This window comes from Hemicordylus capensis, chromosome 3 (genome assembly GCF_027244095.1).
Source record: "Hemicordylus capensis ecotype Gifberg chromosome 3, rHemCap1.1.pri, whole genome shotgun sequence".
Lineage (NCBI taxonomy): Eukaryota > Metazoa > Chordata > Lepidosauria > Squamata > Cordylidae > Hemicordylus > Hemicordylus capensis.
The window spans coordinates 143886024-144030202 of record NC_069659.1 but is presented as its reverse complement, the minus strand read 5'-3'; the positions used below and the strand labels follow the sequence as shown (position 1 = coordinate 144030202).

Below are 144179 nucleotides of genomic sequence, written 5' to 3'. Positions count from 1 at the left end.
AAATCTATTTCTCCATGTCAATATCATTGGGAGAGGCATGACCTCCCTAAATGCCTGCCTGGAGGTGGTGATGGGTTGGATGAGGGATAACAAACAGAGGCTGAATCCAGATAAGACGGAGGTACTCATTGTGTGGGACTGAAACACGGGAGATGAGTTTGATCTGCTTGTTCTGGATGGGGTCATACTTTCCCAGAAGGAACAGGTACACAGTCTGGGAGTGCTTCTGGATCCAAGCCTCTCCCTGGTGTACCACTTTGAGGCAGTGGCCAGAGGTGCCTTCTGTCCACTTCAGTTGATACACCAGCTGCATCTGTTTCTTGAGATAAATGACCTCGGAACAGTGGTACATATGCTGGTAACCTCCAGACTGGATTACTGCAATGCACTCTATGTGGGGCTGCCCTTGTGTGTAATCCAGAAATGACAATTGGTACAGAATGTGTCAGCCCGATTGGTCTCTGGGTCATCTTGGAGAGACCATATTACTCCCATATTGAAAGATCTACACTGGCTGCCAATAGGTTTCCAGGCAAAATACAAGGTGCTGGTTATAACTTATAAAGTCCTAAATGGCTTGGGCCCCAGGTATTTAAGAAAAAGTCTTTTTTGTCATGAACTCCACCACCCATTGAGATAATCAAGAGAGGTCTGTCTGCAGTTGCCACGGGCTCATCTGGTGGCTACTCGGGGACGGGCCTTCTTTATTGCTGCCCAAAAGCTTTGGAACTCACTCCCTGCTGAAATAAGGGCCTCCCCATCTCTGACAACTTTTAAAAAGTCTTTAAAGACACATCTATTCACCCAGGCTTTTAATTAAATATTGTTTTAATAGTTTTAACATTGTTTTAAAATGTTGTTTTTAAATTTAAATTGTTGTAATTTTCTTAACTTTTTCTGTATCATTTATTTTGTTTTAACTAATGTTCTAATTTTTCTGTTGTCATTTATTTTAACTAAAGTTTTAACTTTTTCTGGTTTTTTGTTTGCTTTGTTGTAAACTGCAGAAAGAGGTGAGTTTTGGGTGGTATAAAAATATGTTAAATAAATAAATAAATACAAATGTAAAGAAGACTAAACTAATGACAATGGGTACAGCAACTAGCCTCAGAACAGATAATGAGGACACTGAAGTGGTGGATAGCTTCTGCCTTTTAGGATTGACTGTCAACAGTAAAGGATCCAGCAGTCAAGAAATACACCACAGACTAGCACTTGGTAGGGTTGCAATGAAGGCCTGGGAAAGGATATTTAGATGCCATGACTTGTCTATACCTACAAAGATTAGAATCGCTCAGATAATGGTTTTCCTCGTGACACTCTATGGATGCGAAAGTTGGACTTTGAAGAAGCAAGTTAGGAAAAGTATTGATGCTTTTGAACTTTGGTGCTGGAGAAGACTTTTGAGGATACCATGGACAGCCAGGAAAACAAACAAATGGATCATAGAACAAATCAATCTAGAATTTTCACTCAAGGTACAAATGACCAGGATCAAACTGTCATACTTCAGACACATTATGCAATGAATGACCCAGCTCCCTTGAGAAATTCATAATACTGGGAAAAGTTGAAGGAAATAAAAGAAGAGGATGACCAGCAGCAAGGTGGTTGGACTTGATTACGACAATGAATACACCACTGAGAGACCTTAAAGGCCAAGTTGAAGACAGATAATCCTGGAGAGAATCTATCTATGTGGTCTCTAAGAGTAGACACCGACTTGACGGCACTTAATCAATCAACCAATCAATCAATCAATCAATCAATCAACTCTGAGTAATTTTCCTCATCATGCCAACCAACCTATTTATTTATATATTTATTACATTTATTATGTATTTATTATTTATTTATCTAGCACTAGCACATTTTTATATGACCCTATCCAAAGGCTCTGGGTGGTGCACAACAAAAAACAAAACACTAACAAAAAATCATTTAAAACAATCAACTTAAAACAATATAAAACAAAAAATTTAAAAAGAGTTTAAAACCATTAAAAACAGTTTAAAACATTCAAGAATAATTTAAGAACTTTGGAAGGCTAGACCAAACAAATAAGTTTTAAGGGCTCTCTTGAAGGCCAACAAGGATCCCAAACCATGAATTTCTGCCGGGAATGCATTCCACAGTCCAAGAGCAGCTGTAGAGAAAGCCCAGTTCCATGTCACCACCAGACAAACTGGTGGTATCTGAAGACAGACATCTCTAGATGACCTTAACGTGCGATGGGGATCATACAGAAGAAGACACTCTCTAAGCTAACCTGGACCTAAGCCATTCAGGGCTTTAAAGGTTATAACTTGCATTTTGTATTTTGGTATCTCAAAATACCAACCTTCACTTTTTATTTTGCCCAGAAACCTATCAGCAGCCAGTGCAACTGTTTAAGTACAGGCATAATATGGTCTCTCCAGGTTACCTAAGAACCAATCTGGCTGCTGCATTTTGGACTAACTGAAGTTTCTGAGCTATGTACAAAGGCAGCCTCACATAGAGCACATTGCAGTAGTCAAGCCTGGAGGTTACCAGCTTATGCAGCACTGTTTTGAGATCTTCAAGGAATAGACACAGCTGTCGAATCAGCCAAAGCTGATAGAAGGTGCTCCATTGTCTCTAACTGAGATACCAGGCTGAGGCCTGGGTACACGAGCACTCCCAAGTTGCATACCTGTTCTTCTGGGGGAGTGTAACCCCATTCAGCAGAAGAAGATCTAACTCATCAATTTGGGTACATCACCCCCAACTTATATTTCTGGGTGATTTACAACAAGATTAAAGAAATTAAAACAATTTTTAATTTGTTTTTTTTTATTAATTAAAATTAAAAATTTAATTTAATTTAAACCACAATTCTAGTTAAAACACTTGGATGAATAAATGAGACTTTAGATACTTTTTAAAAGCTGTCAGACATGAGCAGTCACCAGATGAACTGGTGGCAACTGCAGACAGTAGGGATGTGCACGGAACTAGTCCCGTGCTCCTTTTCTGGAGCACCGAACCTGTTCCATGTGCTGATGGCCACTCAGTTGTTTATAAGTGGGGATAGTCTTTCACATCTTAGGATGCTTCTCTCCAGACCTTTTTTACTGCATAAATTAAAACATAGAAAGAGGGGACTGCAACAAAGAGCAGACGTTTCGACGTATATACATCAGCTTTGGTGTTCTCTATCCCACTGTTTAAAATCCACACTTACATCCAAGATTTTCCCCCAATCTAATTAAACACCTGGGTAATACATAACAAATGGGGAGGTGGGGGGAGATGAGGAGAAGGTTGATGTCTCACAGCTATGCCTGATTATCACTGAGAGAGAAAAAACCTGGAAGAGGGAGGATGTGACACAAAAATGTTATTTGCACCCTTTAACGGCCTACAAGGGCGGATTAAGCTTTTTGCCGCCCATAGGCAAAAAGGATTCTGCTGCCCTTTTATCTTAAACAAAAAAGGTTGCCTTTTTAAAATAAGGTAAAAGGAGGGGGGAGACTTTCTCCTCAGCCACTCCACCCTTGCTGCAGCTGCCGCTGCCCACAGAGAGGGGGGGCAAAATTTGAGGAGGGGCAAATTTTGCTGCTCCTCAAATTTTGCTGCCATAGGCAAATGCCTACTCTTCCTCTCCACTAAGCCACCATTGATGGCCTATGTACTTTAAGGTTTTCCTCATTTCTTCTTTGCCAGTAACCTCTGGCTGCTATGTAATAAAATATTGTATCCTCAAGGAAGTTTACACAAGCAAACATCTTTGTCCCTCCTCTGTACAGCAGCCGCCAAACCCTTAAAAAGGGGGGGTTGGGGACCCAAGTGAATGGGATATAATGGGTCATGAGAAGGTGCAGAGGGGAGGAGGGTAATTCTCTAAAACCAGGTACAGGCAGTTTCCAGGAGCAGTTTTGAATTAGGGGGCTGCTGTAGGGAGGAGGGGGGAAGATGTTTGCTTGTATAAACTTCCTTGAGGATATATACTCTTTTATTACTGATAATAGGGAAAGGAGAGGGTGAAGAAGTTTGCCTCACACTTGTTACAATACAACCCAATAGCTATTCGTGAATAGCCTGAGGGTTACCTAGCTATGTGATTATAACTGGGTTGTGCCTTCACAGTGATGAATTTTGCTTTCATGTTTTGGCAAAACTTCCATAATCTTTTGTGAGTATTGTAAGCTCAGTGGATCAGTATGGAAATAGTTGCCACAACTCTAAAATGTTTTTTTCCTGGTAATCTGTAGCTGTTTATCCCAGCTCACTTTCACCACTACTACAGCAAATATTTATATACCACTTTCCAGCAAACGTTTCCAAAGCGGTTTACATAGATAAATAAGTAAATATTATTCCCGTCCCCAAAGGGCTCACAATCTAAAAAGAAAGAAAAAGGCAGGCACCAGCAACTGTCACTGGAGAGTTACTGTGCTGGGGGTGGATATGGCCAGTTGCTCTCCTCCTGCTGAATAAAGAGAATCAGCACTTTTTACAGGTGCCTCTTTGCCCAGTTAGCAGGGGATTTCACCATTGCAACTTACCTTTGCCTGTTAGGGTAGGTTCCTAGCCAGCACTGCTGCCTAGTGAGAAGATCAAAGCAGAGTTTGGACTGGAGGAGCTTTTCATGACTGGATGCCCATTCCTCTACTGGATGGTTGTTCGCTTTAGGAAAAGGGGATGGGTCTTACATTCCAATTGTTCTGCCACATACAATCTATATATTTAATTCTCTTGGGACCATGTGTGCCCAGGATTTGGCGGCGGAACTCTCACAACACGCTGTGAGAGTTCGGGACTGAGGTAAACATCAGTTGTGGGTTGGCGGAGCCTGGAAGAGGAGGCCGAGAGGGTGCCACTCAGGCAGCTGGGGGCAGCTAGCGAGGGGCAGTGAGAGGAGAAGAGGCGGTGGACGGCTGAGCTGTGCCACCGAGAGGAGCCCGGCTGGGCGGGCCGCGGTGGCGGCGGGCTCCCCAAAATGGCCGGGTGGAGGCTGGCGCAGCAACTGGGGCTGTTGTGGCAGGCATGAGGGCTGGGAGCGGTGAGAGCGGTGGAGGAGGCGGTGGGCCCTGGCAAAGGAGGTGGCCAGCAGGCGAAAATGACTGGGAATAGATGGGGGCTGAAGGGGGGGGGGAAGCCATAGGAGAGACTAGTGGAGCAGGTACTGTGCGCTGGTTCAGCTAGTTTAAGTATTTTTTGCCCTGTATGTAGGGAATATCTAAATAAATAAATAAATAAATAAATACCTAAATAAATAAATAACTAAAGATGTTCCCTTTCCAGTTATTAAAATTTCCAACTCCCAGAAGCATTGTCATGAGAAGGTTGGAAGTGTGCCCTTTGAGTCATCACCCTCCGTTTATCCTGAACAATATAGTTTGCAGTGACCTCATATTCACTTCCAGTATAACTCAATAATGTCTAACTTGCCAAGAAGGACATGGGTAATAAATGAGTGCACTTAGCTTTATGCATTTTCGGGATGCAGTGTGCAAAGCGGTTCATCTAAGTGATCTGCTAATAGAAAGGTTGGCACCAGAAAGGCACAGAACATCTCCTATGGCATCTTAAAAATTAATTAGAAAATAATAACCCATAGAGTGGCACAGCAGCATTTTAGAAGAGTTGCATTAATCATCCTGTGTTATACATTGCCCATGTGTGACTTTATGCAAGGGTTCTTGGATTTTGTCATAATGGTATGGTAGATTGATACTGTGATCCTAGGTGCACTTGCTTGGAAGTAACAAGTTATATGGAAGCAATGAGTAAAGCAACAGGAATGGAGGGAGGGAGGAAGAAATGGGAAGATGCTGCTGGAGGGGAGGAAAATGCTGTGGAGGATCACTAAATGCTTGAAATAGGGTGTCCAGGACTTAACTCAGATTTGGTGCTTGTCTGCTTAAAGGTTCTGCAGCATTCTACAGCAAGAAAATATGTAGATGCTCCACAGTGAGGGAATGCAGGAAAAGGAAAGAGATGTTTCTTACAAAAACAAAAGAAGGGGAAAAATAGGTCAATTTATGTAGCATTGAAAGGAGAAAGATCATGGCCCCACATGCATTGCATTGAATGTTAAAGAATTTCCCCAGGTGGTGCTTTGATAATCAACATGCAACTGTGTTGGGTAAGAGTTGGAAATAGTAGCTCAATTCATTGCTATGTGCAGATGTGCTGGGAGCCAAACGAGAGGCAGCAGGGAAGAGAGGTCAAGACAGGAAAGGGTTACAGATGATAGTGAGTAGGGGTGTGCACAAAACTGGCTGATCAAATTCAGTCCGAGTCTAAATAGGACCTGAACAGGCCCCCCATTGCGCCCCCACCCAGGTTTGGTCCCGGGGTGTTGGTGGTTTGTGAGTCATTTTTTTTTTAAAAAAATCACTCACCCTCTCTGGGGGACTTCTCTGAGGCCCTGGAGGGGAGGATCCGCAGAGGTTTCCCCTCCTCCTGCCAGCCTTCCTTGTGCCATAAGTCACCTGGTTCAGGCGTTCTTTGGCCCTTTCCGCAGGCCTTTCCCCCTCACGGTGGCCATTTTGGAGGTCACCGCACATGCACAATGGGCCTCTGTATTGCCTGGGTCATGATCCGGCTACTCAGGGGCCTATTGTACATGCACGGCAGCCTCCAAAATGGCTGGCGTGATGGGGGAAAGGCCCAGAAAGGACCAAAGAACACCTGAATCAGGCGACATTTGGCACAAGGAAGGCTGGCAGGGGGAGTGAGAACCTCTGTGGACTCTCCTGTGACCTCAGAGAAGCTCCCCGGAACGGATAAGAATGAAAACAATTTGTTTTTTAAAAATTACCCGTGAACCCCCTGAATGGCAGGGTGGGTGGTTTCGGTCCAGGGTCAGACCAAACAGGGGGTGGTTCACTTTGACCCCGAATTGTTGAACTGAACTGGTTTGATGTCAAACACGTTTGCACATCCCTAGTAAAGACTTCCTACCTTTTCAGAAAACTGTTAGGGAGTTTAAACATTAACTGGCTTCCCCCACCTGCCACAACCAACAGGGGCTAAGGGAAGTGCATGCAGGCTGCCCTGATGCTGCCATGGTGGACAGGTGTCAGGGTTCGGCTAACAAGGTCAATTTGGCTGAGGGCCATCAAAGGACCCACGACCAATCCTTAGGTGCCTTTGAACAGCGCCAGTGCAGCACTCAGAGCCGCTGCTGCTACCAGCTCCATCAGGATCAGCTTTCCCCAAACCTTTTGTTTTTGTAGCTTTGCTTTAGCATCAGTAGTGGCCTGGAGTGCTTTTCGTCAGCTGTGCTGCTGGCATTTGCCACCTTTGGCACTTGCCATGGCACCATTGGCACTTGCCATGCACTTGTCCCACCACTGTGTCACTAGATGCTGTGATGGCAACTGCATTATTGGTAAATAAATAAGGCAACCCCAGAGCAACAGCCCCATTGCCACTACTAATGGACCACAATGGCACTTGGCTGAGGGCCCACATGGAATTGGTACTGGCCCTGTTGCCATGAAATCCACCCATAGGATTCTTCTTTAACCTGCCAGGGGAACTGCCCTCTTACAGCTCACAGGAGGACGTCCTACTGAGTCCACTTTCCTGTCTTCACCTGTAAAAAATTTATGGGTTTGCACTTGTTCAGATTTTTAATAGTTTAATTAATCAAGAGTTGATGTAGCATAGGGACTTAGACACCAAACTATGAGCTGGGAATTCCCTGCCTTGAATCTCACCTCTGCTGTGAACACACTAGATGGCCTGTAGGCAAGCCATTCCCTTCCAGCCTCAGCTCTCCACCTGCAACATAGGGAGAACAATACTTGCCTTACAAGGTTGTTGTAAAGATTCCAACAAGGTAATTCATGTTAAGTGCTCAGATAGCTCAAAAGGAATCTATAAATCCTCTGCCTTAATGAATTAATTAATGGGTAGCTGTCATTACAACTTTTTCAGTTGCAGATAGAAGAGTGTGCTGCAGCTTGGAAGTGGAATATATGATTATATATATATATATAATTATATATATCTGGCAACAATGCATTATTGTCAAAACCAGGTGGGTTTTGACAATAATGCCAGCTGCATTATTGCCAGCTGCAAACAATGATGAATGGATGTTGTACCATGACCCCTTAATTCATCATTGCCAACCACACTCTTTTGTCAACCATGAGTTCGTTTCAATGTTCATAGGATTGTTAGATATGAGCATTATATTGTTTGCTGCTTGTATCTGAGATGTTTCAGAGGGAGTATTTTCTAAATAAATAATGTGTTTTCTTTCATAACATGCAGATTCTTATTTTGTGTCCTGATTAAAATGCCAGGTCTTGGATTTGTAAGGTCACTCTCAAAATCCTGAGGTCTAGCAATATTGCATTCACTTCCTATGACGCGTGTTTGTCTTGTTAGCAGTAATTCCACACCTTTTATTTAGGACAGGTTTGTAAAAGGTCTGGCAGATGAAACAAAACTCACAAGCCATGTATGTACCTAATACAGGCATGCAGAGCTGCTTCTCTTATTTGTAGCTGAGATGCTACCTGGTGCTCCCAGCTCTCCTGCTTCTATTGCCACATCTGCCTACTCTCACATTTAGACCATCCAGCCACTAAACAACTGCTAAATGTTTTGTCCAGTACAGATTCACACCTGCATCTTCATCACTTGATTCTCTGTTCTTGTTTTCTCTACTCTTGATGACCACTCATCTTTTTAAGCTGTGAGAGGGTGCTTGATGACTAGCAGCTGAATGGGTGAACTGATTCCCAGACTTTCACCAAATGGTGTGCATGCCATTTACAGAGTGCATAGTTGGGCCTTGAGGACTTTTGAGATGGGTTCCTACCCATATTTAAATCAGATTGTGACTCACTTCTCTAAATAAAATAATTTTGATAGATAGATAGATAGATAGATAGATAGATAGATAGATAGACCACTTTGGGGACTTTTGTTGAAAAGCAGTATATAAATATTTGTTGCATTCGTATTTGCAACAGAAAGGGAAGCAGTGAGGCTATTCACACACATGCAAAACTGGGCTAAGGGAGCCCAACCCAGTTTTGCATGCGTATGTGAACTGCCAGGATTGGGCCCGATCCCGGTGGCACCATGGCGGCAAACCTGCCTATGGAGCCACCATTGAAAATTTCTTTCTTTTTATTTTTACATTTATATCCCACTTTTCCTCCTTGGAGCTCAGAGCGGTGTACATGGTTATGTTTATGCTCACAACAACCCTGTGAGGTAGGTTAAGGGAGCTAGCACTCCCTTAACCTCAGGTATTTTGGTCATCTCTCAACTGTGGCTGCAAGCAGCCATGGCTAGCAGACTCAGGGAGGTGAGGGGGATCCCCATAAAGCACCACACACTTGTGCGGTGCATTATTGGAGCTCAGGGAGCAGAGCGACACAGGGCAATGTGTCCCAACCCTCCAACCCTTGGAGCTGCTGGCAGCAGCTGGTGCTCATGTGGATGGGTGATCCACCCACTCAGGGATGGTGGAACAATTGTCTGTGGGGAGGTAAGCTCTTTAGGGCTTCCTCCTTGCAAACCCAGTAGCCCTTTCTCACTGCTTGTGAGAAAGGCCTCAGTATGTTCTTCAGGCTTTGAGGGACACTGTTTCAGGTTTCTATAGAGGGAGGCAAAGAGATTGCAATGGAGGAAGACTTGTAGCAAGGTTCCAAAGCCTGCTCCTCAATATATTCCAGTATTTTGAGAACATTTGTTGTGCTTAAGATTTTTATATTTTGTAATAACCAGGTTATTACCCAGTTTAAATGTGCTCCTGAGGAAAAATCGTATGTGGTCTGAAACACAGGGAGGATGAATTCCTCAATAATGTCCCAGACCATCACCTCCAAGGGCATAAGAAGAAGAGATTTCCTATACTCTGAAAAAAGGATAAACTAAAAGCTGCATGGTCAGATTGACAGTTAAAATATTTTTCTTCTTCTTAATTTAGTTTTGTTGCACATCATGCAAGATTATTTCACCTTGAACCAAGAAATTCAATTCATGTCCCATTCTCAATATCTGGGGCTGCCAGAGCCGATGGGCTTCAATTGCTTGATACATTCAATTGCATGTAAACACATTCAATTGTGTTTACATGGCTGCTCCAACCTGTTCCCTGAGTCAGATAGGTCCAGACTGCAAGGACGGTCATGCTTAGAAATCTGACAGTACCCCAATAAGTGTTTATTAGGTTCAGAGAAACACATTTGGCAATAGAATGCATTGAAGAGCAATGCTCTACAAGGTCTGCACATAGCCCACACAGACGGTCTCTTTTCTTAAATGAAAAGAAAGCTTTGTCCGTAGCTGTACATTTCAACAAGGCACTTAAGAGGACATCTCTTGATCATTTCTGCAGTCTGTAGACTATGAACAAGCAGAGTCAAGGGAGATCAAAAGCTTTGTAATCCAGTGAGGAGGAAGGAGGGGGGAGCTGCTGTTCAGTAGGAGTCAAAAACTATAGCAGCACAAGAAAAATAAACTTAAAAGCCATTTTCAAATAGGAGAACCACTTTAGCAGCTGAATGGATGGACCGTTTTCAGGAACATGCCTTCATTGCTCTGATAGCTGAGTTGTACTGAATCTTATGGCCAAACCATATTACCTTAAATGCATTCTATATATCCCTGTGCTTTTGTTGTTCTTTTAAAGGTAAATAGCTGCTATGGGGGAGTCAGGATTGGGATTGTGAAGAGGGAGTACTTAGCCTTTCCCCACTGCACCTTGATCACGAGACAAATTGTGGTCCCAAAGCTGTTCTTAGCAGTGGGAGGGAGCATCCATCGGCACCAGGAATAACAGCTTTGTGACTGCTCATATCTATTCCATAACTCTGTGGCATTTGTTCTTGTGATTCTTGTCCATTTAGCTTTTCTAAACAATGATGTTTCAATTATTTGTGGCACCATAGTGGCCTTTTTGACCTGTCTCATAATTTGTTCTTATTTGCTCCAAATGGAAGCACTTAGTATATAGAGAATGTTTGAATTATGAGTTACTAATAATGAATCTGCCTGCATGAGTTGTGCAAAATGTCTTTAATCTGCTCAAGTGGTAAAAGTAAATTGCACAATCCATTGAAGCTATTTAACCGTTGTTGTTCCAATAGTATTTGTTCCACCTTGAACCAAACATCATTCTTCCAATCTAGTCTCAGGAACATGTACAGTACTTTGCCACTGGATATATACCATTGGATATATCTAATATACCATTTTGGGTGTTGAGCTCTAAATATACCATGTTGCAGGGATGTGCACAAAATGGATTTTGTGTTCTGTTTCACATTCAAAACAAAATGCAGATGGCCGGAATGTTTCATCGGAACAGCAGCTGAACTGGCTGTTTTGACGCAATTAAACTTGAAACATGTTGAGTGTTTTGGTCATAGGGAACAATGGGGAAACTCAAAGCACCCCATTGTTTTCCATGGCCTTAGGGACATCAAAGTGGTTTGGGTAGTAGGGATGATGAGTGTTACCTATCACCCAACCCACAAAAGAAATGGATAAGCGGGCAATTTTAAAAAAAACCCACTATTTATTTTGCAACCCCACCTTGCAAAACACTTCAGTAAAAGGGAATCAGTCTCTCCCAGCACAGAACACACATTTCAAACACAGTCCAAAAATGGCCAAATTCACTGACCCAGGACCCACTGCTAGCCACACTGCCTGTACTGCAGTAATATCACTGGCACAAGTTGTTCTTTCTCAATTATTATTATTATTTATTATTATTTTGATTTCTATACCACCCTTCCAAAAATAGCTCAGGGTGGTTTACACAGAGAAATAATAAATAAATAAGATGGCTCCCTGTCCCCAAAGGGCTCACATTCTAAAACAAAACATAAGATATGTTTTTAAAATGTCTTTAAAAACACATTTCTTCACCCAGGCTTTTAATTAATGTTGTCTTAATGGTTTTAATGGTTTTAATGCTGTTTTAAAATATTATTTTAAAAAATTCAAATTGTTGTAATGTGTGTGTCGTCCCCCCCCCCCCATTCTTGTCTTAACGAATGTTTTACTTTGTTTTTATTCTGTTGTAAACCACTCAGAGATGTAAGTTTTGGGCGGTATAGAAATGTTTTAATAAATAAATAAATACATAAATAAATAAAATAAGATAGACATCAGCAACAGTCACTGGAAGTACTGTGCTGGGGGTGGATAGGGCCAGTTACTCTCCCCCTGCTAAATAAAGAGAATCACCAATTATGACTCCTTGCTTCCTCACATTGCAACAGCTGCCACAGCAGAATCCTTAGCAGCAAGCATAGCCATATGCTCAACTAGAGCAACTTCAGCCACATTTTGATTTGGTATACCTTGCAATGGAGATTGCAGAGCAGACCAGATCAGTGAGTGAAGCACAAGTTAGTCTCAAGGCCAGACATGGAGCTCATCACAGCAATCACCAAGAAATATTACAGAGAGAGAGACCGACCACTACCCCTGCCACTGTCCATTTCTCATCACAACACTATCTCACAAACAAAACAAACCACATCTCAAGGAAGGAAGGCACCCAAGTTCTGCCTTTATCAATCTGAGTTTCAGCAAAACCAGATAGTTATAGCATCAATAGCTCAGCATATTATTCTAATTGCTGAGAAAACCACAAAAGCAAACCTTCATTCTACTCTCTGCTGCTGAAGTCTTTGATCCTTCCTCCTGATGTATCCTCTTCAAGAGAGGCAGGGAGGCACACTATAAGGGCTCACTCTGCCTCCCAGTCCCTACACATTTTGAAAATCCCTACATTTGAGTTCTTACTCCTCCCTCCCTCCCCCCCAGCCAATAAGGGCACAGTTGCCCATGACAACACTTGATTTGTATGATAACAAGCCAACCAAGAAGCAAGGAGATCACAACGGAATCGGAAGCCAGTGCCAGAAAACCAATCAGCAAGAGAAAACAGGCCTCCAAAATGGCACTCAAAATGTCAAAACGTTTTGACTTGAAGCAGGATTGTTTTGCCTTGAGCTCAAAACAGGCCCTTAATTTGAAGGGCATTTGTTTTGATCTTGAAACACTCAAAATGGCCCATTTTGATTCAAAACATTTTGACTTCAAACTGTTCTGCACATCCCTACCATGTTGTACTGCATTGCTGAGGGCAAAACTATAGATGAACAATAGTGATACTAGTACTGAAATTATTTTAAATTGGGCATATTTTATGCAATCACAATAAATTTATTTGCAGAATTTTTATTCCATGCTTCTTTATTTCTCCATCACTTTTCTTTACTAGATTACTCAGGATGGTGATTTTGAATGCAGGATAAATGCTTTTGTATCTTGTAGTATTTAAGTCTGGAGATTAAAAACATGGTTTTTGGCACTGCAAAATCTGCTATTTCATACCTCTGAAGCATGCAGCAACCTGTTTTTGAGAACTTTTGGGTTGTGTAATTTGTCTTTTTGAATCTGAGCCATTTTTTTCTACAGTAGCTTCTGCTCTAATTGTGATGTTTTTGCCATCAGTGACAGCTTTGTCAGATAGTGTCATTTCACAGTACTTTTACAAAATGGAAGGAAAATCCCAAGAAAAATCAAGCTAGGTTTGGCTTCCCTGAAACTAACATGTATTGCAGATCCACGAAGAAAGCTGAAGGGTATGTCTTTCTATGTTTTACATCTTCTTCCTGCTACTATTGCTGCTGCTGCTACTACTGAATTAGCATCAGCATCTGATTTGTCTTTGAGATCTTAAGTCCCTCCACAGCAATTCTCCAAAATGGGCTGCAGCCAAGATCTATGTGTTTCAGATGCTCCTTGCCCACACCCTTTGTTTCCTCCTCTGGTTGGCATTTAGGGAATCAGGTTTCATAAGCAGTTGAAGGAAACTAAAAACATTCCCCCATTCCTTTAAAAAAAAAAAAAAAAGCTTACTTGGAAGTAAGTCTAATTGATTTCAATGGGATTTTTTTCTAGGTGAGTATATTTGATATTGCAGTCTCTGTTTTTATTTATATTTTTTAAACATTTATATCCCGCTTTTCCTCCGAGGATCTCAGGGTGGTGTACATGGTTATGTTTATCCTCACAACAACCCTGTAAGCTAGGTTAGGCTGAGAGATACATGGCTGGCCCAGAGTCACTCAGTGAGTTTCATGGTTGAATGGGTATTCGGACCCGAGTCTTCCCAGTCCTAGTCTAACACTAACTATACTACACTCCCATTATTCCATTCCACTAACCATTATGCTCCCATATTCCATACATTGCCATATTCTCGGGTGTGTCAACCACTGCCAGCACTTTCTCTCTTCACTTTTAAAAGAAAAAATTAAAGAAGGTCCAGCTCAGTGGAGATACATGGATACAAAACATTGTTCTTGTTATGTCATTGTGTCTCAAATAGCTGCATGGTTTTGTTTTCACATCTTTATTCTATTTGTCCTGGACCATAGATTAGTGAAATGGATCTAAATAATGTACGGTATCTGGAAAGAAATTTTAGTATGGAGCACCCTGCTGGATGCACTGTACAACTGCATTTTCCATGCATCTGCCTTTAATATACCAAAAGCCATTTGTTTTCTTGAGTGATATTAGTAACTTGCTGTGGCACTGACATCAGCACCCAGTCTTCAAGTCAATACTACACAGGGATGTATTATTTGTTTGTTTATACATATTCATACATATGCTGCGTATAGGGGAGGTCTTATTATTATTGTTATTAAGAACATTCTGTTTTTCAACAAAGGAATTCTCGAAGTGGTGTGTGTGTGTGTGTGTGTGTGTGTGTGTGTGTGTGTATGGTTCCCTCTTCCAAAAGGGCTCACAATCTAAAAAGAAACACAAGGTAGGCACCAACAACAACCACTAGGGACTGGAGGGATGCTGTGCTGGTATTATTTCACTCTTTGAAATACCCAGGTCTCTGTATAGAAAGCAATATTACACTTTAAAATGTTTCTTCCTCATCTTCAAAGTTTCATCAGTGTTTGAGGTGCTGTTGGATAGGGGCAGTTGCTCTCTCCCTGCTAAGTATAGACCACCACTTTCAATAATATAAACAGATTGAAGTTTAATATTTTGTATTCTCTAACTAGTTCCCTTGATAGCTGATACCTACAAATCTCCCCAGATTGTTCATAATCGGAATGATCATGACCAGGGACCCTATCTTCTCCCATATGAACAGGCTGATTTTAGTGTGCCTTTTGGAAGGCTGGATGGTGAGATTTGTTTTATTAAAAAACACCCTAAAATATTGAGGCACTGCTGCAGAGATAGGGAGAGAGGAAAAGAAGGGGGGGAAGATAATTCTGTCTTTGGAAAGTACCTTCTCTGTGTGGCACATATAAAGTGTTCAGTGGCCTACTTTTTGTATGTGAAATCAATACCATGCAATGGTAAAATGAATAAAGCTGTCACTTTAAGAGCTGATGTCATACCTGTCTTGTCAGGGCCCATTAAAGTGCAGGCCTCTTATTGGTTGCGTTCCAGGTAGAAATGCACAGTCCAATTACAGCTTTTGTAATTTTAGAAGGCTTGGCTTTCGGAGCTATATTAACCTGACAAAACTGATTTATCCTGATGCAGCAATTCAGGGTCTACGTTTTCTTTTGTTAACTTATCAGAAAAGTTTCCATTTTTTAAATTAGTGATAAATTGCACTTTTTATGAAGTGCTGAGTTGCAATAATTTCCTTGTTCCAGTTCCACTAACTTCCTCCACATATTGTCTACAACAACCAGCCTCTGATGTGAAAGCTAATTGTTTCCACAGTTTCTGGGAAGTAGTAAACTACTTGTTTATCCTGTAAACAATTCTGGCTAGACACACAGTTGTTTCTTTCTCATGACATTTCTGAAAAAAAAATGGCAAAAATACATTTACTTTGGCAATGCCAATAAAGCCAGGATTCAGACATTTCAGAACAAAGTTGATTCTGCAGAATTATAATATATAGGCCCTATCGCTTTATGCATGTGCATCCTATGTGCAAACAATAGCAGATAATTTGAGTTATGCAGCTGGTATTGGAAGTCTGATGAACTTTCAGTTTGTGCCCTTAAAATATCTTCAGGTACAAAGATGATCAAACATGTGGAACTAGCAGAAGACATTTGCCTAATTTTCACAAGATAGAATAGCTATTGCCAAGCGTGAAATAATCACTTAATCATTTTAAATTAAGGCTGCTGGAATTGCAGTCAAGGTTTTCTGTGGTTTTTTTAAATAGGCATTATGCTCATGACAAGTAATTACAGCCAAGGAAATGGTTTCCCATCTAAGGGCCAGAATGCAGGGGCAAAAGTTAAGTCTTAAGCCACAAATTATTATTCTTGTTTTACTTTATCATGCTTTGGTCTTTGCCACTGAATATTTATTTTAAAGAAGCCCCACTGTTCTGGAAAAATGTATGGCTAAAATCATCTTTCTAATTACACAGTGGGTAACAGCAAAATATGAACCCTTTAACCACTACCAAACTTCTCACAAAGCCAAAATAGATGCATACATGCAATTTTGAAAGCCCATTTTAGAATGACAGCAGAAGTAATACTCCCATTAGTGAAAGCTGACACCTCCGCTTTCATGCATGGACAAATATAGACAAGCAAATAAGTGCGTTCACTCACTCTTGCTACACACCACCCTCATATACTCCTTGTTTTCTGAAACTTACTACTGACAAATCTCTGCCTCTATTTTGTCTTTTGAAAAGATTTTTGGGGATACCTTAAAAAAAAAAAATCTCTGCTAGTGGATAAAGACATTCAGTTGTCTCCCTCCTGTGTCTTCCATCACAGACTATCTAGACAGGAAATGTTGTTGAAAGTGATTGAGTTGCAGCTATTCTAGAATTATGTACAATTAGATTCATTGTGAGTTGAAACATTCTTAATTTTCTTTTTAAAAAAAGAATGCTTTTATGCTCCGTGTATCAGCCCACTAAGGTAATCATGACACCAGAGAACAGCAACAACAACAAAGGACATGCTGATACTAACACACCAACTGGGGCATGGCCAGCAGGTGTGTTGATGTGGGGATGGAGTGTGGCTGGCTAGCATGCCTCCCCCCGCCCCCCCGCAGTTGTTCAACAAACATGGAGCGGGTCATGTTTGCATACAACTTGGATAAACTTTTGATTCCAGTTTTGTTTCTTCCTCTGCAGCACAAGGTGCTGTAAGATCATCAAGATGATTGCTCTTAACATAACTGATGATCAGCTCCTTCTTTCATCACTGTAGCTGTGTGATGGGTTTAACTGTTTTGCGTGTTTTGCATTAATGCCTCATAGGGTAAATTACCCAACCTACTAAAATTAGGTTGCTGCTCCCGCAGCAGCAGGGAGTCAGCAAGGTGTCTTTGGGAAGCCCACAAACATCATGAAGGCAACTATCTTCCCCCTACCATTGTTTGTCCCTGGTATCTAGTATTAAGAGTTATGCTTCCCCTCAACATGGCGGTTCCATGGAGCTATCATAGCTAATAGCCAATGATAGGCCTAACCTCGATTTATATATTCATTAAAACATCTATAATCTGCTTTTCAGTTGTATGAAGGTGGTTAACTACAATACATTTAAAGCTTCTATGCTTTAGTTTAAGTTTGTATAACAGAGCTAATGAGGGCATATAATTGAATATGATCCATGACCTGATGCAGAGAACTGGATAGAGGGGAGACAAAGCAATCTGTTAGGACCGGTGGCGAGTGTTTAGGAGATCTATGAGCAAAATCTTTTGACTTTATATGGAATGATGGAGAAAGTGGGGACATGGAAGAAGAATCCTTATGAACCTCACAGGATTAACCTTTGTTACCAATGGTTTCCAAAAGAATTAGGTGTGGGAGGGAGGAATCTTCAGTCGCCCTTGTTTGGCATGGGAGAGAACTGGGAATACAAATTGAACACTCTAATGAAGGGAAGATAATGGGCGTGAATTGAAACTAATTGGTGTTTCAGATCATTGAGCTGCCGGAAAACCCATTTGTAAAAAGAACTGTAGAAGTTAAGTCTCTTTCTAAATGGCTAATTAAACACAGTTTTGAGCTGAATAAGGGATAAATGTATTGTAGCCTGCTGGCTAGTACTCAGCCAAGTGATTTAGGTGGATAGTCACTGAACACGCTCTGTGTTTTGTGGTAAAGGCTGTCTTTCAGAGTAATACTATGTTTGGGTCCATTTTATGAAGTTTCTGAACTACATAAACGGTGGATATAAGATCCTGAGAACAGGTGGAGTAAGTCAGCAGTGTGTAATATGAAGATGGCAAAGAAGAGGGTACTTAAAATAATGGGATTTAAGGGGACTTGTGTGAAACTGGAACATTGAATGTGGATATATAAATGTTGCACTTGTGGCCTTATTGGATGCAAAGGTTCACATGGGTTAGGAAATCAGTTTGTAAAGGCTTCTGGATTTACATGCTATCACTAAGATAAAGGGATTGATTATTTTCTGATGCTCATGTGAGCATGTAAGTGTAATTCATATTGGCCAATATTCTCATTAATGGTGCACATGCAGAGTGGAAAAAACCACATGTGAAGCACTAGTGGCTCTACTACTGCAGTGTGGAAGCTCACGCAGGTGTGGGGGGATTTTTGCTTGTCTCCCTGCCCAATGGAAGTGCTCTGTGAGACCCAGAAGTGGGATGCTGAGACTCATGCAGGCCTCAGCAACTCACTATGTAGACATACACAGAACATTTCAATGGGGAGGGAGGATTGGTGATAATTGCCTCTCAACTTGTGTAAGCCTCCATGCTGCTGCAGTGGGACCTTGTTGTGGTCCAGGCCTGATTTATATACTAAATATGCTCATTAGCTAGCATACAAAATTAGGCCTGTCTCATAGTGTCACCAAGTGACCAAGTTCTTTTATATAGTGACCATGTAGGATCTGGGCGCAAGGAAGAAAGATCAAACCAATCCTAAATGATTCAATGGGCTTTATTGAGTATAAAAGAATAACAGCATCAATCTAACTGAGTAGAAAGCAGAACATTCTATCAGTATTACTAACAGTATTTCAACCCTAACCAGCAACAATATTCACCCAGTGTTCCTAACTAACATATGTGTGTATATTAAATCTTCCTAGAGCCTAATCCAATTCAGATATAGACGGAAAAAGGGGGGGGGGGTAAAGAAGGCTGAGGGCTGGCATGGTTTGGGGAGATCAGGAATTAGTAGAGTGAAAGGCGGGGGAGGAGAAGGAGGGGAAAGGATGGAGGGATCCAAGGCTTGTGGGGTGGCATATTACCAGGATCAGAGGCTTGAGAACGGTGGATCTTTCAGCTGAAGGAGAGAAGCTTTTGGCTGGAGACAGGAGCTTTTGGATCAAGCATGCAGTTTGCTCAGAGCACGGCTGAGAGTCAGAGCACCATGGCTGGGGAAGTCTTAACTTCTCACTGCGCAGTGGAAGTCACAGACAGTTCCTGTCCATGGACAGAGTTCCTGCTTGTTGCTTAGCAGCAAACTGGGATCGCTTGTGAGCAGATCTTGCTTGTAGGCACAAGATTGCTTGTAGGCACAAGACTGCCTGTAGGCAAAAGACTGCTCCCTCTCTCTCCAGTAAGCTTCATTCTTTATAGTTGTATTTTCCTTTGATCTCTCATAGAGTCTATTCAAATCTCCTCATCTTTTCCTGGGTCCCCAAAAGGATGACAACTTGCTGTTACCTTCTGGATATCATCTTTGAATTACTCAGCCAGTCCAGAGAGATCTTAATCTCATCTTCTGTTAGCTGCTATCTTGAGGAGGGGACATTGCCCAAAGCAAATCTGCATCTCTGAGTTGCAAATGGGCCCCTTCTCTAGCCTGGTCCCAAAAGGTGTTGAAAGTCAGGAGTCAGTGAGAGAATTAGTTCTATTTGTGTGAGACAGCAATTACATTATTTCTTGTGTATCTCTATCTAGTGTGTAACAAGAGAATATTTAAAGTAACATAAAAAAGGGGTACATGTGTGAGATGAGTTAATCAATACAGTTGACTAAGGCAGAAGCATCCTGTCAGTGAGGTAAGGGGATTACTGGACAGCAGGTTAATTTCCAGCAGTGTGAGACTGGTAATTAAGCCTGACCCATTGTGTCTCTTGTGAGTTCCACAAACACTGATAACCAATGCTAGATTACCCTTACCTTTACAATTCATTTACCAGGCGTTACCCAGGCAGATCTGGGTGTCCATTCACCCTGAGTCCAGGCATTAATTCCTGTAATAATAAAATGGAACCAGACACAGGCCTGAATTCCACATACTTCTGGGTTGGTACCTTTTAAGTCTAAGGTTGGGGTACATGTGCCTGTACATGTGCCCCAACAACCTCTAGCAGTATGCATGGTTTTTTCGTGCTCTGCATCCACAGTGTTAGTGGGGATGTCAGCCATTATCTATTGATGGAAATAGTTGAATTACTACAACAGAAGGAATTAATTACCACTGGGAGCAGTTATTGCCATCAGTGGTACCCAACAGTACACTTCCTACCTTTCTCCAAAGCAATAAACCTTCTACATACATTCATTTCATAGATTTGCTGGTCAATGACCGAATAAACTTATCTCTCTTCATTTCATAGATTGTGCTTGAACTAACATGGACCCATGAGTCAGCTGATCTGTGGATCGGATTGGTCTGGATGCATGATCTGCCCTTTGCCACAAGGTCAACTGCGCATCAAGAGTCTGATGGAATCTCTACTCAAGATGTGTATAATTGCAATGGGCTACAAAATTGGCATACATTCCCAAATGTGATTACATGCCTCAGGTTTCTCAAAGAAACTGGTGATTATGCTGGCTGCAATGCAGCAAAGAGTGCACATGGTTGCAGGAGCACATTTGAAAAAGCTGGAATATAAACCTGATGCTAGATCTAGAATATGGAATGAGAATATAGTCTAGTTCATATAACTAAATTGGCGCAGAATGAAGGGGAGACCAACCTCTAATGAACTTCCAATTTTTTTTAATGGTTTCTTTTAATAGGAAAGAAATGAAACCCAAAGACTGGCCTGTACAACTTGACCTATCCAATTCCAGGCTGTAAGCCAGGAACCAGCTACTATCTAAATATTTTTGATAAATGATTAGGGTGTGATGTATATGTGTACACATCTGGGGGAGTAGAGAACAGCTAAGCTCTTGAGCTTGCTCAAGAAGCTCTTGAGTTTGCTCAGGTTAGATGTTGCATGCTACATTACCCAAATTTACTCAGTTTTATATTTCTCTTGCTATTACATATGATATACATGCTACTCTGGACTGTAATCTGGAAATGTTTTGACACATTTTTCCTCCACATAGAATAAGTATGATTTATGCAGGAACATGAGCCAGAGGTAATGAATTTGTCTGCATTTTGAAATTCCACGCTAGATCAGAACCACATGGCCTCCTGTATTGTTTAATCCTTTCAAAAGAAGAGGAAGGAAGAGGGATTATTAAATTCAATTTAGCTGCTTTATTCCACTTTAAAACAGATGTTTAAAAGCGTTAAAATGTATTCCTTTTTTCCAACTGTTTACACTTAAACACTCAATTTTTGGCCAAATCTACACGTGCAGCAGAATGAAGTAGTGGAGTGGACCACTCCACTTCAAATGGGGGATACCAGTTTTGAATTCTCCCCCCATACAAAAACTTTCTGCACATAAAAAACTAGCCCAGCAACAGAAAGGTTCTATCCCAGCCGCCCCTTTGCTGTGCTGCTTCTCTGCTTGCAGGGTTTCTAGAACACTGTGGGGTATTTAAAAAATGGCAGCCCCCTTAAGTATGAAGTGTTGCAATCCATGTAATCAGCTCAGAGTCAGGATTTTGCCACTTCTACTTCCACCTCATTCTGCGGCATGTGATCCATGCATGTGATTCACCTCATTCTGGGGTGTGTGTGTGCGCGTGTGCGCGCATGTGTAACCAAGATCCAGCCTTGATCTCCACTCAACCCTTCCAGACCTCCAAGGAGTCTGGTCCATTCCATGTGTCCGAGTGGTTTTGAGTGTGTGGAGTTGGGAAAGACCAGGGATGGATCCCACATCCGCAGGCTGGGACTGGCATTGCGGAGTATGTAAATTGGCTGCCATACGTTTGAGTGAGCCCTGGCAAGGCTCGTGGCCGTGAAGGGAAAAATGCATGGATATGTGTTGCAGGGAGGCCCGACTGTCAAAGGGATTTACACTCTTGGTTCACGGCAGTCACTGGGACCTGGTAAGATGTTGCTGAGGGACCCTTTCCTGGGTTTGGCAGGGATCTAGCAACTAGGCTGGGCAGCAACATGGCCTGTCACTCTCACGAGAGAACTGTCCTTGGGAGAAGAGGATGTGCATTTTTGCACATTTTATCATCACTAGGCTTCCAAGCCCATCTCTGTCCAAACATCACCCAGATGGTTCTTCTCATGAGGTATGGCTGAGACTGTATGCTTGCACCCAAGGAGTAGGTGCTGGATGCTTTCACCTTTCCCCTACAAACTGTTGCCAGGCAGAACAGAACCACAAGAATTCTAGGGGAAATCTTTTAACCCAAACTTTGGGCTATCCTTTCAATGGTAGACTGTCCTGTGCCAGTATTCATGGTGCTGCACTAGTCTGTGGCACATCCAAGCTGGGGGCCCAAGACTGAACATTTGGATACACAGACACATATGTGCAGAGTTTGGGGGACCACTCTATACAGTTGGAGGGAGCAGCACCATCCATGGGAACTTTGATAATACAGTTACTGCCCAGGCATACAGGGAAATCGATGCCCTGCTGATCAACCAGACTCCATATGCAACTTCTTAGACAGGATACCTTCCTGGGCAGCCACACTTGATTGGATGTGTTATCATTGAAAGGGTTCCTGGTGCATGTGTCACCTCTCCTTCCTGGGAAGGAAGCTCTCAAAACATCTTGTATGGAAACAGCAATTAAAGGTCCTGCGTGCTAGGCTACATGCCAAAGTGTGCATTACAGGTTGCTCAGGTAGTCCAAGCAAATGGACAGATATAGACAGGAGATTTGTGGAGATACATGTTGTTTCCTTTTCCTTTTTACTGCAGAACAGGAAGGTTTCCATGACTGGGGTTTCTGTGGGTTTATGCACAAGGTTGGCACTTTGGTAGTTCTGCCAAGTGACATCGTATAACTCCCGTGGCATATGTGACCTTTGTTGGAAACAGCTGAGTTTCCCAGTTCCTGGTGTCTATGAGACTTCATGGGTCTGTGCACATATTTCTTCAGTCACTAATTGCTAGAGACTTCTCCTGCTCTGCTTGTCTTGTCATCCCATCGTGTGTGTGTGTGTGTGTGTGTGTGTGTGTGTGTGTATTGACAAAGGGGGGGACCATAAGAAGCAGTGGAGAGTGGGTTTTCTCTATTGTGGTTCTCTCCCTTTAAAGGCATCAAAGCTTTCGAGGTGGCACTGCAGCGTCTGTGTTGCCTGGTATTGGCAGGAGGGGCGCAGAGACTGTGGAGGGTGGGGCAACTAGAGGTGACACATTTCTGGGCTGGTCTGAGCTGCCCTCTCTATGGTTTTGAGAGCAGCCACAGCATGAAACCCAGGTTACACCTTCAAACCTGAGGTTTCTGCAGTGAAACTCACTACAAACTGAAGGTTCAAATTACAGTTTGGGTTTGAAAACCTTGGGTCAGTGTTGGCTGATGAAACTCGAACCTCTGGTACATTTGCCTCCGGTTTGGTATTGTGTCCGAAGGCAGCTTATTTTTCTCCAATGACCTAACCTATCGTGTCTATGCTTCAGAAGCATTTATTGAAGACCAGGAAGTGCTTCCAGACCATCCAGATACAGGGTTAGGCAACTTTGGCTCTCCAGCTGTTGTTGAATTACAACTCCCATCATCCCCATCCACAATTATTTACACTTAAATACTCAGTCACAGTTGTGGCTGGAGGTAATGGGAGTTGTCATTCAACAACAGATGGAGAACCAAGCTTGCCTTCAATTGATACATTTTTTAAAAAAATGTTATACATTGAGGTCATTCACACAATTGAAAACTGTGTTCTACCTGGGTTTGGGAACTGTGTGTACTCCCAATTTTTGATTGTGTGGAAGCAAGGTTAGAGGAAAACCTGGGCAGAAGTGATTGTGTAGAAGCAAGGTTAGAGGAAAACCTGGGTAGCTTTTTCTCCTACCTTGCTTCCACACAATCACTTCTACCCACCGAATGACCATCACCTCCTCCCAATGCTGATGTTACTGCTCATGCATGGCTGCCTCACATGTGCCACCAGTCTGCTTCCCCCCCTCCTTCTGCCTCTTGCATGCCTCCATCTCCTCACACATGCCACCAGTCCACCTCATACTCATCTGCCTGCCTCCATCTCCTCACACATGGGATGCACTACCACTCTACCTCTCCACATCCTCCTAGTTGCCTCTATCTTCTCACTCACACCACCTCACGTGTGCTGTCAGCTCACCTCTTTCCCATCCTCCTGCCCACTTCTGCCTCTGTCCACCATCCCTTCTTGCTTCCAACCACCTGCCGGTGAGCAGAGGGTGATGTGTGTACTCACATGCACCACCACAGGGCCCCCATGCACCATGGGGGAGGGCTGTGTGCCACCAGAGAGGGCTGCACATCAGGGAAGCCTGTTCAGACCCCCACATGCTAGCTATGCCCCTGCTTGAAAACTACCCAAGAGAGCAACCAAAATTTGCCATAAGGTATCACTTCCCATGCTTTTCCAATGGGGGAAGGCTTTTTTCCCTCCCTGCAAACTAATCATTTTTTTCTGGTTGTTGTTATTTTTTTTTTTCCTGATAGTGTGGGTGAGTCTGGAACCCACCTGCCAAATGGCATGTTTCTATCTTTTGTGGTTTGGTTGTGAGTTTTATGACAGTGAGTGAATGAGTCCCAAACTGTGCTCTCCCTCCCCCCCCCGCCCTGCCACTGTCCCGCCGCCGCCCCCACGTTTGCTGGTGTTTGCAGCTCTTTTATTACTTTTCCCAGGAATTACTGAGAAACATAAGGAAAAAGAAATCATATAGATATTCTAAGCATTGTTGGCAACACTAGAGATTCCAGTGGAATCCAGCCGAATTGGTGACGTCTGGCACTGTCATATTTTCATAACAGCACTATCCCCAGTGACTAGTCAAACTCAGACTGTATCCATTCCTTTCATTACTTCAACAAGAGAAGAGGGTCAAGCTGTAAGCATTTTCTCCTGAGTATTTATTACAGACAAAATATTGCTGAGTCAATCTGAATAACCACATGTACAACAGCATGGTCGTATTACAAGACTTTGGCTTCTAAGCAAGTTAGAAATATAGTTTCTCATTCATCCTGTGAACACTAATTTTCTTTTAAAAGAGTATTAAATCTATTTTACAGAAATATTTTGTATCTTATTTGAAGATCACAGAGGTCAATTTCAAAATAGTTTGAACAGTAACTTGGATCATTTTTTGAACCTGAGGCAAAGCTGCCCTTCAGTCTCTTTTGTGCTGTCTTTGAGAACATGTGATAATGGAGATCAGGCAGTTTATAATTCAGATGTAATTTAAATGAAATTCAAATTATAATTCTCACCACTGTATGTTTTTGATTCATGTTACTGGTTGATTTCAATAAAAATGGTTTCATACTTTACATTGCAATCCTGTTTGATTGTATTGGTTCCTGAATGCTTGGATAAATTCTTAGTCAGACTGCCGATTTAGAACTGCCTCCTCAGAGTTCAAGGCTAGAACAGCTGTGAGTCTGTTCTGTGATTACACCAGTGTTTCTAGGGCAGATGTATTATGCTGAACCTACAGCAGACAAACAGGATATCCTTGCATATGTCCCATGGATTTACCAAGATATCTGTCTTCACACATCATATATTTATTTTTTATCTGTCCTCACACTTCATATATTTGTGAAACCTGCAGCAAATGCAACAGGTGTAGCTGCAGCAAATGCAACAGCCCCACAAAATATGAAGTGACTGTCAACAGCTGCCCTGATTCTGCAAACTTAGCCACTAAGGGCTAGTGTAGCAGGAAAGGCACAGAGATGGGCCATACCACCTATAATGGGCCGTACCACCTCAAATGGCATGGTGGACTGCCCATGGGTAGACTGGAAGACTAGTCAGGCTTTGGACTTGGAGCATTGATTTCTTTACCCAGGGAGAAGCTGGGTTAGGGGTATCACTTTCAGGAATTGTATGACAGTGTATACTAGTCTGCCCTATTCAAATTTGTGCTGCACACCCCCAGAGGAAAGACGCTACTTTGGAGCAAGAAAAATATTATTTAAAGATTGGAGTTGTGGGTTATTAGGTTTGGAGGGAGGGCAGTTCAGTAAGATGAGGGGGAGAATGCCTCAAATGCTTATGAAGGAGAGGGGAGAGGATCTGCATGCCTGAGTTCCTGAGTGGGAAACCAGGCACTCCATATAAGGTGTCCTGAATGTCTTTAGAAAGAACAGTTTTGGATTTCCTAATCCAGAATTGCCCCATTTCCCAATTCTAGACCAAAATTATAGCACAGACAGATGCTTTTTAGAGAGTTTGAATGGGTTTTTGTGGCGAGCATGAGTCCAAACAATTACAAGTTTCAAAGTGTCAACCTTGCAAAAAGTTGCTCTTTTAGCATTGTGAGTAGGGATGTGCACGAATTGATTATTTTGTTTTGATTTGTACCCCAATCAAATCATCCCCAATTCATTTTGGGTCCAAATTTGATCCCCCAAATCATCCCAGATTCGATTTGTACCCAAATTTTCTGAATCCAAATCCAAATCGATTTGGGGCAAAAAAGGGGTCCCAGGGCAAAATATTGGGATGGATGGTAGTGCCCAATGGGTGGAAGCTACCACCCAAATTTCAAAGAAATTGGGCAAAGGTGTGAATTTTAAAGAGTTTTTGAAGTTGTCACATTTTTAAGCAAACATTGAATCCACTCTCTTTTCCTACCAGAGAATCTACTCTCAGAAGAACACCTGAGAAACAACAAAACCCAGTGCCCAATGGACATGTCATTTTGGGGGTGGTTGGAACCCTATGTGCACTACACTACAACCCACTCTGGACCACCCTGGTGCCGCTCAAGTGGAGTTACGGGGCTGCTGAAATTCCCCATTATTCCCAATGGGGAAAAAGCTTAAGGATGCATAAATTTCAGAAATTATTTAAAAATCACCCCTTTCACCGATTTCTTTGAAATCTGGATGGTAGCAGGCACCCATTGGGGCACTACCACCTGACTCACTCTTCTGCCCCTGAAACTCCTTTTCTGCCCCGAATCTGCCCCAAAGACATGCCAAATTCAAAAATCATTTAAAATTCACCCCTTTGCCCAATTCCTTTGAAATCTGGGTGGTGGCTTCTTTGCACCCATTGGGCACTACCACACACCACAACCCACTCTGGGCCACTCTGGTGCCCCCGCCTGGAGTTATAATTACAGCTGCTGAAATCCCCATTATTCCTGTGGGGAAAGGCTTAAAGTTCTGGCAGCTTCAAAAATTCTTAAGAAATCACCCCTTTGCCCATTTTCTTTGAAATGTGGGTGGTAGCTTCCACCTATTGGGCACCACCACCCAGCCCACTTTGGCCAAAAATGGAGGTCCAAATCTCTGATTTTTGGGGGTCTGAATCTGGGGTGATTTGTTTTGTACCCAAATCTGGGTAATTGAGGACAGGGGTGATTTGTTTTGTTTACAAATTACTCAAATCAGCCAGATTCGGGTGCAAATTGTCTTGAACCTGAATAATTTTTCACATCCCTAATTGTGAGTTTAATGTGTATTTTTGTGACAGACAATTGCTGTTGGACTTTAATGCTGGCTTTAGAATTAGAACGTCACTCAAATATTAAACATTTCCCTGACATTTCAACATTAAATATTAGTGATATAATATGAAAAAGGCATAATAGTAGCCATTGTCCTAAATTCTTTTGCAACCTTCCGTTCTCCTTGCAACCATACTGTAGAGAAGCCTGAAACATATTATTAGTAGCAATAATTGGTGACAGGATTATTGCGGAGGGAAATTACTGTCAAATTTTTAAAAAGCAATTTATTGTTGTCCATAGAACAAAGAGTTATACCAATTCGTTGGCACTGAGAACAAGAGTGGCCATTTATAAGTAACATATTATGGTCTTCAAGAACGTATTGTAAAAGATTCAATGTCCCTCAATCTTTAAACGCTTATAGGAATTGTTCAGGACATTAAATTGTCCCCTCCATATCACTCAATCAGTTGAATGCTAATATAAGTTAGCACTTTTTGACCTTTTTCCTCTGAAAAATGAGAAGTACCTTTTAAATTATTGACTGAATTCTCCAGCACCTGTCACCTATGAGACATGGCAGGTTACTTTCAAAAGATAATCCAAATACTGTGTCACTAAATATTTCATTTTAATGATAATATGGGCTACAAAAAAGTTTGAACTTTGTATCAACCTTTGAAATAACTTTGAATAAAAGACATCACAGGTCGTTGCTCTTTTTTGTTCATTAATACGTTAACATTGTGCTGAGAGCAATGGTCAGAGCATTCAAACTTGTGCTTCTTTATCTGTTGTTTGTCATATAAAAGTCCTTTTATTTTATATACTGACTATGTGAAAAATCCATTTCAGTGTAAAAAAGTTAAAATAACCATAATTGAGAACAAGGAGTTCAAAGTCTAAAATTATTGACTTTTAATAGACATAGAGGGATTTCTTGCCCACTTCTGGAAGCAAGAACAATTTCACCATTAATATAACTGGAAACAGTTCTAAAGTGTGGCTAGACATACTTACTTACTAAATTGCAGATAAAGGCACTTCTCAAGTTATCAGTTGTGCGAATCCTGCTTAATCTTTCAATATGGAGTTGCCTAGATATTCTGCGTAATGTGGGGCTGCCACCAAAAATGTAGCCTCAATGTTTATAAGCATTATAGGATATTGAGAGAGCTTGGCTCTGGGATGCCATTTTCAGTGGCAGCTCTGCATCAAGCATCAGCTGACACCCAGAGCAAGGAAGTGCAGCGGGAGAAATTGACTCACAGCCCTTGAGACTAACCATTAATATGGTTTTTTATGACCTCCTATTTGCCAGGAAGCCCTCTGTGCCACCCCAAAATATGTCCCTAAAGACTGTGCAGCCCTCAGGAACATATTTTTGGGTGACACAAAAGGCTTTGTGGGGAGGGGAGATAGTTGAAAATTGCCCATAACCGAGTGCACTAGCGTAGTTAGCCCGGAAATACCCTTAGACTGATTATCTCTCTGCACCGGTGCTTCTTTGCTCTAGGGGTCAGTCACTATGTCTAAACTTGTTGGAGATGAACTTCCAGTGCATCGACCTTTTGCACCAACTGTCCTAATGACCACTAGGGGCATTGGGAGTAGAGACAGTGAGTCAGGGTCTCCCTATCTGTCCCTACTCTATGACCCCTGAACTGACTCTGCAGCACTTCCTGTGCTGAGTCACAATCCTTCCTTTCCTCCTAGAGAGCAGATAGAAACATCTCTCTCTCTCCTTACCTATCCACTATGTAGTCCTTTAGATTAGAGATAGGTCTTTCCTATCTAAGTGTATTTAACCAATAAATATTTAGTGTTTAGTCACACAAGGATCTCCATGTGTTTTCTCTAAATAGCTGCAATATCCGAACAATCCTCTGCTACCTACTCTGTAACTGGAGTGTGTGCTCATTCCTTAGTGCTCTGCTGTTTTACCTATTGTGGGTAAAAATCAACAAACTCTAACAAAACTTGACTTTCAGGGATGAAATTATATCCACAATAATGTCCATAAGTGTTTATAGCACTATAATTTTAGACACAGAGTGTGTGCCAAGGTCGAGCCCAATCCTGGTGCATCCCGGCTCCAAGCCTGAGTTTTTAACCTGGCGTTTAGCCGAGGTTAAGCAAACCTATGGCCTAGTTTAAGCAAACCTATGGTTTGCTTAACCTTGGCTGGCAATTGTCTGGGTGACGATGGCAGTTGCTTGTCTGTCGGGGAAGGCAGGTGACGGCCTGCCTTCCCTGCAGCCCACCCACCCTCTCCAGCAAGGTTGTGTGCATGACCTCACTGAATAATGCATTCAAAGTCTGCCTTAAGGTAACTACGATTTGCTGAGTCAAGCTAAACTACATAGAAATTGCTTCCAAGAAACTGTAGCTGTTACAGTGAATAGTTATGTTCTCAACATGGATGTGTTCCCAGGGCCATTTGGGATGCATTATATGAAAGAAGAGTTTTGACAGTATGAAGTGGTCCTGTTTCACTTCATGAACAATTAGGAAGACGTTGGTTTCCCCAATATGTATGTATATGGTGATAGTGTCATATTAAATAGAATAATGTGTTTTTTCACAAATTATAAACTGTTCATGAGATTTACACAATTCCTTATGTAAAAGGTATTATATAGGCAATTTGTAGCTATAGCACCCTTTTAAGATACCGAACTCCCAGAAATTGCTGGCAGACTCAATATTCACTTGAGTGTGCAACATTTCCAGCCATTATGTACAAGGGCTGTGCCTCAGCATTTTTTTAAAAAACAACTTTCCATCATCTTCAGATTTCTGCAATAATCCCTTAATGATATAACAGGAAGCCAAAAATACATTAAAAATCACAATTTTGACAATTTACTATACATTTAACAGGAACAGTATTCGTCTTTTATCCTTTGCTTTTATGCTGTACTTAAGCACCATGTAAATTCCACCCTCAATGCAAGTTTATATGAGTTTTACAGTTTTTCACTTCAAAAGAAAAGCTACTGTTACACAGCAGCACAAATCACTGTGAGTATAGTGCTTCAAGCAAGAACTTTCCCTAGAAGTTACATGAGATGGGAAAATGATCTTAGAAGCCATTTTGACAAAATTTTAGAATTCAAGGGAGGAAACAAAACATGGGAGTAGAAAAGACATTTCAGGGGTGTAACGACATTTTTGTCAAGTTTTGAGGAATGTGGAAGTAGAAGTCCTCCCCCCCCCTTTTTTTTGCAGTTTATATTTCACCTTTGCAAGTGATGATGGCAGAAGGAGCACTGGAAGTGATAGGCCTCTTCTCAGGGGCCAAATCTGTCTGGTAGCCATTTTTATTCCCAGAATACCCATGATATCATAATCATGCTAGATTGTGCTCTATCATGAAGTGGCATCATTCCATGGGGACTTCGGGGTGGGGGTGGAAGAGGGCAACTGGACAAAGCTGGTTGCCAGGAAGACTCTAGCATTTGCGGTGCTTTTTCTGCCTCAGCTTGCAAAGGCACAGCATAAGCCTGCTAACCCTGCTAACTTGGCAAAGAGGCACCTTTTACCATGGTGATTCTCTTTATTTAGCAGGGGGAGAGTAACTGGCCCTATCCACCCCCAGCACAGTACTTCCAGTGACTGTTGCTGGTGTGTGTCTTAAGTTTCTTTTTAGAATGTGAGCCCTTTGGGGACAGGGAGCCATCTTATTTGTTTGTTAATTCTCTTTGTAAACCGCCCTGAGCCATTTTTGGAAGGGCGGTATAGAAATTGAATTATTATTATTATTATTAGCAAGCAGCAGCAGCAGCAGAAGAAAGACACAGGCCGCATTTGCATGTAACGTGAAACTGTAGGTTGACAAACCCACAGTTTCAATTTGAAACTGTTATACCATCACAGACGTTCGTCCAACTGCAATTTGGCAGCCTCTGGCTTCAGGTCAAGGTGACCCATCCCCGCTCTTGGCCTCCAAGGCTGTATCCCAGGCAGCTGTGTGCCACTCGCATCACCAGTCTGAGGGCAGGGAGTCAGGGCACCGTCCAGGCAGCAGCCATTGGCCAGAATTCCAAAGGGGGCATACCGATCACTCTCGGTTTGCTCTGGCTTTGCCAGTCAACTTTCTCAGGCCAATGACAGTTTAACCCCTCCCTCATTGTATTGCCAGCTATGTAACCTCAATAAAATTGCAGCAGAATATGAGATCGTGCACTAATTACTTGTCAACAGAGGGGCACATACGTACGTGTGTGTGTGTGTGTGTGTGTGTGTGTGTGTGTGTGGTAGAAGTTGTCTGGGTGGGGGTGCTCTATTATTCAAACCTCCGTACATCTTGCTGAATGAGGACAGCATTGGGGTGGGAGACCTGGGGGAGAGCCGCTTGCCAGTCTCCTCTCCATAGTAGCCAAATAACTCAGATTCCCTAATGTACAGCTTTGCATGAAAGAAAAGCCAATGGCACATGGGATGTTGGCGTGGGAAGGAAGGGGCCTTGGAGGTCTCCAGCCCTCTGCTCAGTGCAGGAGACTGGAACTGAAGGGCCAGGCATGCAAACGGATCATGTGTGCTCAGAATATGAAAGTTGGCCAAAGTGAGTATTCATCTGCATGACAGTAGTAGGGTGTGGAAGGAAGGGGGTCTCCTGCTGGGACTTCTAGCAGCCAGTCCTAGGTGCTACCCACCTCTTAATCCTTTCGCCAGCTGGCAGATTGGTCTCCGGCCAGGGAGGGGTGGGTGGGGGTACAGGGCATTCTCTCGGCTGCAGTGCTGGGCTGAGCACCATCAGCAAATGTAGGCTCATTCAGGGTGACCCCCCCCGGGAGAACACCCCCCCCATCCTGTTTAAAACCTCTGAGCAGAAGCTGGCTGGTTAGCTCAGTTGTTTAGGGTGTTGGTGCTAAAAACACAAAAGGCTTTTAGCAGGCCGAGTTGCGGGGAGAGGGCTGTAGTTCAACGGTAGAGCTTCTGCTTAGCATGCAGCAGGACTGAGCTTCAGCCCCTGGAATCCCCAGGGAGGGAGGGAGGGAGGGAGAAGCCATTGTGGGACCCTGGGGAGCCTCTATCAGGTAGTCGGTGCTGAGATGGAAGGACCAATGGTCTGAGTCCATGTAAGGCAGCTTCCTAGGTAGTATTATTGAGTATTCGCTTTTGGTATCCAGCCACCAGCCCAGCTCTCTCGCTGCATCTTCTGCCTCTGGCCCTTCATCAGCTTGCTGTTCCTCAGCCATGCCTCTGGCCTCATTGTCCGCATCTGATACCCACCCTAGGCTGATCCTCTGCTCTTTGCCTCCTGGCACCCCACGGGACCCCCCCCCCGGCCTGTCTGGGTGCTCGGCCAAGATGGGGCAAGAACTGTGAGCAGGATCCTGTTCAGGATCCAGATGTTGTACTCAACCTCTGGGGAACCTAGCCACACATAAGTCATGGCTCTGCCTTCTGGGGATTTTGGAGCTCTCTCCGAGGTGGCCAGAGCAATCTGGTGGGAGATTAGAGAGTCCATGGTCGCCTTTCTCCATGCTTTGGTCGAGTCCACACAGTTGTTTGAATCTAGGTTTAATTTGGGTTATTGTCATGCGTGTGATTGTGTGAATCCACTCCAAGGCAAACATCTCAGCTTCAGCTCGGGCCATAATCCATCTTGGCACAGGTTCCCGCAATCAACCTAATGTTGGTAACCCACATTAAACCTAGGTTTGGATGCCGGTGTGCATCAGGCCTTTCTTTATTGCTGCTTGTCCTAGTTCTCTTTTAATTGCTTTTTCTATCAGGGGATTGGAAGGGGAGGAGCCATTGGCTACCAAAGGGGAATAGAGCAGGGACCATTGGCTACCAAAGGAGAGATCAGATAAGCAGCAATAAAGAATGGATGGGAAAAGGTGACCAGGGGCACTACAATACCGTCCAGCAATCACTGCCTCTCTCCAAGGAAGTTTTCAGATTTATCAATGGGCAAAGCTAGCTTGCATGTGTCTGCTCAGGGGATACAGTTAGCTGCTAAGGAAGAACCTGGATTGATGATTGACTCTGCTAAGGGACATCCTGGGAAGAAGCCTAGAGCCCGGTTCAGAAATTTATGCAGTGCAAATGTGTGGATGTCTGTACACGAATACTGGTGTTTGTGTGAATGACTGTACCTGTGTTCATGTTAAAAGTGAACCTGGATAAGGGCCCTTCAAATGCAGGTTACAGATAAGAAATGTACTTCTGTACCTGTGTTCAGCATCGCTTGTGAATGACTGTACCTGTGTACACACTGTGTACACATACACACTGTACACTGAAACAACAAACCAGCTGGGATAAGTTAGGCATCGGGGCCAGCGAAGCGCCGACGGAGACAGTGTTGTTGACTGCATACTCTAATGTGAGCCTCTGCTCATTTCTGTTGGAAAACACAGCCCCAAATAGGAAGGGTGCACAGGCACAACTCAAATAACCCTCAGGGTTGCTTTTGCGTTTTTAATCCAGGAAGGCCACTCTGCACCTTCAGCTGTGGAAAAGCATTTTTGTTGCATCTTAAGCACACTGGCTGATGTACAGCAAGGTTGTCCCAGTGGGGCAAGAGAACAGCCTAATAGGATTTCCAAACTAACTGCACTGGTGCAGTGGGGAAGCAGAGGGCTGCACAGCCTTCGGGGACATATTTTCAGGTGGCACTGTGCAGTTGCCTGTGGTTGGGTTTTTTTAAAAACCGCTTTCAATTTAAACTATGGTTTGAGTTCCAACTTGGATTGCTTCTCCTCCACTTATGGATATAACCATGATTAGCCAAATTGGGTGTGATGTCATTTTGTTTTCTAGAAAGAGAAGCATTGTTAGCCAGTGAAAATAGCTTCAGCCATGAGCACTATCTAGCAGTCATCACTTGCATGGTTTCCATGATCCTGATACCTGGAGAATGCTAAGTTAGTCAGTCATTGATGGCTGTAAACATTAGTGCTAATGAGGAGGCTGCAGCTCAAATTTGGGTGGGATTCTGCTGGGGTGGGCAACTGGGGCACTCTCTCTCGCTCTGATATTGATGGCCTTTGGCGTATGGGGCCGGGGCAGCTCTGATGGTGGGGGCACGGGGGGGGGGCTGAGGATCTCTCTTTCTAGCACCCTCTCCAGTGAAACAAAAGGCTGAGAGCAGCAGCATCATAGAAGAAGCAACAAGGATGTCGATCGAGCACCATCACGGACCAGATACAGGCTCGGACTGGCCCATAAGCCAACAGGGCATATTCCCGGTGTGCCCTACCCGTGCGGTGTCCCTGCGCCCCAACTCTCACCCTTAATTACCTATTCTTCTCAAAATCTGGCGCCCTCCCCACATACATTCTGGCGCCCTGTCAGTGTCCCCAGTCTGGTCCTGACAAAATCTGGCACAAACACTCCAAGGGAGACGAGAAGAAAAGAGGAAGAAACGACTGGATGCTAACAAAAGTGGCAACTTTATAAATATTATATAACAAAACAGGACAGAATGGAGTAGGCAAAAAAACTTTCCATCTTGGCCAATCTGTTGGAAAGTCAAAAATTCCTACTCGGCCCCCAACAGGACGACCAGCAAAGCCCATTCTGCCCCTGGGAGGGAGGGGGGAGGGAGGGAAGCCCAGGGTGAGACAGAATAAGGGGATGATAAACAAAATTTGGGGGAGTCCCAGCCAGTCCCCAACCCTCCTCCCCCCACTTCTTGAAAGCATGCTGATCTTGTTTCTTCTTCTGGGGCGGATCGACTGATCCCTCCAGGCGCCCAGCAGCAACACATGCCTGCAAGAAGCACAAAGCAGCGTCAGTGGGGTTGCCCTGCTCCTCTTCCCTTTCCGCTCCGGCAGCCCAGCAAGCAGGGATCGGGCAGGGGGGTGGGGGTTGATGGGGGGAGGGCAAGCCAGAGAATTCTGCTTGACCTTGGGCTCCCCACTGTGCAGCAAGGGACGGTGTCATGGCCACACCTCCCGCCCCGATCCGAAGAGGATCTTCTGCTCACTCCCCCCTGCTTGCTGGAGCAAGAGGGGCTCCTTGCTTGCCCAGAGCAGATGGAAGGGAACAGGGGTGATTGAGGAAGCGGGAGGTAGAGGCATCCTCAGCAAGGCCGGCCAATGCAGGGGGAGCCTCGCTGGGCCAGTCTGGACGTTGCAGTCTGTGGGGTAGCCCATCTCAGGAGGAGACTTAGGGGCCGTGCTGACTCTGGGCCCCAAAGATGTTCTCTAATGGGGGGGGGGGGGCTTCCAAGCATGACCTCTGGGAAGCAGCGTGTGAGCATGTGGTTGGCATGATGCACGTGATGAGATCAGCGTAAGGAGGGCCGTGGGCCAAAAAGCTCTTCCAGCATCCCTGCCGCAAGGACTCATTGCCCAGCCAAGTGGGCGCAGAGGGGGAGGGCGGTCAATTTCTGCTTCCCCTCCCTCCTCTCCTTTCCACCCGCAGGGATGTGCTCATGAGGGCTGGCTGACCCACAGGAACACATCCCAGCAGGAGGAGAGGCGAGGAGGGGAGAGAGGAGGACATGGCTCCCCTCTGCTCCTCCATGCCCAACCAGCGGTGCCACAATGGGCCATCACAGCAGGGACTCTGGAGGCCCCCTGGGGACCTGCAGCCCTCCTCCAGCCGACCGGCAGCTCTGCATCACAACTGCCAAAGACCCCCACTGACAAAATGCTCACACGGCTCACTCCCGGGATGGACAGACACACCGGGATGGACAGACACACCGGCCGTCCAGCCTGGCCCAAGCACCCTCCCTCTGCTTTGGCAGACCTGGTGGCTGATGCCTCCCTTGCCCACTCCCCTCTGGGGTGGAGAATGAGGAGCCCCTTTTGTGTAACAGGGAGGGGAGGGGATGCGCCCCAGACTTGGGGAGGACTGGGAGGGGAGGCCTGCTGCTGGATACCTCATCACGTGCTACACAGCACAGAGCTGGAGGGAGAGGAGGATTCTCTGGCCTGCCAGAGGGAGGGAGGGAGAGGAGGATTCTCAGGCAGCACCAGGGGGCACTACTGGGGCTGCAGGGGGCCCCCAGAGTCTCCCAGGCTCTGCTGCTGCACCGGTTTCAGAGGAAGGAGGAGGGAGCAGAGGGGGGAGTGAGGCGTGGCTGCGGGAGTGGTGGTGGGGAGGAGCACACCCTTGGCAGGGGAGGGGGCGGATGCCTGGATGGTGCTTCTCCTGACACAGGAAGCCAGGCCGCTGGGGAAGGGGAGAAAGGTGGAAGGAGGAGGGGGCGCTCCCTGGCCAGCTGGTGGGAATGGAGGGAGGTCTGCCGCCCCAGCCCTCTCCCTAACCATCGGGGCCCCTTCAAGTGAAGCCCTGCCTTGGTCTGCTCACCAGTCGGTCAGGTGGAGAGATCACTGTACTCTGGCGGGTGTCTCTTCTTCTTACAGCCTGCCCACAAGCGCCGAACAGCAGCCCGCAACCCGTGCCGGGAGTGGAGGGAAAAGGCCTTCTTCACGATCTTCTCTGTCTTGCAGGTAACTCTCCCGACCTCGGGGTCATGGTCGCCAAGCAAGCTCTCCAGCGCTGGAAGGATGAAGGAGAAACTTCAGAAATTGCATGAAGAGATCACCCCACCCTTCGCCAAGCCCCACCATTTCCACACCAAGAGGGAGCAAGTCCTGACTCTTTCTCCCCTTCACACTGGGAAACTCTACTGCTGATCAGCCCTGAGGACGCAACCGGGACCTTTCATTTGAGGGGACAGGTGGCCCATTCCCGGTCTGTGGTCCCTAAACCTAGGCCTCTCCCCTCACAGAAACTGCCCCTTCCCACCCAGAAACCCGCACTTAGCAGCATGGAAGGTCTCTATGTTCCCTTCAGTGAGGATGCTGCCCTTTTTGTGGACCAGGTGACCTAAAAACAAGGGTGGAAGGAAATGGGACCACAGTTCAGGACCCTGCGCATGGACAGCTCACTTCCGATCATTCAGGAGTGGAAGTCCTCCCCTCTCTGCTCCCTCTGGGACTGACAGATTGAGCCATTCCTCCAGGGACTCTTATGTCATCTTGGGAGGAAATTAAGTCAAGACTCCTAGCTAACACTCACTGGGCCAGTCCGCCTGGGGAGGGAACAGCTCCTGCCCCTCCACACCCTTCTGGCAGTGTCCTCAAAGAGAGTGAACCTTTGCCCACCAAGACGACCCACTAAGGGAGACCCAAAAGTCTTGTTTCGCTTACCGATCAGCAGGGCAGCCGTTCTCCTCACTGAAGGCTGCTCGCTGCGGAAGAAGCCCAGGATATTGTTGGCCTCCATCTCCACTGCGTCCTCTGTGCCGAGCTGCCGAATCTGGGATCAAGAGCAAAGACAAATCCTGAGTGAGCAAAGCATCACCCAAAGGTCCTTGAGCCATTTGAGCCGAGGGACGGACAGGGAGGGGCTGCCCTCCACAAGACGCTTGGCGATCTTGTGGAGCAGCTCCTGCAGGCTGTAAGAGTCCTGCGCCAGCAGCTTGCCCTCCAGGTGCCATAGGAAGGCTTCCGCCAGGAGGCTTAGATTGTCCTTTGCAGCCTGCCAAAAGAAAGACCGGAATGGGAGTGAAAAAGCCTCCCAAGGGATTCCAAGAAACCTCTTAGGGGGCTTCAAGGAGTAGGGGAGATTTTGGACTTTGGTGGCCTCTCATTGGCTGAAGCACAGCCGAGGACAGCCAGATTCAAGAGGGGAAGCTTTTCCCCATCCCAGGAAAGAAGGGCCCTGGATGAACTCTTGGAAGAGAAAGTGGAAGGGGGTGGAGAGGTCCATTCCCTGAAAGGTTTCAGAGAGGCCTGGATGGGCCGAGCCACAGCGGGACAGCTCATTGATTCACCACCCCGTGAGGCTAACTCTGGGGCCTGCCACTGGGCGGCTGGACTTGGGGAAGCCTAAACACCTTTGTAGAGGAGGCAGGAAGAAGTGGGCTCTCACCTGTGAAAGCCCACCTCCAGGTCCTCATCCTCCACATGCATCAGCACTGCGATGAGGGTCGTGATGTTTTCTTCTGTACCCTCATGATGGTGGTGGCGGTGCTGCAGGAGATCCAGATAGGTCTTCATGGCTGCCCTTCGGATCTTAGCCTCTTCCTACAAAAAACAGGGGTCGTCATTGGTAGGGTGGAATTCCTCACCTCCATCACCATGAAGTAGAGCTTACGTGGGTCTCAAGGGGGTGTCCGGTTTCCCTTCTCCAACCCAGTCAGAATATACAGGTTGGCCGGCCCTCATAGAGCCGGGGCGGAGGGCTGGCGTGCAAGTACTCACGTGGTGGAAGAGAGGGCGGCACAGGGCAGCCAGGACAGCATTCACTGTGGCCTGATGTTCTGATGGGCAGTGCCTCAGCCACTCCATGAAGGCCAGGACCCCCAAAGTGGCTTCCAGACTGGAGGTCCTGAGCCCTCCCAGGATCCCGGCACTAAAATCCTGGGGTTTCTTTGCCTAGGGTGAAAAAAGGTGGATCCTTGGAGTTCTTTCAAACACATGCTAGTCCACCCCCTGCTAAACAGACCACAGGCCTCTCGGGGGGCTGATGCTGCTTGGCCTCCATCCACTGCCTTGGGGAGGAGATCACTCAAGCCATCCCAGAGGCACAAAGAGGGGGGAGAAGGCGGCATTGGAGCATGTGGGGAATCAGGGCTCCCACTGAGAGATGCATTTCTGTGTCTTCCCTTAAGGATTTCTCCTGTGGCAAGGGTTCCACAGGCTAAATCCACCCAACTGGAGAAATCTCCCCATCACACCTGGGGATGCCTAGGAGCACCAGCCTCAGGCAGGGCTCCCCAAAGAGAGGAGTTTCCATGCCCAGAGATGCTCCCGGGGTCGTGGGTCTGGGTCACTCACTGCCTTCAGCTTTCCATAAATTTGGAGAAGTCCCCTTTCACTCAGGTAGCGGATGTTCTGGCTGGGGTGGACTAGCCACGCTACCAGGAGCATCCAAGTCTTCTCCAAGGCGCCGAAGTCTTTGTCTTTCAGGAGTAGCTAAAAGAGGGAAAGGAGGAAAACATCCATCAGCCCCTGGGGCCAGACCCTCCTCTCAGGGAAGCCCACACTGAAGAACACGCTTCTCACCTCCACAAAGAAGGCCACCTCTGCGAGGGAAAGCTGTTCTGGATCTTTGTCCAGGCTGAAGAGGGAAGCCAGGTATTCCTTCAGCCTGGCCACTGTGGAGGATGGTGTCTGTAGGAGAGCCCTGCAACACACCAAAGGATCCTGCTGAGTCCTGGGTGGAAGGCCCGGAAAGAGCAGACCTGACCCAAACCACCCCAGCCCCCAGGCCTCCTGAGAAATCTCCTATTCACTCCTACTTACCTCACCAAGAGGGCCACACCCTGGAGGCAGCTTTGCGGAGAGCACAGGGATTCCCAGCAGGTCTTCTCTTGGGTCACCTGTGCCACCCTCTCCAGCAGGGTCCGGACAATCTGCGAGGTCTCCCTGCAGAGAAGAGAAGGTTGCTGTCACCAAAGTGTGTGTCTCCTTGCGGGGTGGCGTAGTGTCAAGGGTGGAGGGACTGTGTTGGACCATGGGAGGGAGACCACAGGGGTGAAGTGACTTTCCCCACAACTGGTTTTTTAACACTGCAGACGCATTTTAAGGCTATCTGCAGATCCAAGAGGGCTGCAAATTCTGGGGTCTCCTCTGTGTAGCTGAGGGAGGGGACCACCGTGCCAGAGTCACCCCAACAGGCCAGAAAGGCTCCTCACCCATCAGAGTGGGACATGGGACAAATGACCCTAGCCTGTCCTCCCAGAGTGCTGGAAGGAGGACTTGCTGGCCTCGCTTTCCCCAGCGCCATGACTTACTCAGGAGGCAAGTCTTGGCTCTCCCAGTTCCTCACTCCCTCGGTGGTGTTCTGCAGGCTGGTGAGGATCTTGTTCACCAGGCCCACCAGGAGTTCGGGGAACCTCTCCTCCACCTCACTGGCATACTCCACACACCGGATGACGTCCCCGATCTTCTTTGTTGCTCTCCCCTGAGGAGAAGGGGAGGGCCAGGCCTCAGCACACAGTCCGAGGGACAGTTATGGGTCAGGAGAATCCCCGGGGCCAGGCCAGTGCCATGGGTGTCTGCACGCACATCTGGGCCTGGAGGGTGCTGCCTCTGGCTCAGGGTGCATGAGGTCAACTGCAAGGGAAAGACATCTACAAGAGGGAAGGGCAAGTCCCCGCCTCCCGTGAGAACAGTGACTGCCATCCAAGCCGCCATTCTGTGTAGTGCAGGAAAGGAGGGGCGGAGGGGTGGAGGGAAGTCACCCTTGGTTTCTGCCCCTTACCTCTCCCAGATGGACTGAGGAGAACCAGTCTGGGGCCAGCTGTCCTCTTCCTTCTTCTTCACCGTCGATGTTCCTGAGAGAGGAGAGAGAAAAGCTGCTCAAAGATCTGTCCTGTTGGAGATGGCAGCCAGCTGGAGAAGAACATGAGCACCCAAAGAGATGCTAAGCAAGGATCTCGCCTCCCTTGGGAGGTGGATGGCAGAGGAACTTCATCAGGCCAGAGATCTCCCAGGTCCAGCCTTTCGTTCCCCACTGAGAAGCCCTGGGAAGTGTTCAGAGAGAGCATCGAGACAGGAGCCCTCCCCTGCTCCTTCTCCCCAACACCCGGTCATGCCAGCAGCATGGGTGTCTCGGAGCTCCCTCTGCTAACAGCCAGCAACAGACTTGCTGGTGTCTGTCTTGCACCTGCTGCCAATCGGCTTCCTTGGGTGAACTCCCCCTCCAGAGTTCTCAGAGGGCAAGCAGGAGGAAACATCCCTCTGTGGGGCTCAGACATGGGGGAGCTGCCCCTGTCCCCTGCAGCCTTCTGCTGGCTATGCTAAAAGCCCCCCCCCCGCTCCCTACTGGCTCCTAAGGCCCTTCAGCTGAGAGGAGGGTACCTACCTGGCCGAACTGGGGGCCGGTGGAGAGTCCCACACCTCGTCCTCAATGCTGCTCACGTCATACATGGTGTCATCCTCATCCGTAGAGGAGCACTGGGGAGGAGAGAGAAGAGAAATGGGATTGTTCCAGGGCTTGCATTGACCTTGCGAGGCTTCTGAGAGGAACCAAGCCCAAGGGACGCGTTGAGTCCAGGCAGCACCCTGTTCCTGCTGAGTAGGGCTTGACCACACTTTCCAGAGGAGCAGGTGGTTTGGGGTCATCCATCGTGCTGTAACGGGCGTTGAGGGTTCCAATGAACGGATGACCCTCTAAAATGGGGCTGCACAACTTCGGCCCTCTAGCCATTGTTGGACTACAACTCCCATCATCCCCAGCCACAGTGGCCCATAGTCAGGGATTATGGGAGTTGTAGGCCAACATCTGCAGGAGGGCCAAGGTTGTGCAGCCGTGCTCTAAAATAAGACGTGTCTCTTAGAACAAAGGCATTTGGCATCTCTGCCCAGAAGAGCCTTCCACCGCATTTTCAACCCCTTCCCAGTGCCCCAACGGGAGCCCTGCATTTTCTTCCCACCCTACTCATCCAAATCCCTCCCACCCTGCAGCATCTATAACTGGAACTGTTCCAGGTTCTGTCTCCTATTGGGGAACAGGGGACACACATACACACACACAACCCAGAGCCCATTCACGTGAAAAAATGGATGAGCATTCCTGACCTCTGCCAAGGACGAGTCTTCTACCATGTCAGTGTGCAGCAGCCTCTTTATTAGCCACTTCTTTGGCTTCGGGACTCTGAGAGAAGAAAGGAGAGACAGGGCATAAGAACATCCATGCATGCCAAGAGCCCTGTGGATCAGGTGAAAGACATGTGTAGCCCAACACCCAACAGTGGACAGCCAGACGCCTATTTAGTTGGTTGTGAACCACTTGAGACCTGGTTATATGTGGCATCAAAATGTGTTTATTCACACACACACACACACACACACACACACACACACACACACACACACCCTGCAGATTCTGAAGTTCCTTGGCTATCATGGGTAATAGTCTTCAATTGGCTTCTCCTCCATGAACATGTCTAATCATTTGCTGAACCTAGTGGCCATTAGCCCATCCTGTGGTTGTGAATTCTGTCGCTTTCAATATGTGATGTGTGGGGTGAGAGGGAGAAAATGCATTCTCTGGGCTCTGTGCTGCACCAAATGCTAGTCTACTCCTTGTGTTGAGCTCCTGTCCTCGTGCAGTGAGGGGGGCAGGAAAATATCCCTCCAAGGTGTTCAGGCCTTTCAGAAATGCTCATCTCCCCCTGCAGGCTTCTTTTGGCTAAACTAAGACGCCCCCACCCCAGGCTCCCAGGGAAGGTGATCTGCCTCTATGATCCCAGGAGCTGCCCTTCAGCTGAGAAAGGTACCTGGGTGAACTGGTGTCACAGTCCCCTTCCGACCCCTCGTCCTCCACGCTGGCTTGCGGAGTCTCGGCCCCTGGGAAGGAAGACTCTGTGAAGGAGAGAGGAGGGAGAAATGGCTGCTCTGGCCCTCGCGTTGAGCTTTCCAGGCTTCGGCAGGGAAAAGGCCAGCCTGGCACCTCCCAGCGGTCATCACCAGGTGAGCTGAATACAGGAAGTGGGTCAGAAGTGGACATTTTATGTCCCAGAAGAGCTACAGGGGAGGTCAATTCTGCACCACAGCACGACCATTTCAGAGGTTTAAGCAAACTATTGTCAGAAGGTGGCCACCCACCCTGCAGCTTCTAAAACTAGAGCCATTCCACATTCTCTCTACTCCTGGGCAACATGGGGGACCCACACGCCCAACCCTCAGTCCTTCCAAGTGAGGGACTGGATGTTGATGCTTTCTGACCTCTCCAAGGAATGGCTCTTCATCAGCAGCAGTGTTGTGCTGCCTCCTCTGCACGGTGCTTGGCCTCTGGACGCTAAGAAAAGAAAGAAAGAAGACACGTGAGATCAGAACACCAGTGCTTAGAAAGAGCTCTGCTTGATGAGAAGAATGAGACATGCAGCCCAGCACCCTGTTTCCAGGAGTGGACAGCCAGATGCCTGCAGGAAGCCCACAGGCTGGGCATGGAGATACCTGCCCCCTTGTGGAAAGAGGAGGAGAAAACAACTCTCCAAGATGCTCAGAGCTTTTTCCCACCCCCGGCTTCTTACTAAACTAACCACCTCCCCCGGCCCCAGGATGGGCTCTTAAGGAAAGTCTTCTGCTTCCATGAGCTCTGGATCTGCCCCTCCAGCTGAGAAAAGAGTACCTCTGGGAACTGATGAAACTCTCCACATCCAGCTCCTGATCCCTTGTTTTGACCTCTGGGATCTCGGCCTCTTCGATGTCGGCACCCTGCAAATGAGAGAAAAAGGAGAGCAATGCGTGAAGTTGTGCTCACTCTGATCTCCCTAGGGCCTTGGGGTTTAGGTTTTCTCCCTTCATTTTCTTTGAATTCATGTTTATTTCTTTAGATTATTTTGATTTTTAAATAAAAAAGTCTTATAAAAAGAAAGAAAGAATGTGCTCTAACATTAACTGTTATTGGGAGTGCCAGGGCACAGCCACCACATGCTTGTGGCCATTTTGTTTCATGGTATGCCCAACAATGAACCTCCACTGTGATATGAGTTTTGCTGTGGTCAACAAAATGGCCACCAGCCTTCAAAATGGCCACCAGCCTTCAAAATGGCCACCAGCCTTCAAAATGTTTGACCCCGAGAGTCTTCTTCATGCAAGCCCATCATGTCCTCTGCTCTCCTACTCCCAGATTAGCTCACTCTTTCCAAAGGGAGAGACAAGGTGGGCCCCTGAGTCTGGTGCAAGGGCCATCCCTCCTGCTGTGGAGACTCTGGGCTGCTGTTTTTACCTGAGGGGATGATTATTGTCTCTCAAGAAATGCCTCTTCAGTCAAGAGACATTGAGTCTCTCTGCCAGGAAGACCCTCTCATCTCCTGATCCATGTCAGGGTCTCGGGTTCCCTTTCTGGATCCGTCCCAACTTCTGTCTGCTGCAGGCGGAGATGCAATCTCCCCTCACTCCTCAACCATCCCATCCACAAAAGTGACAGGAATTGTGTCCTTACCTCACAAGACCATTCAGTGGCAATGGTCTGCAGGAACCACCCATCATCCTCAACCGTGAAGACACTGCAGGAAGAAATACAATGGCATGAGTACCTCAGAAAAGCCTTGCTGGATCAGACCAAAGATGCATCTAGCCCAGCACAATAGGGGACAGCCGAATGCCTCCAGGAAGTTGTCCCCTGTGACCTTAAAGCTAGTGGACATCACCACCACATCTTGTAGGACTGAATTCTTCTACAAAATATATGAAGACATCATTTTTGTAGGTCCCGCACCTCTTGCCAGTCAGCTGCACTGGATCCATCCCAGATCCAGGCCGGCTGTGGGACAGAAAATCTTCCCTACACAACATTTCAAGAAGAAACTCTACCTCCTCTGGGAACTGCTGGCAACTGCTTCATCCAGGATCCCGTTCCCACTGTTGACATGCTGGATCCTGGAGCTGTCCAAGAATGACTTCTGTGAAGGAGAGAGGAATGGGTGCTCTGACGCCCACTTGATCTTTCCAGGGCGCCTGGGAGCCAAATGTCACACCTCCTTCAAGTTCAAAGGTTCCTTAACAGATGTGCTTAAAGCAGGAAGTGGCTCCTTTGCACCTCAAAACGGTGCTGGGGACGCTCCCCCCCAGATTTGGGCCCCTGCAGTTGCGTTGCTGACTAAAATAGACACTTCCTGTTCTCATATTACTTTTCTTGATGATGCATCTAAGCTACTATTTGGAGTCTTGCAATATATATCTATATATCTATATCTATCTCATTTAAACTTGATTTTTAAAATTTTTTGTCTTTATATTTTCTTTTCATTCAGCTGATTTTGCATGTGTGTGTGTGTGTGTGTGTGTTTATTTTAGTCTATTTTTACACTAATTGGTTTTGGTTTCTCTTTCCCCACAACAAAAAGAGTGAATCCTTCTTGAAGTGCCGGGTATGAATGGAAGCTCCAGCGCGTGGGACCTTTCTTAACGAACAAGGCACTGCCCTGCCAGAATGTTGTGGGTCGCAGAATGGAGGGCAATGCCTTTTGGGAAGAGATGGCTGTCCCTTAGGTCTCCGATAGAGATTTATCGGCCTTGAGTGGGACCCCAGGTACACCACAAGAAGCCATTCCTAAAACAAATGTCAGCGAATGGGACCCACAAACTGAACATACTTTCATGGCCATTTATTTCATGGGTGCCATTGTGTCAGAGCGAATGGAAACAAATATGAATGGTATCCATTTCCATTCATTCAAAAAATAAATGCATGTGATTCTCAAAGTGTAACTGGGCTCAGAGAGGAACCAAACCCAAAAATCTACTGAACCCCAGAGATCAGGCTCCCCCCACCCCCCATTCCTGGGGAGTTGGGTGAGATCATAGGTATTAGACCATTTGGAGTCACAGGATCCCGAATGAGAGTCAGGCCTCTTGCTGTAAGGCACTCTGTGGTTTCACATTCAGGGGAGGTGCTTTTAAATCAGAGAAACCTAGCTAAGTTTGTCTCTTTGCTGGGAAGAGCTACTGGCCATCTGATGTAGCCTTGTGTTTTGAGGGCCCTTCTGATGCTCAACTACATGCTAAGCGAAGCCGGAAAGGGGGTGATGTGGAGCTGAGAAGTGGCAGAGGGGAAGGAGTGCCTAATCTGCCCCAAGGAAGACTTTCCCACTCTAGTTCCCCTCCAGACTGCTCCCTTTCTGGACATATTTTGTGCTTGGTAGTCCAGAAGAAAATCAAAGTCTGGAACCCTGGGGGGAGGGAGTGATTTGGGGCAGGAGAGCGGAATGAAGAAGCGAGGGGTGGAAGACAGCTAGATACACCCCTCTTCCCTCTCAGCACTTCCCATCCCTAAATTTCCCATGCTACTTCCTCCATAGGGAGGGGCTTCCACCTTTGCATGAGTAACTTGTAGTTGAGCCCCGATCGTCACTCATCCCACCCACCCAATTCACTGCTACTACCACTGCAGATTTCGATGCCTATGGCTTTTCAAGACAAGTTCTCAAAACGTTCCTCCAACCTGCTCAGACTGGGTCTCCCACACTCCCTCTAGACTCTCTTCAAATGGGGTCTCTCCCACCCTCTCCCAGCCCTGCCATGTACAGACTGGATTTCCATCCCTTACCAGTGACCATTTGCTGGTTTCGGTCACGGAGCGCTCTTCATTAATCTCCTGTGGCTGGAAGTCACTGAGAGGAGAAAAAAGACAAAAGACACAAGTGAGTGAGTGTGTTGAAGGAACCCCGAGTACCCAGTTTCCAACAATGGACAGCCGGATGCCTCATGGCAGGGCGTGGAGGCAAGAACCCTCCCCCTCCCTGCAACATTAATGGACTTTTAAATTAAATTTAATTTAATTTATATATCACCTAGTGTAAAAACCTCTAAAACATCTCAGCTTCCCTGGTTGGGGTTTGGAGAGTGGCTGCTGATCAGAGTAGACCACCATGAACCGAGTAGAGCAATAGTCTGACTCAGCATCACCTGTTCCGTGGGGCTGCCACGACCTCCTCCTCTGCCCCCCAGAGGGGCTACCACTGCTCCCCATCCCAACTGCTCCCTTTCCCCTGCTACCACTCAAGGAGGCACCAGGGGATCCAGCCCTGAAGAAGCAGCCAGCCACACCCTGGCTCCAGTCTCCCGCTCTGAGTGGCTGCAGGGCTCACCTGGAATCAAGCCCATGGGGGCTCTCAGCCCCCCAGTCCTAGCAGAGCAGACTAGGGGACCCATCCCCCCCACCCCACCCATCCTCATTTGAAACCCTAGAGAGCTCAATGTGCATGAGAACCCTCCCTCGCCTCCTGTGCCTGAACCCCTGGAGCCTCCCCCAAAGCCCAGGTAGTTCAGACTGATGGGCTTTGGAGATCCCTTTGCCTGCCCTTGCTGTCATTACTTTCTATCTTGTGCTTCTTGTGAACAGGGACCTCTTTTGGGGGGGCAGCTTATGAAACCCTGGCAGGGGCCATGTTTCTTGAAAGGATCCCAAGTGGTCTTCAAATCCATGGTGCCATAAATCAAGACTGGGCCCGGATAACCCAGGAAGAGCAGGAGAACGTACCTGAGTGGAGCCACAGGAGTAGCCCCGTCAAGGCTGCTCACGCCGCGTAGTAAGGGGCATCCTTCTCCCATGTCCTGTCCAGGAGAGAGGAGAGCAGGAGTGAAGATGGGCTGGGCCAGTTTGTTCAGACACACCAGGGTCAGCCCAAAGGGACCAGGAGGGACTCACTTCCTAGATTTCTCACCATGACCCAAACCGCTTTGAGAACTTTGGTGGTCTCCCCCACCCCATTGATCCTGTTTTAGGCAGGGTGGTGATCACTCCCTCTGATCCCCTTGCCAGAGGTGGCCACATTCAGCACTCCCTGGTGGCCCCAAATGGACAACATTTGGCGTGAGCAGCAGGAGAGACCGCAACGCCCTCCTGTCACCAGTCAAGTCCAGAGGCTCCAAGGGCATCAGCGGAACCTCCATCCCCATCAGGATCCATCGGAACCCCAGCGCCATGGCAACCAGGTAAACATACCCAGCCCTGGGATACAGCTTAGCAACTGCCACTTTCTGAATCTAAGCAAGGACTTCAGCTACTACGCATATTTATATACCACTCTCCAACCAAAATACTCAAAGCAGATTACACAGAGAAATAAACCAATAACACCTGAATAAGATGATGTCCTGTCCCCAAAGGGCTCTCAATCCAAAAAGAAACATCAAGCAGATGGCAGCAACACCACAGGAGGGATGCTGTGCTGGGGCTGGAGAGGGCCAGTTGCACCCCCCCCCGCTCAATAGGAGAGTATCACCACTTTGAAAGGTGCCAACTCTCTAACTAATCCTGCTCCTGTGACTTCTGAAGGGGGAAGCTGCCGGGAACTCAGAGAGGCCAGGAGTCCTTCCCCTGCTCTCTGCAGGTGGCTCCATTCTGTGCTTCCTCGCTGGAAGAGGTCCTGGAGGAGGGAGGGGGCTGACGGTGCGCTGACCCATTGATGAGGGGCCGGTGCTCCATGAAGACCCTGTGAAGATGGACTGGGCCAGTTCATTCATGCCCACATGGGTCAGCCCAAAGGGGCCAAGAGGGACTTCCTAAATGTCTCCACCTTGACCCAAATCTGACCCCTGGGGGTCACCTGCCACCACATTAACCTGTTTGGGGCAGGGTGGTGGACACTCACTCTGGACTCCTTGCCTGAGGCCATGTTCTGCGCTCTCTCATGGCCAAAATTGGACGGAAATTTGCCGTGAGCAGCAGGAGAGGCCAGAAAGTCTTCCTGCCAACGGTTGAGTCCAGACAGTTTGAAGGCAGCAGCGGAACCTCCAGCCCCATCAGGATCCGTTGGAACCCCAGCGCCATGGCGACCGGTAAACACTCCCGGCCGGGGACACACCCCCCCCCAGCAACTGCCATATTTGGATCTAAACAAGGATGGCGGAATTCCCAGGCCCAGTGGTGGGCACGAGGCACCAACAGGCAGGGTTGCCAACTCTCTACCTGCTCCTGCTCCTGTGACTTCAGCAGACGCCTGACATGCAGAGCTTAAGCTAGTGAAGCAGTTTCCCATCTCTTTAGGCTAGGAATGGCTTCACCTGCTCAAGCTTTTGCTCAGAGCAAAGGAGTCAGGCTACATCAAGAGGGGGCAATTCCCATCCTCCACATAACTGCCACTTGGCAGAACTGGCCCTTTCTATCCTCCCTCCATCTCCCACCCCACCCCCAGTGCAGAATTCTCAGGGCCTAGTGGTGGGCATGGGGCACAAGCAGGCAGGGTTGCCAACTCTCTAACCAATCCTGCTCCTGTTCCTTTAGAAGATACCTGGTTACAGAAATTAAATTGCCAAAGGTTTTCCCATATCTGCATTTCTATGACAGCAAAAGCTTCAGCTGCTTAATTTTTGAATGTCAAGACATTTTTAAAGGCACAGGAGCCAGGCAGTAAAAAAGGTTGGCAACCCTTCAGACTGGGATCCAGACTGAAGTCTGTTCCTGAGCACACATGGCTGGGTGACAACAGGGCCGTGCCTTTCCTCCAAGGGGCAGGAGGAATGTTCCAAACATTTGGACCCCCAGATCTTCAGAGAAGTAAAGGGAGACGTCTCCACCACACAGGTGTTATGGTGCCTGAAGGAGAGGCTGCTAATAAATTTGGATAATAGAGTTTCTGAGGAGCAGAAAACTTGGCAGGTGGGGGTGTTTGTAAAAGGGGGTCCAGGCCAGGAATCTCCTTCTTTCTGGATCATAGCAGGGCTGCACTCCTAAGGCCATTGTGGCCAGTAAGCCAGGCGCAGCAGATGGCCAGTCAAGTCTCACGTCCTGCTAGATGTTTCACAAGTCTACTGGCTTGGTGCCATGACACCTTCAGGCCCCTGGGAGGAAAGAAGCAGAAATTGTGTCAGGCACATTTCAGGGCAATCACACTCAGACACATGCACACAAACGGATGGTGCTACTATGTTGTCATTCTATGAATCCATACTTCTGTGGCTTGTCACACAACAAGGAGCCTCTGGAACTCACCGATACAGCACACAATAGACCCGTCCATCCCCACAGCAATGGTGCCTTGCAGAGCAATCCATTCTGTTTCTTTATTTATTGTTAAATTTCTATACCTCTTTTCATTAAAACCATCTGAAGGTGGGTCACACAAAAGTTAACACAAGACTACAAAAATCACACAATTAAAATATCATTTGTTTGTTTATTATTTTAATTATTTAACATATTCCTATACCACCCAAAACTTGCATCTCTGGGTGGTTTACAATTAAAATAATATAAACATTAAAATAATTAACATTCAAATAATTTAAAACCCAACATTAAAAGTATTAAAACTATACAGCTAATTAAAAGCCTGGGTGAACAAATATGTCTTCAGTGCCTTTTAAAAAGTTGCCAGAGATGGGGAGGCAAGAATATCAGCAAAAATATAAAAATACAGATCTGATTAAAAGATTTAAAAACAAGCATAATATAACCATCAAAGATGCAAAGCAACAGCAATAGAAACAGAGACTATTCCCACGATTGCAGAAAATCGGTCTGCGAGCCTGGTGGTTCTTGAGCGGGTAACAGTATTATCAATTTTGTTACTACCCATTTTTTTACCTCAAGACCACCAGTTGCTGCAGCATATGTAGATTTGGAGAGGGGATGCACTGGATGCACTAAAAATATTTTAAGCTAGTATCCATTCTGGATGATATGCATTTTGGATTATATACATGGGTCATAGGCAAAACGGGGGGGGGGCAGGCAGGGCATGTGCCCCAGGTGCCACTGAGGTGGGGGCACCACGCCAGTTCCTGCCACCCGCACCCCATTGCCCACCTGCCCAGCCCCAGGGCCCCTCAGCCACTTGCCTTCAGCTCCGGCCTAGGATCAGCGAGGCCTAGGATCGGAGCAGCCTGCAAACTGCAGAGCTCTTCACTCCCCGCCTCTCAGCTGATCGGCGGGTGGGAGGGGCTTCCAAAGAGGCTTCCGAATAGGCCTCCCTGAAGCCTGAACTCAGCAGGCCCCAGCAAGCCAAGAAGGAGGCTGGCAGAGCTCCCTGCAGTAGACCAGACCATCCAGCACAGCTTTTGCAGGTAGGCTGTGAATTCCTTTTTGTGGTTACCCCCGTATATAGGGATCTGCTTGCCATAGGGCTTTGATATGGGTGGTGGGGCGAGAATGAGAAGTCTCTGAATATTTAATTTAAAACAGACTGAAAAATGTGCTGGCTTTAAAAACAAAAACTATCTAAGGCCTATAAGCGTCTTGTTTCATGTCAGAAAATTACAAACACTTCTGGAACAAATGTTTATTCATTCATTCATTTATAAATGCACTTATGTTCAAGTTGTTTTGCAACCCAGAGGGTCTGAGTGAGAACTGTGAAGCATGTGTTGTGCTTTTATTTTATTTTATTTTTCTTGTGTGTGAACTGCTCTCCAATAACTTGCAGGGACTTCAGGGTCAATCTGGCCAACATGTGAATGCAGCACCTCCATTCCAGAGGAGATGTGTGTTAAAGCGCTTTAAAAGCCTCGTGTGAAAAACCTCCTGGAATCAAAATTTACTGAATTTGTTCAGAATTCTGAGAAAACAAACATAGGCTCACCCTGCATGGTTGAAAGTCTCCTTTGCTAATCTGCAGCGAGGGGGCCATTTTAATAATTAGCGTTGCTAGTGTGTTCTAGGCATTAAAAGTAGCACAAATATATAGTACTCAATGTATATCACTATATACTGTGAAGTGTGCATGTGTGTATTCAGTGAAATGTATTTCCAGGCAGCATACTTATTTTGAAATATCAGACTTAAATCCTTGGGGGCCTGGGGTGTGTGGAGGCCCTGCACTTTGAGGGGCTGGGGGCCCATTTTAAAATCTCATCTTGGCCCATTCCAACCTTGCTATGCCCCTGGTGGTCACTACACATGTGTTTCTGCACAACACCTGCACAGAAGAAACTTCCATGTAGAAAATGTGTCTCTTGTAAATTGACCCTGAATTTTCCATCCATGACTGGGATATTTGAGAGTTAGAGTCAACAATAATAAAAGAACAGCACACTGCTTGTGACAGGAAGGGGCAAATTACAATGATTTCTTAGTCTGGCAGGGGCTGGTTTTGGCCCTGGCAGAACTTGGCTGTCTGCTCCTGTTGCAAATGCCTCTGTCTAGTGTGGCAAACTAATGTATCCTTCTCCCTCTTGGTGTCAAAGTAAGCACTGGTGTGGTGAATGCACATATACCCCATCATGAGCCAACAGTCATCATAAGACAAAGTCTGGCAGGAATCATTCACTGGTTTATAGACACCCCCCCCACCACCACCACCTTCTTCTTCCCCTATTTTGCTAGTGGCTATTTGGGCAGGTGATCCTCTAGGACAAAGTCATGTTTTTTTAAAAAAGAATGAGAGGAGACAGAGAAGATGACACTTGGAATCCTCGCATAACTCCCGACTGTTGTTCTAAGTCTTTTACAGAGATGGCTCGTGTTTTCAGGTTTTGATCAACAACCATGTCTAGATGGTACAGTGTTCCTTTTAACAAGGATTTCCAGATATTGTTGACTACAAGTCCCATCATTCCTGTCTGGACAGGGGCGCAATTTCAGTGCTTACCCTAGGCGCTAGTTTCCCTAGTTATGCCTCTGGGAAGGATCCAGCTAGAGTTAAGCACAATGAAAGCCTGTTGCTTTCAATGGGAGAGTTGAGTCTGTGCATTGAAATATTGGAGCTTACAAGAGTTTAACGTTTGCCCGTTTAACTTGGCAAAGAGGCACCTTTTTAACGTGGTGATTCTCTTTGATTGAGCAGGGGGAGAGTAACTGGCCCTGTCCACCCCCAGCACAGGACCTCCAGTGACTGTTGCTGGTGTCTGTCTCATGTTTTGTTTTTGTTTTTTATTGTGAGCCCTTTGGGGAGTGGGAGCCCTTTTATTTATTTATTATTTCTCTATGTAAATCGCTTTGGAAGCTTTTGTTGATAAGTAGTATATAAATATTTGTCATTGTTGTTTATGTTTAACTTTGGCTGGATCTAGCCCATAATTTGTGCATTTTTTGATAATACTTTTTCATAAATATAGTTTATCTTTATGTCTTCATAAAGGTGGGGAGAGGGCAAACTAGTAAGCTCCCTTGAGTTGGCAAAAAGAGAGAGAGAAAGCTTCCAGCACTGAACAGCAGCCTTCTGTTTTTGCAAAGAATGCCTTACCCTAACATTTTCTGTCATTGTGTTTGTTGGAGTCTGGGGCCAAAAGTCTCCTTGGAACAGCTGAGCCATGCAAAACAATAGTAAAAATCATTGTCATGGTGATGTGTGAAATTTCCTCAAAGTTCTAGGTGGTGGCAGAATGTGGGGTGGGGTAGTGGGGGGAGAGGGAAGGGGGTGGCACCTGAGGTTTCTTGCTGGAGCAAAGGGATCCCCACACTGGAATGGAACTTGCAGATGTCCCCTCATTCCTGAGACTGAAGTTGTAAAAACAGGGTTCCACTGAGAGAAAGTGAAGACAAGATGATGAGAGAGTCATTTGATTCTTTATTTTTATTTATTTATATTTATATTTATTATTTTAATTGCAAATAATTCTGCAAAAAAAGGTGTTGCAGGGATTCTCAGCCTTGAGTCCCCAGATGTTGTTGTACTACAACTCCCCTCATCCCCAGCCATGATGGGAGTTTATGGGAGGAGAGCTGGTTTTGTGGTAGAAAGCATGCATTGTTCCCTTGAAGACTACATGTGAATACTGTAAGATACTCCCCTTAGGGGATGGGGCCGCTCTGAGAAGAGCATCTGCGTCCTTGTATGCAGAAGGTTCCAAGTTCCCTCCTTGGCATCTCCAGGTAGGAGTGAGGGAGACTCCTGCCTGCAACCTTGAAGAAGCCACTGCCAGTCTGTGTAGACAATACTGCACTAGATGGACCAGTGGTTTGACTCAGCAGAAGGCAGCTGCCTATGTTCCTGTGATGGCCAAAGGCTAACATGGCTGGGGATGATGGGCACTGTAGTTCAACAACACCTGGGGACCCAAGGCTGAGCACCCCTGTGAGTCTGTCCCAAAAGGCAAAGCCCCATAATAGCAGCTCAAGCATGAGGGGGGCTGGGCTGGGCTGGGCTGGGCAGGGTGGCCTTCTTGCGAGAGGAGGAGCAGGTGGGGCAGCTCGTTTCTGGATGCATGCACAGACCCCCTGCTTGGCTACAAGGCTCCTGGTCTGGGGTGGTTTGTGGTGGAGGGTCAACATGTCTCCAGTTGTGCAGCTGGGCCTTGTGCTCAGCATTGGTCATTGGGCCATGTGGGGTGGGATCTGCCTGGTCTAAGGGTGCAGCAGGCATGGCTGGTACTGCAGGTTCTTCCATCACAGGTTGTGGCTGGCCAAGATCCTCTCTCTCTGGTGATGCTGCAGGGAAGGGGCATGGAGAGGGAGAACAGTATAAAGATTTTGGTGAAATCCTGTGCAATTACCTTCCTAGGTGTGCTGTCAGGTCAGGGAGATGCCCCTCGTCCCCGGCACAGGGTGCGCCCCATCACCACATGACAACCCCTCCCCCAAGAGCAGCAAGAACGCAGAATGTAGAAATGGGAGGGGACATGCCGTTCTCCAAGTCTGTGTTGACAGACAGCCATGGGAGCTCGAGGTCACACCCCATGGGGGGGGGCAGGCATGCATTGCCAGGAGAGGTGGGAGCCTGTGCTGCCCCCCATCATCTACTGTTGCATGGCAGCATGCGTCTCCAGACTCCCATTTCCCTCAATTCACCTTCTGCTATCCCCCAGCACCATCCATCCCAGACCATGCTTGGTGGAGGGCAGGTAATGCACCCCACATGTGCACCCCTTCATTCCACTATGGTGCCACATGGCACTGCCTCACTACCCCCAGATTGTAGGGGATGGCATGCAGGGACCACAAATTGGACAAGGATGGGTCCTCCATGGCTCCTGGCATCCCTTGAGGTTTCATCAGCCCTTAGCCCACCTGTCTGCCATTGGGTAGCAGCAGGTGCATGTAAGCAGCCAGGAATGATAGGGCTTGTGGAAACCTCAATGGCCCTGCAGAGTGGTGGGCATGAGGGTTGACAGGGCACCACAGTTGTTGCCACTAGACCACTAGGCTGGGCAGAAGAGGATGCAGTCCTGAAAGAAGGGGTTGTGTGCTGTCACCCCAGACCCAGGTGCGGCCAGAGATCCCCATGGCAAGAGGAGGAAAAGTGGTCATGGCTGCATGGGGCACTGTGGATGTGGCCTCTGTTCACATGGGGGCAGGTACGGTGGAGGCAGTGGCCAGTGGTGCTGTGCGGTGGTTGTGGCAACCGATTGTTGAGCAGGCCTGTGTACCCCTGCATGGCTGTAAGGCAGATATCTGGCTAGTCCTTGGCCTACTCCCTGGCATTGGGTGCCTAGTCCTCGCTGTTGCCCCTGGGGTGACATCTCTCCTTTCCAGCAGGATGGATACCAGCATGTCGTAGTGGGCCATGGTCCTGCACTCCACTCCAGAGAGCTTGTTGTTCGTGGTCGCCTCTGAATTGTTTATTGAGGTGCTGCAGCCTCCTTACACTGGTTGAAAGTATGCTGTTACCCAGGGAGAGCCATCTGGCTAGAGATCCAGCCATAGGTGGTCTTGTTGTGGAACTGGTTCTGCAGCTGGACCTGCAACACCTTCCTTTTCCACAGTTCCACAATGATCCCTCCACATCCGTCTAGAGCTTTACTCACAGCTTTCTAGAGGCGTTCTCATCTTGACTGCTCCCCATGGCACTGGCAGTGCCAGTGCCGCCAGCTGATGTCGTGGGAGAAGAAGATTGCTACGACTGCATGGCTGCTTGTAGCACCTTGGTGTCCATGTGAAAGTAGAGGTCATGGGCCACCAAACCTCTGTGGTCACGTAACTGGCTATTGGGGCGGGTATATGCAATGGGCCGGCCACCACGCGCACACTTGTGCAGGACTGGACATGTATGGGTGTGCCCAGGGTACTACTCTACTCAGTGCAGGATAGGCCAGGTGCAAGGACATTGCCCACATGCCTTCAAGGCTCCATTAAGAGTACCTACTGAAGACATTCCCTGATAGTGCAGTAAAACACATCAAACAAAGGAGCAGCTACAGAGCAGTAGATACTGCCACGGACAACTGGGATGGGCATCAATGATTCATCTAGTGCTTGCAGAGAGAGGAAGAAGGCGGGGGCATGGGCATGGCTAAGGCCTCTGCCTTGAAGAGCCTCTGGCTCAACATCTGTGCCCTGTTCCTGGAGCAGGATAAGGTTCCTCTCTCACGCAGCATCCCCCTCACCCAAGCATTGATTCTGAAGATAATAAACCACCTTCTTAACTATTGTGAGGCACATAAATGGGGAGGACAATGGGAGGTGTGTCGACTGGGTGAAGGGAGTCTCCTCCCCGATCTCAGTCTTAACACTCACGCCCAGACACACTGTGTAGGAGGAACCTGGGGGTAGGGGGACTTGTATTAAAAAACACCTCTGCACCCCCACAGCAGCAGCCCACTGAAATCCAGCTGCCTCACATTAGCCAGGCACCACTCTGACAGCAGAGAACTAATTTTGAAATCCTGCAGGGAGAGCACAGCAATGGCCATCTGTGCCACCAGCTTTTAACAGCAGCAAAGTCTTTTGGTTGACTTCGGAAGAGGAGTGCCCTTACTGTGGGTACATTGGCACCCCATGCCCACCACCTTCCATCTGCCTGGGACCCCTGCCCACTATTCATGATCCACGTCTTTCTCCCCCTTCCCATGTCAGGGGGAAGGTGCGCCCAGTTCCCTTTGACAGTGGCAGAGAGCAAGTAAAACTCAAGATGGTTTTGTGTCTTTAAGAACTCCAAACATGTCACAGTTGCCATGCAGAATGGGGAAGGGAAAGGAGGAGCCAGGGGCATGGAGCTTTAGAGGGGAAGCCATTGATAGCTGTGGCGTGCATAGAGCTACCGTGTCCCTGGGCAGGTGTGGGCTACTCTCTCTATTATTGTGGTTTCAAAATCTGCACAAAACCATGGTTATGGTGGTGTCTGCATTCAGACATAATGCTTCAGTGGCCAAACCTCAGGTCTTGGTGGTGAACCTTACTGCAAACCGAATGTTCAAATTAGAGTTTGGTAAAGCAAACCACAGGTTGTGGCTCAAAACCAGGGTTGCACAAATTCGGATGTAATGCAATTCCAACCCCTGCCCATTTAACTCTGGTTTTGCATTACATCCAAATTTGTCCATGTAGTCACAACTCAAAATGATTTTTTTTAAAGGGATAAATGGATGGCTGCCCCTAGCATAACTAATAGTTGATAGGCTACCTCCCACAAAACCTTGGTCATCCCCTATGGTCATCTCCTGAAAATGCCTACTGCCCCCTCATCTGCTTTGCTGCCTCAGAACAGGGCCAGTTCAGACAACTTAAACAGCAGCTTAAATTTAATCAATTTAAACCATGCAGTTAGATGCCAGTTCAGATGTTCCAGTCCCATACACTTCTGCAGGGCTGAGGATAGCATGCTGGGGTGGGGTGGGGTGGGTCCGGAGTGGGGTGCTCTTGCTTTGCCACATGCTATAGGTCACCACTGGGATAGCTGTCTGAATTAGCCCATGGTCTCATTCCAAGGTTGCCTGGGGTGGGGTGGGTCATGGTGGCTACCATTGGGCAGAAAAATTGCAGAAATGGGCCCCCATTTTATCTGCTTAAGAATTTGATGGAGGAAATGGGAGAGGCATTTTCGATCAACACTAAATATTTATCTTGAAAAAAATGTCTTGAGTTCTCTTAGCTTTGCACATCTAGCAGTAATACGAGCTGCTATTTCAGCATTTTTAAGAGCTATTTAAAATTTGCAAAGTTATGAAGCTCAAGATGCTAATCTTAAAAGCTGAAGTCACTTGTGCATGCAAAGCCTACTTTAGTAGATGAAGAGAGATCAGGTATCTGAAACTAGATATTGTATTTTCTCTGTTAAAATTGAAATATTAATTCTGGAGAATAGTAACCAAAATGCAAAATATCTGAACAAAACTAAGAAATCATATTTCTAAACCAATGGGTACCTGGATGTATAGAAAGACATCCTATAAATGTGTATATTTCTATACAAATGCAACAAGTGTTGTCTGTTTCCACTAAAAGTCTCTGGAATTGATTTGTTCCCATTTATCATCACCATCAATCAAATCATAAAGTCCCAGTAAGTATTCTATAGTCTAGTGTGCCAAGCATTGTTAGTGGATCTTAGAATTCAGATTCTGCTCTGTCCCCCACCTCCTGGCATTTTGTTGCTTGCCCAAAGCTATGAAGTTTCTCTTGAGACGGCAGAACAGCTAAGCCAATGACAACAGATGGACCATAGCAGTGAATGTTAAATGGAGGAATTACAGATGACCATTTGCCATGCTGTGCAGCTAATCACTTAGCTGGTTGTCTGTAACATCTGGTCTGGTTTGGTGAGGAAAAGGTTGTTCTCTTGATTTGGGATTCCTGATCTGAATCCAATGCAAACAGTTACTTGTACACTTGGAATAACTGCATTTAATTTCTGTATACAACACATCGCTAGATGACACATTTTATTTATTTTATTTAACATATTTTTATACTTCCCAAAACTTACATCTCTGAGTGGTTTACAACAAAGCAAAAAAGATAACAACAGAAAAGTTTAAAACATTAGTTAAAACAAAATAAATTACAACAGAAAAAGTTAAAACATTACAACAATTTAAAAGCTTAAAACAATATTTTAAAACAATGTTAAAACTATTAAAACAATATTTAATTAAAAGCCTGGGTGAACAGATGAATCTTTAAAGACTTTTAAAAAGTTGTCAGAGATGGGGAGGTTCTTATTTCAGCAGGCAGCGTGTTCCAAAGCTCTGGGGCAGCAGTGGAGAAGGCCCGTCTCCGAGTAGCCACCAGACGAGCCGATGGCAACTGCAGACGGAAGTCTCCTGATTATCTCAGTGGGTGGTGGGGTTCATGATGAAGAAGATGTTCTCTTAAATACCCAGAGCTCAAGCCATTTAGAGAGACAAGCAAGCTTCCAGAGCTAATTAGGGTGACTTCTTGGACTAAACATGGAGTTTGAGCTTGTATATCCATTACTACTGATCAACCAGTACAAGCTCTCCAACATATAAGAATAGAGAGAATATCTGATTGGGCTGGTTTGTGTGATACTTCCCCCCCTGACTTGATTAAAAAGGGGACATGCCAACAGTGCACCCATCATGACATTTTTAGCATGTGTAAGTGAAATAATAATCTGAACCATCCCATTGTGTGTTTTCCATGCAAGGTTGGACCAAGGTATCTCTCATTTTCAGGGGCGTAACTATAATAGGGCAAGGGGAGACAGTTGTCTGGGGGCCCACTGCCTTGGGGGGCCCCCAGAGGCAAGTCACATGACTCCCCCAGCCGTGCACCCGCCTGGGCTTCCCTCAGTTGTAGTCATCCTCCCAAACTGATGTGAGTGTTAAGACCTGGAGCTACCAGAACAGCATGTCTTCCTCTAGTACCATTAAATGATTTGCATCATCCACAGTTTATAAAACCTTAAAAAAAATAATTTAGGATGATGTTCTATTGTGGCACATGCTGAGCTTCAGGGGGGGTATTTTAAAATCTTGTCTCTGGGCCCACTCCAACCTTGCTACGCCCCTGCTCATTTTAGAAATTAGACACTGCCACAACTACGAGCAAAGAGCTGTTTAACTTAGGTTGTGCTTTTACAAGCACATTTTTGTTTGCGCTTTTACAAGCACACCATATATCATCACATCGTTAAAGGAAGCAGGGTACGTAGGAACATAGGAAGCTACCATATAGTGAGTAAGACCATTGGTCTATCTAGCTCAGTAGTGTCTTCACAGACTGACAGCGGCGACTCCAAGGTTGCAGGCAGGAATCTCTCTCAGCCCTATCTCAACCCCTGGAGATGCCAGGGAGGGAACTTGGAACCTTCTGCTCTTCCCAGAGCAGCTCCATCCCCTAAAGGATCCGCTAAGCTCCATCTTACAGTGCTCACACTTCTAGTCTCCCATTCATATGTAACCAGGGCAGACCCTGCTTAGTTAAGGGGACAAGTCATGCTTGCTACCACAAGACCAGCTCTTCTCCCATAACTCTTCCCATAACTCCCAGGGTAACTTTGTTAGATTGCTGGTTTTTATTTTATCTACATAGTACTTAAAAGGAGCAGTGTGGTGTGGGTTCCAACTATCATGCTAATGTTGGTATCTCATTTTAAACCTAGATCTAAATGATTGTATGAACAGGCCTATATTTCAAAAAGTCTAATTTAATTTTAATTTTAATTTAAGGAAATGGTCTTCACTATTTTTCAAGTGCAGCCACATTGTCAAAAAATGTTCAGCACAAGAGTCATTTCCCACTGTGTTGAACTTTGCAAGTGCTATGCTTCCCCCAGAACTGGGCAGAGGATGCAGAAGGGGAAACTCTAAGAGAAACAGAGTGTTGTCAAGTCCTGGTGCCATCTTAAAAGTGTGCATGGACTGCTGGTAAATGTCAGCCTTTCCAGTGCTTTCCACATAGAGCTCTCTTCAAGATAGTACTGGGGCTTGACAGGGCTTCATTTCCCTTAAAGGAGTCCCACCAGAACTGGGGAAAGTGCAGCACTGTGTAGTGACAGTGGCATAACAAGTGTTCTGTGTTCATTAAATGAACACACACCCTCATATTTTTTGTGATGCACCACCATTTCCCCCCCCCATTTTTGGGGGGGGGGTGGCAACCACCACCAAGCTGTCCTCCCAGCAGCACCCACTACTTAGTCATCGTCCTCCTCTTCTGCCACCACCTATGGCTCCAGCTCCTGCCACCAGCTCCTGCTCGGGCTGCCCTCTCTTGCTGCACTGGCGGCCAACAAAACAAACAGCACACCCAGCCAGAAGTTGGCAGCAATGGCAGTGGCAGCAGCAGCTCATGGGGTCCGAAGCCTCCTGCAACTTTGCAGGCTGGATACCAAGTGGAAGCAGGCCGGAGGAATGTGGCTGTGGTGGGGGAACAAGAGGTGGAAGATAATGGGGGGCCCAGGTTCACAGAATACAGTGGGACACCACTAGTTCTGCCCCTGCATGGTGGGTACAGTCTCCTTTGGTGCCAGGGGAACTGTATGGAATATTTGTAGTTTTGCACAGGTCTAATAAACAATTTGGGAATCACACTAAGGGTTGAACTGGCTCCTCGGCCTTGCAATGAAGAACATTGATTTAAGGGATAGCTAGAACAGCATAAGCAATATTTATTTCACATTTTGAATTATGTCTTTCCCAATTGCCACATTACTAACTCTCTGTAATGCATATTTGCAAGAAATCTAAATCCAGCCCTTTTGCATCTCCAACATTATCCGAGTGCAGTTGAGTACATGCTTTTAATCTTGTCAGACATACATATAAGCCCACTGATGTAATGCTCCAAAGAAATCATGGCTATCATAGTTGTGAATTAAGCCTGGTTTACATGAACTAATATGCAATTTGAGGCATTTAAGTTTATTGTTTTTTTAAAAAAAAATTCTCCCCTTTTCATCCCCTGCTTGGAGAGCATCTGTTGTTGTAGTTAAAATTTGTAAAATGCAAGGCTTGGTAGCATGCTAAAAGGAGAAGGACTGGGCCCTGAAGTACACAATATAAAACAATGAGCGGGGGTGGGGGATTTCAAGATTATAAAAACTCTTTCATGAGAACCTTTAAGCAAGGAAGTGCACCACATCAGCTGATACAAGCAGGGGGGGGGGGAGTACATGTCAACACTCCCATGGCATTGATGAAAACAATAAGAACTTCCCAATGCCAACAGTCAGAACAAATGTGTGAAAAGTGATGAGGAGGCATTACCATATTGCAGCAGGGGGAAAAAAAATCCCCAATAAACCGAAGGGCTTCAGTCAATATTTGTGTAAGGAGACATGCCATTGCCTTGATTCTACTCCACTTGACAAATAAAATTCTTGAGCAACTTTATCGCCACTGTGTCCAAAGAAGATATACTCCCAAGTTCGGCACAGCCTTTCTCATGCTAATGCAATGCATTGCAGGGCTGCTCTCTCATTGTTAGTACTCAGTCTCCATTTCCTTCAGCCCCAGTTAGTGGCTGGCACAGCTGCTGGAATCCACCCCACACTGAGGAGGCAGTAAGACTTTATGCTCTGCAGCTGTGGTGTTCCCAGGCTGACAATAGCAGGCCAGAGCACACTGCATTAGGAGAGATTATTGTTCCATTTAGTCTCTATACAATTTTCTCTTTCTCTCTCTTTTTAAAAGAAAAGGCACTTGGTATATTGCTTGCTTCGTGTGTTATTTGTCAGGGTCAACTTCACCAAAAGCTGGATGCGTGGATACAAAATACTGGACAGCTGTACCTCCAGCCATCCCAGTAGGGGAAAAAATACAAACATTGTTGAAATGAAATTGGACGGTTGGTTGTTTTCAAGGCACACAGGCTCCCACCTGCCCTCTCTCAGCCGCCTATTTGTGAAGGCCTGGTTGGCTTTCCCTCAACCACCATGTTCAGCTTGCTCCCCCCAACTGCCTCTGCCCACCCCCAGCAAAGCATTTACTTTGTAAGATTAACTGGAAAGGATATTTTCAAGCAGAAAGCACAAGAAGTGAATTCAGTGTTACTATTATCAGTTATCTCAATGTGCCTTTTCAGGATCTCTTCAGGCACATGATTCAGCCTTAGCTGAAGTTCAGCAGATCTAGATTTGTTCGGTACTCCAATAGAAGACTGCCTGGAATCCTAAGTATGCCACCTTCTGCGGCATGAAGGAAAGACAGGATATAAATGTAATAAATAAAACTTCAGTGCTTTGCTAATCCAGTGCTAGCAATGAAATATCCTATCCCTTAATATGGTGGGAGATCACTCATGACAGAGAGTGGGGGGATAGCACTCATTCATCTCTTCTTAGAAAACAGAAGATTTGCATTCTGGTTTTGGAACAGAAGAGCATTGACCTAGAACTTAAAGGGGGGGAAGGGGGGAAATAAAGAGGGGAGGGGAGCTGTTCTTGTGAGAGCAAGCATGAGTTGTCCCATTTGCTACACAGGGTCCACCCTAGTTTGCATTTGAATGGGAGACTACATATGAGATGTTCCCTTTTGCAGATGGGGCTGCTCTGGGAAGAGCACTTTCATGCTTGCATGCAGAAGTTTCCAAGTTCCCTCCCTCCCTGGCATCTCCAAGATAGGGCTGAGAGGGACTCCTGCCTGCAACTTTGGAGAAGTCACTACCACTCTGTGTAGACAATACTGAGCAAGATGGACCAATGGTCTGACTAAGTAGAAGGCAGCTTCCTATGTTCCTAAAAGGTTTTGTGAAATTCTTACATCATTTTGTATACTTTTATTTTGAAATCAGTGGATTTCGAAAGTAAACAAGTTTTACAATTAAAGTATGAGCTAAGCATTCAGCTCATGTTGCAATAAATGTATTGCAACATTATTGCCCAGTTATCAGATCTGAGGTGTGCTTGTTGACGCATAGTCATTCTGCAAAGCTCTAGGACCATCTTCTGATCTGTTAATTCCCATCAGTCACATTATTAGCCCTCTCCAAAAATGATTTTTATTCAAGTCTGACCCACAATTTAACTGGCAAGAACTTGCAGACCATTCTCTTGCAATGCTTCACATATTGCCCCACTGGAAATTGCTTTAATGAAATGGATTGCTTTTCATAGAGTCCAAAATTGTTGTTTTTAAATCTTATTCTGTTCTTTGCCCAGAGTACTGGCTGTATCCATCCATAAACACACACATAGGAGCATCTTTTGTTTAACAGCTTGTGTTTCCCAGAGCTATTTTTCATAGACAACAGTTGGATACTCACCTTTGGACTAACAAACAATACTCTGCTTGTAGCTCCTCATTTCTGTCTTTGCAATAGCTAAATGGTTCCCAAACTGTTTGTTTTTTCTTTGTCAGCATGACAACTATTATAATGGCACATTAGGTTGAAAGGATATTACATTACATGAAAGGACTAAACCCTCTGTTTTGCTATAAACAAGGGCCTAGTCTTCTGCACATGTTTTGGGTTCTGATAATCTTTAAACAATCTACATAGTTTCAGTGCTTTTCTGTGCATGGCGGTAAAGATCTCTTCAGTACTTTTTATGCTCCTTGGAAAGTTGTGGCTTGGAAAGAAAGCTGATTGGGGTTGCTTTAAAAAAAAATCAATGGTAAATTATGGGGTGGGGCCAGCACTATGAACAGGAGTGGCCTATAATTCCATTTAAAGCTGCTTTCATGTGGTAGCCACTCTAGCACCTTCTAGCCACTGCCCATTCAATGGGAAGGAAGTTTGAGATGGATTGGGAAGTCCGTTGAGGAGTGGCTTGCTGAGAAGTGGGACAAAATCCCAAAGGGGAGAAAGACAGGCTGCACTCACAAGTAACATGGAACCATGGGTCCAATGGGCCTGTGGTTCTGCTCCTTCCGCCCCCGCTCTCCAGTCCAAATTTGGACATCATGGAGAGCACTCTCTCCACAGTCAGTGAAGGGGAACTGGCTGTGCGGGCTTCCTTCTGGCCTGAAGGAGGGCTTGCTCAGCCAATCATAGCCAGAGAGAGCGAGGAGCTTCCTCCCTCAACTCTAGTCACAGTGAACTCCGCCTGTGATCCTGAATTTGGATGATACACAGGCTGCGTGGAATCTTGGGTTGGGGTGACGAAACTCACTAGAACCTGAGGGTTCATATTGGAGTTTAAAAATCCAAACTTTGTATGGGTTGCCTTGCAGAACCGGAGTTGCATGCATTCGGACGTCATGGTGAGACAACTGTTGCCCCCTTAAACTCTGGTTCTGCGGATGCATTCCAGTATATTCAAGCATGCCCCACACGTAGAACTGAGACAAGATCCTTGGCAAAATCCCAACAGCTCATGCCCAATGCATATGTATAGCAAATGTAGCTAGCCAGAGTAGCATAGTGTCCTAGGGTGGCTTCACATGTAATGGTGGCAAATCCAGTTCCACCAGCGGTTGGTTTCTGGCGAGCGCCTGACATGAGCCACTAGTTACCCATCTTTTGTGTTATCCAAACAAACCTGTGTTAGGCTGCCAACAGGCATTTCCCTCTACCACCCAACTTCAAATGTTGGTCACAGATGTCGGGTGGCAGAGGGAAGTGCTGCTCAGCAACCCAGCATTGGTGGGTTTGGACAACATGGAAAGCAGGAAACCAACAGCGTACACTGGACATGCTTTCTCACTGGTCAATGGCAGTTAGCGGAACTGGACTTGCAACAGTTACATGTGAATCTGAGCTGTGAACCTGCTTCAAACCTTACTTCTGCTGTCAACTTACTATTATCAGGCAAGACACTCTCAGCCTCAGCCTCTCTGTCTGCAACATGGATATAGTAATGCTAACCCACTTTAACAGCTGCTGTAAGGGTTATTGAGATGATATATGTGCAGTGCCTTGAATGCTTAGGAAGCACTCTATAAATGTTAAACATTACTAAATGCCAACCATGGAAAAGCTGTTAAAGAAGATGTTTCTATAATCCTCCCCCCAATAAAAGTAGAAATTTGAAGAAAATCAAGTAGAGTGAAAAAGAGAATGAAAGATTTGCCTGCATAAGGCATGTATTCTTTTTCTTTTCTTTTCTGGAAAAAGTGCACAGCTATGGGAAAGGGATTTCCCTGGATCACTGCCAAGGGCAGTAACATCCTGGATTATCTTTTTCAGTTGATGAAGTTATTCTTCTGGTTGTTCCCCAACCATATATAGATGAAACAGTGCCTATAAATAGCTTACAAACAACTGCAGGGCAAAAAAATAAATAAATAAATCACTGTTAAGGAAGCTTAATGGACGTTTGACATGATGTCTGAATTAACAAGTCATGGTTTGTCACAGCAAAGCAGACTCAAAAACCATTCTTTGAAACTGATGTGCAAACTGTGGTTTGTGATAACTATTATATGATTAGGAGATAGCCGCATTTACACGTAATGCAGAATCTGCTCCCACCCCACCACATTCTCCTGTCTAAATTTGGACATGATAGAAAGCACTCCCGCTGCAGTAAGTGAGCCTGCAGAGAGAAGGGAGAACTGTCTGTGTGGGTGTCCTTCTTGCATGAAGGAATTTGGTGAGAGCCGCATACTACAACAACAACAACAAATATTTATATACCACTTTTCAACAAAAGTTTCCAAAGCGGTTTACATAGAGAAATAATAAATAAATAATAAGCTGGATCTCTGTCCCCAAAGGGCTCACAATCTAAACAGAAACGTAAGATAGACACCAGTAACAGTACTGTTCTGGGGGTGGATATGGCCAGTTACTCTTCCCCTGATAAATAAAGAGACACATACACACATAATGCGGAACTGTGGGTCCAATGGACCTCACCCTACTCTCCTGTCTGAATTTGGACATAACAGAAAGCACTTTCTCTGCAGTCAGAAGGACAGCAGAGAGTAGAGGTAACTGGCTGTGCAGGCTTCCTTCTTGCATGAAAGACAGTTCACCCAGCCAGTCATGGGCATCCTCCCTCAACTCTGGTTGAAGAGAACACAGCCTGCAGTTCTGAATTTGGATTCAATGCAGGCTATGTTGAAACTCAAGTTGGGGGCGATAAAACTCACTGCAACCTGAGGGTTCAGACTGGAGTTCCAAAGACAAAACCTCAGGTTGTGCGCTTCATAGAACCGGAGTTTCCTGCATTCAGACATAATGGTAGGACAACCTCTGGCCCCTTAAACTCCAGTTGTGTGTTACATGCGAATGCGGCTGATGTATGTGAATTGACAAACCATAGTTTCATCCATTGCTCCATGTCTAGAGACTCCTGCACCACAGAAATGGGAGTGCTTAGCAGATGGAAAATGAAAGCAGACAAGCATGTACAACATGTACATTGAGCCACTGACTTTCACATGAAGGAATATGGAAGCAGAGTCATTGCTAATCCAGGACAGGCTTTGGAATGAGGTATGGCATGAACCAGCTATTTGCTAGGAATTCAGGGACACAGTGTAGGGTAAACAGATAGTACACTGATATCAGCAGAGACCATGCAGTTGTTTGAAACAGGACTTTTCCTAAGCATTTTTAGAAGTATGATCTTCTGCTAGGGAAATGATGATAACCTTCAATTTTAGTATATATCATTTTATGTGAAGGAAACTATCAAGATTTGGACTACAGTCCTGCTGGTAGGAGCCATGTATACACTGACCTCCTGGACCAGGACAGCTCTAACCACCACAAAGTTCTTCCACTGCTTTGCCAATAGCTGCAGAGGGAAGCTCCTAAAAGAGGAAAGCACTGCACAGGAGACCATTAGACACTAAACCAGGGGTGACATGGCATCTACTATTGCCCAATGCAAACTCAGAGCTAAGCTGAGCAAATACGTCTCCAAGGTGTTGGAGCAATAGAACTACTGGAATTGTACTAGATGTAAATGTGCCTCTGGCCACATCTGAAACATTCCTAGCCACTCAGAAGAACAAGGATGCACATGGAAAAGATTCGGATACTGTAATGACACATCTTAAGTTTATGTGCATCTACACAACACAGCAAAGACCTATAGCTAAGATTTCAGAGTGAACTTTAGCCTTCCTGTTTTTCTCCTACACTGACTCCAAAAAGATGCAGGGGAGTTTCAGTAAAGGCCTGGGAACCCGGGATGCAAAACAAAGTTTGATGACATGAGAACTCAGCAATTGACAGTCTGCAAACTCCAATCAGGACTCTGAGAAAGAACCCTGGTGTCTGGGCGGAAACAGGGCCTCAGGAAGGATACAGTGAGCTGCGACTGGCAAAGGGCATTGTCTTTAGTGCTGCACAGCCTTTGTGATTTCAGACATATTTTTACTTAAGAACGTCTCAAGGTGGTGATTTATTTGTAGTTGTTTTTGCTTTATTTCAGTTTAATCTCTGAAGGCCAACTGCTCCAACTTTTATTAAGGAATTGTAAGTGCCAAGCTTTTTAGAATATTTGTATGCCTGTATCTTAAACATCCAAACTCTTGTTCCATACAATGGTTGTCTACATATATATTCAAATAGCTAATGTATAAATCACTTGTATATTCAGCCTCTGTAAACATAGAATGGATATAGAGGGTCTCCCTAGCCAAACATTTATTGTGGTTTAAAGGGAGGATAACTGCTCATAATGAGGCTGTTCACATGAGCGAGCAAAACTGGGCTAAGAGAGCCCAGCCCGTTTTTTGCGAGTGCGTGATCCCGGTGGCTACACGGTGGCAAACCCACCTAAGTCGCCTCCAGCTTGAATTAGGTTACAGGAACGAGTGCTCCCTTGCCTTCATTTTTTGATCATGTGTCTGCTGCGACTGCTCCCAGCTGCAGTGGGCACACTCAGGGAGGGGGCTCCCAGTAATGTACCATGCACTTGCACTGTGCATTATTGGGGCTCTAGGGAGTGGGGCACCATGTGGCAGTGATTCCCTGTGCCAGACCCCCAGAGCAGCTGAGTGAGGTGCGGGCCAATGGCCTACTGATTGTCTGTGGGGAAGGTAAGGTTAACCCTCCTTCCCCGTAGTTAGCCACAGAGCTCTTCTCACTGATGGTCAGAAGAGCTTCCTCGTGTACATTTGTCTGACTTTGGCCTCCGGCAAACAAGGTTTGTGAGTTTTGCATTGTTTTAAAGAATGTGCAAAACCTGTTTGCCCTGACACAGCAATTGGATGAAAGGGGTGTGTGTGTGTGTGTGTGTGTGTGTGTGTGTGTGTGTGTGTACAATGAAAAGTAAAATCTCACTCCAACTTAAATGAACTGTCCTAAACTTAATTGTCTGATTCTATCCATAATTTTTCGGATAGTGGCTTCCAACGTCGTGATGTGTTTCTGGACCCAATGCTGTCCTTGGAGGCACAGGTGGCGTTGGTGTGCAGAGGTGCTTTTTACCAACTATGGCTGGTATGCCAGCTGTGATCCTACTTGGAAAATTGGACCTGACCTCAGTCACTTATGCTTTGATAACATCCAAATTGGACTACTGCAATGCACTCTACCTGGGGCTGCCCTTGAAGACAGTTTGGAAGCTTCAGCTGGTCCAGGATGCTACTGCAAGGATGCTCATGGGTGCAAGTCACTTAATGAGTGTCACACCCATCCTGTAGCAGCTTCATTGGTTACTTCTTCCAGGCTCGATTCAAGGTGCTGGTCTTGACCTTTAAAGCTCTACATGGCTTGGGGCCGGGTTACTGTTAGACTTCATTCGCTCTTATGAACCTGCCAGGGCCCTTCACTCAGCATCTCAGGCCCTGTTCATGACCCTGCCTCTAACAGAGATCTGGTTGGCAGGGACTAGAGACAGGGAGGCGAGTCTCATGATCGGTGAGACCTGCCTAAATAGGGTTTGCGGGGAGAGCGGGCTAAGCCCACTCTCCTTGTAGATGATCATCAAGCCCTCCCTAGGCTGCTGGATCGGCTGCCCACACAACTACCGGCTCCATCACAGAGCCAGCAGGGCCTGCAGGGATTGGGGACTGAAGTTCCATCATGCTCTGTGTGAGTGCGCAGAGCATGCTCGAGAGACTCCTGAGCCGGGAGGCTGCTTTTTAGCCTCCCGGTCGGGGGTCTCCTCGTGATTTTCCACAGTGCGGTAACACACGATCGCAGAGCCCAGGTTAGCAGAGCAATTGCTCCGCTAACCTGGGCTTAGGGGAGGGCTTTGCAAGCAGGTTGAGCCTGGTGCTTCTCATGATCGGCTAAAATAGGGCTCAGCTCCCCTAGCCTGATTTTAGCCAATTGTGAGAATAGCCTCAGGGCCTTTTTGGTTGTGGCCTCTTGGCTTTGGAACCCCCTTCCAGAAGAGCTTCACCATGCTCCCTCCCTCAGGTTTTTAAAAAGCAATTTAAAACACATCTTTTAAAAGAGCCTTTTAAATGTTTTATCTGCTGCTTATATCTGGCAGGTTCTTCAGTTTTTATAGTTCTCAGGAGGTTTTTTTTGTTAATAACTTTTAATTAAAACTTGAAAAAATGTAATGTTAAATGTAGCTTTAGCCTGTTCTTTTAAGTTGTTTAACTTTATTAGTCTTTTATTTTAATAATGTTGTGAGCAGTAGTGTACTGGAGGGGCAGAGTATAAATATTTTGAATGAATGACAAACCATGGTTTGTTTCATCTAAATGTGAGTATTTGAAGCCTGAACCTGTGCCAGGCAGCAAACTGTGATTTAGTTTGAACAGTCAAACTGTGATCTGAACCCAAGGTTTGAGTTTGTTGGTTTGTCCTAAGCATGGACTTATGCAATGTCTGAACCCACATTCATGGTTTAATGTGTTTCAGTAGCTCTGTCCACATTGGGCTCTTGCATAGAGAGAAGCAAGCCTATTTCATGGGAGGTAAAGAAAAGGGGCTGGACCCAAACAAAACAAAGTTTGGAAATCATCTGTAGTGTAAATCCAGTATTGTTAAATACATCTGGGTTCCATCTGTTGTCTGAGCCTGCCCATTGAGTTAAAAGTAGTAACCTAAAGGTCTGCAATGGTATCTTGTCAATGAGGTTTTACAAGTTTCTGTAGTGCTCCAAACAGTACCAGAGGAAAATAACATAATTTCAAGTGGCATAACCAGCATTGCTGTAATAAGAAGCATCTTGCTGGAGCATAGAAAAAGTTCATCTAGTTGTCATGATCCTGGATCCGGAACCCCTCAACTGGAGGAAAAAGCAGACAGTTCAGGGGAAGAGACCTATGATGGGTCTTCTACCAGGGTAGAAGACCCCAGGTGACCCTGGTCTGAGAGGATCCTCTCTATCAGGAGAACCACAGAAACCAGAGCCAGCAGTCCCCACAATCCTGCCCCAAGTACCTAGCCCTGCATTCATCCTCAAAGAAGTCCCTTGAGGACCTGTCAGCCCAAGTAGAGTCCCGAAGCCAGTGCTTAGAAAACCAGGCAAGGCACCTTTAAACAATGAGCCTTTCCCTAGAGAAGAGGATAGGGCAATTCACTCTACCAGACAGCAACTATAAAGACAGGTAATACACTCCAAGCATCTGCTGGAGCAACATCAATCTTATGCTGCTATAACCAGCTCTTTTGTGCCAAGCTTTTCCCTTGGAGCTGTCCAAGGTCTGCGTCCCTCACAGATTTGGAGGCTGCAGCTCAGCTTGAACAGGATACTAGTCCAGCATCTTGATTCTCACAGTGGCCAACCCGATGCTTCTAGAAAATCTACAAACAGAACATAAGCATTCTCTTTGTCTGCCGTTGCTTCCCAGAAACTGGTATTCAGTGTCATACTGTCCCTGAACCTGGAGGTTCCACATAGTCATCATAGTTGATTGTTAGACCTAGCCTCCATGAATTTGCCAAATCTCCTTCTAAACAGAATTGTGTATGTTTGAGTGTGACCATTGTGGGAATCAATTTTATAGTGCTCATGATGACTAATACACTTTCCCTCCCAAAAACACCAAAATGCATTTGAAATTGTTTTTGAAGCTCCCCCTTTTTTGAAGGACTGTAATTCAGTAAGTGTAACACGGCACAGAAAATTTTTATAGAAGGCTGATAAACATATTCTCAATTCCCTCCCACCAACCATACATTCAGGCTGGGATCTAAAGGGTCCCATGTAGTGACCAGCTTCAGATGTAGTGCCAAACAAAGCTTCCATGAGCTGCTGCAGCCCAGAGAATACACAGAAGCCCTACCTCCAGTCTTAGTAACAATATGTGGAAACTGGCTGTGTGATACAGCTCCACCAATCATGGTGTTTCCTGCCCTACTAGCAGCACAGAATTGGACATCTCTAACTTAGATTTGAAGGACAGATATCCAATTTTGTGTCTCATTTAGGACAGTATATACCAAGACTGGTGAGTTCCTATAACAAGCCTGGCCACCAGTGTTCATTGTGAGCACCAGGACCTCCCAGCCTCTTGTTCTACTGTGGCCTCTTTGGCAAAGGTTGTCCTGAAGGTGTGTGGGACTGAGGACTCTCTGGTGCATCATTTGATTTTGAGGCTGCAATACAAAATAAAACTGGCATCCCCCTTCAACACACATGCTGAAGTGTTTTCTACTCAAGCATGGGGATCTTTGCATGCCAGCCATTGTTTACAATGTATCCTCATTTTTTCACCACATAATGCATATGCGGAATAAGAAAAAAGAAAAACACAACCTGTCTTATAGATGGACACTTAGCTAGTATCAAATCAAAGATCAATGCAAGCTGTTTTGTACATTAGATAGCATTTGCCTTTTAACACACCCAAATCAAAATGAACGCTGAACAATTTTATTAATAAAGTTTATAGTTCTCCAGTACGAGAAGCACAATGTGGGCCAAGCTGCATTATGCATCTGAGATTTGTCTCGATGTGGCTCATTTATTTTAATTTGAGTCTGTCAGCAGGGAAAAAGAAGAAGTAATTAAACTTGTGACTAGCATGGAGAAACATTTCAAGTTCCAACACTGTAGCTTGATACCCAGTAGTTCCCCTATATTTCTTCCATCTGTCAGATCAAAGTCTCACAAGTACTGTAATTCACTCATGCTTTGATTAATTAATTCACACAATGAGTTGGCAATTAGAGCGCTTAGCTGATTTCTGTAATATGTAAAGTTCAGTCAGAATTGTTTCTCTTCATTAAACCAGTCAACACATTCCTTAAAAAAAATAATTTTTTTTTAAGGGACCAAATGTTATACTTAGAACAGCTATGCAAAGAAGGTTTCCTACTAAGAACCTAGAGAAGGATGGAAATAGTGAATGACCCCGTAGTGTACTGCAAAGGTCTGAATTACAAACTACGTCCAGTGTACTTGGACAGGTAATATTTTGAAAATAAAATTGGAATATTTGTTTCTTTGCTCATACTTATTGTTAACTGTGCATATTCAAAAATGTTTTCTGGGAATATTCTAGGGATGTGCACAAATCAATTTTTAAAAATTCGATTTGAGCTCAAATCAAATCAGCCAGATTTGTTTTGAGCCCAACTCTGACCCACATGAATCACCCCGAATTCGATTTAGATCCGTATTAATCCAAATCCAAATCTAAATTGATTGGGGGGGGAGAGGTTCTGGGGGCAGAAGAGTAGGATGGGTGGTAGTGCCCAATGGGTGGCAGCTACTACCCAAATTCCAAAGAAATTGGCCAAAGGTGTGATATGTAAAACATTTTTTTGAAGTTTATGAGTTTTTATCCCCCCCCCGAGAATAATGTGGATTTCAACGGCCCCATAATTCTGCTTGGATGGCTCCAGGGTATTTCAAAGTGGGTTGCGGTGTAGTGCACATGGAGTGCCAACCCCCACCCATCCTCTCCAAACCACAAGCCCATGGGGTACTGGGTTCTCTTTTTATTTTCAATTTTTGAGGTGTTCTAAGTGGATTCTTTGGTGAAAAATGATTCTGAGTGGATTCTTTGGTCATTCTTCATTCATTTTGCACCAAAAAATCCACTCAGAACACCTCAATTGAAAATTGGAACAGAAATCCCCATGAGAAAAAAAATTAAAATGCACAAACTTAAAAAAAAATCACCCCTTTGGCCAATTTTTTTGGAATTTGGGTGGTAGCTGCTACCCATTGGGCGCTACCACCCAACACACTGTGGCACTCCTAGGAGGCATCCACGGGCAGAAATGCACACTCATGCCCCCATTGTCCCCTATGGGTGGTGCAGTGCACATCAATAACAAGAAATATTTATATACCACGTTTCAGCAAAGGTTTCCAAAGACCACACACCACATCCACTGTGTCTCATGCTCCCCACAACAGAAATGCAATTGGTCTACACAACAATGTGAAAAACGAAATGCACTGTCCATGACCCCCTCTGCACCCATGAATGCAGGATAACAGCAGCAGCTAGAAACCAGCAAGCAAGTGTGATAGCGCAGACTACTAGGACCAGCATCAAATGCCCTCCCTCCCCCAAGCATTCCATCAACAAGAACACAACAACACCACTACACACATGCAAAGCTGAGACTTGTTTGTGCTGCTTTGGAACTCGGCCTTTAAGCAGATTAAGTTCAGATCCCTGGATGCAAAAACAGGGCTGGCAATTGCACAGCAAGGTTACCCCCCTCACACATACCAAGTATAAGAGTGTGATGACAACAATGGCACACTTTTCAACAACAAAAATTCTGCAACAGAACGGAGCCTGTGGCAACAACAGAACCTATTGTAATGCAAACAATCTACTGTAGTCTGAATAAAATGATGATACTTCTTGAACACAAGTCACACATCCCTAGAATATTCTTTCAAATGCTATATAAAATGTCCAATTTGAAATTAGTCCTTCCCTAAATGCTCTCCAATTGAAGCTGGGACAAATGTCCAGGGGACAACATTTGTACCAGTTTAAAATAATGTTGTATCCTTAAAAGCATACTTTTTTGAAAAAAGAGTGAAGAACTTTTCAAACAAAGATAATGAAAAATAAAACAATTGTTTTGTTTGCTTGCTTGCTTGCTTGCTTGCTTGCTTGTTTGGTAAGAGGTTTAATATACCGCCCAATCCACAGACTCAGTACAAAACAAGAATAACATCTGAGATTTTTTAAATTTTAAAAAAACCTTAAAGGGCAAATGCCTGGCAGAAAATAAATTTCTTCAATAAGGTTTTAAAGTTTGAAAGGGAGGCAGACCGAATCTGGGGGGAAGAGAGTTCCAAAGTGAAGGGGCAGCAACAGAAAAAGCCCTTCCACATGCCCTAGTACTATGGACCTCTCTAAGACTAGGGACTGTCTGGGAAAGGCGGTCCTGAAGGTAAACAGGCACTAAGTCCTGCAGGGTTTTAAAGGTAAGAACCAGCACTTTGATTTGGACCCGGGAACAAATAGGTAACCAGTGCAGCGAACAAAAGAGAGCAGTCACACTATCATATCTCCTAGCGCCCATAAGCAGGCAAGCCAGTGCAATCTGCACCGACTGAAGTTTCCAAGTCATCTTCAAAGGCAACCCCAGGTAGAGTGCGTTATAGTAATCCAAATGAGAGATGACGAGGGCATGAGTTACCCTTGCCAGCGCCTGCCGGTCAAGATAGAACTGCAGCTGGTGGACCAGCCAAAGCTAGGCAAAGGGACCTCTGGCTATGGCCTTCACCTGCTGCTTGAACAGGAGCTCCAAGTCCAAGAGGACCCCCAAGTCTCCAACCACCTCATTCATGGGGAGCACAAATCTGTCCAGAGCATGATTGATGGTCATTATTTTCCTGTTCTTACTATCTAGCATCTCTAGCTCTGCCTGGGTCCAGTCTATTATTCCTGCAGTGTATCTGATAACAGGTACAGCCCAGGTGTTTATGGCTTGTATGGTGTTCTCGACATTGAGTTTGGACTTGAGGATTTTTCTAACTCTCCTGATGTATTCACTTCCAATTTTGCTTTTAACTTCAGGGTATGCAATGTTATCAGCCTGGAGAATGCCCAAGTATTTGTAAGGTTCTTTCTCTTCCAGGTTCTTGATCTTGCTTCCATTCGGCAGTTCTATTCCTTCTGTTTTTCTTATTTTCCTTCTGTTTATTATTAATGCAGCACACTTGTCTAGTCCAAACTCTATTGCTATATCGCTACTGAATATACGGACAGTGTTTAGCAGTGATTCGATTTCTGACTGGGACTTTCCATACAACTTCAGATCGTCCATGTACAGCAGACGGTTGATTTGACTTGATGTTTTAGATGTTTGGTATCCAAGGCCTGTTTTGTTTAGTATTTGTGAAAGTGGGGTCATGGCGATTACAAACAACATAGGGGATAGTGAGTCCCCTTGGAAAATGCCTCTTCTAATGCTAACCTGTCCAAGTGTCTCGCCATTGATTGTTAACTGTGTACTCCACATGCTCATTGCTTTTTCTATAAATATCTGAATGTTTTTGCTGACACCAGTTGTTTCTAAACATTTTAGTATCCATGTGTGAGGCAATGAATCGAAGGCTTTCTTGTAGTCAATCCATGCAACACTTAGATTTGTTTTTCTTCTCTTGCAATTTTCTAAAATCATTTTGTCTATCAGCAGCTGGTCTTTTGTGCCTCTGGTGTTGGGGCAATTTCCTTTCTGTTCAACTGGAAGCTGTTTGTTAGTTAATAAGTGTTGCATCACTTCATCTGCTTTTATTCCAGTTAATAATTTGAACATGGTTGGCAGGCAGGTTATCGGTCTATAATTACTTGGAACGACACCTTTTGCTGGGTCTTTCATGATGAGATGAGTTTTCCCAGTTGTTAGCCATTGTTCAATATCACCTCCTTGCAAAATGTAATTGAACTGTTTTGATAGTTGTTTATGAAGGCTTGTTAGGTGTTTAAGCCCAAAGCCATGCAGTTCATCGTCTCCTGGAACAGTCCAATTTTTAATTTTCTTTGCGCTTTCACTTATTAGTTCTGGTGTTATTATTAGATCTTGCATTTGTTGGTTACATTTTTCGACCTCTTTCATCCAGCCTGCTTTTTTTATTGTAATCTATTGGATTCAGGGGCGTTGCTAGGTGAGAGGGGGCCTGTATTCATCCCTCTCTCTGGCGGCCCCCCAGAGTGAGGGAAATAATGAAGAAAATAGGGAGGGGTGGAGCAGGAGCCCCTCAGGAGCTGGGGGCCCATCTTCTTTGAACCCTTTTTCTCAATTATAGCTATGCCCCTGGTTGGATTGTCCCATAATTTCCCCCACCCCAGAATTGCACTGTTTCTTCTTTATTTGGTGTTTCTAGGTTTCTTGCAGTTTCTTCTTCTGTGCTTTGGTAGAAACGTCTCTGACTCGACTGGAATTAGAGATTCTGCCTGTGTTGTGTAATTCTGGCTTCGTATCTGCTAATCTTCTTTGACACTGCTGTTATTTGATGCTTTATTATTTCCAGGACTTCTCTCATTTTCCTTGAATCTAGGTGGTATTTTTGGATCAGATACTGTTTGGTGTTTTCATTCTTCAGCTTCTTGTCTTTCATATCTTTCAATTTACTAGCATCTGATCTAATCGTGGAGATTTTATTTTCTAATCTAATCTTCCATTTAGGTGATGAACTACTTTCTTTTTTGACAGGTCCACTGATCTTATATCCGAGCTCTTGTGTTGTTGTTGTTGCTGCACTGTACATTAGTTGGTTTGTTTCTTGCAAATTATTGGTTGTTATTTCTGCAAGTGCAGCATTGACATCTTTTAATGCCTGAGCGAGTTGTTTTTTGGCAACTGTTTTTAGAGCTGGAAGTCGAGCCCTGGTGGTTGTTTGGTTCATGTGCTCAGTTATTTTTTGCTTTAGTTCTTGTTGCTTTTCTGTTATACGGCATTCGGGTTTTTGAGGTGAAGGAAAAGGGGAGATTGCCTAGTTTTGATTTTGAAACAGTTCAGTAACAGTGACATCCTCTATTTCCAACACCTTCTCCACCTGCACCTGAGCAACTGTTTCAGTTGGTGGTAATTCTTCCATATTTTGAGCCTGAGTTGTTCTTTGCAGTTCTTCCAGTTCAACTTCTGTGAATACTTTATTTCTTATTATGAATCTTCTCTGGTCTGCTAGCCTTTGTTCTGTTATTTCTGTCAAAAGATGCTTCTCTTTCCAAATTTGGTACATTCTTTTTAAATAACCTCTTCTAGTTGGACTAGACTTGTAAAAGCAGATCATTATTTCCTTCTTGGCATTTTCCGTATATATTTTTTTTGGTTAAGCGATGTTTCTTCCAGTAACCTTGCAGTCTCCAGCCCTGGTTGCTCAACTGAAGATCCTGAGTCCTGTTGCCCACTTGCCACCAGATGTCCAGGGACTCCAGCACCTGGCGCGGTCCTTGTTAACCCAGGCAACGACTGATTTATTAAAGTTACGTCTCACCATATTGTTGATTGGAGAGGCACTCTTTGTCTGGCTCCTCTGGTGAGACCTGTCCAGTATGGTTGGACCTCTGGCATGGCTTTCACCTTCCTCAGAGCACACAAGCCCCACAACCACACCAAGGTAGTGCCTCACTGGGGGATTATTATTATTAATAATAATAATAATTTGATTTCTATACCACCCTTCCAAAAATGGCTCAGGGTGGTTTACACAGAGAAATAATAAAGAAATAAGATGGATCCCTGTCCCCAAAGGGCTCACAATCTTAAAGAAACATAAGATAGACACCAGCAACAGTCGCTGGAGATACTGTGCTGGGGGTGGATAGGGCCAGTTACTCTCCCCCTGCTAAATAAAGAGAATCACCACATTAAAAGTTGCCTCTTTTCCAAGTTAGCAAGTTAGAATGACAAGGATCTATAAAATCTGCTTCATCCAGAACTCTCTCAAGCTGGGCACACACAACCTTCTCCAAAACCTTCACACGAAAAGGGAGGTTGGAGATTGTTCTATAGTTATCAAAGACCTCAAGGTTGAGAGAAGACTTCTTTTGAAGTCTTTTTGAAGCACACCACAGCCTCTGTTAAGGCTGCTGGCACAGACCCCTTCACCAGCTCCTGAAGCCAGGATCTTACATTCCCCCCAGCTACTCTAGTAAGCCAGGAGGGCAAGGGTCCAGGCCACAGGTTGCAGCTACAGGTCCCATACCAGAGAGAACCCTGACCACGTCCTTGGCCCCAACAAGCTCAAAGGTATCCCAGATAACATCACAAGACCAAGTCTCCATCACCTCACTGGATCCGGTGCAATTGGTGTCCAACTCCCACAGAAGGTGAGCAACATTCTATATTCCACTTCTCCCCAAAACTGATACCACACACTGGGGTGGGGGGAGTCAGATTTGCTATTGCATTTGTAGTTCTCTACTGTGTATTAGTTAAAGCAGACATGTGGCATGATGCCATCATGTTCAAAAGCTTACAGCCCCCTCAAGTAGTAGGCAATGAAGTGGAGCAGGTATGTCAAACGTCTTGGGTATTTAAGAGAACACTTTCTCTGTTATGAACCCCACCGCCTATTGAGATCATCTGGTGAGGTCTGTCTGCAGTTGCCACTGGCCTGTCTGTTGGCTACTCAGGGAAAGACCTTCTCCATTGCCCCCTCAAGGCTTTGGAATGTGCTCCTTGCTGAAATAAGAGCACCCTTATCTCTGACAGCTTTTAAAAGGGCTGTAAAGACACATTTCTTAACCCCAGCTTTTAATTAGATTTACAGACTCCATCACTATTTTTAAATTGTTTTAATGTTTTAATTTTGTTTCAATTTGTGTTTTGTTGTGAACTGCCTAGAGACATGCATTTTGGATGGTATATAAATATACTAAATAAATAAATGATCCATCAAGACATCCATTCAGTTTAAATGATAATGACCAGTAGAAATGGGGAGGAAATTTCAGTCTGTAGTGGCCATGCATTTAAAGTAATCTGTAATTTGACCTTTTAAGGATCCTGAGATTATGGCTTTCTCTTCATGGGCAACCTAACAGGTACAGCTTGAAAACCAGGCCAGTCCAAAATAGTCAAGTAGCTGCACCACTCTATAGTCCTTGTGCCATTTTTTGTTTGCTGTTGGTTGTTTATTTTGTGTGTTCCTTTTTTGGGGGTGGGGTTTAGTAATAATATTGAAAGAAGAAGTCTTCAGAATATGTTCTTTGGACAGGTTTGTGATTTATATGGATTAATTTTCAAATCTGATAAAGGATTCTCTCAAGTAAATGTTGAATAGAACTGCAGCCAAAGCAGTTTATTCAGAGTAAACCCTTAATGGACTCATTGGGGTTTACTCCCCAGTAACTGCTGTATGCATAGAACTGCAGTCCAAGGACATATACCAGAAATGTTTATATTGCGAGAAAGGTTTGCTTCTTTTTTTAAAAAAAGTATGAACTGTATGTGTATTAGGGATGTGCATGAATCGATTTTTTTGATTCGATTTATGCCTGAATTGAATCACCTCCGATTTGTTTTGGGTCCAGATCTGGCCAGCTAGCTCAGGGCTGATTTGTTTTGTCCACAAATCTCCCAAAATAGGTAGATTTGAATACAAATCATTTTGTACCCAAATCAATTCGCACAGACAGCAGGCACAGGCAGTGATTCTCTCAGCAGCCAGAAGTGGGTGAAAAAAATTCTCTTTTCTTTTCCTCAGTCAGAAGAGCAGAAACAAAAAGCAGAGAATCCACTCCAGGCGGCAGGCAAAGCAAAGCAAAGCTCCTCTCTCTCTCTCTCTCTCCTCCCATGAGGCAGAATGGTGGCTGGCTGCCTCCTTAAGTACATTTGAAAATCCCTGCTTCGAACTCCCCCCACACTTGTCCCTTCTTTGACCCTTCCCCTAGCCAACGTGGGGTCAGTCACGCCGGCAACACAAGATTTGAATGGAAACGAGCCAATCTGGAACCAGAGGGGGGTGGGGCAGCCAGTCATTGCACACTGTAAGTCATCAATCTGAAGCTTAGGAGGATGGGATTTTCAAAGACCTTTCCTGAAACAAAATGGAGACAGCAAGAGAGATCGCCACAAAATTGAGGTCTGAATCTACACATTTTTCAGGTCTGAAATCTGGGCGATTTGTTTTGGACCCAAATCTTGCCAGATAGCACAGGTAGATTTGGGTATAAACAGTTTTGTACCCAAATTGATTTGTGTTGGAAGTGAAGGACTTTGCGCTGTCTCTTGTCTCAAAGACAGTGGAGGACAGACTAGTGAGTCAGAGGGCTAGAGGGTCAAGACATTGGTCATCCCTTCTCTACTGCTCTGACACTATCCCTTTGGAATGTAGATTGCTACTCTCAGGGACTAACTTCCTTCCTTCCTGCTTTGCACTTCCTCTCCCCCTTATCTTCCTGTTCCTTCTGCCTTGCAATATGCAAGCTCCTCTTCCCTGCACCATGTGTGCAGAGATACAGAATCCATCTGCATCCAGCTAGATAGATAGATTAGAGATCCTAACTCCTCACTTTCGTATCTAGAATGGAGTTCTCTAATAAATACCATTTCTATTGATTTGAAACTATGAACTGGCTCCAAGTTACTTTACTCTCAGCATACACGCATGCCTAACTAAATTCCGCTGTGTTGTGCCTCTGTGCATTCTGCTATAATGAAAAAGGGTTTCTCCTACCAGAGAGAATTCCCAACAATTTGGGAATGTGCATATTTGTGGAAAGAAAGGAAACTAGTGAGCTGTGTGTGTGGCCAAATACATGGTGGTATTTTCAAGCAGTGTGAAACGTGTTGATGCAGGTGCTACCTGCAAATAGGCACTCAAAACTCCAACCCCTTCCCAGTTTAGCTGATCTACTTAACTGAGTCCTGCATAGAGTGAGGAGGAGAGGGCTGAGATTGCAAGGAGGGGGAGAAGTGGAAGCAGTGCTGATTAAAAAAAGGGATAGAGCTACTGAGGGGAAGAAGAGACCTGGGGACTTTAGAGAGGGAGAGAAATGGCACTGATATTTTCCACACTGATACCTACAATTAACCACTCTAAGGGCAGGATTATTTTACTCACAGCCAACCAAGGGGTGAATTAAGCACTAAATTAGCACTGGATAAACAACTGCCAAGTGCTGGTGTGAATGGTGGAGATTTTGGTTGGGACAAGTAAACAACTTTACAAATGGAGAAAACCATGGACTGGGTCTTTCTAACTTAGGATTGGACCTACCTACCATTTGCCCAACCTATGGTTACCCCTGGCTCCCTCCTCTCACTCTGTCCCCCTCCCCACCAGCCCCAAGAAGAAGCCGCCGCCGCCACTGCCTTTAGCCCATAAGCATTGGGGGAAATACCAGAAGCACTCTTTGATTGATTGATTGATTGATTGATTGATTGTTAAATGTTTATACCATCTTTCATTAAAATAATTTCAAGGCGGTTTACAAAACATTTAAAACAACATTAAACTATAAAAACTAAACAATAAGAATTTAAAAAGAGTATAAAAATATAAATCTACTTAAATGTCTTAAAAACATGTACAATATAACCATAAGATACAAAGCAGCAGCAAACAAAACACTCATTTAAAAGCCTGGGTAAAAAGCCAAGATTGTACTTGTTTTCTAAAAACTGTGATGGAGACTGAGGAGCGGAGGCCCACCAGGAGAGTATTCCAAAGTCTGGGAGCAATAACTGAGAGGGCCCTGTCCTGGCCTTCCTCACAGAGATCCTCACAGCCAGAAGTGACAAGCCATTTTTCTGGACGTTTAAGGCAAATGCAGCAAGCCAATTCCGCCTAGGGGGAATCCACTTGCTGGTTGACGGCTCACCTCCAATGGTGGGAGAATGGGTTAGCGCTGTAATCACTACCAGGGGGAGTCCCAATGACAGCCCTTTTAAATGCTGCAATCACAGACTACAAGCAGGCAGGAACACCCCCCACACACCTTGTCTCCAAAGTTTGGTGTATACAACACAGATAACTCCAGGTAGCAGATCCCAGAAACACCAGCAGCAGTTAATTTGCATCAGATTTGCCACAACAGGCAATTTGCATCAGATTTGTACACAACAGGCAAGCCTCCCTCTTTGTCAGCACACGGAGCAGGGCCCCCTCTGATGACCTCATTGATTGGGCAGAAACCCTTTGGAACTGGCAGTCCTTCATGTATGCTGGGCCCAAACTTTAAAGGTCAAAACCAGCACCTTGGATTGGACCCGGAAACAGACTGACAGCCAATGTAGCTGTTTCAAAATGGGAGTAATATGGTCTCAGTGGGCAGCTCCAGATAACATCCTAACAGCCACATTTTGCACTAGCTGCAGCTTCCGAATATTCTTCAAGGGAAGCCCCACATAGAGTTCATTACATGACATGACATGACTAAGGCGTGGATAACAGTGGCCATTTCAAGAAAGGGACGCAGCTGGCGCACTAGCTGAAAGCGTGCAAAGGCACCCCTGCCACTGTCTCCACCTGAACCTCTGAAAGCAGAGCCAGGTCCAGCAATACCCCCAAACTGAGCACCTGCTCTTTCAAGGGCAGTGCAACCCCATCCAGAACCCAGGCGTGGGCCATGAGCGCACCTCCGGGGGGGGGCTTCTTTAAGTGTAAACGGAGCCGGTGCTCTGTGCCACCCAGCAGCCCCCGCGGTTAAAATAATCAGCCACATACCTGTTCCCACATCTATAAAGTAGGAATATTAATGTCCTACCTCACAAGTTTATTGGGCGGATGAGGTTATCCTCACAACGTTATTGCAAATAAGTACACCAGGCTGCAACCCTATGCACAGATATATGGGAGTAAATTCCATTGAACTCCGTGACTGATAGGATGAAGAAATTTACTCAGAGTAGTCCCATTGAAATTAAGAAGGCAAGTGAAGCCTACTTTGCCCTTACTACTTTGAGCAATTTTTCTCATCATGTCAGCCAATGGGATTTACTTCTGAGTAAACATGCATAGGGTTGCACTGTAGAAATGCTATAAAAGCAGTGATACCTTAAATAACACATTTACTAACAGCAAGTCATACAAGAATTTAATCACCAGCTCTACACATAACAAATACATTTTGTCCTAAGTTAATTAATCAGGGTGACTTAGCAGACATATATGCTGGGAGTCCTTCCTTGAAATTCTTCCATTTCAAAGGAACTCTACTTGGTACACAACCATGTTAAGCCAATAATGAAAAATACGGCATTCCATTTAGATGGGCTAATAAAAACTGGCATGCCTAATTAAAACACCCCAGTGGGGGCAAACTGGCAAGCTGTTGCACTAGCTTATTTTCCAAATGCCAGGAGATAATTGCCCCTCTGTAGCCATACAAAACATTTAAGAAAACCAAGAAAACAAGATTATCCCAGGCATGAAACTCTCTGGAAAATTGCTCAGCAGTGTCATTGAAAATTCATTTTGCTCGCTGTGATATTCTGTTAATATGATTATCAGTGTTACATCCAGAAACCTGATTGTAGCACTTGCAACTGTACTGCAGTATCAAGGACATGATAGAGATTCTGTCATTGTCCACCAATATTGGGATGGACATCTTCATGTACTCCAGTCCCCACCATCACACTCCTTCCTCTTACAATAACGAAGTTAGGACCAGCTTTGTTTTGTATGTATCATGTGTCATCCATCCTATCATTTGGCAAAAGTGTGTGCGCAGGGAAAATCATAATTTTATCAATGTACAACCTGAAGGGAACGTCCTTTAAAGGGAGTGTTTTTGAGAAAATGTCATAGATAATATAATACCAATAGACCCATTTTCCATTATTCATTCAGCTGTAGAATGTTACCTGTGTCATGGAAGGGAGAGAAAAACAGTTCATGTAGGCAGAGGGTATACTTCACTATATTGGAAGGTTTTATTATGACAGGCAAGATGTATCCCTCTACTGAAATATTTTTCTTAAGAGAGGGACTTCTTGACTGTGGCCCCCATCCTCGGAATACTCTCCCCAGGGAAGCTCTTCTAGCATCTACTCATGTCTCTTCAGTGCCAGGCTGAGATCTTTTTATCCCCCTGCCCCGCTTTTAATAACATCCAGTTTTATTCTGTTGCATGATGCTCATGTAGTTATTCCTTCTGCCATTTCAATATGTGTGTTATTATATTATTTTGCTATGTGGTTCTTTTGTTTTATTTTGATCTTCTTGAAAGATACTCATACTCATCATGTAATTACTGAAGGGCAGCAGTGTAGAATTTGTTTAAATAAAATAAAATAAATATACGGACCGTTTGATCTTGCAATGCACTGCTCTGTCTCTGGATCAGCGAAGGCTTGCAAGGGTGAGCTTGTGATGCAAATATTCAATGCCAGTACCAGGATGGTGACAGCTTTCCTTCAGGCAAATAGTACAGCAGGATTTTCAGTACAGTTTTGCATGGAATCTTGTGGTCCATTTTGGCTTAGCCTTAGAGGAACTACAAACCTTACCAGAAAAGACCAGGTGTACATTCATAAACCTTGCTGCCAACCTGACTTTGTTTTGCCAGCACACCCACTTCCCATGCTGGTGAATGTGGGAGAGTGGTGTGTAAAATAACTTGCAGGAGATGTTTTCACTCAGAGAAATTAAGATCTGAAATTAGGGCAAAACACCATTAAACCTATCAATGAAACCCAAAAGCAGATGAAACGTTTACATGACAAAATGTCTGTTCAGGCATTCTTAAACCTATGGATGCTGTACCCAGTGCGGTACCCACAGGAGCTTACTGTCCAGCCCTGTCCCTCATGCTGGTATGGATGCCCAATATTCTTAATCACATGGTGGCTCACACCCCAGGCATAGTATTTGTTTCTTGTTAATGAAACTGTCCCGGCATGATTGGTGAATACCCCTGAATTTGCGTTCAGACTTGTGTGGGTAAATTAGCTCAGTGTGGACAGTTCCACATCAGATTAAATGTGCAAAAAGTTGTGGACCCAGGAAATGTCTGGACTGAGGCAAGATTTACGTTTCAAAATCAAAAGAAAATCTTATATGGAGAAAGTATTGTATGGAGGGGTACAGCGGAAAGCAATGTGTGGTTAAAGCACTATTACTCTTAAATATATGTTCAACTGCAATGAGGGTTTTTAGCTTGAAGTCCTAATTGTATGACTTCCCAGGAAGGCAAGAGAAAGAGGCTTTTAGAGAAGGAGGTGGTTGGATTTAAGAAAAATGGGGTAGGGATAGAGTTGGGCCCAGCGAGGGGCAAAACATTCATATCACCTGATCTGGACAAAGAGACCTCAGGGCTCCTGGAACAGCTGAAGGACCTTGTTGCTCATGGACAGCTCATTCAGAGGCAGGGACAAGAAGGAGTTAGTTGATGTAGGTGAATCCATGGGGATGTTTCTTCTGTGGAACCAGCTTCCTATGTTGGTGAGGAAGACTGGGCAGATCAGGATAAGCAAGAAAGCCAATCTGGAGAGTGGTATGAAGAACTGAACACAGTCTGGCATGGTGGCCTGTGAACAGAAAATCGCCGAAGCAACTGGTGACTCCAAGGTAAATGGTATGCAAAAAGCACACTGGATCATGGAATTGGGGCCAGGTATACCACAATTCATGTCCTGGGGAAACATTACAATTGACCTTTTTTTGGTTGAATAGGTGTGTTGGGTGGAACTGGCAAGAATTCCATTGTTCCTGATCACTCTTCTTGAGTGTAACGATGTGGGAATTGCTGAGGCACGCCAAGGTTGTTTGTCATTAAAATGGAGTGCATCGATCGGGAAGAGGAAATCTGCATGGATGGAGAGTCTAATAATCCAATCAGTAGTTTGAATGGGTGCATCTCGAGGTCCTTATCGCTGACTCAACCTCCGTGAGCCTTATCTGCGTTCTTCTTGCTGAGTTAATTGGTGCATTAGCTTGCTGCTATCCTTTGTGAAAGGAGGGGAGGGTGAGGCATGTTCACTCCGAGTGCAGAATGGCGTTGGCAGAAAGTTAACCTGCTTTTAGTTAACTTCTGGGGTCTACTTAGGATTAGGAAGGGCATGCATCTGCTCCCCTTTCCAATTTGCTTGATAGGATCCAAATCTAGGGGTGCCTGAGTAGCGTCAAGATGAAATGTTTAACAGCATAAGCCTATAATCTTTACTCAGAAGTAAGCCCCACTCTATTCAATGGTGCTTACTCCCAGGTAGGTGTGCATGAAATTCACCCAGTGAGTTTCATGTCTGAATCGGGATTTGAACTTGGGTCTCCACAGTCCTAATCCATCAGTCTAACCACTACAACATCCTGGATTTCAGAGAAACACCATGAGTTCAGAAAACCTTATTTTGCTAGTTTAAATGGTTCTCTAGTAAATGATTTTAATGCATTCATTTTCAGTGTGGGGGAAGAGACAAGGTGGAAGTTTTATAATCCCCCTGCTGCAACTTCAGCAGGAAAGAACTTCACCACCAAGTCACGTTTTCTTTTGTTTATTTGAGGCAAGGCTCTCCTGTTGCGTAATGCTTTTGTTTTCATTGGTGTGATCTCTGATGCACATGGGAGTCAGACAATATAGATGACCCTGTGCTGAACACATGGTCTTCTCTCTCAAGATATTATTGTCCCTTTTCTGGCCTGCTTCCAGATTAGTACTAAGGCTAAAAAAAAGAAAAGTAAAGAACAATAGAGACAAATTTAGAAACCTTTGGGAAAAGGAATCCAGTTCACTGTCCATCCCCACCCTTTGAAACTATGCCCAGAAGATAGTTTCCTTTAAGTTTCCCAGAGTTCCCTCCACCAGCACCGAAGAACCAGCTGATTGACTTTTGGCTAACCTTTCACATAGTCCTTGCACGTCCAAGGAACTTTGCTGAAAGCAGCATGATTATGATAATTTGCATTTCACATTGCAAATAACCCTGGTGGGACATTTGTCTTTGGCTTCCATAAGAGCTGGATTACACCCAGGCCTGTAGGCTGTAAAGCTACGGTTGCCAAATCAACTTTGCAAGTGTGTGGAGCAGGCAGACAGCATTACTGGGGAGTCTACTGTTAAGGAATTAACTGGGGCAGTGGAGTTGGAAACAATCCGGCCAGAAGTGTAAGGAATCCTGGAAAAAGCACAGCACACTCTATGCTGAAGCATGTCAGCATGATGGATTTGGATAACGATAGGTCATTGTCCTATATATTAATTCCTTGAATTTAAAAAATGTGATTTGTAGAATAGACCAAGAGCATTTCCACATATAGCACCCCCCCGAAAGAAACCCCAGTTAAGCCTCTTTTTGTCTAGGTATTTATTTATACATTTATATCCCTTTCATCCTCTGATAAGCCTGGGGTGGTGTACATGATTATATTTATACTAGTATCTTTCAGCCCGTTAACGGACGCTAGTCTCTCGTAAATTGATGCCCATTGCTGTGTTTGCCGCCTGTACCGCCGCTGCTTTCTTTTCCCTCCCCGCGGCCGGGCCGGACTCGCCACCGCTGCCTCTGTTCTTCTCACGCTAGGGCCGGACCCGCCGCCGCCTCTGGCCTCGCCGTGGCCAGGCCGGTTCTGCCCCCGCCGCCAAGAGTGCCGCCCGCCGCTGCCGCCTCTGCCTTCCCCGCGGCCTGGCCAGTCCTGTCGCCGCCACCTCTGGCCTCCTCGGGGCCGGGCCGGACCCCCCGCCGCCGCCTCTGGCCTCCCCGCGGCCGGGCCGGACCCGCCGCCGCCGCCTCTGGCCTCCCCGCGGCCGGGCCAACCAACCGGCCAACATGGCGCCGGCACCTGCGTCCTTGTCTCCCTCGGCTCTTCTGCACACGCGCACCACGCATGCCCAGAACAGCCAAGGGAGACACGGACGCAGACACCATCCTTCGTCCGAGACACGGACGCACTCCAGGGATCTTATTATATAGGATTCAGAACAACCCTGTGAGGTAGATTAGACTGAGAGATTAGTGACTGGCCCAGAGTCACTCAATGAATTTCATGGCTGAATAGGACTTGAACTCAGGTCTCCCTGGTCCTAGTCCCACACTACACCACACTGGGTCTCTCTATATATAGTCAGTCATTTTAGGTAAATTTTTAGCCAATAACAAGAAAAAAACCCAAAGTTTTGAAAATCAGTACAGATGTCAAGGACACTGTTGTAAGTAACATACTAAATGTTCTGATCGTTATGACCTGAGCGTTGGCTGCCATTTTCAGGAAATGGCCACCAAAAATCGGTTTTTGCATGTAATTCACAAACCATTGCTCTGATGGGAAAACATTAAATTTGAACATTGTAGAGCATCAAATTCTCTATTAAAAGGTGGTTTTCAACCAATGGTTTTGCTGTAAAGTGAAGGTTTCCATGGAATACTACTTCATGGTGACTGTGCCATCCCTGTTTTTTGTTCGTAGTTCACTAAATATAAACTTTTCCTGCAAAACCAAATTTCAGTATAATTGAGGAGCATGAAATTTACTGTCAGCCATAAGAGGGGCTCCCCCCTTCTTTTTTCCCCAAGGAATGCATGGAAGACAGAGTGCATGCAGTTCATGAAACATGCCTCCTACACGCTCATTTCCACAGCACCCAAGAGGTAGAGTATGCACATTAGGCTTTATTTATTTATTTATTTATTTATTTGATTTGATTTATATACCGCCCTTCCAAAATGGCTCAGGGTGGTTTACAATTAAAACAACTTATAAAACAATGAAAAGCTAAAACAAATTAAAAACAATAAAACAACAACTAACAATTTAAAAACATTTTAAAAGAAAAATTAAACATTGTCCCCAGACCCCAGCTCAAGAAAACGTAGACTTAGTATGGAAGAAAAGGGCCACAACTTTGTTAACTATTACACAAGGCATGGCAGACTGGAACACCAGGTGATTAATCACCCTTAGAGAACAGTGCGGGCCAATAGAAGCAGGTCAGAACTCTGAAGTCCTACCCAGCGCCCTACTGGGCGACACACCCTGGCTCGGGAATGGGAAGGTACACTCCACCCAATTCCTTCAAAGCCAACCCCCCCTTCTGTAAGAGAGGATCTGGATACTTCTAGGCATTCGTCCACCCCGGACCGCACAGCCCAAAGGTTGGAGAAGTCCTGAAGCAGGGTTCATGGCAATCATTCTCCCCGTGCCGCACAGGCTACAAAGGAGCGATTAACCAATCACCCCTTTTACATATCCAAGGGTGCTCACCGATGTTCTAACCCTCAAATTACCACCCCGCCCGCACTGTTCCTGCCATTGTGGCTGACCTAACTCTAACTACGCACCCAGGACACAGAACGGAGTAGGCGGAAAAAACCCCAACAGTGGCCAATGCGTTGGGAGCAAAAAATTCCTACTCGGCCCCTTCAGGCGGCCAGTCGCTGGACCCGCTCTGTACCGGGGGAGGGAGGGGAGAGCTCCTTCTCCTGTGGTTGCCTGGTCCCAACTGAAGAGAGAATGAAGAATGAATGAAGAATGGGGCGGGGATCGGCCAATCCTGGCCGAAACCCCGCCCCTTGACCAAAAGGGTCAAACGGAACCCTTCCCGGTCTTCGTGCAGGACAGGCTGGGACAAACTCCCTCCCATCTGCACAAGGCCGGGTGGGGGGGGGTGTTAAGTAATTAAAAACCCTAAATCAAATTAAAAATTAAAAATTAAAAAAAAATTATTATTTTTTATTTTTTTAAAGCCCTGAAAGGCCAGGCCAAACAAATATGTTTTAATCCACTTGGTAATCCACTTGGTATCCTCATTAGGCTTAATCCACTAACTGCAACTTAGAAAAACCTTATTTTCTTCACAGCTTCCAATTAATAATTTTGCTCAGGGGCATCACCTTCATCTAAATCAGAATGTTGAGACCAGTGACAATGATGGACTTTCCTTCTTTGTTTTTAGTTTCAAGTAAATGAAGATGGCTCGTGTACTATTCTTGCAATTTGTTGACCTTCCATCAAGCAGTTATGATGCTGTGTATACAGCATTGCATTTAGCAGCTGAAATAAATGGAGAGTTGAGCCTGAAAACCTCCTTCCTGACATTTAATCAAACTTTGCATATGAAAGCTCAAGATATTATTTATATGTGCAGTGAAGGCTCATCCTTATCAAAAGTTGTGGTTAGGCTTGGTAGTTTTGATCTTTTGATGGGCATTCATGGTCTCAGTGGTTGCGCCATGGGAGGAAGCGGACTGAAGGAGAGCTTGAGCACTATTTATGTACTATTTATGTCAACAAAATGTTGACAGGCCATGCTTTTGCAAGGGACATAGGAGGTCATGTTCTGGTTCACACAGGATTTGCAATTATTATGTTAGAGGATGAACATCCAAATGTTGAGGATTGTGAGGCAATTCAGGAAATTCCTCATGATTTCAGTGGCAGTTCCCCATCCTTTGAACCAGCTGCAAATAATGAGCCTGCACTGAGAAAAACTGCAGGAAAATTCAAAGAGCAAGTGCTACTGCAAAACTGTGGATTAAATAATTTTGTATGGTTACTATTTTGAAGCATGACATCCAAGCAGAAAGAATGGGCAATTGTAACCTACATATTCATTGTATGCAAGACATGTTTCTACATTTTCATGCCAATGGCCACTTCCCATGTGCAAATGCAAATGCATATCTAGGAGAGGAGAGCTGGTCTTGTGGTAGCAAGCATGACTTGTCCCCTTAGCTAAGCAGGGTCTGCCCTGGTTGCATATGAATGGGAGACTTGATGTGTGAGCACTGTAAGATCTTCCCCTCAGGGGATGGAGCCGCTCTGGGAAGAGCAGAAGGTTCAAAGTTCCCTCTCTGGCTTCTTTAAGATAGGGCTGAAAGAGATTTCTGCCTGCAACCTTGGAGAAGCTGCTGCCAGTCTGCGAAGACAATACTGAGCTAGATGGACCAGTGGTCTGACTCAGTATATGGCAGCTTCCTATGTCCCTATGTTGTTCCTAAAAGCATGCCAACAAACTGTGCTTGCAAGAAATGTTAAACCTTGAAGTAAAAATGGACAAAGAGGAGTACAAGAACATAAGAACAGCCCTGCTGGATCAGGCCCACAGCCCATCTAGTCCAGTATCCTGTTTCACACAGTGGCCTACCAGACGCCTCCAGAAAGTCCACAGGCAAGAGCTGTGGGCATGCCCTCTCTCCTACTGTTGCTCCCATGCAACTAGTATTCAGAGGCATCTTGCCTCTGTGGCTGGTGGTGGCCTATAGCCCTCCAGCTAGTAGCCGATGATAGACCTCTCCTCCATGAAGTTATCCAAACCCCTCTTAAATCATCCAGATTGTTGGCTGTCACTACATCTTATGGCAGAGAATCCCACAAGTTGATTACGCATTGTGTGAAAAAGTGCTTCCTTTTGTTTGTCCTAAATTTCCTGGCAATCAATTTCATGGGATCACCTCTGGTTCTAGTGTTATGTAAGAAGGACAAAATCTCTCTCTATCCACTTTCTCCACACCATGCATGATTTTATAGACCTTTTTTTCTAAACTAAAAAGTCCCAGGTGTTGTAGTCTTGCCTCATAAGGAAGGTGCTCTAGGCCCCTGATCATCTTGGTTGCCCTCTTCTGCACCTTTCCCAGTTCTACAATGTCCTTCTTTAGATGTGGTGACTAGAATTGTACGCAGTACTCCAAATGTGGCAGCACCATAGTTTTGTATAAGGGTATTATAATATTAGCAGTTTTATTTTCAATCCCCTTCCTAATGATCTCTAGCATGGAATTGGCCTTTTTCACAGCTGCTGCACATTGAGTCGACAGTTTCAACGAGCTGTCCACTATGACCCAAGATCCCTCTCCTGGTCAGTCACTGACAGCTTATATCTCATCAGCGTATACGTGAAGCTGGGGTTTTTCATCCCGATGTATATCACTTTACACTTGCCAGCATTACACCACATTTGCCACTTTGTCGTCCATTTCTCCAGTTTGGAGAGATCCTTTTGGAGCTCCTCACAATCTGTTTTGGATTTCACTACCCTAAATAGTTTGGTGTCATCTGCAAATTTGGCCACCTCGCTGTTTGCCCCCAACTTCTAGATCATTTATAAATAAATTTAAAAGCACCAGTCCCAGTACAGATCCCTGGGGGACCTCACCTCTTACTTCCCTCCATTGTGAAAACCCTCTGTTTTCTGTCCTTCAACCAGTTAGCAATCCACACATGTACTTGTCCCCTTATCCCATGACTACTCAGTTTTTTCAAGGGTCTTTGAGCAGGAACTTTGTCTAGAGCTTTTTGGAAGTCCAGGTATACTATGTCAACTGGATCACCTTGATCCACACACTTGCTGACACTCTCAAAGAACTCCAAAAGGTTAGTGAAGCAAGACTTCGCTTTGCAGAAGCCACTCTGGTTCTCTCCCAGCAGGGCCTGTTCTTCTATGTGCTTTACGATTTTAACCTTGAAGATGCTTTCCATCAATTTGCCTGGAACAGATGTTAAGCTAATCGGCCTGTAATTTCCTGGATCACCCTTGGATCCTTTTTTGAAAATCGGTGTTACATTTTCTACTCTCCAGTCCTCTGGTACAGGGATCTATTATATTAATTCTCGTAGACGTGCCTCTGTGGGGATGCAACCCAGTGGATTGGCTGGGCGGTGGAGGCGCCAGATTGGCTGGGCAGCCGTGTAGGGAAGTGGCCGTTTGGGGAGGAAAGGAAAGGAAGGAAAGCGGGCAAGTGGAGAGGAGAACTGAACGGACTGGGGCAGAAGGGAGGGGGGAAGCGGGGGGGAGAGAAAGCGGGGGAGCCTGGCTGGGCAGAGACAAACAGTTGGCCGCTTTGGAAGATGCTCTCTAGAGGGAGGGCTGCAGGAAGGAGCTGGCTGAACGCTTGGCAGCCCGACACCAAGGACTGGAGGAAGAAGGATGCGGCAATGGCCAGCAGGGAAAACACAAGCAGGCTAAAAAGTGGAGGCGGGGGGGATGGGGGAGCACGAATGAGAGAGAGAAAAAGAGAGAGAAAGAGGTGGAAATGGAGGAGGGAGCAAGCTGGGGCAGAAGGATTGGGGGGGAGGGGACTGAGGCAGAAGGCTTGAGGGGGAGGGGAGTAGGAGAATTAGCCGGCCCACGCTGGCGGGCCTGGCGACCGGTGGTGGCCGCAGACTCTAGCGATTGAGAGAGGCAGGTGGCGGGGGAGACAGAGCGAGCGAGAGAGGCGCGCGGGGGGGAGACAGAGCGAGCAAGAGAGGTGCGTGCGGGGGAGAGACAGAGAGCGAGAGAGGTGTGGGGGGAGAGACAGAGCGAGCGAGAGAGGCGCGCGGGGAGGGGGAGACAGAGCGAGCGAGAGAGGTGCGTGGGGAGGGGGAGACAGAGCGAGCGAGAGAGGCGCGCGGGGGAGGAGACAGAGCGAGCGAGAGAGGCGCGCGGGGGGAGGAGAGAGCGCAAGCGAGCGAGGCGTGCGGGGGGAGGAGAGAGTGCGAGCGAGAGAGGCGCGGGGGGAGGAGAGCGCGAGCGAGCGAGCGAGGAGCAGGGGAGAGAGCGCGAGCGAGCGAGGCGCGGGGGAGAGAGCGCGAGCGAGCAAGGCGCGGGGGAGAGAGCGCGAGCGAGAGAGGCGCGGGGGGAGAGCGCGAGCGAGAGAGGCGCGCGGGGGAGAGCGCGAGCGAGAGAGGCGCGCGGGGGGAGAGAGCGCGAGCGCGAGAGGCGCGCGGGGGGAGAGCGCGAGCGAGAGAGGTGCGCGGGGGGGGGGAGAGCGCGAGCAAGAGAGGCGTGCGGGGGGGGGGGGAGAGACAGAGCGAGTGAGAGAGCTGTGGGAGGACCAGCCAAACAAATTCTCCCAACTAACCCCAAAAAGGAAGTGAACTACCACACAGATGCTCTGTGTGGGTTCAGCTAGTAAGTTATATATTTTAGCAAGGAGGTCAGCAATTTCACATTTGAATTCTTTTAGGACTCTTGGATGGATGTCATCTGGCCCTGGCAATTTGCTAGTTTTCAGTTTTTCCAGACAGTTTAGAACATCACCTCTTGTCACTTCTATCTGACTCAGTTCTTTAGCCTCCATCCCCGAAAAGCCTGTTTCAGGAACAGGTATATGTTTAGTATCCTCTGTCGTGAAGATTGATGCAAGGAATTCATTTAGCTTCTCTGCAACCTCCATATCCTCCTTAATAATCCTTTTCACTCCCTCATAGTCTAACGGTCCAACCGCCTCCCTGGCAGGTTTCCTGCTTCTGATGTATTTAAAGAAGTTTTTCTTCTTCCCCTCTATGCTTTTAGCTAAATGTTCTCCAAACTCTCTTTTTGCCTCCCTTATTGTCACCTTGCATTTCTTTTGCCAGAGTTTGTGTTCCTTTTTGTTCTCTTCATTTGGACAGGCCTTCCAGTTTTGGAAGGAAGTCTTTTTCTCTTTTGTGGCTTCCTTGACTTTACCTGTTAGCCATGCTGGCATCCTCCTGGACTTAGTGATACCTTTCCTCCTTCTTGAAATACATTCTAAGTGGGCTTCTAATATTGTGGTTTTGAGTAAACTCCATGCATTCTGGAGCGAGGTGACTCTCCAGATGTTCCCTTTCAGTTTTCTTTTCACCATACTCCTCATTTTGGAGAAGTTTCCTCTTCTAATATTCAAAGTGTCTGTGTTAGACTTCTTTGATGATTCTCTCCCCATGTGTATGCTGAATTTGATCGCACTATGGTCACAGTTCCCTAAAGGGTTGATGACACTGACATTACGCACCAGGTCCTGGGTGCCACTCAGCTTAAGTCCAAGGTTGCCTTCTCTATGGTTGGTTCCATGACCAACTGTTCTAGGGCACAGTCATTCAACGTATCTAGAAATTTGACTTCTTGCCTTTCTTAAAGTCATCCAAGCTGGTGGCTGTCACCATATCTTGTGGCAGAGCATTCCATGGGTTAATTATGCGTTGTATGAAACAAATTGTATGAAACAAGCTCAAGTTGTACCAATCAGTTCTTGTAGTATGTTACTTACAACTTACAACAGTGTCCTTGACATCTGTACCCATTTTCAAAACTTTGGGATTCCTCCGCTGCTGCCCCACCCCCAGATTGACCTAAAATGGCTGGACTAATGTGTTCATGTGAATGTTTTGCTCTGAAACAGACAGCAGAAAATATCTATTTTAAATTCAGATAGCCATTATAGCAAGGGAGGTTCTATAGCCACGTTACAGAAAAATGGAAAACAGTAAAAAGTGCTGTAATGAAAATGCCCTGCATGCGCTTTCTTGATTATAGCTTCCATGTGCCATGTCCATAAAGGTATATAGGGAGAACCTTTTTGGGGGATGCTGACAAGTTAGGGTAACCCAGAGATGTAGCTGGTGCTTGCACTGTGTGAAGGTTGCCCCCAGGACTGCCTAGCATACAAACCTCCCTCCCTTCCTAAGCAGTTGCATATCAAAAGGCATCAGATGAGAGCCCTGTTACCTCACACATCTCCTTCCTCATCTGACTGTTGGCTTAAGGCCTGCAACTGATTTTGGAATTCATCCCTGGCCCAAGGCAGTTTACATACAGGAATTATCCTTTTTCTATCCCTTATATCTTTTACATCTCTCCTCCTGAAATGATGATAATGTTCTATTGGAGGCTTGCTGTGACTTGTTTCCAAGGCATTTCACAGATTAAATTGTTTGCATCTGTTCTAACTCCCCTTTGGAAACAATACAACTAAAAGATGCATTCAGGGAATGGTCCTCTCTCTCTTGCTTGGATGATGTTCAGTTATTGTGGAGGATGTGGATGCTTGTAGTGCTGTGGTCCATGACCAATATGCTTCAGCTTTACCCATCACAGCCCATTACATCTTGCTGGATGTACTGGGTCTTGGAAATAAGTAATAACTCCTTCAGGGGAAGGGATGGTCCTGGGTTGTGAGGTTACTCCTGGGGGGGAAAACGCTCTATTGGACCTGGATATCAACAACTATTGTCCGTTGGCCAATACTATCTCAAAGTGGGTGGTGGCCAGTCATCTGAATCTGATTATCTTGGCCCATTTCAATCTGGGATGACACAGTGGGGAAGTAACCTGCCTAGAGAGCAGGAGGCTGTTGGTTCAAATCCTCGCTGGTGTGTTTCCTAGAATGTGGGAAACTCCTATATCGGGCAGCAGTGATATATTTTATTTATTTATTTATTCATTCATTCATTCATTCATTCATTTATTACATTTCTATACCACCCAAAACTTTTGTCTCTGGGCAGATATAGGAAGTTGCTGAAAGGCATCATCTCATACTGCGCGGGAGGAGGCAACGGTAAACCACTCCTGTATTCTACCAAGAAAACCATATGGCTCTGTGGTCGCCAGGAGTTGACACTGACTCAACGGCACAACCCTTCCTTTTTTTGATACTGAAACAGCCTTTGTCATCCTCATGGATAACCTTTGCTGTGATAAAGGATAACCTTTGCTCTGTGATACAGAGCCCCTGGTGGCGCAGTGGTAAAACTGCCGCCCTGTAACCAGAAGGTTACAAGTTCGATCCTGACCAGGGGCTCAAGGTTGACTCAGCTTTCCATCCTTCCGAGGTCGGTAAAATGAGTACCCAGAATGTTGGGGGCAATATGCTAAAATCATTGTTAACCGCTTAGAGAGCTCCGGCTATAGAGCGGTATATAAATGTAAGTGCTATTGCTATTGCTATAAAGGCAGAGAGACTATGTCCTTCTTGTCTCTCCAGAATCCCTAAGCAGCTTTTCATATCATCAGCCATGGTATCCTATTGAATCTTTTTTCCAAGATGCGGATATCACCCTTTGGACATTTAGTTTCAATCTAGCTAGTCATTTCCAGGAGGTGTTGCTAGGAGACTGCTGCCTGCTTCGTGGCCTTTGCACTATGGAGACTCACAGAGAGTCATCTTATTTCCCATGCTGTTTAGCATCTACTACATAAAACTACTGGATAAGGTCAGCTGAAGACTTGGGATAAGATGTTATTATCAGTCCACTAATGGCACTCAATTCTGCCTCTCTCCTTTTGATCTGGGGAAGACTGTGGTAGTCCTGAACAAATGCCTGGAACTGGTAATAAGATGAATGAGGGACAACAAATTGAACTCAGGCCAGATTAGACTGAGATACTATTGTTGACCAGAGAAGTGGGGTTTGACCTGTTCTAGATGGAGTCTCACTCTGTCTGATCAGATTTGCAGTTTGGGAGTACTATTAAATCTCTCCTTGTAGATGGATGCCAGCTATCCCCTATGACTAAAAGTTCACTTTTATCCACTTCAGCTGATTCACTAGTCACAGTCATTTTGGGGGGGAAATTAGATCTGGCTTCTACTATACATATCCTGATATAATCTAGATTGGCTCTTGTAATGTACTCTATGAGGCTGCCTTTGAAGACCGTTTAGAAATTACAGTTGGTACAGTCACCTAATGGCACAGCAGGGAAATGACTTGACGAGCAAGCCAGAGGTTGCTGGTTCGAATTCCCGCTGGTATCTTTCCCAGACTAGGGGTGTGCACGGAACCGCCACACTGCGGTCCGGCACTGGGGTGGGGGGTAGCTTTAAGAGCGGCGGGAGGGTTTACTTACCCCTCCCGCCGCTTTCTGCTGTGGCGCCGTAATTGCTAGAGTAATTGGGGCGGCAGGATACCTCCCTGCCGCCCCTTCCCCACTGCTGTTCTGCAAAAACTCCCAGTAATCCTTTGCGCGCACGCACTTCAGTGATGTGAAGCGTGCGCACGATGTGCGCGCGCGCAAAGGATTACTGGGAGTTTTTGCAGAACAGCAGCGGGGAAGGGGCGGCAGGGAGGTATCCTGCCGCCCCAATTACTCTAGCAATTACGGCGCCACAGCAGAAAGCGGCGGGAGGGGTAAGTAAACCCTCCCGCCGCTCTTAAAGCTACCCCCCACCCCCAATCCGAACCACCCAGGTCCAGACCGGTCCGGAGGCCTCTTCAATGGCCTCCGGACCGGTCCGGGCCCATCCCTATCCCAGACTATGGGAAATACCTATATCGGGAAGCAGAGATAGGAAGATGCTGAAAGGCATCATCTCATACTGCATGGAAGGAGGCAATGGTAAACCCCTTCTATAGTATACCAAAGAACCACATGGCTCTGTGGTCGCCAGGAGTTGACACCGACTCAACGGCGCACTTTACCTTTACAAAACATAGCAGCTAGGCTGTTAACTGGTACAAATGATAGGGAATACCTTCTGCCAGTTTTAAAAGAACTTCACTGGCTGTCAGTTTGTTTTGGGGCACAATTCAAGATGCTGGTTTTAATCATTAAAGCCCTAAATGTCCAGGGAGATGGGTACTTGAAGGAGCACCTACGCACACATGTGTGTCCCTGCCAGACCAGCCTTTACAAGCTTCCTCATGGTCCCTGCTCAGGGTAAGCCCATCTTCTTAAGTGAGGATGATGCCTGTGAGTAATAAGGTCTTCTCAGTAATAGTGCTTCAACTGTGGGATGCCTTTCCTTTGTCTTTCCATCAGGCTTTCCTCATTCATGTCTTTTAACGAAAAAATGTGGGTTTTTTTGCTGTCTATCTGATATCTATCCAAAAATATTTGCCTAGCTGCCACATGAAACTTTCTGGTTAAGAGATGGAGTACAAATGTGGCAAATAAATAAACATTTAGATAATCCAGCCCTGCTCCTCCATCAAGTCTTCAGCGACCATGTCTCTATAGATCAGTCTGCCTGGTCATATGAGGCATATGCCAAGTGACCATCTCCTATTGCTTCTCCAAGTTTCAATCTCTGCTGATGTCCCCCAGAACTGCTTCTGTCTGTGTGCCCACTCATGGGATGCATTGGGACACAGGGACATAGGAAACTACCATATACTGAGTCAGACCATCGGTATATCTAGCTCAGTATTGTCTACTCAGACTGGCAGCGGCTTCTCCAAGGATGCAGGCAGGAATCTCTCTCAGCCCTATGTTGGAGAAGCCAGGGAGGGAACTTGAAACCTTCTGCTCTTCCCAGAGCCGCTCCATCCCCTGAGGGGAATATCTTACAGTGCTCATCTCCCATTGATATGCAACCAGGGCAGTCCCTGCTTAGCTAAGGGGACAAGCCATGCTTGCTACTACAAGACCAGCTCTCCTCTCCTGCATTGGCTCCTGCTATCATTAGAGGGAGCACTACTAAGGCTTCTTCACCAACATGGCTCTCCGATGCTTTGGAAGAGATGAGCTGTGAACCGCAGTGAAATTTCATAGGTCTTTTGTCATCTATAAGAATGTGCCAGGTTGTGGAGGATGTGATGCTAAAATACTTACGTGAGTTACACAGATCTGTATATAGAGTTTTTCATTAAACTGCACACTATAGGAGTGCAGAAGCCTATGAGCTGAGGTGAAAAATCCCCTCACCGTACACACATGGCCAAACGTTCCCTCTGTGCCAAACAATGCTGCCACTTGGATTTCACCTCACTGAACTAACAGTGGCAGCCCACTGATTGGAAGTATTGCCTTTTCTCAGCCCCCACCCAATAACAGTGTGCTTGACTTTTCTGAGGTAAATTTGCTCAAAGCATTTTGAAACCTCTAGGTAAAGTCTTCTTTGGTGCCCCAGGGAAGACAATAGGTGTGAGACTTTTGCTTGAAGAACAGGGGGTCCCCCTTTCTCTTGTATTAAAAAATATATATTTTAGTCCAAAATCATATAATTCTTTGTTTTCTGAGAAGCAGAAAGACAGAAATATTTGCAGATGAAAGGGAAACAGAGAGGGATAAGAAGGGTAATACAGCGGTGGAGGGGAGGAGTTCTCAACAATCTGTCTCTAGCAAGCCTCCAGCAGCACAGAGATAAATAAGCAGATAAGTATGTTCCCATCAAGTAAGTAGCTGTAACATTTCACTCCCCCTTCTCACTTCTTCTCGCATTACACCTTGCCAGACACTGAACACCCTGCTGAAATACCCCAGGGGCACTCAGCCAAAAATCATCACATCTGTGCACACCTTTGGACAACTAGTAAATTGGATCTGCCAGCATCTAGGACTGCATTTTGTATGCTGGGAAAACATTTAACTTCCGCTAAAATAGTGAGTTCTGGTGTCACATCTGTTACTTACATCACCTCTAGTGATGCTCAGGGTCTCTCAAGTCATTAAAAGAAAGTAAGCAAACTGGTGTATGTTCTGTCCCCCTGCGCTGAGAACTGAAGCAATAACAAGACACTGAGGCTGGAGGCTTACAAAGGCCAGCACGGATTGGAGAATGGAAGGGTGTGACTTGTCTTTAGTGAAACTGTACACTCTCTAGGAGTGCAGAAGATGATGAGCTGAGATTAAAAATGCCCCCACTGCATACATATGGCCTAGCATTAAAGGTGTTATCATGGCAGCTTGCCAAGATAAAGGGAATGCAGGGTCAGGATGGACAGGAGAGGATTAGCAGCAAAGCAGGATGGGTATTTAACCTCTCACGTACCTGCTGATCCTTCCCTGCATTGTTCTCAAAGCTGTTTCCCCCTCACTAGGGCTTCATTCTGTTGGGGAGGGGGCAATTGGGGAAACATCAGTTGCCAGGGAGGCATTTTCAGGAGAGGCTTAGCAGACAGGAAAGGGTCAAGCAACCCCTTCTGGCTCACTGATTCTCTCCTACAAGTCTGTCCCAACCTTTCATTATTGTTAGGACCATGGTTGACTCATTTGATTAAATGGGGATTGGAAATTTTGGTGATGGGGCTGTAACTCAGTATTAGAGCATCTGCTTGGCATGCAGAAGGTCCCAGTTTCCATCCCTGGCATCTCCAGGTAGAGCTGGGAAAGACTCCTGTCTGAAACCTTGGAGAAATACAGTCAGTCAGTCCAAACAAGACTGGACTAGGTATACCAGTAATAGTCAGGATTGGTATAAGGCTGCGCCCTGTGTTCCTAAATGGTTTCCCAAACAAGAAGTGTTTTCAGGGTCCCCTCATGGTTCAACTTTTTAAAAGTCCTCTTTATAGCATTTGGAGTCCCTCCCTGTCATGATTTTGATGCACGATCTGCATGCATAATTGATCCCTGTCATATCAGCAAGGAGGTGAACCATATCTGAACCCGAACCCAGACACCAGTTCAGAGTGGTTTGCTCAGTGAACTGGAACTGAATTTAAAATTAAACTCTCTTTGCTGCCTGGAACCTTAACTGGAACTGAACTCCCATACACACACAGTGATACCCAGGTCAAAATGAGCCGTTCAATAATCAAATACTCCGATTTCAATGGTATGATTAAGGTTTTATGTGTTTATTTTTCATTTGGTTGTTTCTATCTATCTATCTATCTATCTATCTATCTATCTATCTATCTATCTATCATATTTCTATACTGGCTAACACATGCATTCCTAGGCAGTGTACATAAGTTGAAATGCAACAAATGTAAAACAATTAGAAGTATTTTATAATATAAAACCAATTAAAATTAGTTAAAAGCCTGAGAAAACAGGTGTGTCTTAAGAGTCTTTTAAAGAAACAGCCAGAGATGGAGAAATGCTGATTTTAACAGGGAGTGAATTCCAGACCCCAGGGGCAGCCACAAAGAAGGCCCAGTCCCAAGTAGCCACCAAACGAGCTGGTGGTAGCCATAACTGGACCTCCTCAGATGATTTTAAAGGTGGGAGGGTTCATGATAGAGGAGGTGCTCTCTTAAACACCCAGGAACCAAGCCATTAAGGGCTTCATAGCTAATAACCAGCACTTTGTATTTCACTCAGAAATTGCATTTTGTTTGAAAAATACTTCTTTAAAATGCAAAAAGAAACTTTAAAAATAGTACACATTTTTCTCTTATTAAATACTGTATTTATTTGACAGAGTTATATTTGCAAGCAAAAGAGTTTGATATTGTTCATTATGATATGTATCTAAACTGGTTCAAAACTAATTCAGAGTCTACCAAACCAGTTTTTCCCCTCATCATTAGTGGCTGAACCAGGTTAAACAATACTGATGAACCTCAACTAGAACTGAACTCACATTTTTGTTTGACTTGCTGCATGTAAGACCATATATGGATCTGTAAATCTGTACTTATTCATACTGTACATAAGCAAATAAAAACAAATGTGTTGCCTCTAATATTTTATAAGTTTTTAATGTTAAGTTGTAAAAGGTTTACAGTTCAGATGTACTGTCTGAAGTGATGGCCCACCACATATGGGGCAATAAGAGCACGGGGCTCAGAACCTGCCCCCAGGCCTGTATAATCACGTCGAGCTGTAACATTCAAACCAGTTCCTAACTTTACTATTTAAACCGTGTTTTAAATAATCAGAGCCAGCATGACTAGTGCTGATCTGAATAGGTCCCATTCCGAACCATCAAATCTTTGAAATTCTCAGGAGGTGGGCATGTAAAATTCATAGTTTTGTAGGGTTAACTCTGTTTAGTGGCAGTGTTAGGTGTCCTTTCTCCTTAAAAAAAAAAAAAAAGATATTATGTTTCACTTGTGTGTCTTTTTTTGCAGGTCATGCTGTGCCTTTTCAGGTAGTGGCAGAAGCAGCACTGGAAGTGCTAGATCTTGCCGTCAGCTCTGACCAGCTGCTAGCATCATTCTAAAGACATTCCAGGACCAAAAATGGCAGCCAAATGGAGCCGGCCACTGGGAAGAGGCCAAGCCCTTTAAATGCTGCTTCTGCCTCCACTTGCAAAGGTGAAGCATTAACCATCAAAAAACAAAACAAGCAACAATGCCTGCTATTGCTGTCACCAAGTACTGGCTAACTGCCTCCCTCAAAACTTTGCAAGAGCCACCCCACCCAGATTTGTCTTGTTTGATTTATCTCCCAAGTAACACTGCAATTTAATCAGGAATGCTTCTAGGGTAAGCTGTAGTCCGTACATGCTGTACAGATGCACAGTTGTTTATGTTTATGCCCCCTAGTGCCATCTGACCCTTTGCTCTAGTATAAAATATGGGATGGACTTGCCAGCAATTACTCAAGGTCTTCTCCAATCTTGGCTAGAATCAAGAAAGAGATCCATCATAAATACTACAGAGGAAAGCACTTTTTTATCTTTATGTCCTCTGAGACTACTTGCAGTCCAGAGTTGCAAGACTTTTTTTTTTTTGTAGTGTCAAGGCTATGCATATGCTTCTGTTAACTTAATCTGACCTCATTCCAATATTTTGATGGAGAGGAAGTGTGGTGTAGAAGACAGAATGTTTGATTTGAATGTTTGACCAGAGTGGTAATTCCATGACCTTGTAACCTCTCATCTGGATTACAGTGATACATGGAGCTGCTCTTGAACAACCTTTGGAAATTTCAGCGGTACAAAACAAGTGTCTTGCCAGGGGCACTTAATGATCACTTTTACACCAATCTTATATCAGCTGTATTAGTTGCTGGTTTTCTGGGGGGCATGTGCTGGACATTACCTTTAAATGGCTTTGGGTCAAGATACCTGAAGGACCACATCCTCCCATGTGAACCTGCCTGTCCTATCTGGTAAGGATGTGCACTCACACATTCAATTGTCTTCTGAGGTTTGGTTGGTTGGCAGTACACGAGCAGGCCTTAGAATATAAGAAAAGCCTTGCTGGATTAAGCCAAAGGCCCATCTTGTCTAGCACCCGGCTTTGCCCATTGGCCAGACAGATGCATCTGGAAGGCACTCAAGCAGGGAAAAGAAGGCTTCTCTGTGATGGGCCTCGCTCTTTGTAGTTACCTCCCTCCTGAATTTTAAATAGCACCCTTCTTGCCTATTTTCTGTCATAAGTTGAAAAACTGCTTTTCCAGTAGGCCTTCTCAAATGTCCTCTGAATTTTAGCAATTGTTTCTATTTACTCTTGCTTGTTCCTTGTTTTTCTGCTGTGCTAATGATCTTTAAGTGTGCTTTTGTATGTTTCATGATCTGATGTCTTTTGATTATTTTAACATATTGGTGGTGGTGTTAGCCACTTTAAATCCTTTGAGAGAAAGGGGGATATTCCTTTATAAAATAAATAAGTACACTGGGAATAGTGGTTCATTCATGAAACTCACCGAGTGATCTTAGGCCAGACACTCTCCCATGGCCTGACTTCAAAGGTTTGTTGAGATGATAAAATGGGGCAGTCACCATGTATGTTGCCCTGAGCTTTATAGAAGAAAGGTGCGATGCCATATAATAACTAAGTCACCACCCTTCAAATGCATGGTTACATCATCACTGTCAGCTTCAACTAGAACTGAGATAACTTTTATTTTAATGAGGACACAGTTCATTTTTCAGGCTTCACTGGGGAGGTGGTGGACCTAATGAATAAAATAAATATCAGTAGCATTACAATTTTGAAAGAAGGTATGAAATGTTAATAGTAGATTTAAGGAAAGCATTTTGTCTGTGGGATGGTGAGACACAGTCATTGACTTTGAGCTAGTTATAAGATAAGGATGAAAAGAGCCAGTGGCATTTTACAGCTGCCAGGAATGCTGGTTTGCAACTTCCCCTTATGGAGAAAAGCAATATTTGATTTTTGTTTAGTAGATGTGAAAGCTGTCCGCTGAGGGGTAGATGCAAGATGAAAAGCAAACTCCAACTTGCTGACTGTTTCATATAATTAATGTTCTTAATCTGGCATTTGTGATTAGCTATGCTTCACTGACAGTAAGTCAAGGCTATGGAGAGGGTGAAATATGTGGTTAGGTGGACAAAGTTAATGAAAGCTCATTACTGGATTTTGCTGCTATATATATTTATACATATGTTATTCATTTAATTTCATTCTTGGGATGCCTTCGTCTCTGGTGTAATATCATTAACTTAATGGAGTCAAAATGTTGGATACATTTGGCTTTTGCATTGCAAGTCATACAAATGGTTTCTCGATGCCAATGAAGCAATGGGCTATTTAAAGGGGATTTTTAAGGAAGGCAGAGACCACTGGTGGAAAATATTAAAGCAGCTGTGCCTATCAAGAGGGCAAAGATTTATGTATGAGTCCAGAGTAAAAGTACAAGTATAATAATGCCTTGATTTCTGATTTATAACAGTGGAATGCGCCTCTACAAAACCTGCAAAACCTGTTTAACCAGAGGGGATAATGAGATGAAAGAAATACCTGCATGCAGTATGAGAAGTAGTGCCATTCTCAAAGGCATTGTTTCTCCCTTCCAAATCCCTTAAAAACTGGCATTTACCTCCACTCTCAGACTGAGGTAAACAAGAAGACACCCAAGCGATCTCCCTGCAAGACACCCAAGTGATCTCCCCTCCTAGCAGTCTAGGACTTACCATTTTTACCACCTTTCAATGGAGAAGTTCCCAAAATGGTCTAATAGAAGAAGAAGAAGAAGAAGAAGAAGGCGGTTCTCTGTTCCCAAAGGGCTCACAGTTTAACAAAAGACACACCAGCAGCAGACATTGAAGAAATGCTGTGCTGCATTTGAATTGGATCAATTACCCCCACCTCCGCTAAATATAAAAGAATCACTGCTTTGAAAGTGGTCTCTTTGCCTTATTTTATTTATTTATTTATTCATTGATTTGATTTGATTTGATTTCTATACCACCCTTCCAAAAATGGCTCAGGGCAGTTTACACATAGAAATAATAAATAAATAAGATGGATCTCTATCCTCAAAGCAATAGCAATAGCACTTACATTCAGAGGCGTAACTAGGGAAAACGGCACCCGGGGCAAGCACTGAAATGGCGCCCCCCCACGCCCCCAACATACTACATTATACTTAGGTTTTTCCTCACAAGCGCCCGCTGCCGCCACCATGCCAGGCCACTGACTGGCCGCCAGGCGCCAGCAAAGCAATGGGGGGGGGGTGCGGGCGGCGCGGAAGGGACCGCTCGTGGGGGAGGGGGCGCTGACGTGCTCCCTTTACTGCTGCAGCGCTGCTGCACTGAGCAGGAAACATTTGTGTAAAGAAAAATTTTTTAAAAAAATTTAAAACAATTTTTTGTCATGGCGGCGCCCCCCATGTGACCAGAAAAGATGGCGCCCGGGGCACGTGCCCCCCCTGCCCCCCCTATAGTTACGCCTCTGCTTACATTTATATACCGCTCTATAGCTAGAAGCTCTCTAAGCTCTAAGCGGTTTAGAATGATTTAGCATATTGCCCCCCAACATTCTGGGTACTCATTTTACCAACCTCAGAAGGATGGAAGGCTGAGTCAACCTTGAGCCCTTGGTCAGGATCGAACTTGCAACCTTCTGGTTACAGGGCGGCAGTTTTACCACTGCGCCACCAGGGGCTCCTGGTGGCTCACAATCTAAAATAAACAAAAGACAGACACCAACAACAGTCACTGGAGGAACTGTGCTGGGGGTGGATAGGGCCAGTTACTCCCCCACTGCTAAATAAAGAGAATCACCACGTTAAAAGGTGCCTCTTTGCCAAGTTAACGGGATAGGACCCACTTCGCTTTGAGAGTATAGAGCACGGCTGCTTAACTTTGGCCCTTCTGCAGATGTTGGCCTACAATTCCCATTATTTCTGGCTATTGGCCACTGTGGCTGGGAATTATGGGAGTTGTAGTTCAAAAACAGTGGGCGGGGTTGCTATGTTGAGCAGGTCTGCTTTAGAGCATCATTTGTCTCCCAGCCTCAGCCTACTTTCTGGGCCCAAGAATGATTCAGAAGCTGATTACATGCAAAATGAAAACAGATGCCTCACCTCCCATGTTTATGGGTCATGGCATTGGAACTAGGTTCATTTTGTCTTAAACGTGTTCCTTTTCATGCCCAATAGTGCTTCTCAACTAAATATCCAGAACAAACTTGGTTCCTTCACACTTTTTGCATCCTGGGTTTGTGGTTATGCCTGTTTCATTTGTGCATCAACCACTAACAAATTGCCATTTGACACGCCTCCTGTAATTCTCAAGAGGCCAATATGTTTTCTGCATAATGGAAGCAAAGGGAAAGGGAAGAAACCATACCTGTGGGGAAGGAACTATTAATACAGCCCCCCCCCCACACACACACACACATTTCCTTGGTAGAAGCTGGTGCTTAGTAGTGCTTTGGCTGGATCTCTCTAACAGTCAAATTATTCAGCCAAAATAAAGCTATGAATAAGGGCATAATATATCCTTGATCTTGCATCTTAAGTGCTCAAACTGTGAGGAAGGCTCTGCCTGAAAGGACGTAGGACAGCATTTGGTTTGGGCCTTAAGTTCCAGTGATGAAGATGCAGCTCTCCTTCTTGCCAGCTAAGGTTGGTATCAGACTCCTGTATTAAGTTGGTATCCCAAGACTTCTTTATGCTGGAGGCAAAGCACCAAATGCTGCTTTCTACCCTTTTTCCAAGCGTGATTTCATTTGTGTGCATGCACGCACACTCTCTCTCTCTCTCTCTCTCTCTCTCACACCTGTCTCTGCCAACTCTCACCTTCTCCTGCTTTGCAATGGCAATAGCTGCCACTGCACATGCCTTCATCACCACTGGACTGATAATAAGGGGAAGGGAGCAGAAAAGGAAATGACAAAAAGACATCAGCGGCAGTGAAGAGGAACAGGAGGTCAGGAAGAAAGGAGCAGCTCAGATGGGAGGTGGGTGGCAGAAGGAGGCATCCTGACCCCTGCATCTGCCCCCACTAGTGCCCCAATAATTCACCACTTGAGGCAATGGCCTTCCCCTCACCTCATGGAGGTTCACCTCTGGTTGGTTTTGTAGCCACTGCAGCTTCCCCCCCAAAAGAACATTAGCATGAGATACTTAGGGTAGGCATGAAATTGCAGGAGGGAGTAGATACTTTTTCTAACTGAGCCTTCCAACTCCTCTGTAGTCCCCCCCCCCCGCTTTTCCCATGGTAATGTATCCATCCCTGGATATGTTATTTCAGGACTTATTCTGATAGCAGCTTCCAGAGTTGAATCAAAAGAATTTCATGGGACCAGTATTGGCTCTTCCTCCACTTCCACCAAAGTTTTCCAGAGTAAAGCATGCACGGAGGACAAGGAAGAGAATATGCAGTGATGAAATCTGGCGGCTGTTCAGAGAACATGTCCTTGAAGGCCATCGTTGTTCAGCATTGCATTTGTATGCATAACTGCATCAAGTCTGCTTCAGTGAAAGTGGCTAAACATTTCAGACTTTATTCTAAGAATAAGAGTGAAACATGTCGCTTTTCAAACAACTTTCCTTTCTTGTGATTTGATGATGGAAAGACACATGAGAACACTGTGTGCCAAACTCGTGAATGGAAGACCAATTTTTTGCATGCCTTTTAGTGCATAAATGTTGTGCTATGCGAATGATAAACTTACCTTTTGTGGAGTGGGGGAACCTCAGTGTGGATTAGTGCACTCATTTGTCATACTTGGAATGACATCTTTATTTCTGCAACCATTTAGAAATCCTGCTGTGTAATATTTGGATAAGCTAGTAAGTTTAAGTTCGTGCCAGTTGTGCACACGTTATCCAATAGCAGTGAAATTGCTGTCAGCCTCCCCGGAGAGGCCATATGTCTGATGTTAAAGGCGCACAAGGAGGTGGTAAGAATTGTAGAAAAGCCGAATGATAACTGGTGCCTTCAAACAATACACTTCTCAAGTGAGCAATATACATTCTGTCCCTTTTTCCTTGCTTTGTGTTGTTTAAAATCAAAGGATGGGGCTCAGCTCTTGCTCAGGGACTGGAGAAGTTGTCTCCTAATGAACGGGCCCTCTGCCAAGTAAGGGGATCTTGCGCTTTGTAAAGGAAAAACATTGTTCACGAAAATAGTTTTGCTTTTCAATGCCAAAGGAAATCAAATTGTAATCAAGGGTTGAGAATGGACTGAAGTCATAGAGGCTGGCTTGCCTCAGAGCTTGGCAGCCTTGCATGTTCCCAGGCATATTAAATATAATTTACATTTGCAGAGGGGAGAGGCTTTATTGGCCTGGAAATTTGTTTTAAATAACACTTAAGTGAGCCACTGATAAGGCAGCTAGAGATGCAGAGACTGATTCTGTGTGCACGGTGAAGCCAAAAACCTCCCCTGCTTTTATCATACTTGCAGCCGGAGTGTATCAACATATACTTGAAAGAGAGGCCTGTCAATTTCCATGAGTCCTACTTTCAGATAAGTATGATTAGAACTGCAATATTAGTCTTGATTTTATATTGGTGTAAGGAGCAGAAGTTTCTGGCCCTGCATTTACAGCAATCTGTAAACAGGGCGGGTCTGGAAATGTAGAGGGAATGTTATGAATGAAACTCTGTATTGGTGTGGCACAATCCACTCTCTTTCCAAGGCAAAATTGTGCTTGCTAAAATAGTGAACCTTACTAGAGACCTTAGGTAGCAACTTAGGCCAGCAGTTATTAGGGGCAGTTGAAATCCTTAATTTCTAGAAAGACAGATGCCAAGACTTGAGTCTGTCTGGAAATACAACCTTGCAATTTGGAAGCTTATCCCCATTATCTCTGATATGTATGGGGAAGAGAAGAAGCAGACCTGAGAAGGTAGCAAACTTCTCTTTAAAAAAAAAAAGAACTTTTTTTCTTCAAGCAGGAGGAGGGGCAGATTTTGAGGGGCTGGTATATCTTTAGGGGAGAAGTACCAGTGTCTGGGTTTTGTCCACCCCTCCCCCAACTCAAGACTTGGTTTGGTGGCTGTGTGGCTTTTTAGTTACTCTTTTGCCTAGAGAAAGACAGTGGGAAGAGCCAGATATGGTTGAGATGAGTCACACCTGGTGGGAGGGGCCACATTCCTGTTGAGACTGGTTACCTCAGTTTGAAGCCTACTCTCTACATATGAGGAGGTGGCCAGGGAACTTAGCGACCAGGGAATTGAGAACAGGAATTAGCAAACAGGTATCATACAAGTTCTGCATGGAGTTGCTAATGAAAACATAGATAAAGTGGGCAAACGAAAACATGGTTGTCAGACTCGCAGGGGATGAGGTGGGCTCCTAGCCCTTCTTGAATTTCAGAATGACTGGAAAGGCATAAAAAAGGTCAGCCTCAAGAACAGCCAGGGGAGGAGGTTAGTTTGTCACCTGAGTCATCGTCCTTCTGGCTTGCTGCTTTCAGCCAGTTCCCCCTCCTGGAGAACTCCTGGCTCCCATACTCAGAAGCAGCCCCTCATCATTGGCTGCCTTGTCTTTAAATACTCGAGTGCAGAGCTGACAGGGCTTAAAGCCTACTTCCAACCCCACGGGGATTCGACCAGCCTGGACCCTTCTCATCCCTACTGCCCCCTGAATGGAGGCAGTAGGGATGAAATGAAAGCTCCACAGGAGGGATGCTACACCCTTCTCCAGACTCCACGGGGCCACTCAAGCAACCAAGTAACATGGCATCCTGACAATGGTAGAACAGTGAGAACCAGTGGGACACTATTATTCCTGGATATAAACTCTACAGAAGGGACAGGGAGGGGCGAATTAGAGTGGAGTAGCACTGTATGTTAAAGAACATAATAACAGCCTTGCTAGATCAGGTCCAGCATCCTGTTTCACACAGTGGCCCACCAGATCTCTCTGGGAAGCCCACAGGCAAGAGCTGAGGGCATGCCCTCTCCTCTGTGGTTGCTCTGCTGCTGCCTCTAAAATGGGCCACAGCCGGCCCAGACTCTCATTTGGGAGGCCGCCTGGATGGGAGAAGGAGTCCCTGCCATTGCCTCCACTGCCATCCTTGCTACTTCTGCAGCCACAGACCACTCTTTATTCTTCATTCCATGCCACACAGTGGTGCTTTTAAAAAGGTAATTACAAAAAAGACTTTCCTCCCCCCCGCCACTGCAACCCTGCCTGTACCTGAATTTTTAGATGCCAGGTGAGACCTTTTTGTTCACTCAGGCTTTTAAAAACTGATTTTTAAAATTGATTATTTTTAAAGTGTTTAAAACATTTTGTATTGCATTTTGTATTTTTTGTTTTGTGTTGTGATTTGTTTGCTGTGTTCTATGTATTTTTATTGGATGTTTTAACTATTAAATTCTTGGTTTGTTTTGTTCTTGGTTTGTTTTATGCTGTAAATGACCTAGAGATTTTGGTAGTGGGCAGTATACAAACTTATTATAAACAAACAAACAATTTAATGTTGTGTTAACTGTCCAGAGAACAATTTGTTCTGGGGCAGCTAACAAACACAGTTGTTGTTGTTGTTTGTTATTTTATTTTATTTTATTTTAAAAACTGTCTGTGTGTGAACTCTCCTGAGGGGAAAGCTGCAGATGAAATAAAACAAGTTATAGCAGGGACTCCTGTCTTCGTTAATAACTTTGGTGTTTTTTGCCATGCTCATCCACAGGAGTAAGTAACACAGGGATACATTGCAACATTTGTTGTGGATCCGTGTTGTGGGACTTAGTCATGACTGACTTAGTTTAGAAGTTGCCCAATTGTTCATAAGCAATAGCAGTATGAAATAAAGCATTACTCGCAACACTAAAATCCCAGTGCTTGAATATCTTGTATTGGTATCAATACAGATGATATAGAGTTCTTTGCAGGTCACCATTTAGGAGGATGTCAGCCTCTGGCAATCTCTCTCAAAGCTTCAGTTTGCAAAAAGAACAGTCTGCACATATCACTGGAACAAATAGCCCAAGGAGGAAGAAGGTGGAAAAAGGTGAACAAAGCCTGCAGCAATGAACAATACATATGACAATGTATATACCTATTCAAACATGCCAGGATAATGAAGTCTCCCCCTTTTGATTTCCTTACATTGAGCACTTCCAGTCTAGGCATTTGCTCTGGAACTGACTCACTGCATTCAGTCATATTTCACATCTACATGCCATCACCAGCAAACCATTGTTCTCCTGTATTCTTGGGCTGCTTCTGTTTCTTTGGAGAGATCAGAATTGCCTCGTTTCTTTGGTAGGCTATTTAATTACTTATTACATCTCATTTTTTCTTTCTTTTTTCTTTTAAATTGCAAACCAGTAGTATTCTGCCATTAAAAAAAGAAAAGGAGAAAGAGTGAGGCATCATGGCCTGTGGCATCTTCACTTATCCCACTGTCATCTCTGGTGAACAGATTCTGCAGGTTTTCGGAGGGCTTCAAAATCCTGCTTGACACAACGGTGATACAAAAGAATCTGAGTGTGTACACCAAATTATACCATCATAGTACTTCAAATTCTCCTTTTTAAAAATGTCTCTGTTTAGCCTATATTTGCTATTTGGCAGGGGCACTCGGAGCAGGGCCTCTGAAGAAGAACTTAAGGTCCGAATTGAGACATATGGGGCAAGGCACTCTCTCAGGTAACCTGGATCCAAGCTATTTAGGGCTTTAAAGGTTAAAACCAGCACTTTGAATTGGGCCTGGAAACTAAGCCTGTCAAAGCACTGGCCTGATTATTATTATTACATTTATATCCCGCTCTTCCTCCAAGGAGCCCAGTGCGGTGTACTACATACTTAAGTTTCTCCTCACAACAACCCTGTGAAGTAGGCTAGGCTGAGAGAGAATTGACTGGCCCAGAGTCACCCAGCTAGTATCATGGCTGAATGAGGATTTGAACTCGGGTCTCCCCGGTCCTAGTCCAGCACTCTAGTCACTACACCACACTGGCTTAAGTGATATGATCAAAACAGCCGGCCCCAGTAAATCTTGCAGCCCTATTTTGGACTAACTGCAGTTTCTGGACCATTTTCAAAGGCAGCCCCATATACACTGCATTGCAGTAATCTAAGTGGGAGGTCACCAGCGCATGGATAACTGTGGCCAAACTCTCTCCATCCAGGTAAGTTTGCAGTTGGCATATCAGCTGAAGCTGATAAAAGTCACTCTGAGCCACAGAGGCTACCAGAGCCTCTAGCGATAATGCTGGATCGATGAGCACTCCCAGACTGCAAACCTGGTCCTTTTAAGTTACTTTTTGGATGGTTAACCCACCACCCCTCCCACACACACATACACACCAAGACAGGGCTGTCCTTAGGGCATAGCAAGCAGGGTGACCGCCCTGGACCCTGCTCCTTTAACCCCCATTAGAATTCACTGGAAGGGGGCCCTGCACTGGCTGATTTGCCCTGGGCCCCACACACCAAGCTCTCCAAGGACAGCCCTGCACCAAGAGCTTAAATGTGCCATACCTCTTCCCCCTCTGAAACACAATGACATGGCTGGTGAGAAGGCACCTTTCCGTCTCAGAAGCAGGAGCAATTGTGACTGCCTTGAGGAAGTATTCTTCAAGCTGAGTAAATTTCCACTCTTTTTGCTCAAGCCCTCCTTCCCCCCCTCACCATTGAATTCAATTAGCTCTACCCACCTGGTTGTTTGTTAAGTGCCTTCTGAGTGCTCAAACATGCCACTCCATTGAGTTTTTTACTTCAGATCTTTATGAAACCAAGGTATCTGCAGGTTACCCTGAGTCTACCTCCCTCTCACCTGCACGTGCTCTAGTTATGTGTCCATAGGGATAATAACATTTCCATTTCTTTTGGAAATAGATATAAGATTAAAAGTAATGGACTTCAGTTAAGCATGACTAAGTTGTCTCATTGATTTCTTAGTAACGACTACCTATTCTGAACACTGTCCGGTATAATCCAAAGAGTGGCGGGCACATCCTGACTAACAAAGTGCTTGCGGAATAAGCAAAGTGTAAGTAGGTTGTGCAATTTGAGCAAAAGTTCCCTTTACAACGCATGTGATGTGGTTATGCAGTGTGTTGCAAGCACAGGTTTGCAGTAGTGCGACACTAGTCTGGTGTGTCAAACTCCCCAAACTCCAGACTTAGTGCAAATAGCTAGAGCAACAGCTTTTCACTAATGGGATGCTCTTTCACAAACACTTTGTTAGGATGTTATGTATGTACATCTGCATAGGTGTCATTTGTGGAACATTTGCTGTTAATCCTCATTTGCCCTTGTGATGTAGGCGGGGGGGGGAAGAGGAACATGCACAATTTTAATATTTGTCTACGGGTGTGGTGGCATTTGAAAGAACTTAATTTGTAGAACTTTTCTCCAAAAAAAGAGAATGGGACTTATTCTCAAATAAAACTGCTTAGTACTGGACGTCTAGGTTGCCTGGAGAGGAAGAAATGTATCCGTCCATTTGATCATAATATCCCTACAGCAGGGACACAAGATAATTTATTACACCAGCAGTTATCTCTCTGCTTTAATATCTCTGTTCATGTTGCTAAATGTTGCTTGGATACAGTATAGTGGGGCTTATTAGTAGCACGGCTGAAGAAAAGAGAACCATATTAAAAAATTTATATTCTAATGGGCTTGGATGCATCTCACAAAAGCTCACATTAGTAGCCAGGTTTTATATGAAGTTCACTTTTATTACAGGCAATGGATCACAAGTGATGGAGCTGGGGGAGCTAGTGGTAGAAAGGATTCAGATGCCAAAGGATTGTGCTATTTTATGCAATAATTGTCATCATTATAATCGGAAGACAAAGGGGGACATTCCAATGTCTTGTCTGTCTAAAGTTATTTTGATAATGCATACAAAATAAGAGGCTAGTTGAAAATACACAAAGGGACTTTAGCTTCCCCTGCCTCCGACATTAATGAAGAAACATTAATTTTATCCTTTGGGAAACTCATAAGTCCCTTCTTAGTTTCTCTAGCCACCGAGACAAGAAGAACCATACAACTAAATAAATCAGACACTGGACTGGCTCAAATTAAGCACTATCTAGTTGTGTTCTGGGCCACAGTCTAATGAGAACACAGACTGTCTTGACAGATCAGATCCAAGTCCATCCAGTCCAACATTTTTCTCTCAGCTGTGGCCAGTCAAATGCCTTCGGGTACTTTCACAGGGCATGAAGATGGCCTGCTCATGGTATTCAGAAGCATGATTCCTATGGCAACCTCACCAACTTCTGAAGGCCTGCTCCTTGTGAAGAGCATCTGCTGCTGTTCACCCTCCACACTGGGCCTGCCCTAGTAAGCTTATTGGGTGATGGAGGGACAGCAGTAGTGGATATTCCTCCTCCAGTGGTGATCCCATGCATTTTACACACACACACACACACACACACACACACACACACACACACACACACACACACACAGAGCTCAATGTCAGGGGAACTGTCCAAACCCAGGTCCAGCAAGGCAGGCTGGAGGCACATCATTTCAAAGGGAGCTGTTTTTCCAGCAAAAGTTAGCACCAACTGAACATGTTTATAGTCAGCAAGAGCCCTGCCCCTTCCTGGATCATCGTGAGAGCCCTGCTCTAGAGAAGGTGCCTAAGCTAGCCTCCCTCCTTATTGGAAGGGAGGTCCCAAGAAGTCAGGTATGCATTTGACCCTCAGAACTGGAGCTCAACCCTGGCATGGCATTGCTTCTGCTCCTGGGTCCCTGGGGATGATGAAGGGGGTTCTAAGGAAAAGGCACAAGCCCCGCATTCTCCAGTGCTCCTGTCTTCTCTGACGGGATGATTGACTCCAGCTCCAAAGAATCTAGATGGCTGCCATTGGGATTGGGGATCCAGGCTCAGTGGCAATCCTTCTCTTCTTCCAAAAGGGTCTTCTCCAGGTGAGCATCTAGATGAACTCTGGCAGAGTCACACTGCCCTGTGGCTATTACTGAACATCTTAAATGGTGCCACACTGAAGAAGGAGTGACCACTTCTGCCTCTGCTGCCAACTATTGCCCAGTAAGCTTGCCAGGGTTGGGGAAGCTTCCTGGGTGCCAGTAGCAGCACAGATGCTTCTCCTTCAACACTGCCAACTGCAGTGAGAGGAGCAATACTGAAGACGGACTATCCATCTGCTTTCCTGGGCACCATTGGGAAATTTACAAATTGTTTGCCTTTGCCATGTGGGGGCAAATATCCAAAATACAGTTTGGGGGCCCAGCACAGAGTTTTGCCCAAGGATCCCCCCAACATGGCACAAAACTGGCATGGAGTCTCCATTTAGCAGATGGACTCTGCCTGTCCTCCATGCTTTTTAAATTCCCTTAAAAAGCCATCTAACCTATCTAGGGCTTTCAGCTCTTGAAATGAAATAATTCTGATACCTGGATGCAACCTGAGGATCAAGCATGCTGGACCCAGAACAGGGGGAATCAGAGCAGGCCTGGGGGCACAGCCCATCAGTTTGGGGGCAGAATCCATCAGTAGGGGGAATATTGAGAAGAAAGCCCAGTGGTCTGAGGTTGAGTCCGGGGTGGAGATCAGCAGCTTTAGGTGGGTCTGGTCGCAGTGCCCATTGCAAACAAGGTCTATTCACCTAAGGCAGTGGTTCCCATGTGAGTTCCTCCATATGTTGCTGCCATCATTCCCAGCTATAATTTATTGTGTCTGGGGGTGATGGGAGTTGTAGTTGTAGTTGTAGCAACATCTGGAGGAACCCTCATTGGGAACCACTGACCTAAGGTATGCAACTAAAAATAAGGCAGAGGGTAGAGAGAAGCAGCCTTTTCCTTGCATATCTGGCTTGAAAACAAAAACAGAACAAGCAAACAAACACGAAAACAGCTGAGTGAGTCCCCCCACCCCGCCCCTCCTGGTTGATTAACAACTCCATTATCACCACATCTTGTGGTAGTGAATTACAGAAGTTAATTATGTCTAATGTAAAGTAACCTGCTGCCTAATGCTAACAAATTTTGTTGGGTAACCTCTAAGTTCTAGTATTATGAGAATACTGAGAAATGTTTCTTTCTGCCCCCCTTTCCACACAACTCATAATTATATGTATCTCTATCATGTGTGCCCCTCCCTCATATCATGGTGTCATACCAGTGGAATGTACTTTGCTTTGGACTTCAAGGAATTGCCACAACTTCTCTTCTTTGGCTGATGGCTTGCCATTGTCATGGTGAGCCATTTGCTATGCATATTTGTGCTGTGAATTTAGAGCATGAGCTTTGTGAAACGTGGAATAAAGGTTGTATTTGTATTAAATCGTCTGTCCTCTGTCTTCCTTGATTTCATGTTTGTGAATATGTGAATAGTAAAGCTGCATTTAGATATTTTTAAATGCACTTAATCATTGATTTAAATTATCTGTATTTTATGTATCCTAGTCATTGGCCGCATTCGCACGTAACATGGAACCAAGGGTCCAATCTACCCACGGTTCCACCCTCCCCCCATGCATGCTTACCTGTCCACATTTGGATGGATCACGTGAGACTCAAATTGCAGTAAGGAAGACTGCAGAGAGCAGGACGAACTGGCTGTGCAGGTGGGAAAACTGGCTGCTGGGCTTCCTCCTTCAAATGAAGGACAGCTGCAGCAGCCAAACAGAATGGAGAGAGGGAGGAGCTTCCTCCCTCAATTCTGGTTTCAGAGAAATCTCTGCATTTGGATACACAGCAGCCGGCTGTTAACCTCAGGTAGGAGCAGTGAAATTTACTACAAACTGAGGGTTCAAATTGGAGTTTGGGGAGGGAAACTTTGGTTCACTTTTCCAACAGGGCAGAGGTTCCATGCATTTGGACATACAAGAAATCCAACTTCTGCACTGTTTATCTCTGGTTTCCTGTTACGTATGAATGGGGCCAAAGTTTTGAATGGAGCGGGGGATGACCAAGTTTTATTTTGTTTGTCTTGAAATGCAGAGTTTCACAGTAAAAGACATTTTATGCAGAATATGATCCCCATTTTCTAAAATGCTGGGGCTCTGACCTGATTTCTGAGCCCCAGGCAAGAAGGTGACGTTACTTACCCTTTTAAGGTTTGACACAGCCAGGAACCAGGGTTCTTTGCCCATGTACAATATGAGCTCTGTGTGTCACTTGCATGGTAGTGATCAATTACCAGAGGGAAGCCATGTTGAATGAATGAATGAATGTTGCTGTGCAAGCACCACATGTCTAAGGGGCATGTGGGATTACAGTAATCCCTCGCCAACTGTGGGTTTCCCAGTCATGGTTTTGAGCATCTTGGTCTCACCTAGCAAGACCATAGTATCTGCGGATTGGTGAGGAGTGTTGTTTTGTTTTGTTTTGGGGTTGTTGTTTTTTGCAATTTTGGGGTTTTATTTATTTATTTATTAGATTTATATACCGCCCTTCCAAAATGGCTCAGGGCAGTTCACCGCATGATAAAAACAATTTTTAAAAATTAACAATTAAAATCAAACTATTAAAACACAATAAAACCAATAAAACAGCTAAAAGCCATGAAAATCAGGGCAACAATTTAAAACAATTTAAAACAGTTAATCATTTAAAACCCTGGAAGGCCAGGCCAAATAGGTAGGTTTTAAGGGTTTGGGGGGGTCAGGGGTGATTTTGGGGGGTCAGGGGTGATTTTCAGGGGCCTGGGGGAGATTTTCAGGTATTTATTTTCTACTTTTACTGTATTTTTAACCCCTAACCCCCTGTTTGCCATTGATTTCAATGGCTCACCAGCCACGAATTTGCCAACTGCAAGGTTTTTCCGAAACGGAACCCTCATGGTTGGCGAGGGATGGCCTTATATTCTATGGTGTTCCATCCCTACCTCTTCTGTGCTGGCTGGCTCCACTGCTGTAGCTGCTGCTCTTCTTTCTTCATAAGACCTTTCTTCATAACAGCCTTGCTGGATCAGGCCCTAGGCCCATCTAGTCCAGCATCCTGTTTCACACAGTCGCAACCAGATGCCACTGGAAGTCACAGGCAGGAGTTGAGGGCATGCCCTCTCACCTGCTGTTACTCTCCTACAACTGGTACTCAGAGGCATATGTGCAACATATGCATTGCACAGTTGCCCACATGATAATGTCATCATGCAGTGTCAGCAAAGAACATCATAAGAACACCAGATGAGGCTTGCTGGATCAGGCCCAAGGTCTATCTAGTCCAGCGCACTGTTTCCCTTGGTGGCCCAACAGATGGCTTGGGAAGCCGCACAACCAGGAGATGAAGGCAAGCCCACTCTCCTGCTGACGCTCTCCTACATTGGGTATTTGGAGGCATCATGGCCAGAGGAGCTCTTACCCCCGGACCTTTTGGACCTGGTCCGTGATGTCGGGGCTTGTGACACTCTATTCCAACTGCGCAGGTGTGCTGGAGCGCCCTGCAGGTCTCAAGGGCTGCTGGGCCAAATGGTCAGGCCCAGTGGCCACTCCCGCTCTGCCTGCCTCCACCACCATGGAGGTGGGAGGAGACCTACTTGGCTCACCCCACACACACCCCAGCCACGCATATGGTGGCTAGAATTCTTGAAGTTTTTGGTCCTGTCGTTTGGTGCCGCAGGGCAGTGGTGGGGTGGGGTGGTGGCAGGAGGCCTCCCTGGTCATTTAGAGGTCCCCCTGGAACTTTCAGTGCTACGGTTCAGTGCCGCAGGGTAGCAGCAGCATTCTTCTTGGTAGGCCCTCCATGGGAGGCCTCAAAAAATGCAGGTTTTTAACTTTAACTTTAAGAACTTTAACTTTTTAATTTTTACTCGGGGGGGGGGCTCTGAGGTTCTTCAGGTCTGGGCACAAAAATTACCTAGGTACGCCCCGGATCCTGCCTCCAAACATGGAGGTAGTCTATAGCCATCTCGACTAGTAGCCAATGATAGACTTGTGCTCAATGAAAGCCCTATTTCATTGTCCTTTTGAAAGCTGCTAACATATCAGAACAGTCAGCTTGAGGATGTCTTTTAAGAAAGGTAGTTCAAAGTAGAACTAATAGGGCCCACTTTCAGGCTGAAAGTTTCAGCTTCTTTTAACATGGTGACTCTTCCCAAGGATTCCATTCCATGGCCTGTGAATTTGGTTTGCAACCAATTGCCAGCACATGGTTTGCAACCAATTGCCAGCACAAAGAACTATTGCCTGTACTTTGAGTGGCCACCTTCTTGAACCAAAATGGCAGACTGGCAAAAACAAAAACTAACAAACAAAAAACCCTTTGAGGTCCCCTAAGATCACTCCTATATTCTCTGAGTTTATTTATTTTTATTTATTTACATTTATATTAGGCTCTTCCTCCAAGGAGCCCAGAATTGTTTATTCTCACAACAACTCTGCAAGGTAGGTAAGTGACTGGCCCAGAGTCACCAGTGAATTTCTTGACTGAATGGATATTTGAACTTGTGTCTCCCCGGTCCTAGTTCAACACTTTAAGCATTGCACCATGCTGGCTCTCTTTGTATCTCAAATTTGTATCTGACTTTAAACACAGAAGTTATTGCGAGGAACACACACAGTCCCAAATATAGACATCGTGATCTCATCAGCTTTCTTCTCTTTGAAAAGAGAAAATCTTTCCAAAGAGAAAGAAGCTAAAATGTGATTTTGATATATTGTAAAAAATAATGAACTACCCTGTGCTTATCTTCAGCACAACCCCAGGATCAATCAATTGATTCATCAGCTGCACTTATGATTTTACTGTTCGTCCAAATAACTCAGAGAGACTTGCTTGCATACGGTTTCCAGGCACTCTGGTATATTCGAAAAAGCAACAAAGAATGGCAGATACTGCACACATTATAGATAAAGTTCCTACAAAAAGGAAATGAGTCTTTCCCCTCTAGTGAATAAAGAAATGAATCAGTCCTGCAATTCTAGTACATGGAGGCAATGAATGTCATATCAAACAATGCTGTTTAACTTTAAGTCTCGTTGTCACTTGATCCATTTAGCTCTGCCCAGGGATCCTGTGAATTTATGGAAGCCCCCTGCTACCCACTTTGTTGACTTCTATTCCCACTGTGAGATCTCCATCTGGCTCCTAAGCACATAAGTCTTTCCCCAAACTTTCACTAATTTAAGAGAATGTCCCATGGAAATCTAACTGCTTCATTTATTTCTGTGACAGGGCAGATGGCAATGAGTTTTTAAAAGACTGTAATGTTAGTGGTGGAAGAGTTGTATCATTTGTAGCATATTGATGGATTTTAGTGCTTTGTTTGCAAAAAAAAGAAGAAGAAGAAGAAGAAGAAGAAGACTCTGACACAGGCAATTAAACTTTGAGCCATCAGCACTTAGTGATGCATCAGAAGTCAAATGTTTTCAGAACCATATTGTCACTAAATAGCCTTTTGTTAGAAGAGAAAATACAGGAATATTGAATGGAAGTTTCAATAGTATGTTTGGTAAAAGTTACGAATGGATAATTTCTAATAGCTCTAATGACTGGAGTATTTCTATACCAGTTAACTTAAAACCCATTAGTGAAAATGTATGATGTAAAATCTAATATCTGCTGAGTCTCAATGAGTAGCTTGTCTTCCACCATTATCCTATAAATAACTGTAAGTGACATGCACTTAAAATCAAAGGGTGCCTCATCAGGATGAGTAAAGGGAAGAAGGTCACCTAAGATTTCATTTCCACCTAGGAACATTGCAAGGCAATCGTACTTAAGTTTAGTTAGAGTGTAGATTGTTCATACTTCTTATTACGCTTTTCTTCTCTCAGAAGTTCAACATGAGCTAAGAGCTAAAAGCTTTTTATCTGGATTGTTCCTAAAACCCACATGTGCAATTGTGTTGCCATCTGGAATGGAATGTTTATAGATGTTATTGTAATGCAGAGTGTTGTCTTCAGTGGAACAAATGCAAGCTACTTATAATCACAGAACCAAAATAATAAGTCACTTATTAAAACAGTTTAAATCTCAGCTAAAAGCCAGCTCTGAGTCCTACAGTGAACATTACATCATGTACCACATTACATACATGCCTGAACTACTGCTCATCACACCTGCATCTGAAAGGACTTGGTAATGTAACTAGAGAATAATAGATCAAACTCTAATTTTACATACAGGACACCCAACTAGTGTTGTTAATGCCTTTTGATATTATACACACAAATGATCAATCATAGCAGTAGTTACTATTGGCTGTCATAATTATTGTGATGCATGTGACTGGGTTACACAACCAAATGTCACTCACTAGCACTATACCTACCGCTGTTATTAACTCCTGTATACAACCATGCTCCCAAACCAATGGCAATCCTATTGCTTCAGTAAAGACATAGATTTCCTATTTACTCCTCTTAAAACATACATAGACTAATAAGTGGGGGGTGGGTGGGCGGGGAATCTTGGTACTATTCCCAGTGATGTCTAGTAAGACCTAAGAATTTGTGGAGGAAGAAATGCTGTCTTGCTACCTACAAATTTGTTAGCATTTGTAATCATGAATTAATCCTTGGGGACATACAATTTCCTGAACATTTATTTAGATTTCTATTTCTAGGAAAGGGAAGCCAAAAACATTGGCTGACATCCTAATTAATGAAGAGCCAGGACTCTGTGAGATGCACCAGTGTGCAGATGCAAGTGACTAACGCAGTATCTGCACTTATGTGAGGGTGGGTGGATATCAACAACCTCTCCTTCCCCTGGAAGGCTTCTGTGTTACCTTAAAATATGTCCCTGAGGGTCACACTTCCCCCAGGGACATAGTTTCAGGTGACATAGAGGACTTCTGGGGGAAGGAAAAGTAATTGAAATCTGTCCCCCAATGAGTGCCAGTACGGCATTAGGAATGCATGTGCAGCACCAGAACATCTCACAGAATACCAGCACTTCTTTAGTTAGGATGTGGGCCATAGAAACGCATGGTGTGATGCAACTGAAGTAAAATATTATTAAAGGTACAGTGTGCTGTCAAGTTGATTTTGACTCCTGGTGGCCATGTAGCCCTGTGGTTTTATTTTGGTTTTGGAAGCAAGGGAGGCCTGTGTCGGAGGGGGAACCTCCGCAGACCCCCCCCCCACCAATTCAAAGAACCCCCAAGGGAGTATGTTTTTTAAAAATTGAAATTTTAAAAGAAAGCCCGCGACCCCGCCCCCCGCAAATGGGCTAGGTGTGTGTGTTTCGGTCTGGGGTTGGACCGGTGTCATGCCATGCAGAAGCTCATCGTGCAGGTGCCGCAGCCTTCAAAATGGCCACCATTCTGGGGGGCGAATGGGCCGAAGAACGGCCGAATGGGCTGGTTTTGGAAGCAAGGGAGGCCTGTGGGGGAGGGCGAACCTCCGCAGACCCCCACCACCAATTCGGAGAACCCCCCACCGAGGGAGTAAGTTTTTTAAAAATTGAAATTTAAAAAGAAAGCCCACAACCACTCCTACCCAGCAAATGGGCTGGGCGTGTGTGTGTTTCGATCTGGGGTTGGGCCGAACGGAGGGGGGGGTGCGGTTCAACCTCAAACTGTCAAACCAAACTGGTTCGACATCAAACACATTCGATGTCGAACCTGTTTGCACATCCCTAACGTGATTAACTTAACAGTGGCTAACTTCAATTAGATCATGCATGCCCAAGATTATTTTTTGTTCCAGGCTTGTTCACATGAAATAAACTATGAATAGCCTCTAGTTATCATTCCAGCCCAAGGCCAGAACATCTCTATGAAATGATCACCACGGTGACAAAACAGTTTTGGCCACTCAGTGAAACATCTTTTGTTCCAATGTATACTAAACAGTTTCTGCCTATACCAAGATGCAGATCATGCAATAAGCAGCCATGCCTTTAAATTGTCTTCTTTTCTTTCTCCCATCTACTTAGCATGCCAGCCAGCTGTTGGTCAGTCTTTCAGAAGACAGGAACTGAAGCTTGTTTTGCCCTAATCATGATCAAGAAGTAACAAAAAAAGTCGATATTTTCAAGCAAAAAAATCAAAAAGGGATATGCCCGCAGGAAGTGTCCCAAACAGGGCCGCCTTCACTTGGAAAACCCCATTCATTATGTTCTCAGTCATTGTATGTGCAGCTTGTAGCACTCAGCAATTCTGACATTTATTGCACGACATTGTTGTATGACAATGAAATGAGGAGTCTAAACAAGCAAGGCAATCCTACTTTATGTATCTCATTTAAATTCAGGACCAATAGGGAATGCAGTCTTACCCTAAGAAAAGTCTCAGCCTGTCCATCTACTGGTACTATACCACCAGCAGTGTTCCATTTATTCAAGCCTCCCTTGGTGGTTGCCTCCTGATTCTTTTGCAAATCTTTCTCTTCCTCATTGATTTATGGCCCATTGAGTAGTATCTGTGGGTGGCTTGAAACATCTGGGCTGCAGCCCTTCCCTGCATGTCCTACACTTTTTTCCTCCACAATAGAGCACAGATCAAAAACAACAGAGCAGTGTCCAGAGACCAAGAAAAAAAAAATCATCAGCAAAAGAATAATGGAGCTCTTTAACATGCACAATCATCACTCACACTCAATTAACCCCTCCTCCCTTGTGAAAGAAAGTATGGGATTGCTCAGCAGCCTTATTTTGTCAGGCTTTTAAAAAACGGTTCATGTGATTTCTATATCATGTTCCATTTGACAAATTTGGTTCAGGTAATGCTAATTTCCCTGGTTGTCAGGCCTGTCACTGCCAGCTGTCACTTTTCCAGTCCTCAGTTTGGTGAACTTGCAAGTCTAAATGATTTTTACGCAACAAACATGGACTTTTATGGAAGGGTAGTTGGGAAATTTTGAGAAATTCACCATCAAAAGTTTCATAGTACCCAACTATGTAATCCACAATATAAGGAAGCTCTACAGATTTCTAGGAGCCTTACTGACATAAATATGCTTCACAGAATATTGGACTGTTTTAGCAGAACAGTCCAATTTATAATGTCCTGTAGGGCAGCTTAATCATTCCACAGTCAGGATACAATTCTTTATTAAAAACTGTATTCTGGATCCTATGTAATGATTATCTCAGCATCATGGCATATAGATTGAGGTGGTCAGTTAGAAGCTATCTAGGCAAAGAGGGGTGATGTTTCTTTTGTGCTTGTTATAGCATCCGGCATTCACATTGTTTGTTTGTTTGTTTGTTTGTTTGTTTGTTTGTTTTTAAAAGGTTGTATGGGCCACCTTTCTGAAAAATCTACCAGGGCAGCATACAATTAAACAATACATGCAGTAAAACATAAAATAAAGCAGAGTAACAGCAGCAGCTATAGCCATAATACCGTAACAGTTCCGTGGAGTAGAATAAAATGAGATCAGATCACATGATAAAATGCATGGGCAAATAAAAACAACTTCACCTGGCACTGGACAAACCACAGATAATGCCAGGTGACTTTACTTGGGGAGAGAATTCCACAACTGAAGTGCTAAAAAGGCCTCCTTCTTGGCCATCCCTGGCACCTAGCTGCTGATCGCAGCAGAAGAGGGCCTCAGATGATAAGCGCAGTATCTGGACAAATAGGTAGTCCTTGAGGTACCCAGGCCCTAAGCTGTTCATGTGTTTTACATTATATATACATATAGTACCTTTTAACCCACCTTCCTTTTCTCGGAGCCCAGTGTAGCATAAAAAGTTTCTACCTCATGTTATCCTCACAACCTTGTGAGGTAAATTAGGCTGAGAGCTAGTGACACAGGGCTGGGGACAAGGTGAGCAGAAATTCCAACCCAAATCTCCCTGGTCCTAATCTAATACTACCGATTTCACCACACTAGGATAGTGGCCTGTTTTCCTACCACCTAGGATATGAACAACTTGATTAGGCATATGGTATGATAGCTGTTTCATATGTTTGTATGGGGAGGACATGAAGAGAAAGTGGACCGGGTCTCACGATCAGTGAGATCCGGTTTCTCCTGGTGAGTGGGAAGAGCGGGCTAAGCCTGCTCTCCCCGCTCACGAGCGGGCAAGGAGACCTGGGCAGCTGGATTGGCCGCCCACATGATGGCCAGCTCTGAGATGGAGCTGGCGGGGGTGGGGGGAGCGGGGGCCGCACGGCTCCTGCAAGCCCCAGTATGCCCTGCACGACTAAAAGGCTTGTCTGAAGAGATGTATCTTTAGTTGTTTCCTAAAAGCTAACAGGGATGGAGCAGCTCCAATCTCAGCAGGAAGTGTATTCTAGAGTCCTAGGGCAACTAGAGAGAAGGCATGCCTTTGAGTCACCACCAGATGAGCTGGTGACACCCTCAGATGAACCTCCCCTGAAGATGAACTTCCCCTTAATAGGTGGTGGGGTTCATAATGAAGGCATTCTCTTAAATACCATGGGCCCAAGCTGTTAAGGGCTTTATAGGTAATAACTAGCACTTTGTATTTTGCCTAGAAACCTATTGATAGCCAGTGCAGATCTTTTAGAAGCAGAGTAATAGGGTCTCTAAGGGTAGTCCCAGAGACCAATCTGGCAGCAGCATTCTGCACCAATTGCAGTTTCCCGACTATGCACAAAGGCAGCCCCACGTAGAGGGCATTGCAGTAGTCAAGCCTGGAGGTTACCAGCATGTGCACCACTGTCTTAAAGTTACTCACTTCCAGGAAAGGGCGCAGTTGGTGAACCAGTTGAACCTGATAAAAAGCACTCCTGGCCACTGCCTCCACCTGAGGTATCAGATAAAGGGTTGGGTCCAGAAGACATACTCCCATACTGTGAACCTGTTCCTTCTGGGGGAGTGTAACCATCCAGAGCAGACAGATTTATCCCATTTCCCAAACAGCAGCTTCCTACAGTGAGCACCTCTGTCTTGTTAGGATTCAGCCTTCATTTCTTATCCCTCATGCAGCCCATTACTGCCTCAAGGCAGGCATTTAGGGAAGTTATGCCATTGCCTGATGAAGCTGACATGGAGAAGTAGATTTGGGTGTCGTCAGCATACTGATAACACCCTGCACCAAATCTCCTGATGATCTCTCCCAGTGGTTTCATGTAGATGTTTAAAAGCATTGGAGACAAAATGGAGCTCTGAGGGCCATCATACATCATACAAAAGCTCTCGCTTTGTAGAGCAGCAGTCTCCAAGTAACACCTTCTGAAATTTGCCCAAGAGGTATGAGTGGAACCACTGCAAAGCAGTGCCTCCTACCACCAGTCTCCACAGGTGATCCAGAAGGATACTATGGCTGATGGTATCAAAAGTTGCTGAGTGATCCAAAAGGACCAACACACTCCCTCTTTCAGTTCTCCTTTGGAGATCATCCATCAGGTCAACCAAAGCAGTCAACCCCATAAACTGCCTGAAAACCAGTTTGAAATGGGTCTAGATAATCTGTTTCATCCAAGACTGCCTGGAGTTGAGAGGCCACCACCCTCTCAATCACCTTGGCAACCACAGGAGATTGGAGATAGGCCTATAATTCCTAACTCTGAGGGATCCAGTGTAGGCTTCTTTAAAAGAGGTCTAATAATTGCCTCCTTTAAACAAGGAAGCAACCTACCTCCCCTCAGAGAAGCATTTATGATTTCAACCAGGCCCTCTCCAACAATCTCCCTACTTGATAATATAAGCCATGTTGGACAAGGGTCCAGAGAACAAGTGATAGGACACACAGTGCCAAGCAGGTTGTTCACGTCCTCAGGAGTCACAAACTGAAATTGATCCAATATAAGAAGAGTTACTGGGTACCCCTGCTAAAGACTGCACAAACAATGGAATACAGGTCGGCTCGAATACAAGAAATTTTGTCCACAAAATACTCATTAAAAGCTTCACAGCAGCTAACTGATGGTTCGAAAGCCAGAGCAGAAGGGGCCCATATAAGTTTTCTAACCACCCTTGACAATTCCGCTCGACGTGAACCTGTGTATGCAATACACACAGTAAAGGCTCGCTTATTTGCCGCACATATTGCCAGAGCATAGGTCTCCAATTGTGCTCTGTGTTGTAATCTGTTGGATTCAAGCTGAGTCCTTCTCCACTTGCTCTTTAGTTGTCTATCTAGCTGCTTCAGCTCCCATAGTTCTTCCATATACCATGGAGCTAATTTAGAAGCGTCCATCTTAAGTGGTGCAGTGGGGAAATGCTTGACTAGCAAGAAATATAGGAAGATACTGAAAGGCCTCATCTCATACTGCGTGGGAGGAGGCAATGGCAAACCCCTCCTGTATTCTACCAAAGAAAATCACAGGGCTCTGTGGGCACCAGAAATCAAAATCGACTTGACAGCACACTTTGCCTTTAATTAAGTAGCAGGTCAGAGAGGATGCTTAGGAGAGATCAAATCTATCACCCTAGTGAGCTAATTATTTCAATTTTCCACCAGGGTGTCAACAAGATCACCGGCAGAGCCAACATTAAAGTCTTCCAAGGTTTCTTGGAATCCTATTGGATCCAATAGCCTCATCAGGTGGACTATCCTAATAGGCACTTCAGCCCTGCAGAGGTGACTAGTGGCTGCAAATTGAACCTTCACCAGGTGGTGGTCCATCCATGACAATCGGGAAATCATCGGTGTCCCCACCCATGAAACATCTCTCTGATCAGAGCAAAATACCAAATCAAACATATGACAAGCAACATGTGTCAGCCCTGAGACCACTAATTGTCATGACTGCTGTGAACTCTTGAGCTGCTCCTGACAGTACAGTTCCAAAGTGAACATAGAAGTCACACACCACCATGAGCCTGGGCGTCTCCAATGACAAACCCACAACCAAATCTGACAGCTCAGTTAGGGATTCTGTTGGGCAGTGGGGTGATTGGTACACCAACAGAAGTACACCAATCTATCCCTGGCCCCAAGACTCTAGTATACACGTTTAGTATAGGCGGGTGCTCTGACAGGGATCCTGGTAAGGGATATACTGTTCTTCTAAACCACAGCCACTCCACCTCCCCTCCCACATCCTCTTTACTGCTCCACAACAGAATATCCTGTAGGGAGAAGCTGGGACCAGACTGGGCCACTAGCAGGCCACTAAGATGGTGTAATCACACCTCTACAAGGTAACAAAGCAAATTAACATTTAAATTGAGGATCCCATGAGATAAGAATAGCCTGGACAGAATATACAACTCTGCTCCCTGTGTGTGATAGACACATAGAATATTAACCCAGACTGTTGTGCTGGGTCCACAAATGGCACCTGGGCATTGAAAAATAGCAGTAGCTGTGTCAAGCAGGCCAACATCATCACAGGATGCCTGTACATCCCCCACCCTCTGAAGAAATTTCAACTTTGCCTGCACTGAACATAAGAACATAAGAACATCCCTGCTGGATCAGGCCCAAGGCCAGCATCCTGTTTCACACAGTGGCCCACCAGATGCCTCTGGAAGCATACAAATCTCTCCATGTGTGAGAAATGAGAGCCCCTTTCTAATGGATATTAGAAAGAAGCACAGAGAGAGATGCAAATTATCTACATTTCCTGACCACCCCCCTCTGACCACCACCCCTCTGCCAGACAGCACAAGTATGAACATCCAAAGCCCCTCAAAAGCCCAGTTCACACATGCATGGGCATCTCCTCTACACTTCATTAATGATGTGTGAACTCCATTTACAAGCATTGTGCCTGAAGAAATTTGAGATGAAACAAAAGTCTAGTTTGGGGACCAGAGATAGACTGGGAATTCTGTTGGTGTACCGAACGCCCTGCTGCTCAACAGAGTCCCTGTCTGAGCTGACAGACTTGATCTCGGACTTGGTGTTGGAGTCTCCCAGGCTTGTGGTGCTGGGCAGTTCATTCAATGTTCATTTCTGAACATTTCTATACTGTTGATGTCCTGGTGGAGAATTGGAACAGCAAACTCACCGGGGTGGTAGACATGATCGCTCCTAAGTGTCCTCTCTGACCCGCTTCAAAATTGGCTCCTTGGTATACGGAAGAACTATGGGGGCTGAAGCGGCAAGGTAGACGACTGGAGCGCAGGTGGAGAAAGACTTGGCTTGAATTTGACAGATTGCAACATAGAGCTCATTTGAAGACCTATGCTCAGGCGATACGTCTGGCAAAGAAGCAATTATTTCTGCCCGTATTGCATCCACAAGTTCACGTCCGGTGGAGTTGTTCAGGGTTGTGAGAGGGCTCGTATGTGCCCCTCCTCCCTTGAATCAGAATTTGGAACCATCGATTACCCGCTGTGATGTGTTTAATGAATTCTTTGTGGGGGAAATCTCTGGTATTCGGGCCGACTTGGATTTCGTCTCCACACTTACTTCAGTATCTGATGTGGAGGTATCCAGCGACTCCTCTTATGTGGTTAGGTTGGATCAGTCCCAGTTTGTGACTCCTGAGGATGTGGACAAGCTGATTGGAATGGTGCAGCCCACCACCTGTCCTCTTGACCCTTGCCTGACATAGCTTATACTATCTGGCAGGGGGGTTGTTGTAGAAGGCCTGGTAGAGATCATAAATGCATCTCTGAGGGAAGGTAGGATGTTTCCTAATCTTAAGGAGGCAATTATTAGACCACTTCTAAAGAAGCCTACCTTGGATCCATCAGAACTGAGTAACTACAGGCCTGTCTCCAACCTTCCATGACTGGGCAAGGTAATTGAGAGGGTGGTGACCTCCCAGATCCAGACAGTTTTGGAGGAAACGGATTATCTAGACCCAATTCAAACTGGCTTCCGGGCTGGCTATGGGGTGGAGACTGCCTTGGTTGGCCTGATGGATGATCTCCAACTGGGAATTGACATAGGAAGTGTGACTCTGTTGGTCCTTTTGGACCTCTTGGCAGCTTTCGGTACTATCGACCATAGTATCCTTCTGGAGCGTCTGAGGGGGTTGGGAGTGGGAGGCACTGCTCTGCAGTGGTTCTGCTCCTACCTCTCGGGCACGTTCCAGATGGTGTCCCTCGGATACTGTTTTTCTTCAAAATCTGAACTTTTGTATGGTGTCCCTCAGGACTCCGTATTGTCTCCGATGTTGTTTAACATCTACATGAAACTGCTGGGAGAGATCATCAGGAGATTTGGTGCAGGGTGCTATCAGTATGCTGATGACACTCAAATCTATTTATCTATGTCAGCATCATCGTGAGAGGGCACAACCTCCCTAAATGACTGCCTGGAGGCGGTAATGGGCTGGATGAGGGATAACAAACTGAGACTGAATCAAGATAAGATGGAGGTACTCATTGTGCGGGGTCAGAACTCGAGAGACGATCTTGATCTGCCTGTTCTGGATGGGGTCACACTTCCCCAGAAGGAACAGGTACGCAGTCTAGAGATGCTTCTGGATTCAAGTCTCTCCTTGGTGTCCCAGGTTGAGGCAGTAGCCAGAGGTGCCTTCTATCAGCTTTGGCTGATACGCCAGCTGTGTCCGTTTCTTGAGACAGACGACCTCAAAACAGTGATACATCTGTTGGTAACCTCCAGACAGGATTATGCAATGTGGGGCTGCCGTTGTATGTAGTCTGAAAACTACAGTTGGTCCAGAATGCGGCAGCCAGGCTCGTCTCTGGGTCATCTAGGAGAGACCATATTACTCCCGTATTGAAGGAGTTACACTGGCTGCCAATATGTTTCCAGGCAAAATATAAGGTGTTGGTCATAACCTATAAAGCCCTAAACAGCTTGGGCCCTGGGTATTTAAGAAAACGTCTTCTTCGTTATGAACCCCACCACTCATTGAGATAGGAACATAGGAAACTGCCATATACTGAGTCAGACCATTGGTCTTTCTAGCTCAGTATTGTCTTCACAGACTGGCATTGGCTTCTCCAAGGTTGCAGGCAGGAATCTCTCTCAGCCCTATCTTGGAGAAGCCAGGGAGGGAACTTGAAACCTTCTGCTCTTTCCAGAGCGGCTTCATCCCCTGAGGGGAATATCTTACAGTGCTCACACATCAAGTCTCCCATTGATATGCAACCAGGGCAGACCCTGCTTAGTTATGGGGACAAGTCACGCTTGCTACCACAAGACCAGTTCTCCTCTCCTTTTATCATCAGGAGAGGTCCATCTGCATTTGCCACCGGCTCATCTGGTGGCTACTCAGGGATGGGACCTCTCCGTTGATTTGGAATGTGCTCCCTAGTGAAATAAAAGCCTCCCCATCTCTGACAACTTTTAAAAAGTCTCTAAAGACACATTTCTTCACCCAGCCTTTTAACTGATATTTTGATTGTTTTAATGCTGTTTTTAGAATATAGTTTTCAAATTTTAAATTGTGTTTTAAATTTCTTGCTTTTAAATTTTTTTTTTTAAATTAATGTTTTACTTTTTAATCTTGTTGTAAACCGCCCAGAGATGTAAGTTTTGGGCGGTATTAAAATATGTTAAATAAATAAAATAAATAATAAATAAATAACTGTAGTAGCAGTAGCAACTGTTTATTCCCATATACAACAATAATTTGATGTTGCATTTATCAGATGTGGAACTTACATGTGTGAACCAGCCCTTAGGCATGTAGAATCATTTTCAGAGACAAAATATCAACAAATCTCTGCACAGGAAAAAGCATGGATTATACATAGTGTATGAACTGTGCATGAAGTTTGTTCAAGTGCATCACTAAGGGCCTTGGAAAAATGTAGGCCTATTCGAAGATGCTGAAAGTCATCATCTCATACTGCATGGGAGGAGGCAATGGTAAACACCTCCTGTATTCTACCAAAGAAAATCACAGGGCTCTGTGGGTACCAGGAGTCGAAATCTACTTGAAAGCAGAATTCACTTTTACCTTACTCTCTGGTTTAAATGTGGCCATGCTCATGTGGAGGAGCCATTTATGTGAAAGCCCCCCCCCCCATGTGATGTATGGTACCCCAAAGCCCTGTGATTTTTCTAATGACCCTGTCCCTGAGTGCCACAAACATTGCTTTCACAAGGTGAAGGAAGAGCCGTGTCACAGAGTAATGTGCAACTCTTCTACATGGAGCTCCTAACAAACTCAAATTTGCGAATTTGAACAATCTAAATTCAGAAATTTGAACCACTCTTCTTCAAAGAGATAGAAGCCTGCTTCTCCACCACACAGATTAGTTCACCAATCTTGTAAGTGTTTGAATTATATTATAGGAAAAACATAACATATCTGAAGGTGGCCCAGAGAGGTCAGCTTCAGGTTTTATAATGTGACTAATTTCTTTAAAGAAGTGACAAGGTTCAATACCTACATTTACCATTTTATTGCTCTGTTATTTATATATTTCTGTGTTGCTTTCTAGTTTTTGATGCACACATGGAAATTACTGCAAAAGAAAACACCTGTCTCTTAAAACAGTAAACAATTAAAACCACTGAACAACATATTAAGATTAGAGATGTGCACAAACCAAGGTTCTTGCACACTGGTTCAAATATGAACTGGTTTGTGGTCCAACAAACTGGTTTGTACCAGTTTGGCCCAACCACAAACTGGTTCGGTGGTTCGGGTTTGGCACCAGGGCGGTGGCGAGCGGTACCTTTAAAAGAGCGCACAGCAAATCCTTACCTGCAACACTGCGGCTCAATCAAGCTTCCTGCAGCAGCTAAGCTTCCGCCAACAGCTTGTGTTTGCATCCCTTCTGTGCAAACACAGAAGCCATTTGCGGGGTCAGCATGGTGTTGCTGACCATGCACATGGTGTTGTGTGGTGTTCCTGGCCACACACATGGTGCCGCGCGGTGTTGCTGAACATGCAAATGCCTTCTGTGCATACACGGAAGCCGTGTGTGTGTCGGCGCCATGATGCCACCACACACGAGCTGTTGGTGGAGGAAATGCTGCCGCAACAGGAAGCTGCATGGAGCAGCAGTCATGCAGGTAAGAATCTGCTGTACTCACTTTTAAAGGTGCTGCTCGCCAACCCCCTGGTGCCAAACCCGAACCACCGAACTGGTTTGTGGTTTGGCCGAACCAGTACAAACCAGTTTGTCGGACCACGAACCAGTTTGTATTCGAACCAGTGCATGAACCTCGGTTCATGAACATCTCTAATTAGAATGACAATTGTCGACAGAAAAAATTATGAATAGGAAGTCAGCAATAACCCATTAATGCAACTACCAAGTACATTGCATGAAGAGGGAGTCAAGTATTGTTTCCTAGGCAAGGAACTCCAAAGCAAGGATGCCACAATTGAAAAATGTCTACTCTATGCCCTTTTAGATTTCACCACTGTAAATGATAAGACAGAGAACAGGTCTACAAATGCTAACCTCATGGTCAGAGGCAATACATATGAGAGCAGGCAGATCCAGATGAATAAGAAATCAATACTAGCAGCTTGAATTAGTACTAGAAATAAATTGGAAGTCTGAGCAGACAGGCCTTCATTGAAATGAAATTATTTTCCCTGCGCAAACCTGAGGAGGCAAATGACAACATTCTGCACTGTTTGGTGTGTCTGAACCATCTCTCAGGGCAGTCCTATGTAATGGAGGTTGTAATGCCATATAATGTGATATATAATGAAAGGTTACTGTTTCATGGATGACAACAGCACAATTCTAGTCTGAGAGGAGAGTTTGCCGATGACCCACCAGTTGAAGCTGGTAAAAAAGCACTCTTGGCCACTATAACCACTAGGCTATATCTGAGCCTAGTCAGGATAGAACTAGGGAGTAGGGGTATGGAAACAGGTTCGAATCTGAACTGGTCTGGTATCAAACTGGTTTGGATCGACCCCAGACTGAACATCCCCCTGCCCCAGTTCGGTGGTTCATCAAACTTTTTTTTTTAACTTATCCCCTCTGGGGGACTTCTCCATAGGTTCCCTTTCCCTCACCAGCCTTCCTTTTTCTAAACATCACCCAGTTTGGGCGTCTTCAGGCCTTTCTGGGCCAATTTCCCAGTGCAGTGGCCATTTTGGAGGTGACCGCACCTGCACAGTGGGACCCCGCATGGCCTGGGTCATGACCACTCTCTGTGCATCCCAGTCCCTTTGAATACATTTTCACACACACACACCCATGTCATTCTGAGATCCAGCAAAATAGTTATAGCAGCAATAACATACTCAGTGCTCAAACCTTATTTCCCCCTGTCCTCCAGATGTATCCTCTTCTTGCATAGGGGCTCTCTCTCTCTGCCTCCCAGTTCCTTTGAATACATTTTGAAATTCCCTCCAGAAGTATTCCCCCTCTCTCCCCCAGCCAATGGGGGCACAGTTACCCATGACAACACTTGATTTTAATGACAACAAGCCGACCAAGAAGCAAGGAGATCTCAAGTAATCCGGAAGCCAGTGCCAGAAAACCAATCAACAAGTGGCCGGGGGTGGGGGTGGGGAGGGGAGCCCGCCAAAATGGTTGTACAAATCATGTGAATCAATCAATTTGTGCTGAATTTGGGATGATTTGGTTTGACCTCAAATCAGCCCCTTCATTTAAAGGGGGGATTCGATGCATGGTCGAATCAGTTAATCACCCCTGATTTGGCACAAATTGATTCATGTATGACTTGAATTGCACACCTCTAGTATTGAGCTGAAGCTTTGTAGAGGCCTAATAAAACATTAATCAGGGAGCCACATTTAGGGTCAATGGGAGCCACCATTGGCTCATGGGCCTTGCAGTGAAAACTGACCTATACCATCAAAAGCTGAGAAGCACCACAGGGTCACACTCCCACTGTTAGTTCCAAATGCAGACCACCTGCCAGGAATACTAATACAACTTTGTTCCTGGACCCAGACTTGTATAGGTTCATTTCCTCCAAGAATCCATGGCTGCACTGCCACTGCCTGCTCCTCCACCAGGCCCAAATGAGGCAGATTTGAACTTGGCCACATTTGGGGAGGGTGGGTGCTGGTATGTTGTGCTACTATATTCAATAATTCCCACTTGGTTTATATTACATATCTATATCTATATCTATATCTATAATATTATATCTATATATCTATATCTATATCTATTTATATTTATATTTATATTAATATTATTTATATTTATATTTATATAAACTTGGTGTGTGTGTGTATATATATATATATATATATATATATATATATATATATATATTCAATAAAAAGTAGTATTGAGAAAGCAAATAGTCAGATCTGAGATCTTGCCTAGGTCCAGAGGGCATAATAACTGAAATGGAACCCATAGAATTGGAACCATAGAACCCATAGCAGTGGATATCTCTACTGACTCTACATGCATCTGACCCAGTCAAGATGCAAGTGATTTTATCAGCAAAATGTTTAGCAAACATGGTACTGTGGTCCACCTCGGATTCCACATCAGCAGACAGCAGGAGAGGATATAATAATCCTTGAACCACCTGGAACAGTTCCTCGGATGACACTTTGTGGATGCAATGTTATAGAGAAGCCCGCACTGTTCTCTAAGGGTGATTAATCACCTGGTGTTCCAGTCTGCCATGCCTTTGTAATAGTTAACAAAGTTGTGGCCCTTTTCTTCCATACTAAGTCTATGTGTCTTCTTGAGCTGGGGTCGGGGGACAATGTTTAATTTTTGTTTTAAAATGTTTTTAAATGGTTAGTTGTTGTGTTATTGTTTTTAATTTGTTTTAGCTTTTCATTGTTTTATAAGTTTGTTTTAATTGTAAACCGCCCTGAGCCATTTTGGAAGGGCGGTATATAAATCAAATCAAATAATAATAATAATAATAATAATAATAATAATAATAATAATAATAATAATAATAGAGAAGCTAGATTTCATCACGGCAATCACCGTGAGCTCTAAGCAGTGTTTGGGTGGAAGATGTTGCATGAGTCTCCCACTACTTGTGCTCAAGCTGTGTTCCTTGCTGTTTCATTACTTGGAGATGCTCAACAAAATGAGGAGGAATGTGTTCCTACTGCATAGGTACTGTGGAGGAATTGTACCAAGAGTTTGGCATAGTTATTGCTTCTATTTATTAATCAGGCTAAAGACAGGAGTGAGGGCTAACTCCGGCCTGGAAGAGTTGAGAAATCCCTCAAGGCAGTTTGGAACCCAGTTGGATTCAGCAGCCTCCAGGGGCAGGCTATCATTTTAACCATAATGTTATTACTGTAAGAGTAGGACAGCCTTCCGATGAATTGAAAATACATTCAATGTATATTATTAAAGGGCATAACACAACCTGAACTACCTCATTATAGAAGGCCTTGTGTGAAAGTGTATTTTTGTAAACCTTTGCTAATACCACCGGTATTTAAATTTGAGTAATTAGTTTCCATTTCCTGCTGATAACTCTGGTTTTTGTTAAAAAAGCACATTTGTGGTTATTTTCAGTGCTAATTGAATAATAAAACAAAATCAATGCTAATATCCACTTACATATTGGCAGCTACAAATTCACCTTCAGACTGCTTCAGTTTTGAAAAGAAAGCAGAGCTGTAGGCCATTAAGGCACTAATTCTCATCTAATGTTTTGAAAGGAATAAATCCCTGAAGAATTTCTATTTCACTGGTGGCAGAACATGCAGGTATAAGGCTACAAGGCCCTGGGATTCTTTCTGCAAAAGATCCATGCCAGATTGCAAAGGTTGTTTATCCTAACAGTTGGATGAAACACCCCCTCTCTTCTAAAAGAAAAGGTCTATGTCTGAAAAAAATTGCCCTTCGCCCTTGTTACATCCCAGGCCTTTGTCGCAAATATCTTAAAGAAGTGCTGCTTATCTTGTTTTGCTTTGAAGCCAGTTCAAAGGAGAAAAGGAAGATCCTATTTTTTGTCTAGTTAGGTCCTGCCTGAATGACTGTACACTTTTACTCAGAAGAACACAGACTCTTTTTGCAATAAGGGCTTCAAAATATAAATGGAGAGACTCTTGGATTGTATCTTTCCCCCACTTTTAGTGACATTTCCCTAAGCATCTCATCCCCATGTTCAAAGTCACAGCTATAATTCAAATCCTTTGTGTTTACATATGAGGGGCCTTGTTTGACAGGATGCTGAGTGCTTATCAGTACTTACAAGGAGGTGCTGAGCACCTGGTATCAGAAGTCAAAGCAAAAGTGAAGTATGTGGAAGGGGAGAAAATGTCAAGATATTTATTATCAGGGTGCGGAAAAGAGTTCAAACACTGTGATGCCCTCCACTCTCCCTCCCTCAGAGTAAAAATGGCTCTACTGAACTGTTAAGAGCACCAAGTTATAGTTATGAAAACCCTTTTCTAAAACCAAGGCCAAATTCACACAAAGCTGAGATCAATAAACACACTACTGTTCACACTGAGGTCCAGACTATGACCCTCTTTTGTGCTTATTATTTAAACAGCATCATCAGTCTATGTCCTTACAATATAAGCAAAATATAGTTTCTGCCCCAAGCAGTTTACGGTTCAAAGTTCGAGAGAAGGATATAGGAATAGGTGAATGAACACTGGATGAATTAGAGCAAATTATGTTATGTATATGTTCTTGGACCCAGTACACAGACTGTGCGTATACTGAACTAATATGCCAGCAGGGCTTGTGTGAAGGTATGTTCATGGTTGTCTGAAGGAATTTATGTCAGATTGCCTAGAAAATTTAGATACAGGCAGAGGTGCACCTACCTAGGTAATTTTGGAGCCTGGACCGAAAGGCCTTTGGAGCTCACCCCCCGCCCTGCAAATTTTTTAACACATAGGTTCTTGAGGGCACAAACCACACCACCCAGGACAGACTAAAGATGATTTGGGGGGCCCCAGGAGGTATGGAGGCCCTGGATTTCAACCCCGAAGTCCAGGGGTAAGAGCGGCTATGGATGCAGGAGGAGAACAAGAGGATTATTATCCTAAAGAATGCAGCTTCTGATGTTTGTTGCCTGCAAACATTTTAAAGTTTTGTTAAGATACATTCATCTGAATGTCCACAAGCTAGTAAGAGCTTCTGTCTTTACTGGGAAAGCATCATTTCTGGAGAGCCACACGGAGGCTTCCAAAATGCCAGCCGTGGTAAAATATCCTCAGTGCAAAATTTCTTGGGATGCTTCAGATTGGAAGAGGTGAGGGAATCATGACCAGCCGACACTTGCAAAAAGGAAAGGACCCAACACATTTTTAAGAGGCTCTGATAAGGGAGAGGACAATGGCCAGGAAGAGGATTAGTTCAAGATTTCTGTCCAGACTCGCTGTGTTTGCACTAGAACCAGACTTACTGTTAGTCGGAGGATGGCAGCTTGTCTCAAGTGGCAGATTTGGGGATTTTGTTAAAGTGCAGCACATTGTCAGTTTTTAATTGATTATTAATATTGCTGTTATTTGGATTTACAGTCAGGCACCAAAATGTCTGAGGCCATTTTCTTTCCATACAACATTAGCCTACCTCAGAAGCCCTATAATGTTCAGTTCATATTCAGTCTGTATACAGTATGTGCACATGCAGATCTGTATGCATATATGGTTATTCTTGCATTATGTTCAATGTATGTACAGTACTACACTTACTACCTATATCCTGCCTTTGAGGGGGACTGTACCTACGCTCACTTTAAGAATGTATGCATCTATAATCATTCACACAAAAACATGTAGATGTGAACAGACTCCTGTACACACATACAGTGTAATGTCTGACCAGGGCTAGTGTTGTATGCTAAAGGGGCCTAGATAGTCAGACAGTATATGAGTTGCATTGTAGACAGAGCTCAGAAATCTTTAAAGTGATTGAACATGCACAGGTGAAACAATGAAATGTCAAGTCACTCTTAACCATGGAAAATTGTTAGGTCAGAACAGTTCAGTGCTCACATTTTCAGGCAGAGTCTCACATTTCCCTCATGTGTGACTTATAACAGATCTAAAATATCCATAATTGTCAGGTATTAAGGTTCTAAAAAAAGGCGTATTTCATTTAGTCCCTGTACCTGCTATGCAGTTCCAGGTCTCAGCATTAAGAAATGGAGGTGTTATTGGCATCTAGGGTAACACATTCCTTATTGTGTCTGTCATAGTTTCTGATTGAACTGGTTTTCACAGTAGTAGTTGATACTATCCTGAAGAAGCCGAAACAAGTTCTGCAAAGTATGTCTGGTGCTGTGCAATGATATCATCTCCACAGTGGTTATGATACACAAGTTCTCCTCCTCCCAAAACCCTTCTCAGATCCCAGCCATTTGGAACTGTTATTTTGAAACTAAAATTTAGATGAAAGGGGGAATACATTGACATATGTGCTTAAAAATATCAATATGGAAGTTCCTTTCAGATTAAAATTCACTGGACCAGAAGATATGGCCATCTGGTGTACTCACTTACACCGCTCCATTGACTTGTGGAAGTTGTGGGGGAAAGGAAGACAGAACTAGGAAGATGGAGCAAAGAAGCTACTACCTTTTCAGTGATGTCCTGTTTCTCCCTAAGGTACTACAAAGCTGAGGGTCCCAATTATGTCAGTTGATGTCAGTTGTTACCTACTGACTGCATGTGGGGTGCAGGAGGATGACCCCAAGGCTATGATTTTCCTTGAGCCCCAGGTTATCTCTCTGAAGCCCTGATTGTGGCATAAACTGGGAAGTCCCTGAATCAAAGCTCACCTGAGTTTTGAACTGACTAGGTGGCTTTACTTAAATTTCCACCTCAGCTCCCTATCCGCTATATGCAAATAATAATGCTTGCCTACCTTACAGGACTGTTGTAGTGATTGCTGAGGTTAAATCTACACATGCAGTAGCATGATGTGGTAAAACTGCATGTCTCATTTCAGGCTGCAGGTAGGAGATACCACTTTTGAATGCCCCTATGTAAAAAAATAAAATAAAAATCCTTGCAAATAGAAAACTAGCATGTCTGGATTTTTTTCTTTGTAATTTGCAGAGAAAGTGGAATGTAAGAGAACGGAAGAGAATGTGAACTCCCCGCACATTGATAAGGGGCCAGTTCAGATACTATCTGCTGGCCCCACCCACCATGCAAAAAGGGGCATGAGTGTGTACCTCCCTCTTTCTCTGGCACATCGTTCCACTTCATATAATCATGTGGAGGGTGTCCAAACCACTAATTATACTTTGTCTAAATTCTACATTACACTTTAGGTGAATTTTGGGTGAACTGCACATGATAATGTGATGCAGAATAGTGCACCAGGAGAGAGAGTGTGGGACTTGCACACTCACACTTCCTTGCAGTCAGATGGAGGGCTGGGTTGGCAGATAGTATCATCTGAACCGACTCAAGGACAGGTCTATTAAACATATAACTGAAAGACATGAATCATTTTTATCAGATATACTTAGGCTGCATTTTCATGTAACACACAGAACCATGGGTCCAATGGACCCACGGTTCCACTACCCCTCCCCCCACTCTCCTATCCACATTTGGACAACAGGGAGAGTGTCCTCTCTTCAGTAAGTGGGACTGAAGAAGAGAGGGGGAACTGGGAGGAGGAAATGAAGGACAGCCCACACAGCCAATCATGCTGGAGTTGAGGGAGGAGCTTCCTTTCTCAACTCTGATTCCAGAGGACACAGCCTGTGTTTCCGAATTCACAGGCTGCACCCAACCTTGGTGATGAAATTCACTACAACCCGAGGGTTCAGATTGGAATTCCAAATCTTAACCCTCAATTTCGTCACCATGCCGAACAATATTTCCCCTTATTCAGACGTAACACCTGCCGAACCTCTGGCCCATTCAACTGCAGTTCTGAGTTACATGCAAATGTGGACTTATTCTAAGTAAATGTATTGCTATTCTTCTCTTACTGTGCTTGTCCTGTATTCTGTTGATGCTTAGTAGCTCCTGGAGAATGAAACGGAGAAGGGAAGTTAAAGGCAGAGAGGAGAGATGGCTAAGGAGCTGCCAGAATGAAGAAGGCTGAAGTTCACATATTGATATGAAACAATCAACCAAATGTTTGGCTGCAGACCTTAAACAAATTTAAAGTAGTACTGACTAAAGATCTACCAATATACTTTCTAGCTAGTGCAGTAGTCAAAAGATGCTAAGTACACTTGAACTCCTCTCCATTTCGTATGCCAGATCTCTTTCCTCATCTAATTCATTGAATTCCTTCTATATTTTGTGCTTGCTTGGCTTTTCACAATCTCTCTGTGAACAGACCCTCAGTTGTGTGTCAGTAGCAGCTTGGGATAGGCTGCGATGGATCCATAAAAATACAATGCATAATCTTGAGGACTTCCTGCACAGGAAGGCATAAGTTCAGACCAAACGGCACCAAGCAAACAATGTGACCTGCCATGACTTAGCGAGAATAAACAAACCAGGCAAAGAGTTAACTTTCTGCCAGGGGTTTTTCTCAGCAGCTCAGAAAGGATTTAAGTTGGCTGAAAGTGAAATTACAATTTGTTTCCACCAGAATTAAATAAACCTATTCACTGGGGTGTTAAGGAGAGGGTTGGATTTCCTTCTCTAGGCTAGGGAAACATTGAAATAAAGTCTCAGTCCCTTAATTTTGTCATTTTTAACTGTGGCATTTCTGTCAGCTTCGGATTTCAAAGTCTAGAGAAACAATGACCGTGTTTCTAGCTTTTCTTAGCTCCATAGCCTCACCATGTGTTATGCTTAAGTGCATCACATCCCTGGATTTTTGCCAGGTATTTAAGGATTGCTGTACTTTGTCATACTTTATATTACCTTGCTTGGAAATCTGCCATTGTGGGAAAGCCCTACTGTCAATTTTCCTCCAGCACCAGTTCACCTATTCCCTGCCCAATAGATCTCCAATGTGAACATAAAGCCACAAATTGCTGGAGTGTGTGACTCATACCTCCAGTCCTTCTCTAAGGGCCTTCCCAAAAGCTCTGTAATCCCAACAGAAACTTGGTGTTATATTTCATTCTAGGAAGATTTAAGAAACATCGATGCTTTCTCAGGCCAATGATCCATCTGGTCTGTATCCAGCCTTAAAGCATGGCCAGATCCAGTTGCCTCAAGGTGCTTTAACAGCACAGAGTACTGACTCTGTTCTTCACTGTATACTTCCATATGCTCCCTACTTCTCAGCAGTCTGAAGTACTGAGGGCATCCTAAGCACTCGGTATCATTGTTTCCATCACTCTAACACTTGCAGTGGAAGGAATCCAAACAACTTTAAAAACCGTGTGTCAGAATAATAAATAGCCCTATCCTTCCACCACCACTGTGAAGGGCAACCCAAAGATCCACCATACTCTGCTGGCTGCCAAAGGGAAGAATCAGACTTTGAAATAGGTTATACTAAGGTTGAATGAAAAGTCCAACTCAAAAGAGACTCAACTGAGCCAGTCAATGGACCTTCTCATCATGCACCTCTTGAAAAGCAGGCCTCTTAAAAAATATGTTCCACCAAGGACCTTAGTGTCAGTAGTCATTAGGAATTAACATCCTGCCAAATAGCTTTTGGAAGTTCTGAACGTAATGATGAATTTTTGTCTAGTCTTTGCTGGAATACAGTACTCCAGACTACAGCCAACATGGTGTAGTGGTTAGAGTGCTGGACTAGGACTGGGGAGACCCAAGTTCAGCCATGAAACTAGCTGGGTGACTCTGGGACAGTCACTTCTCTCTCAGCCTAACCTACTTCACAGGGTTGTTGTGAAAGAGAAACTGAATTATGTAGTACACCTCTCTGGGCTCCTTGGAGGAAGAGTGGGATATAAATGTATTAATAATAAAAATTAAATAATAATAACAACAACAACAACAACAACAACAAGAAGAAGACCTGGCAATGGCTTAAGAATGGCAACTTGAAGAAAGAAACAGAGGGTTTAATACTGGCTGCACAAGAACAGGCACTAAGAACAAATGCAATAAGAGCAAAAGTCGAAAAATCAACCACAAACAGCAAGTGCCGCCTTTGTAAAGAAGCAGATGATACCGTGGACCACCTAATCAGCTGTTGTAAAAAGATCGCACAGACTGACTACAAACAAAGGCATGACAAAGTAGCAGGGATGATACACTGGAACATCTGCAAAAAATACAAGCTACCTGTAGCCAAAAATTGGTGGGACCATAAAAATGGAAAAGTTGAAGAAAGTGAAGATGTAAAAATATTATGGGACTTCCGACTACAAACAGACAAACATCTGCCACACAATACACCAGATATAACTGTAGTTGAGAAGAAAGAAAAAACAAGTCAAAATAATCGACATAGCAATACCAGGGGATAGCAGAATAGAAGAAAAAGAAATAGAAAAAATCACAAAATACAAAGATCTACAAATTGAAATGGAAAGGCTGTGGCAGAAAAAGACCAAAATAATCCCAGTGGTAATTGGTGCCCTGGGTGCAGTTCCAAAAGACCTCGAAGAGCACCTCAACACCATAGGGGCCACAGAAATCACCATCAGCCAATTACAAAAAGCAGCTTTACTGGGAACAGCCTATATTCTGCGACGATATCTATAACAGCAGCAACAACATTGACAATAAAATTCTGGCATCCCAGGTCCTTGGGAAGGACTCGATGTCTGGATAAAACAAACCAGTCAATAACACCTGTCTGACTGTGTAAAATAATAATAATAATAATAATAATAATAATAATAATAATAATAATAATAATACAGTAATGAAAAGAGACCCAAAGACCATCTAGCCCATACCTCTGCCACAAGACAGGACTACCAAACAACAGATTAATTTACAAGGTAGATTTCAATGTGCCACAAAGAATAGGTA

At 45.0% G+C, this 144179-nt stretch overlaps 1 protein-coding gene and 2 long non-coding RNA genes across 4 annotated transcripts; 1 reads left to right on the top strand and 2 right to left on the bottom strand.

Annotated features, from left to right (window-relative positions):
* Positions 1-35093: 35093 nt before the first annotated feature.
* LOC128352186 (uncharacterized) lies at positions 35094-37177 on the bottom strand. Its single transcript, XR_008320251.1, has 2 exons — positions 36983-37177; positions 35094-35431 (listed from the first exon to the last, which is right to left on the bottom strand). It is a non-coding gene; the product is annotated as an uncharacterized LOC128352186 (long non-coding RNA).
* Positions 37178-37439: 262 nt separating this feature from the next.
* LOC128350515 (uncharacterized) lies at positions 37440-47688 on the bottom strand. Its single transcript, XM_053308934.1, has 15 exons — positions 47618-47688; positions 46685-46748; positions 44950-45038; positions 42909-43106; positions 42208-42283; positions 41492-41583; positions 40889-40961; positions 40419-40588; positions 39928-40050; positions 39688-39808; positions 39460-39597; positions 38884-39057; positions 38552-38706; positions 37828-37936; positions 37440-37504 (listed from the first exon to the last, which is right to left on the bottom strand). Exons 1-14 carry the CDS (start codon positions 47686-47688, stop codon positions 37852-37854), a joined length of 1629 nt encoding a protein of 542 aa, XP_053164909.1. The 3' UTR covers positions 37440-37504; positions 37828-37851.
* Positions 47689-50829: 3141 nt separating this feature from the next.
* LOC128349213 (uncharacterized) lies at positions 50830-105669 on the top strand. Of its 2 annotated transcripts, XR_008318620.1 has the most exons (4): positions 50830-51144; positions 72716-72853; positions 102714-102899; positions 105226-105669. It is a non-coding gene; the product is annotated as an uncharacterized LOC128349213 (long non-coding RNA). The 2 variants fall into 2 exon arrangements; XR_008318619.1 differs by lacking the exon at positions 72716-72853.
* Positions 105670-144179: the final 38510 nt, after the last annotated feature.

Bases quoted from the DNA above. Each gene is read 5' to 3' on its own strand.
- LOC128350515 (XM_053308934.1), bottom strand. From the start codon at position 47,688: ATGGGAGAAGGATGCCCCTTACTACGCGGCGTGAGCAGCCTTGACGGG. The intron at 43,107-44,949 runs GTAGAGTTTCTT...TCCTGTATTCAG, and splicing joins GCCAGCAGTTCCCAGAGGAG to CTCACCTGGTGATGACCGCT. The intron at 40,051-40,418 runs GTAAGTCATGGC...TCTTCTCTGCAG, and splicing joins AGCCAAGACTTGCCTCCTGA to GGAGACCTCGCAGATTGTCC.